Source organism: Symphalangus syndactylus, chromosome 3 (genome assembly GCF_028878055.3).
Source record: "Symphalangus syndactylus isolate Jambi chromosome 3, NHGRI_mSymSyn1-v2.1_pri, whole genome shotgun sequence".
Classification (NCBI taxonomy): Eukaryota; Metazoa; Chordata; class Mammalia; order Primates; family Hylobatidae; genus Symphalangus; species Symphalangus syndactylus.
In genome coordinates, this window is record NC_072425.2 from 131,257,724 (window position 1) to 131,401,902 (window position 144,179).

The 144,179-nt window shown below is 41.4% G+C and overlaps 3 protein-coding genes across 6 annotated transcripts in view; 2 read left to right on the plus strand and 1 right to left on the minus strand.

Moving 5' to 3' along the window:
- Positions 1-657: 657 nt before the first annotated feature.
- Positions 658-99,494, plus strand: NNMT (nicotinamide N-methyltransferase). 3 transcript variants are annotated; one of them, XM_063635381.1, is made up of 5 exons: positions 658-2,473; positions 16,032-16,206; positions 42,494-42,803; positions 44,044-44,251; positions 58,169-65,380. In XM_063635381.1, exons 3-5 carry the CDS (start codon positions 42,650-42,652, stop codon positions 58,599-58,601), a joined length of 795 nt encoding a protein of 264 aa, XP_063491451.1. In that variant the 5' UTR covers positions 658-2,473; positions 16,032-16,206; positions 42,494-42,649; the 3' UTR covers positions 58,602-65,380. The 3 variants fall into 3 exon arrangements, with proteins under 3 accessions (XP_063491451.1, XP_063491456.1, XP_055129180.1); XM_063635386.1 differs by lacking the exons at positions 658-2,473; positions 16,032-16,206 and adding exons at positions 96,648-96,705; positions 99,425-99,494 and having other exon boundaries at positions 41,718-42,803; positions 58,169-58,425; XM_055273205.2 differs by lacking the exons at positions 658-2,473; positions 16,032-16,206 and having other exon boundaries at positions 41,718-42,803.
- Positions 99,495-134,997: 35,503 nt separating this feature from the next.
- The window catches only part of C3H11orf71 (chromosome 3 C11orf71 homolog), a 9,560-nt gene continuing 378 nt past the window's right edge, over positions 134,998-144,179 (minus strand). Inside the window, exons 1-2 of the mRNA XM_055273213.2 lie at positions 144,017-144,179; positions 134,998-135,217 (exon numbers count right to left, since the gene is read on the minus strand). The exon at positions 144,017-144,179 is cut by the window's right edge and continues 378 nt beyond it. Of these exons, the coding sequence (XP_055129188.1) occupies positions 135,117-135,217; positions 144,017-144,179 (264 nt within the window). The 3' untranslated portion in view covers positions 134,998-135,116. The remainder of the gene's footprint in view (positions 135,218-144,016) is intronic.
- RBM7 (RNA binding motif protein 7) overlaps positions 144,168-144,179 on the plus strand; it is a 9,064-nt gene continuing 9,052 nt past the window's right edge. The window contains exon 1 of one of the 2 annotated variants that reach the window (XM_055273210.2): positions 144,168-144,179. This exon is cut by the window's right edge and continues 633 nt beyond it. The gene's annotated coding sequence lies outside the window, so the exon portion shown is untranslated. The other variant, XM_055273209.2, reaches the window with a different exon arrangement.

The window sequence follows — 144,179 nt, forward strand, 5'->3', positions numbered from 1 at the left end:
TGCCAAATAGCTTGGTGGCTACCGTGCGGTGCACCCCAGAGGAAGAGGGGCAGCTGAGATTTGGCAGAATCTGGGATTCAGTCGAGGGGACCTGGGTTTGAGGCCAGCTCTGCTGTGCACCGCGTGACCTTCGCTGCATCTCAAAGGCTCCCGAAGGCCCCACTTCTTCAACCATAAGACTGGGGTCAGCAAATTACCTAGCCCACCCATCCTCAGGACGGTTGTGAAGCCGACTAGGGTAACGACGTGACTCAGCTTTCTAAACACCACGATGCTATAAACGTGAGTTATCAATGGGGACAGGCTCTGGCTGGTCTGGAAGGGGAGCTGGGGTCCTGGACATTTATTTCCGGAACAGGAGCCCACGGAGCCGGGACCCAGGAGCCTGGGGTTCTGGAGTGAGCGAGGCTGCTGCCGGCATCTCCGGGACTCTGTCTCCACCTAGTGGGCACTGACTGCAGGTGCTGCTGCTAAGGCCGCCTGGAAAGCGACTGGGGTTGCACATCCCCTTAAAAGCTGCCTTGGGGCCGGGCGCGGTGGCTCACGCCTGTAATCCCAGCACTTTGGGAGGCTGAGGCAGGCGGATCACGAGGTCAGGAGATCGAGACCATCCTGGCTAACACAGTGAAACCCCCTCTCTACTAAAAATACAAAAAAAATTAGCCGGGCGTGGTGGCGGGTCCCTGTAGTCCCAGCTACTGGGGAGGCTGAGGCAGGAGAATGGCGTGAACTCGGGAGGTGGAGCTTGCAGTGAGCCGAGATCGCGCCACTGCACTCCAGCCTGGGCGACAGAGCAAGACTCCATCTCAAAAAAAAAAAAAGCTGCCTTTTGTTTCCGCCGGGCACGGTGGCTCACACCTGTAATCCCAGCACTTTGGGAGGCCGAGGCGGGTGGATCACCTGAAGTCGGGAGTTTGAGACCAGCGTGACCAACATGGAGAAACCCCGTCTCTACTAAAAATAAAAATAAAAAAAATTAGCCGGGTGTGGTGGTGCATGCCTGTAATCCCAGCTACTCGGGAGGCTGAGGCAGGAGAATCGCTTGAACCTGGGAGATGGAGGTTGCAGTGAGCCGAGGTGGCGCCATTGCACTCCAGCCTGGGCAACAAGAGCGAAACTCCTTCTCAAAACAAACAAACAAACAAACAAACAGCTGCCTTGGTTCCTTTGGGTCCCCTGCTATCCTAGGTCAGGGTAGGGCTGAGTAAGGAGGGAATGTGGTCCAGATTTGTGCCAGAGAAGAAAGGCTTTAAACTACTCGGGGTTGGGGGGATGGTGTTCCGCTGGGCCTTTCCAGAAATCTTCCTGAGTCAATATTTCTTTCTTGACTTTTCTTCTCCCATCCACCAACTGGCCATATCAAATCCAACTCCTCCCATCCCTAAAAAGCTGAATGGGAAGCTGCTGTCAGTCAGTCCTGACCCCAGGGATACGCGAGGCCCCATCTTGCACTGAGGGAAGATCAACCTCAGATGGAATTCAGCTTCTCGAAAGCTTTGTGACTGGGAAAGAAGCAGGCAGGCTTCGAAAGGTTTGCAGAAGGAGCCCAGAGTGCCCCTAGGGCTGGGTCACTGAGACCCTGGGACGTGACAGTAAGAGGCTGCAGGGCAATGGGACAAACTCTTACTTCCTGAGGTCCTGAACCTTCCGAAAGCCTAGAAAACCCATAATGGAGGGTCGCTGAAGTCAGCTCCTGCCTTTAAATCCAACTGCCCTTTTTACATTTTGTTTTTATTTTTTATCTTCAGCTTTTAAGTTCAAGGGTACATGTGCCGATGTGCAGGTTTGTTCCATAGGCAAATGCGCCGTGGTGGTTTGCTGTGCAGATCATCCCATCAGCTAGCTGTTAAGGCCAGCATTCGTTAGCTATTATTCCTCAGGCTCTCCCTTTCACCCCCCAACCCAACACAGGCCCCAGTGTGTGTGTCGTTCCCCTCCATGTGTCCATGTGTTCTCATTGTTCAGCTCCCACTTATAAGTGAGAACATGCGGTGTTTGGTTTTCTGTCGAACTGCCCTTTTAATGCAGTGAGTGAGCCTGGTGCCTGTCCTAAACCCTCCACACCCCACTTCCGGCTCTCAAAATCAGTTGACCAGCCAACTCCTGGACTCTGGGCCTACAGATGGATTTGATTGGAAGTGATCTTAGGACGGGCCGTCTTTTCACTCTCCTTGCCTCTGCGCTTCCAGCCATCTCAAATGGATGCAACTAAATGGTTTGAAAAACCTCTCCAACACAAAACTTCTAGGATTCTAGGACTCTAGGACTCTGCTATAGAGCCAACTATAAAGTCTTCAGAGAAACACATACCCCTGGCTCCATATCACCTGTCAGCACTTTTTAAAGCAGTAGCATTTCACTTTGTTTTCCCCTCCACGCCGACCAGTGTGGTCTTCAGCATAGCGTGAGCTTCTAGTGACATGAGCTGGAGGGAAAGAGGAAGTGCATCACGACGGCTCGTCCGATGGACAAGGTAAGGGAAAGATCTTCCCTAATAACTCTCCATTTAGGAAGGAGGGAGTCACAAATGGCAGGGGAGGTGGGGACACTGGCCCTCACCAGCTCAACTTGAGGAATACTAACCTTACTCTCAGAAATCTGCCGATTACCATTCCTTCACCCCCATCCCAAGCATGGGTACTTGACCTTTTCCTGAATTCTCCACAGCTGAGACCAGCTGAATTCTTTTCCTGAATTCTCTGGCACAGCTGAGGCCAGCCTGGGATATTTAAATCAGATTTCTCTGAAGTCTCAAGGACGGCAAAACAAGTACCAATGAAACTGAGTAGCCCCGTTTCTAAGAGAAAAAAAGTTAATTTTTTACAATTACGATTATTTTCTTTTCTCTTTTCTCGTTCCTCCTGTTCCCTGCTTCCTACTTAGCTCTTTAGAAATGATTATAACCTTTACCTTCCCTTCACCAGACACTCCCTTCTGGGCAAGCTTATCTGACTGTGTGCTTACTTAGCAGCTCCAGAGCCAAACTCTCTCCTACCAGGAGCTTGCGTCGAGAGACAACAGTCAATTACTTACAACCTGAAGCGTGCCCATTACAAAACTCCTTCCCACCTGAAGAGTATCTCAAGATCACGGCCACTTTATAACCTAGCTCTGCCCATGATGGCACCAGCTCAACCACCTGGTAGATAACGCACAAACCACGTAGACCCCACACCTGCTCGCTCCCTCCCCTGTATGCCATTCAAACCAAGTCCCCCTTTAAAAGTCCCGACTTTCTGCCCCAAAAGTGAAGTGCTAGCCTTAAGTGCAGAAGCCTGGACTTCCTCCCCTAAACTAAACTTTGGAATAAAGTCAGTGTCTTTATACCAGACCTCTTGTTAGTTGAACTCTACAGGTGGCAAGCGACTGAACCTCCATTTTGGTTACACCAAGAACAGCATAACATTAGACCATCCGGTTCACAGGCAGCAGCATGGGTCTCCCATATCATGCCTTCCTGCCTGGTTCTCTGCCTGCCTTCAGGAGACAGGGCCCATCTTTAATCCCTGCCACTGACAAGCCTGATAAAGTGAGACCCAGAGTGACGCGGGCTTCCTGTTTCTAATGGACTATGTGTCCATCCTCCTATTAAAGTCAGCTCCTCCTCTTGGGCTCTGGATCATATCCTCTCAGTCTTTCCAAGCTCTTTGCTCCTGTGCTTGTCTTCTCTTTGCTACATCCATTTCCCCCTCTCTTCCTAATTATTCACATCAGCATAGAACACCTCCCAGTTTAGCAAACCTTTCCTTGAGCTCACATCCCCCTTTAGCTTCCACCCATATTTCCCTCTTCCTTGGAAGAGCAAAATTCTAGAGAGCTGTCTGCAGACACTGTCTTCCTTCCTTTTTCTTACAACAGTCTCCAATTTGAGTTTTATCTCTGTTATTCCTTTAAAATTGTCTTTTCAAGTTCACTAGTGGTTCCACCATGCAAAATGCAATGGCTTCTTTGCTGACCTGAAAATATAGGATTAACAAACTCAGTTTCTTCCTGCCACCCTCTCACAACATAGTCACACACAGCTTCTGATACCTAATGTAGGGGGCTTCTCCCCACACACCAAGCAAGCACTCCTCCAGTAGCTGACACCACCTGGGTGCCCTCTAACTCAATTCAATTCCAACACTACCTACCTGGAGATAGCATCAGATCCCACAGGTTAGGGGTTCAGTCCCACAAAAGCACCTCCCACTTCCAATGCCAATCGCAAGCTCCAGGTTGTTTGACCTGTGCTTCTGATGACCGGCTATATATCAGGGTTCCCACAACCTCCTCGCTGGGTTTGATTAATTTGCTAGAGTGGTTCACTGAACTCAGGGAAACATCTACATTTACCTATTTACTATGAAAGATATTACAAAGGATACAGTTGAAGAGATGCATAGGGTGAGGTATGGGAAGGGGCTTGGCATTTCCATGCCATCCCTGGGTGTGCCAGTCTCCAGGAACTTCCAGGGATGCGGTAGTCTGGAAGCTCTCTGAACCCTGTCCTTTTGGGGTTTTATGGAAGCTTCATTATATAGGCATGATTGATTAAGTTACTGGCCACTGGAAATCAACTCAACCTTCAGCTCCTCTCCCCTCCCTGGATGTTGCGGGGTGGGGGTGAAAGTCCCAACCCTCTAATCCTGCCTTGGTCTTTCCAGCAACCAGCCCTCATCCTGAAGCTGCCTATGGGCTGCCAACCCCCCAGTAAACTCATTCGCATATGAAAAGGCACTTTTTAACATAAAACCACTTTGAAGATTTCAAGGATTTTAGGAGTTGTGCGCCAAGAGACAGGGACGAAGACCAAATATATATTTCACAATATCACAGCTGGCTTTATCTTCCTTGATCTCCCAACAGCTTTCTATATAACTGACTTGCTCCTTTTGGAAACACTTCTGGCTTCCCTTCCGTCACTGGCTGCTGCTTCTCAGTCTCGTTGGCTCACCCCATCATCTTCTTCTGCTGGAGCTCTGGATATTAGACAGTCTTTGAAAGGTTCCTTGATGCTTTTACTTTGTCTAGCTACATTCTCCCCCACCCTGATGTCTCATCTATTTCTGTTGCTTTTACGGTGTACCTGTGGGAGATTATTCCTTAACTGTTCCCCTGGCCACGTTTGAAGTGAGTCCTGGGATTGAGTCTGCCTTGGGACAGTGTGGCTTTCAGGACCAGCCCAATTCCTGCTTGTGCAAGTCTGGGAGACTGAGTGTGGTTTTAAGCTTTGAGAGTCAAAGACATTATCAGGCCAGGTTCATGGACTTTTGGCAATTCAATTTCTCCGAAAATAGCCTTTGGCTGTATTTGCTTCCAATCGATTTCTTACACCAGTACCCCATTAACCACGATTAAAGTTCTTTCCTCGACTTAGTTGTCCAATCTGTTATTATTATTATTATTTTTCTTCTGCACCTCCAAGTCTCCTTGTCAACTTGCTGGTGGTTACCTTGGGGTCATCTGAGAGTTAGCTTGGGTGGGAAAAGCGACACCTTTAATCTGATGTTTGTCACAGTACTGAGTCTCTTTGTAAGAGAATTTTTAATAGTGAGCCTTTAATCCTTGAAGCCTTTTCCAGTTTCATTCCTGTAATTTAGGGTCCAGAAGCAGTTAGCTTTCCTATATCCAAGAAAACCCAAATTTTTGGATTCCTCCTACTTACATTCATTTCTTCTTGGGAAATTGTCAGTTATTACCTGAACACATCTCTTCATAGTAATATCTTGCTACAAACACTGAGGAGCAATCAACTCATACTAATATTATGTCCCCCACCCCAACTTCACTGTTTCCCTTAGAGCTATAGGCTTACTATATACTTGGCTTAGTCTACCTTTTAAGTTGTTGCACTAAAGAGTTTTCCTAAATGTTTTATTCATGCCTATCACAGGGCTCTTTCTAACTAGCTATCTTGCTCTTCTTGCTGCCAGCAAAGGCTCTAAATAAACCTGCCACTGTCTACCTTTCTGACCATCTTCTTCCACTCTTTTCCCACCTCTATACCCAGCCTCACTGTGATTCATTTGTTTCCAGAACAGGACAGGCCTTTGCATGTGCTGTTCCCACTGCCAAGAGCTCCTTGCCCACCCCCACCCCTAATCCCACTCCATATCTTTGCATGGCTACCTCCTTCACATATAATTTGGGTCTCAGCTCAAATATTGCCTCTCAGTGGGGTCTTACCTGACCATCTGCTATGGTTTGAATGTGTCCCCCAGAAGTTTATGGGTTGGAAACTTAATTCCTCTGCCCTCATGAATGGATTAATATTATCATGGGAGTAGGTTTCTTACCTTGATAGTGACTTTGTTAGAAAAACAAGCCCTCTCTGGCTTGCTTGCTCTGTCTTGCCATGCAATTCTTTCACCATGTGATGACAGCATAAAGGCCCACACCAGATGCCGGTGTCACGCCCTTGGACTTCCTAGCCTCCAAAATCATGAGCTGAATAAACTTTTATTCTTTGAAAAATGATATTTAGTTTTAACAAGAGAAAATAGACTAAGAAACCATCCCATCTAAAGTTTGTTTTCAGCTGGGCACGGTGGCTCACACCTGTAATCCCAGAACTTTGGGAGGCCAAGGTAGGGAAATCACCTGAGGTCAGGAGTTCGAGACCAGCCTGGCCAACATGGTGAAACCCCATCTCTACTAAAAACACAAAAATTAGCTGGGCATGGTGGTGCATACCAGTAATCCCAGCTACTCAGGTGGCTGAGGCAAGAGAATTGCTTGAACCCAGGTGGCAGAGGTTGCAGTTCGCCAAGATCATGCCACTGCACTCCAGCCTGGGTGACAGAGTGAGACTCCATCTCAAATAAATAAATAAATAAAAATAAAGTTTGTTTTTCCCAGCATTTACCACTGCTTGATATGATCTTTATTTGTTTACTTGTCACGGTTCATGTCCTAGTCTCCTGCATGTGGACCCTGTGAGAGCCAGGGCCTTGTCTGCCACCATATCCTTGGTGTTATGAACTGTGTTTGCCACACAGTTGTTATGACTAGAAATACCGATACCTACATAATACTCATTGTATGCCAGACACTGTTTTAGTTCTTTGTTAAAAATATTTTAATATTTTTAATGAATTATGTATATTTCAAATATACATAAAAGTAGAATAATATGATGAACCTCACATAATGCCCATCACCCAGATTCAACATAGTCCAGATTTTGCCACACTTGCTTCATCTATTCTTCTGTCTTTTGTTCCTTTTCTGTCTTTCATTTCTTTTTCCTGTCTTTTGTTTCTGCTGAAATATTTTAAAGAAAATTCCAGACATCATGTTGTTTCACCACAACATACTCCAATTCATGCATTTTTCAAAATGAATTTTTCTCATTTAACCTCAGTGCCATTTATATCTTTCCAAAATTAGGAATGGTTCCTCCGTATCCTCACTCAGTCTGTGTTCAGATTTTCCTGAATGCTTCAAAAATAACTTTTTAAAGTTGATTTATTTGAATTAAGAGCCAAATCATACCCACATACTGCATCGATTCGTTATTTCTCCTAAGTTTCATTTTCCCCATGCTGTTAACTTGTTGTGGAAAGGGGCGATTATTATTAACTATTCAGTTATGAGGTGATGAGGGCCTGAAATGGGGCTGGGTAGTAGGAGTAAAAGGAGGACATGATCTGAAGAGAACTTATGGAGCAGAGTCATCTGGTTAACCCAGCTTTAGGCCAGTGGAGTGGCGACATCGCTGACCTTTCTGAGACACTTGGGAGCGACAAGATCAACAGTGGCCTTATTTTCTCTTACAGGGTCCCTAGTGTGACAACTGAAGGGAACCTCGCAGATGAGCTAATTGTTCCTCTTGTTTTAGTCCCTTTTCCAGCCTCTCCCAGCTAGGCAGAACATCTGTACAGTCCTCCCACTTCTTCACAAAGTTCCCTCTTTATCTTGCATGCTCTGGAGCTTGTTAGGAGAGGGTCAGCCTCCATACATGGGACTTACCATGGTTACCAAGCCAGCCGTGCAACCAAGCTTATGATTGCTTAAAAATATACTGAAACAGACCGGGCGCGGTGGCTCATGCCTGTAATCCCAGCACTTTGGGAAGCCGAGGTGGGCGGATCACGAGGTCAGGAGATCGAGACCATCCTGGCTAACACGGTGAAACACTGCCTCTACTAAAATACAAAAAATTAGCCAGGCGTTGTGGCAGGCACCTGTAGTCCCAGCTACTCGGGAGGCTGAGGCAGGAGAATGGCGTGAACCTGGGAGGCAGAGCGTGCAGTGAGCCGAGATCGCACCACTGCACTCCACCCTGGGTGACAGAGCGAGACTCCATCTCAAAAAAAAAAAAAAAAAAAAAAAATACTGAAACAGCTGGTTCCCTGCCTTAGACCTCCTGAATCAGAATTTGTGGGCATGCTACCTGGGAATCTGAAAGCAGCTGTGTCATAGGTTTTGTCCGGTTTTGTCCAGTTTTATAGCTGTTCATGGTGAAAGGCAATTCCAGTAATTGTTACTCTGTCATGGCCAGAAGAAAAATTTCTGTTCTGATTTTTAAATTTGAATTAGTTCATTTAATCCTTTCACCAACTCTAAGAGGTAGATTATTATCCTTGTGTTTTCACACATTTAAAAAAAAAAAGCTGGGGCCAAACGAGACTAAATAACTTGTCCATGGACACATTTTGTAAGTGCTAGAGCCAGATTTTGAATCTAGGCAGCTTAGCTCCAGACTCTGTGCTCTTATACATCAACCTATTATCTTACATAATACCTGCTTAATTAATGCATTTTGGATAAATGCAGTGAAGGCTTTCTCTTCTATCTTTCTTACCCATTTAAGTTCTGTTCTCCTTGCCAGAAAAGCCTCAACCTTACCTTAATCCAATGTCTTCTCTTCTGCACCAAGACATCTCAGCACACTGCAGCAAATCCAACTTCTGGGCAGACTGAGTTCCTGTCAAGTTATCTGGGCTCTCAACAATCCCTAATAATTCTGTATTTCCCTAGTTTTTGCCTTCTGTTTTCCATAGAGTTCTTGTCTGAATCTCAGACACCTGCACCTCCCTATTCATTATTTTCAGGAAAAACATCATTTTCAGCTCAGTTTTCTACTCATCCCTTATAAATTTGACTCGTATTGGCATCTGTCCTTGCCTTTCCTCCACTGTCAAAATATTTAGTGTTTCTCTATCAGAGGTTCATCCACTTTTAGCTACTGCCCTGTCTTTCTTCCCTTTCACAGCCAAGCTTTCAGAGGTGTTGTTTGCATTTTCTGTCTGCACTTCCTCACCACCCTCTCACCTCCAGCTCACTCCATCACTACAATCTGGCTTCTGTACTCATCACTTTCTTCGTTTACTAGTGTCGGCTTTTATCTTTATTAATTTTGTCATTGCATGTTATTTAAATGTACTTGTTATTCTTTTCTTAACTTCTTGGTTTAGATGCTTAATTCATGTATTAATCATCTTCTGTTATTAATATAAGTAAATAAGATCATAGATTTTCCTCTCGTTAGTGTCCTATAGATTCTTATGTGTAGAGTTTAAAAAATTCTAGATAATTTTCAATTTTTTTGGTTTCTTTTTTGGTCCAAAAATGTTTAAGAAAAAAATTTAAAATTTCCGGGTGGTAGAGTCTTTTGTTTTTGTAATGAATATTTATTTTGTTGCAATTTGATCAGAGAATATTTTGTATTATTTCTACCTTTTGAGAATTTAAACAATTTCTTTTTTTTTTTTTTTTAATTATACTTTAGGGTTTTAGGGCACATGTGCACAATGTGCAGGTTTGTTACATATGTATCCATGTGCCATGTTGATTTCCTGCACCCATTAACTCGTCATTTAGCATTAGGTGTATCTCCTAATGCTGTCCCTCCCCCCTCCCCCCACCCCACAACAGTCCCGGGAGTGTGATGTTCCCCTTCCTGTGTCCATGCGTTCTCATTGTTCAATTACCACCTATGAGTGAGAACATGCGGTGTTTGGTTTTTTGTCCTTGCGATAGTTTACTGAGAATGATGTTTTCCAGTTTCATCCATGTCCCTACAAAGGACACGAACTCATCATTTTTTATGGCTGCATAGTATTCCATGGTGTATATGTGCCACATTTTCTTAATCCAGTCTATCGTTGTTGGACATTTGGGTTGGTTCCAACTCTTTGCTATTGTGAATAGTGCCGCAATAAACATACGTGTGCATGTGTCTTTATAGCAGCATGATTTATAGTCCTTTGGGTATATACCCAGTAATGGGATGGCTGGGTCAAATGGTATTTCTAGTTCGAGATCCCTGAGGAATCGCCACACTGACTTCCACAATGGTTGAACTAGTTTACAGTCCCACCAACAGTGTAAAAGTGTTCCTATTTCTCCACATCCTCTCCAGCACCTGTTGTTTCCTGATTTTTTAATGATGGCCATTCTAACTGGTGTGAGATGGTATCTCACTGTGGTTTTGATTTGCATTTCTCTGATGGCCAGTGATGATGAGCATTTCTTCATGTGTTTTTTGGCTGCATAGATGTCTTCTTTTGAGAAGTGTCTGTTCATGTCCTCTGCCCACTTTTTGATGGGGTTGTTTGTTTTTTTCTTGTAAATTTGTTTGAGTTCATTGTAGATTCTGGATATTAGCCCTTTGTCAGATGAGTAGGTTGCAAAAATTTTCTCCCATTCTGTAGGTTGCCTGTTCACTCTGATGGTAGTTTCTTTTGCTGTGCAGAAGCTCTTTAGTTTAATGAGATCCCATTTGTCGATTTTGGCTTTTGTTGCCATTGCTTTTGGTGTTTTAGACATGAAGTCCTTGCCCACGCCTATGTCCTGAATGGTATTGCCTAGGTTTTCTTGTAGGATTTTAATGGTTTTAGGTCTAACATATAAGTCTTTAATCCATCTTGAATTAATTTTTGTATAAGGTGTAAGGAAGGGATCCAGTTGCAGCTTTCTACATATGGCTAGCCAGTTTTCCCAGCACCATTTATTAAATAGGGAATCCTTTCCCCATTTCTTGTTTTTGTCAGGTTTGTCAAAGATCAGATAGTTGTAGATATACGGCACCATTTCTGAGGGCTCTGTTCTGTTCCATTGATCTATGTCTCTGTTGTGGTACCAGTACCATGCTGTTTTGGTTACTGTAGCCTTGTAGTATAGTTTGAAGTCAGGTAGCGTGATGCCTCCAGCTTTGTTCTTTTGGCTTAGGATTGACTTGGCGATGCAGGCTCTTTTTTGGTTCCATATGAACTTTAAAGTAGTTTTTTCCAATTCTGTGAAGAAAGTCATTGGTAGCTTGATGGGGATGGCATTGAATCTATAAATTACCTTGGGCAGTATGGCCATTTTCACGATATTGATTCTTCCAACCCATGAGCACGGAATGTTCTTCCATTTGTTTGTATCCTCTTTTATTTCATTGAGGAGTGGTTTGTAGTTCTCCTTGAAGAGGTCCTTCACATCCCTTGTAAGTTGGATTCCTGGGTATTGTATTCTCTTTGAAGCAATTGTGAATGGGAGTTCACTCATGATTTGGCTCTCTGTTTGTCTGTTATTGGTGTACAAGAATGCTTGTGATTTTTGTACATTATTTTTGTATCCTGAGACTTTGCTGAAGTTGCTAATCAGCTTAAGAAGATTTTGGGCTGAGACAATGGGGTTTTCTAGATATACAATCATGTCATCTGCAAACAGGGACAATTTGACCTCCTCTTTTCCTAATTGAATACCCTTTATTTCCTTCTCTTGCCCGATTGCTCTGGCCAGAACTTCCAGCACTATGTTGAATAGGAGCGGTGAGAGAGGGCATCCCTGTCTTGTGCCAGTTTTCAGAGGGAATGCTTCCAGTTTTTGCCCATTCAGTATGATATTGGCTGTGGGTTTGTCGTAGATAGCTCTTATTATTTTGAGATACGTCCCATCAATACCTAATTTATTGAGAGTTTTTAGCATGAAGGGTTGTTGAATTTTGTCAAAGGCCTTTTCTGCATCTATTGAGATAATCATGTGGTTTTTGTCTTTGGTTCTGTTTATATGCTGGATTACATTTATTGATTTGCGTATGTTGAACCAGCCTTGCATCCCAGGGATGAAGCCCACTTGATCATGGTGGATAAGCTTTTTGATGTGCTGCTGGATTCGGTTTGCCAGTATTTTATTGAGGATTTTTGCATCAATGTTCATCAAGGATATTGGTCTGAAATTCTCTTTTTTGGTTATGTCTCTGCCAGGTTTTGGTATCAGGACGATGCTGGCTTCGTAAAATGTGTTAGGGAGGATTCCCTCTTTTTCTATTGATTGGAATAGTTTCAGAAGGAATGGTACCAGTTCCTCCTTGTACCTCTGGTAGAATTCGGCTGTGAATCCATCAGGTCCTGGACTCTTTTTGGTTGATAAGCTATTGATTATTGCCACAATTTCAGAACCTGTTATTGGTCTATTCAGAGATTCAACTTCTTCCTGGTTTAGTCTTGGGAGGGTGTATTTGTCGAGGAATTTATCCATTTCTTCTAGATTTTCCAGTTTATTTGCATAGAGGTGTTTGTAGTATTCTCTGATGGTGGATTGTATTTCTGTGGGATCGGTGGTGATATCCCCTTTTTCGTTTTTTATTGCATCTATTTGATTCTTCTCTCTTTTCTTCTTTATTAGTCTTGCTAGTGGTCCATCAATTTTGTTGATCTTTTCAGAAAACCAGCTCCTGGATTCATTAATTTTTTGAAGGGTTTTTTGTGTCTCTATTTCCTTCAGTTCTGCTCTGATTTTAGTTATTTCTGGCCTTCTGCTAGCTTTTGAATGTGTTTGCTCTTGCTTTTCTAGTTCTTTTAATTGTGATGTTAAGGTGTCAATTTTGGATCTTTCCTGCTTTCTCTTGTGGGCATTTAGTGCTATAAATTTCCCTCTACACACTGCTTTGAACGTGTCCCAGAGATTCTGGTATGTTATGTCTTTGTTCTCGTTGGTTTCAAAGAACATCTTTATTTCTGCCTTCATTTCATTATGTACCCAATAGTCATTCAGGAGCAGGTTGTTCAGTTTCCATGTAGTTGAGCGGTTTTGAGTGAGTTTCTTTATCCTGAGTTCTAGTTTGATTGCACTGTGGTCTGAGAGACAGTTTGTTATAATTTCTGTTCTTTTACATTTGCTGAGGAGAGCTTTACTTCCAACTATGTGGTCAATTTTGGAATAGGTGTGGTGTGGTGCTGAAAAAAATGTATATTCTGTTGACTTGGGGTGGAGAGTTCTGTAGATGTCTGTTAGGTCCACTTTATGTAGAGCTGAGTTCAATTCCTGGATATCCTTGTTAACTTTCTCTCTCGTTGATCTGTCTAATGTTGACAGTGGGGTGTTAAAATCTCCCATTATTATTGTGTGGGAGTTTAAGTCCCTTTGTAGGTCACTGAGGACTTGCTTTATGAATCTGGGTGCTCCTGTGTTGGGTGCATATATATTTAGGATAGTTAGCTCTTCTTGTTGAATTGATCCCTTTACCATTATGTAATGGCCTTCTTTGTCTCTTTTGATCTTTGTTGGTTTAAAGTCTATTTTATCAGAGACTAGGATTGCAACCCCTGCCTTTTTTTGTTTTCCAGTTGCTTGATAGATCTTCCTCCATCCCTTTATTTTGAGTCTATGTGTGTCTCTGCACGTGAGATGGGTTTCCTGAATGCAGCACACTGATGGGTCCTGACTCCTTATCCATTTTGCCAGTCTGTGTCTTTTGATTGGAGCATTTAGCCCATTTACATTTAACGTGAATATTGTTATGTGTGAATCTGATCCTGTCATTATGATGTTAGTTGGTTATTTTGCTCGTTAGTTGCTATAGTTTCTTCCTAGCCTCGATGGTCTTTACAATTTGGCATGTTTTTGCAGGGGCTGGTACCGGTTGTTCCTTTCCATGTTTAGTACTTCCTTCAGGAGCTCTTTTAGGGCAGGCCTGGTGGTGACAAAATCACTCAGCGTTTGCTTGTCTGTAAAGTATTTTATTTCTCCTTCACTTATGAAGCTTAGTTTGGCAGGATAGGAAATTCTGGGTTGAAAATTCTTTTCTTTAAGAATGTTGAATATCGGCCCCCACTCTCTTCTGGCTTGTAGAGTTTCTGCTGAGAGATCAGCTGTTAGTCTGATGGGCTTCCCTTTGTGGGTAACCCGACCTTTCTCTCTGGCTGCCCTTAACATTTTTTCCTTCATTTCAACTTTGGTGAATCTGACAATTATGTGTCTTGGAGTTGCTCTTCTTGAGGAGTATCTTTGTGGTGTTCTCTGTATTTCCTGAATCTGAATGCTGGCCTGCCTTGCTAGATTGGGGAAGTTCTCCTGGATAATATCTTGCAGAGTGTTTTCCAACTTGGTTCCATTCTCCCCATCATTTTCAGGTACACCAATCAGACGTAGGTTTGGTCTTTTCACATAGTCCCAAATTTCTTGGAGGCTTTGTTCATTTCTTTTTATTCTTTTTTCTCTAAACTTCCCTTCTCTCTTCATTTCATTCATTTCATCTTCCATCAGCGATACCCTTTCTTCTAGTTGATCGCATCTGCTACTGAGGCTTCTGCAATCTTCGCGTAGTTCTCGAAACTTGGCTTTCAGCTCCATCAGCTCCTTTAAGCCCTTCCCTCCATTGGTTATTCTAGTTATCCATTCTTCTAATTTTTTTTCAAAGTTTTTAACTTCTTTGCTATTGTTTTGAATTTCCTCTCGTAGCTCAGAGTAGTTTGATCGTCTGAAGCCTTCTTCTCTCAACTCATCAAAGTCATGCTCCATCCAGCTTTGTTCTGTTGCTGGTGAGGAACTGTGTTCCTTTGGAGGAGGAGAGGTGCTCTGTTTTTTGGAGTTTCCAGTTTTTTTGCTCTGTTTTTTTCCCCATCTTTGTGGTTTTATCTACTTTTTGTCTTTGATGATGGTGATGTACAGATGGGTTTTTGGTGTGGATGTCCTTTCTGTTTGTTAGTTTTCCTTCTATCAGACAGGACCCTCAGCTGCAGGTCTGTTGGAGTTTACTAGAGGTCCACTCCTGACCCTGTTTGGCTGGGTGCCAGCAGCGGTGGCTGCAGAACAGCGGATTTTCGTGAGACCACAAATTCAGCTGTCTGATAGTTCCTCTGAAAGTTTTGTCTCAGATGAGTACCCGGTTGAATGAGGTGTCAGTCTGTCCCTACTGGGGGGGTGCCTCCCAGTTAGGCTGCTCAGGGGTGAGGGACCCACTTTAGGAGGCAGTCTGTCCGTTCTCAGATCTCCAGCTGCCTGCTGGGAGAACCACTACTCTCTTCAAAGCTGTCAGTCAGACAGGGACATTTAAGTCTGTGGAGGTTCTTGCTGAGTTTTTGTTTGTCTGTGCCCTGCCCCCAGAGGTGGAGCCTACAGAGACAGGCAGGCCTCCTTGAGCTGTGGTGGGCTCCACCCAGTTCGAGCTTCCTGGCTGCTTTGTTTACCTAAGCAAGCCTGGGCAATGGCGGGCGCCCCTCCCCCGGCCTCGCTGCCGCCTTGCAGCTTGATCTCAGACTGCTGTGCTAGCAATCAGGGAGACTCCGTGGGCATAGGACCCTCCGAGCCAGGTGCGGGACACAATCTCCTAGTGTGCCGTTTTCCAGGCCCGTTGGAAAAACGCAGTATTAGGATGGGACTGACCCGATATTCCAGGTGCCGTCTGTTTCCTCTTTCTTTGACTAGGAAAGGGAACTCCCTGACCCCTTGCGCTTCCCGAGTGAGGTAATGCCTCGCCCTGCTTCGGCTCGCGCACAGTGCACTTCACCAACTTTCCTGCACCCACTGTTAGGCACTCCCTAGTGAGATGAAACCGGTACCTCAAGCAGAAATGCAGAAATCACCTGTCTTCTGTGTCACTGGGGCTGGGAGCTGGAGACTGGAGCTGTTCCTATTCGGCCATCTTGGTTCCACCCCCCCAGAATTTAAACAATTTCTTTGAGGCTTTTTATGTAGTCAGTTTTTGTGAATATTCCATGGGTACCTTGAAAAGAAGGTATAATTTCTATTTTTAGATTAGAGCATTCAATATGTGAATTAACTAGATTTGAATTATTAATTACATTTTAATATCTTCTATATTCTCATTTACTTAGGAACATGTGAGCAGAGGAAACCTGTGCCGTTTCCCTGGGCATAGCCTAGAAAGTGTCAAGACCCCAGACTCATCTCTATTATCAACGTGGTGCTGGAGCAGAAGCAATGCTTTGATGGTTGTTTCACAGCCCAGAGTATCGTAAGCAGAGGGAGAGTGATTTCCCTTACTCCCAGGTGAGTGTATGAGTTTGCTAGTGTTGCCATAAAAAAAGACCACAGACTGGGTGGCTTCAACAGCAGAAATTTATTTTCTCACTGTTCTGGAGGCTGAAAGTCCAAGATCAAGGTGCCAGCAGGGTTAGTTTCTGGTGAGGTCTCTCTCCTTGGCTTGCAGATGGCCACCTTCTCACTGTGTCCTCCTATGGCCTTTTCTCTGTGTGTGTTTCCCTCTTCTGATAAGGATAGCAATCCTACTGGATTAGGGCCCTATTCTATGACCTCATATAATCTTAGTTACCTTTTTGTTTAGTTCTTTTTTTTTTTGTCTCACTTTGTTGCCCAGGCTGGAGTGCAGTGGCACGATCTCGGCTCACTGCACCTTTGCCTCTCAGGTTCAAGCAATTCTCCTGTCTCAGCCTCCCGAGTAGCTGGGATCACAAGCGTGCACCACCACACCCTGCTAATTTTTGTATTTTTTTTAGTAGAGACAGGGTTTCACCATGTTGGCCAGGCTGGTCTTTAACACCTAACCTCAAGTGATCCACCTGCCTCGGCCTTCCAAAGTGCCGAGATTACAGGCATGAACCACTGTGCTCGGCTCCTAATTACCTTTGTAAAGGCTCTATCTCTAAATACAGTAGTCATATTGGGGCCAAGGGGTTCAATATATGAATTTTGGGAGTGGGCAGGGAGGCAGGCACAATTCAGTCCATAAAAGTAGAGAATGGGAATAGAAGAGAGAGGGAAATTTGTTTTAAAAGGGAGAAAGACATTGAGATTGTGTAAAGGGGATGTTGCAAACTTTTAAAATCTGTGATCTCAGACCAAATTATACAATATAATCTCAGTAGGTGCCAATAGTAGGGAAACATGTTAGCTCTCGTGTCTGGCACTAAGTACCCACCCACCCTAACCCCAGTGATGGGAGCCTCTAAATGACTGAGATTTAATGTCTACTACTCATATGAATGGGGACTTGAAGAAGAAATTCAGTGCAGTTATACAGCAGGTGCCTTTTGCACACTTATCCCCACTGCATCTGTGGCTCCAGCTCAGGTCTCTCTGTGAGTTTTTGAGCTGCATCTGGGTTAGATTCAATTTTTTAGCCTCAAGCCAAGCATGCTCCAAATGAAACTCCTCATTTCTCATCATGTCATCCTCTTCACCCTCATCTAAACCTGTTCTTCTTCCTGTGTCCCCTAGTTTACAAATTATCAGCATCCACTCAGTGGTCTGGGACAGAAACCAGGGTGTCGTATTTGGGAGCTGAAAACACTAAAGACTAAAACCCAATGAAGACACCTTCATCCTAGTATCTCACAGCTCCTGTAGGTTCACAGGAGATTTTGTTTAAAAATTAATTAGGTATGCTACTTAAAAACCCACTGTAGAAGAGAGTGCAGTACAGTGGAGCAGAAGAGACGGGAAACCCTAAGCTGCTGAAAAGCCTGGGGGCTGGTTGAGGGGGGCATCTGTGCAGAGAAGGAACTGGAAGGAGGGAGAAGTGGTAGTGACAGAGGTGAATACCTGGGAGAGGAAGGTTCAGGAAACTTCCTTCATTGTCTGTTCAATTCTTCACCTAAATGTCTAGAGGTGGAGCTGGGCTTGGGGGGATGGTTACTGAGTCTGAACTCCATCAAGAAGGGCCCAGGGGATCAGATGGTTTGCTCCTTCCTGGACAAACTCCCTGCCCTCCATGACTCTTCAGGAATCCACAGCACCTGACATCTTTTGGGTGGATTGTGAGCCCATAGCCCGCCTGGACTACTTCAAATCCAGCCGTAATCTTTTGGGAAACGGATTCCTCCATTTCCTGTGGAAGGACTACAATGACATTATTAAGTCAGATGCTGATCTCCTTCAACCTTGTGGGAGGTCTGTGGGTGCTCAGGGTAGCTGTGAAAACTTTAAGTCAGGTGCAGCTCTACTTCAACCCCGAGGCAGGGTTAGAGAGGGAGGTGGGCGAGAGCCACCAGGTAACTGACAGACACTTTGGACCTTCAGTGTGTGGACCTGCCCTATGGGAAAATTTTAGTTCCACTTGATACATGGTCCATGGTGGGAGACCCTCAAAGTCTCTGAGGTTTCTGAGGTTGAGATTTCCTGCCCCCATATAGTCTAAGAGCTGTGTCTTTGATGGTCCTGAGTGAAGCTGCGAAGGCATTGGAAAGTAGGAAGCCTCTCTCCACTTGCAGGGTGGCCTTGACTGCTCTGCCCCGTCACCACTGTGGCTCATGAAAACATCATTGTGGATGGCTTCCAGATTTGCTCCTAGGGAAACCATAGTACTAGCCAGGTTAGACCATTGAAATCAAATAATGGGTATCTTTTCATGATTAACAGGAGAAAAAATAACATAACCCACTAGATAGACTTTTCCCACTTACAATTTTTCTGCCATAAACTTTTCTTAAACCTCTGATGCCTGCCTCAACCTATCTGCCACTGTACCCTACGGATAAAACAAATGAGCAGGGAGCAAATGAAGAGTAGCAGCAGAACCCAGGAGTGAATGAGCATGCTAAGTTCAATAGCCTGTGTTTCTGTGTTTTCCTGGATCTGCATGTATGTGCCTCTGATTTTATATTGCCTATGGACCTGACTACTGTAGTGTGGTATGTTTCCTGCTGGCAAAATTGTTCATAATTTGTGTATTAGAATTAAAGAGATGACTAGTTCCTGTTGTTCTACAAAAACGACCAAGATTTCCAGGTGCTCTGCCATCTGAAGACATTTAAAGACCAGTTACAGCTCAGGGATAAGAGGGTGAAAGCTTCCAGCTTAGGCAGATGGCGAGAGGTGCTTCTTGCTGAACAAGAGGTTAGAGGCTGGGCCAGAGGAGGAATTATAACAGATTCAGCTCATCTTCTCTCCTCACTGCCTTGTTCATTTTGAAAGCCCCTTGACAGAGTCCAAATGATATTGATATTTTGTGTCAACTCAGTCTCTCCCTAGCTGGAGAGAAGGCAAGATAGGAATAAGAGACCAAGAGTTCTGTGTGCAGACCCTATATTCTCATTTTAGTCCCCATGCTGCCGAGTAAGATTCTTAGAACACAGTTGAGGCTTAATAAATGTTTAAGGCTGGGCGCGGTGGCTCATGCCTGTAATCCTAGCACTTTGGGAGGCCGAGGTGGGCGGATCACCTGAAGTCAGGAGCTCGAGTCCAGCCTGGCCAACATGGTGAAACCCCATCTCTACTAAAAATACAAAAATTAGCCAGGTATGGTGGCACGTGCCTGTAATCCCAGCTACTTGGGAGGCTGAAGCAGGAGAATCACTTGAGCTCATGAGTCAGAGGTTGCAGTGAGCTGAGATTGCTCTATTGCCCTCCAGCCTGGGCAACAGAGTGAGACTTCATCTCAAAAAAAAAAAAAAAAAAAGTTTGAGACCATGTTACAGATGGTCTCAGCGGGGCCATACAGCATTTCAGTGAAGAACACTTGGAATAGGAAAGCCAGTGTCCTCATGAATGTGACCAGGTATCTCTGAACAGTTAATTTGCAGTGGTCGATTGGTGGTTGAACTGACAAAGCTGGTTCTCTGCTAGTTGCTGCCCCACCCCTCAGTGCCTTACTGCTCCTAACACTCCCCTCCTACCCAAACCATCCCTGCTCAGTGCTGGGGACTGTGCTCAGTGGTGCCTAAGGCTGTTAGTGCAGATAAAATTCCAAATCTTAGAGTTTGCATTCCCAAGTGGTTGACTATACCCCAAACAAGCATGTCTCTCTAAGAAGTTTAGAGAAAGTAGAACCTTTTGGAAAGGTGGACCTCAGAGCCATGCTTAGGTACTGACGATTTAGAAATATTCTTGTTCTAAAACAGGTGGGCTGATAGGAAAGTGACTAATTGGCATTGGCCCTGAGGCCACCATTATCAGCTCCTCTCTGCCTGTGAGTCTGTCTAGGAGACCATTGCCTCCAACTACATGGGCAAGAATGGCCTGGAGGTGAACAGGTAGCAGAGACAGAGGCTGCAGTCATTTGACTGGTCTCCAGTGGTAAAATACGTACGTGAGCTTGAAGGGATTAGGCAAGGAGTTCGGTGTTTGTTTTTGCACCTTGAGGATGCCAGAGCTTCACATGGCTCTCTGAATCAAGAATTTTCTGTGGGGCTCATGTAGAAATGGCAAGAAAGATGGAGACTAAGAAAGAAGGATGTCAGTGGAATTGCAGGAAGAAGAAAAGAAGAATGAGTTCTATAAAGCCCAAAGGAGGGAACCGAAATAGATGGTTAGACAAGCCTGGAGCCAGAAAGAAACTGTTCCAGATGCCAAGATCTGAGCCCAAGCGTATGCATAACAGACAGGATGACAGTCAGCTGGCTTTTGATGGCAGGCAACCATTCTGACTGGTCAGTGTTCCTGTTGTTCCAATTGTAACCTCCAGACTTTTGACCCCAAACCTGTGGAACCTTTCTGTGGGTCTCCTGAGGTGACCTTTCACTGCTGGGAACATAGAAACACAGAGAAGGCCATTGCTGGGTTTGTTGGGAATGGAATTAAGACCAATCTAACTTTGAGGCAGAATAGAATTTACTTACCTTGTGTAATTTCAGGCACCAGGAAAGTCCGCCATAGCATCTTCACTCCCAAAATACCCCACACCCTATTTAAGTAAGAAGGTTGAAGTTGTTCATTAGGTCCTTCTTCCTTTTGCTTAAGACAATAACATTTGTAATACACTATTGAAGAGCTGTAAAGAGTAACCCTTTAAGTGCTAGTCCTTATTCTTACCTCAGTATGAATGAGCCTCATAGCCTATAATAGGTATTTAAGAAGAGAATGTGACAACTGGGTGGAGTGTGTAGCCAGGAGACACTGGGAGGGAAAGATGATGGAGGTACTGGATGTCCTCAACAATATCTACCAAGCTCACTTTGTATTAATAGTTGTGCCCTGCTGGTTCCAGGCAGACTTTCCATTTCCCTTTACACTTGCCTGACTTGTTTTAATTCATGGACCAGGCAGAGAAAGAACTGGATGATTGTCAGAAGCACATTGCAGAGAGAGAGCCGGCAAGTGGAAAGAGCACTGACTGCAGGGTTGGCGGGCCCTAGGCTTGCCCGTGCCAATAGGTGTTGTCGTGACTGCGTCTCCAGGATGCAGTGTCTTCATCTGTAAAAGGAGTGACCTGATTCTGATATTCTGAGATTCCGTGAGTGTGTGTATGGGTTGGGGTTAGGGTTATGGTTAGGTTTTGTGTTAGAATATTCTGATATCTTGCGAGTGTGTGTATGGGTTAGGGTTAGAATATTCTGATATCTTGTGAGTGTATAGGGGTTATGGTTATGGTTAGGGTTAGGGTTAGAATATTCTGATATCCTGTGAGTTGTGTATATGTTAGGGGTAGGGTTACAGTTAAGATTAGGGTTAGAATATTCTGTTATCCTGCAAGTGTGTGTATGAGATGCAGAAAATGACCAGGAGTGATCTATATGTCCCATGAGGTAAGCTTGACCCAGCTGGCCACTCTTTCCACTTCCTTCTTTCCAGAGAGAAGTGGGCTGAAAAGGAGGAGTGTTTAAGGAAAGCTACTCAAATGTGCTTACATGTGACATTTGGAAAGAATGGCCTCTGAAACTTGCAGTCCTGCCCCTGGCCGACTGCCTCGTTTTCTCCCTGTGGTTTCAGGCTGCCCCCCCCCCACCACCCACCCTGGGTACCTGCCAAGACACCTTGTGCCAACTTGGGACCCTGCTTCAATCCAGGGACCGTATGCCACAAGCAGAAGCTTTGAGACCAGCTTCTACATGGCGGGGGACAGGAGGTTCTCCACACTGCCCCTAGAGAGGAATTTCTGCAGGAGCCCCTGCAGGAGACAGGCTTGGATTCTGAGAAGTTGGAGAAGGCTCAGCAGGCAGCTGAGAGCCACTTCCATGACTGCCCAGTTGACCCAGGGATGTTCTCTGTGGCCCGGTGAAGGGACTGATGCAGCAGACTTGGTAGGAGCTGGGAGGGCACAGGGGCAGGATTTCTGGCTGCCATCCTGCTACCTCATTTGCTTTCCTCTCCATTTAGTCTGTTTTATTTAGAACCCTTACCAGCAAATGCTTTTAGAGTCTTATTATACATGATTGCCAGGTAAATAGGAATGTTGATCTCAAACAGAGAGGTTTATAATATGCTCCACTCATGGCCCAGGGAGGAGGAGAAAGAATTGGACCCAAGAAATAAAGCTGTGCTGCTTCTTGTTTCAAGGGCTCTGCAGGGTTGCATAGAGAGAAGAGGGGGGAGCCCCCTATGATCTCCTAGTTTAGGCCATTTGTCACCACACAACTTCTGAGCCCATTCAGCACCTCCATCCTCACCCCTGCGAATATTGCAGCCCTACCCCATGAAATGAGAAGAACAGAGGTTTCTGCATCGGGAGACATGGCTTTTCCTCTTTGGATCTCTGGCTTACTTGCTCTGTGACCTTTGGTGGGTCACTAACATCTCAGAGCCTCAGTTTCCTCGTCTCTGAAATGGAAATAATTGCCAGGTGCGGTGGCTCACGCCTGTAATCCCAACACTTTGAGAGGCTGAGGCGGGTGGATCACCTGAGATCAAGAGTTCAAGACCAGCCTGGTCAACATGGTGAAACCCCATCTCTACAAAATATACAAAAATTAGCTGGCACTGGTGCTCATGCCTGTAATCCCAGCTACTCGGGAGGCTGAGGCAGGAGAATCTCTTGAACCCGGGAGGTGGAAGTTGCAGTAAGCCGAGATCGTGCCACTGCACTCCAGCCTGGGTGACATAGCAAGACTCTGTCTCAAAAAGTAAATAAATAAATAAAAGAAAAAGAAAAGAAAGAAAGAATTGGAAATAATAATACCTATCCCCAGGGTTATCGTAAGACCCCAAAGATGTAATAGGAATGTACTTAGTAAATAATTATGTGTGTGATGTGGTATGTAAGAGTTTTGGCTGACTTTATATATACGCATGAAATGAGCGGTTCTAAAGAGAGCTGGATAAGCTGTCTTCTTTCTGGATCCAACACAAACGATCTAACCTGGTCTGAGGCAGGGAGGAGGCACTTGGCAAAAGACTTTTTGAAGGAAGTAGCAGCACATTGGTGAGATGTAAAGGATATTTAAGGGTAAGCCACGTGAAGGAATGGGGTTGAGGGGTGAAGAGCAGGAATTCCCACATGCTGAGACCTGGAGAAGAAATAACATACTATGTTAGGTGAACTTCAAGAAAAGTGAAGGAACCTTAAATGTAATTGTGGCACTATCCCTAGAGGGCACTACTAAGGCTGTGGTAGAACAGGACAGTGCTCCAAGCCAGCAGAGAGGACCAGAGGTAACTGTTGATAGGCATGGGAGGTGGGCAGGTAAGTGATCGATTCATTCAACAAATATTTGTGGAGTACTCTGTAAAGCTCAGTGCTAAGCTCAGCATCAGAAACTTTGCCCAGGGCTGGTCCTCACACTAAACATAGTTGCAACACGTAAGCCCTTGACCACATTCTGCCTCATGTGCCTACTCTGCCTCTTTTCTCTCCGTTAGTGCTGACATTGGTAGTTTTTACCTTATCCTTTACCCATTACTAAAAGAAGAAATATATTGGCTACTATGTTAGTCCATTTTGCAATGCTGTAAAGGAATACTTGAGACTGGGTAAATTTATAAAGAAAAGAGCTTTATTTGGCTCATGGTTCTGCAGGCTGTACAAGCATGATGTTAACATCTGCTCAGCTTCTGTTGAGGCCTCAGGAAGCTTACAATCGTGGCGGAAGACAAGGGAGGAGCAGACGTGTCACACGGCGAGAGAGGGAGCAAGAGACAGAGGAGGAGGTGCCAGCCTTCTTTAAATGATCTGCTGTCTTGTGAAAGAGCTCACTCATTACTGCAAGGATGGCACTAAGCCATTCATGAGGGGTTTGCCCCCACGACTCAAACACCTACTACCAGGTCCCACCTCCCACATTAAAGATTACATTTCAACATGAGATTTAGAGGGGACAAATATCCAAACTATATCAGCTATATCAAGAACACTCACTTTGTACTTAGGTATAAAGGTTGTGGCACTGTCCCTAGAAGGCACTACTAATGTTCTGGGCACCTGGTGTGATAGAACAGGCCAGTGCTCCAAGCAGGCAGAGAGTACCAGAGGTGACTGTTGGTAGGGGTGGGAGGTGGACCTAATCCTCATATGTGTGTGTGTGTGAGTGTGTGTATTATGTATGCATATGTGAGTGTGTGCACATGTATGTGTGTGGTGATTCAGGTAGTGGATGGTGGCTAGATCTGTCAGTGGTGCCAGCACATGGGTAATGGATGAGGTTGTATCCCAGGGGCTGGGGTCAGATCAGAAGTTGGATACCAGGAGAAGCTTGCAGCAGATGGGACCAAGACTGAGTGTTAACTCCATCCAAGGGGAGCTCCAAGTGTACACATGAGTGTGCAGCCAGAAAGCTGCTATGGGATGGGAAGGCATAAGGCAAAGAACAAGGCAGCCAGGTACATGTGCAGGGTTTCTAGGGCAGGCGCCCTAGGCAGGACTGGGTTGCCTGGTGCTCCCCTTGCTGCATAAAGTAGGATGGACCTGCTTGGGCCACCGGATGAGGGTGTGTGTCCTGGGATAGGTTCTTCTAAGGACCTGGTGTTAGTTACATGAACATTCACATTGGGAAACTATTGGCTCCTTTGATCCTCAAGTCACCATATACATGTGGGCCCAGTGTGAGTAGGTATTGCTATTGGCCTCATGCGAGAGAGGGTGATACCGACATGTGCAAGGCGTGGCTAGTGACAGTGAAGATCTTACAGTTCACTGAATTTATTAAAAAACACACAGTTTGCTTTTATTAAGTCCCCACTGAGTAGGCATGGGACTCTACTACAAGGCAGAATTTGCTAATTCTAATACAAGGGGATGATGGGAAGCACAGAAAAGGAAGGGATTAGTTCCTGCTGGGGAACAGGAGAAGACTTCATGGAGGAAGCTGCAGCGAAGATGAGTCTTAAAGGAGGGTGATGGTTGGAAAGGCATTCCTGCTAGAGGAAACAACACTGCTAAAAGCATGGTGCTGGGGTCAGATCAGGAGTTGGATACCAGAAGCAGCTTGTAGCAGATGGGACCAGAGGCTGAGTGTTAACCCCATCCAAGGGGAGCTTAGGAAGATGCTGGGTGAATGATGTGATGTTTCACGTGGCTCGAGGGTGGGCTCCCTATGCCAGAGCAGAAGGAGACAATGCTAGGAAGGTAGCTCAGGCGTGGCTCTAGGAGCCCCTGCAATCAGAGTTCACCAATAAGTATTCATATAGCATCTGCCAGGTACTAAGAATGTGAGGATGACAATTTTTGCTCTTGCTGGGCTTGCAGACAGTAGTGGCAGCAGCTTATAGGAGGTGAGAGCACACAGAAAGAAATGCCTAATTTGGGGGAGATAAGGGAGTCTTTACAAAGAGATAACATGTCCACACTGAGTTTGAACTAACAGGAACTAGCAGGTTCCCAGGAAGGCAGTGAGATGAAGGTGGTGGTGGGCTAGGGTGTCGAAGGTGTTCCAGGTGGAAGAAGCCACGTGACAAAGGTGGGGCCACGGAAGGATGTTGAGCATGTTTGGGAAACCTCGATCAGGAAACATGTACTGAGAGTCTGCTATGTGCCGGGCCCCATTCTGCATTCTGAGGCCACGGAGAATGAGTCAGACAGGGCCCTGCTCTCATTCTAGTTGGGAAGGAAAGGGAAGGCAGACAATGGAAAAATAAACAAATAAAGATGGGGACATGACTTTCAGAGTGAGAGAAGCCCTAAAAGTAGAAAAGCCACAGCATGGCACTGTGGAGAGTACCTGGGGCAGAGGGCTGGAGGGAGGGCTGAGTACAAGTGCCTGGGGTAGACAGACCTGGACTGGGCTCACACAGCCAGATGGTGGTGTGTGAGCCGAGAGACCCTGGGGCAAGGGTGCTGAGCCCAGCAGTCACCCTTTCACTGGACCAGAGCTCTCCAAAGGTGGAGCAGAGAACACCTCCGAAAGCACAATCTATAGGCAGACAGGAGCTGATCCTGCCTGTTCCACACCCTGTCTGCCCGCCCTGCCCCAGAGAATCCCCTTATACATTTTCAAGCCCTTCCTTTTTCCCTTCCAGAGAAAGGTCTTAGGTACTCAGACCTCCAGGGGAAGGTACAGGGAGTGACTGGGGTGGGTGGTCCATTCTTGGGGACAAGGCAGGTCATCCTGCTGAATGTGTGTGTCTGCGATGTGCCCTTTGGGAAAAGGAGGAACAAGGACAGCAGAATGGCTGCAGGCACCAGACCGAGACGTGTTTTTGGGTTATTTCCCTTGTTTTTCACTCTCTGGGCACAAGAGGGCAGCCGAGTCTTGAGCTTGGTGGGCTGCAGGGCCAGTGGAGTGGGAGGGCTTTTCCCTCCTTTGCATGTCCACGGCCTGCTCATTTGCCTGCAGCCTGCACTCCTGTTCTCCCAGATCCTGACCGCTGAATGGGGGAACCAGGAAGAGGAGGGCCGCAGCCAGCACAGAGTGCCCTGATCTCCACCCGGCCATGTATTCTACATGTTGCCTGGCCTCCACCACAGAAGCTGAGGCCCAGGAAAGCCAACCCAGACCTGCTGGCCCAGGGTCCCACTAGGGACGTAGGCTAGCCCATATGCTGCCTGGATGACAGACCAAGGGAGAGGCACAGCAGCCGGCCCCTGGAAGAGAATTCTTCCAGCCTCTCTCTGCTATGGTAAAAACCTCCTTAAAGCCCATGAAGCTGGGGCAGTAGGGCCAATTGCAGCAGATGGGGCACAATTAGCTCACTAGATCCGTTCCATGGCTATTAAGGCCAATCCGTGCGTTAGGGCCCATGCAAGTGGGAGGAATACAAAGGTGAATGGGATTCAGGCTCTTCCAAAAACCTTACTTTCTAGTGGACAAATGGCCATTGCAGCATCATGTGGCAAGTTTAGTGAGAGAGATGTTCAGGGCACTGGGAAGCATAGAAGAGGTCCATTAACCTAGCCCTGCGGGTATCGTGGAGGGAGGTCAATGAAGCCTTCCTGGAATTCATGCCTAAGCTGAGTATTAAAGATAAAAGAATTTAGACAAGCAAAGGGAGGGAGGGCTTTTCAGGCAAAGGGTCAGAGAGTGTGAGCAAGAAATCAAAGTCAAGACACAACATGAGAGGGATTAGAAGTTCCAGTGTGTTTGAGAAAGTTCCAGTTTGGCACTGTTTACTGTTGCAACCATTTTAATAGATACATGCTCCATGAGCTGGCTCTCGTCTCCCTCTTCGGCCAGCTGAAAGGGCTTCTTGAACAGGTTTGCACATTTCAACAGGGGCTTTGGAGAACTGAGTTTTTCTAGGCTTGGGACTACAGGATTAGGAGAAATTGGATGCTGAAAAAGAGAATTAGAGGCAGGGAAATTAGCTTTCTGGCAGGCCTTTTTTTCTGGGGGAATGTCTTCTTCGCTGTGCCTGAACAAGTGACTCCTCTGCAAACTGGAGACTGATGAGGAAATTGACCAAGGAAGGTAAAGTGACTAAAGACTTCTGTGCCTGATACAAAGTACACTCAAGAAGAATCCAGAGGTTAAGATCGTAAACCCCAGCCTGGGCAACGTAGTGCGACCTCCACTCTACTAGAAATTAAAAACGCCAGGCATGGTGGCATGCACCTGAAGTCCCAGCTACTCAGGAGCCTGAGGTGGGAGGATCACTTGAGCCCTGGAGGTCGAGGCTGCTATGAGTTGTGATTGCACCACTGCACTCCAGCCTGGGCCACAGAGTGAGATCCTTCTCAACAAACGAACAAACAAATCCCCCCAAATTGTAAACAAATACAAAAACAATAAAAAAATTAGATTCCTGCTTGATAATTAGATTCCTCCCAAAGTGATCAGGCAGACAGACTGGAAGAAATATTTACAGTGAATAAAACCAACAGGGGACAGGTATGTTCTAGAATATACAAGGAACTACTGCAAATCAACAATAGGAAAAAGTCTAAAGACAAAAAGGAGCAAGAATATGATCAGGAAATATATAGAAGAGGAAACTCCAGAAGCTAGCAAGCATTTTGTGACACAGATTGTCTAACTCCTCCCCAGTTTCCATGTCCTTTTTTCAGCACACATCCAGGCTGTATTTTGCAGCCCCCTTGCCTCAGGCCATGTGATGGAGTTCTGACCCAAAGAATATGAACAGATTAATGTATGGCAATACTTAGGCTGTGTCCTCAAAACCCTCATGTTCCAATCTCCTCCAAGAGCTCTCTCCCCTCCTCTGCGGGCTGGATGCAGAGGATCCAATGGAAGGCTCTGGGGTCCTAGAGCCACACAATGGAAGAAGTCTGAGTGCCCAAAGGACCACTGGGGGAGTACCCTTCCCTTGCCCCCCACCATGGTCTGTGATGTGAACACAAACATTTATTTTGTTAAGCCACTGAGGTTTGAGGTCTGTTACATCACTTAGCTTATCTCACTGATACTGATATGCATGTTTAGAAGTGCTCAAACTCATCAGAGAAAGTGTACAACTTCACTTATTCTCATTAGACTAGCAAAAATTAGTATAGCAGATCATTCTAAAAATTGATGTTAGGGATGGGAGGGGGTGTGGTGATACAGGAAACCTCATGCACTGCTGATGGGGGTGTAGACTGGTATAGCCTTGCTGGGGGCAATCTGGTGGTTCTTACTCAAATATGTGGATACCTTAGGATTTGCCAGTTCTACTCCTGGGAATGCACCCCATAGGAATTCTCACACAGGTCTCTATACGAAGGAGACATGGATGTCTCTGGAATCATTGTGTTGGGGAGTTGGAAGCAATCTGGGTATCCGCTCCTGGGGGTGTGGATAAACAAATGAGGGGTGCAAATCATGAAGAACTCTGCAGTGGCATGAAGCTATGGGTCACATACACACGTAATGTGATAGGGCTTTAACGCATAGTGAAAATGATGCAAATACAAATATATGCGCACACAACAGCAGCACACATTGTACCAAAATGCACATAAAGAATAGACATCAAACACCTTGGGATGGTTGTCTATGAAAGGGAAATGAGAGTGGAAAATAAAAGAGGAGGAAGAAAATATAACCATATGAGTGAATTTCCTTCCACTGCACAGATTCTCAGTTCATTCCGAAAGCGTTTTGACAAGAGATTGAAGACTGACAATCACAGCTGTTTCACTTCCGAGGCTTAGTTTTCTTTACAGAATCTTATTTCTGTGAGGTTATTACGTCTATCCTCAATTTTTAAAAAAGCTCATATTCTGCCTTTGCTCCTTTTTTTTTCAATTTAATAAGCATTTTCTTTTAACCACCTGACCTCGTGCTTTTTGAAAAACTAAACTAAACAAAACAATAGAGGAAGAAGAGAATTACAAGATCCAATCTTAGTCCTAACATCTTTTACCCTGAACATAAAACGATTTGCTTTTTACAGAGGTAACAAATAGAGGGAGAAGAGTGAACTCCATTATCTTGATATTTGTATAGCATTAGTAGTGATAGGACAGATGTCCTAAATAGGTATCGTACCATTACAGTAATTAGTAGGAAGCAAAGAAAAATCAATGAAACAGAGCAGATAGCCCTAAATCAGGTCCCAGTTAAGTTTTGTAAGTAAGCATGTGACAAAGGAGCAACAAGCCGAGGAGGAAAGGAAACAAAGCGAAATAGTGCAAATAGCACAGAAGCCACTCAGGTTTTCAGCTTTTGCCAGCAGGCTATTGGGGAGGCTCCACCCTGATTTCCAGCCTCCCTGTGCCAGGCAGATGTGGATCTCCAGCAAGCTGGCCACCTGCCGCAGCAACGCTGCTGGTACCTGGCTCTGCCAAAGGCCTTATCACCCTGGATGCCATCTGTCTGCAGCCTCATTTTTACCCCCACAGGTAGCCACAACTTAAGAGTGACAAAAGAGAGAAGCCAACAGGTTGTGGACTCCAAGAAAGGGTTCCCTACCTCCTTGCAATTAAGGCTTATATTAATGACCCCTGGACTCACCATACGTATCCACTAAAATCTAGAGCAGGCCCTGCGGGAGCACATCAAATTTGATGGGTTATAGGTTTGGTGATAATTCTGTTTATTATTAATTACCAAGCACACGAAAGGCTCCCAAATTACTGATGCCTCTTACTCCAGGACTTGCTTAATTTGGCTCTGCCTTGGAATTCTTTCCTGGGGACTCACGCCTGCCACAAGGTATGGTTTGAGCAGAGAAAGAGGAAAGAGGCTCAGTAGTTGCTTCTCTGCAACATATGTGAATACCCCACCCACAACTGCAGCAGGAAGAGGTGAAGGGAGCAGGCTCCTAATTGCTGTGGCGTACCCAGGGCTACATTTCTTTCTCGGAGATAAGCAGAAGGCAAGGAGTGTCAAATGAGAGATCACTGCCTACAGAAGTCTGTGTCATCTCTGAAGCATCCTGGGGCCCTCTGATCTACAGTAGGCCTTGATGTCATCTGAGGCACAGAAGGACTTCTTCCAGCATTGGAAAGAAAAGCTTGGAGGGAAAGGTTCAGCTGCAGTTTCTGTAACGTTCTCCTCCATCCTTGCCCCATTTTTGTGAGATCGTTGTTTATCCTTTAGTACCGTGGAGTGGTTTAGCCCCACTGGGTAAAAGTGAGTGAAAAAGAAGCACTAGGTCCTGCCTCAGAGAGGAAACTTGGGAAGATCAATATTATCAAGTAGACTTGATCTCTAAATTTGTGCTTGTTTCGAGGGACTCTGCGTCTGGATATGCAGGATGTTTTTTAAATTGTGAGACGCATCTACAGAAAAGTTCATAGAACATTTACATAGAGCATAAAGGTTAATATAAAATGCATGTGCACTGGTTAGCACCGCAGGATCTTTGAAGCCCCCTCTTCCCCCTGTGTTCTGTAACCTGGGCACAACTTCATCCTCCCCAGTCACCCACAGGCAACCACTATCCTGACATCTAATGTAATTATCTCATTGTTTTTCTTTAGTTTTCCCACCCATTTATGCATCACTAAATAATAAAATTTCCTTCTGTTTGTTTTGGAATTTTGGACTTTATAGATGGAATAAAAAGGAGGTCTTCCTTGGGACTTTCTTCTTTCACTCTGCATCATTTGGAGAATTATCCGTGCTGATGCTTGTAGCTGTAATTGGTTCATTTTCATTGCTGTACACTCCAATTTATTCTACCATTGTTGGACTTTTAGGTTGTTTCTAGTTGGGGGCTGTTCCAAACAATGCTGCTAAGAACATTCATGTTTATGTGCCAGATTTTTCTCTCGATGTGTACCTGGACTGTAATTCCTGGGCATAGAGTACGCAGAAACTCAACTCTACCAGTCAATGCCGGACCGTTTTTCATAATGCTGTACCAAGTTACATGCCTGCTAGAAATGCACAAGGACATCTATTGGTCAAGGCCTTTGGTGCTGGTCAGATGTGATTTTTGCCAGTTTGATGGCTGTGTAATTGTATCTCATTGTGGTTTAATTTGCATTCCACTGATGAGATTAAGGATCTTTTCTTAGGTTTATTGGTCACTTGGATTTCCTTTCTCAGAAAGGGTCTGTTCAAGTTTTTTGTGTTCTTTATTTTCATATTGATTCACAGAAGTTCTTTGTAAATTCTGTTGTCAGAATTCATAAACTCTTGCTTGTCAGTTTTATGTGTTGTAGTATCTTTTCCCAGTCTGTAGAGTGTCTCTTCACTCTCTTAAAGTGTCTTTGGTCGAACAGACATTCTTAATTGTAATATACTAGCATTTACAAATCTTTTATTCATGATTAATGGCTTTTGTGTCTGGTTTAAGAAATCCTTATCTGCACCCAAGGTCATAAAGATATTCTTCTACATTACCTTCTAAATCTTTAGAGTTTTGCCCTTCATATTTAGTTTTTTAATCTGCCTGAATTGTTTTTTGTGCATAATGTGAGGTGGGGTTCTAATTCCTTATTTCTCCCTACAGATACCCAATTATCTTAGCACTATTTATTGAAAAGTCAATCTTTTTCCCCACTGATCTAAGCTGTCACCTCAATCATATATCAACTGTTCATAAAAGTACAGGTCTGTTTATGGGCTATCTACTCTGTTCCATTGGTCTATTTGTCAATCCTACTGCCAATACTACTCTGTCTTAATTACTACAGCTTAATAATAAGTATTTATATCTGGTAGAGCAAGTCCTCCCACCTTATTTTTCTTCTTTAAGAGTAACTACTCTTGGCCCTTGGCACTGTCATATAAATTTTAGAGCCAGCTTATCAAGTTTCACCAAAAAACTATTGGGATTTTAATTGGGATTTTACTGAGTCTACAAATCAATTTGGAGACAAATGACATCTTTACCATGTGGAGTCCCCCCATCCATGAAGTGGCATATTTCTCCATTTATTTAGGTCTTCTTTAATGTCTTTCAATAAAATTTTATTATTTTCTCCATTAATGTCTTATACATAGTTTGCTGGATTTATTCTTAGGTACTTCATATTTTTCAATGCCATTGTGGACAATGTCTATTTTAAATTTCATTGTATAGCTGTTGCTGATTAGAAATGAATTTAATTTTTATATTGATTTCATATCCAGATATTTTGCTAAACTCTTATATTGTAATAATTTACTTGTAGATTATTTTTCATTCTCTCTCTATATCATCAAGTTATCTGCTAATAATAACAGTTTTTTCTTTTTCCTCCTCAATACTTACATTTTTAACTTTTTTTTAACCTACTGTACTGTCCAGGATGTTGAATGAAATTGGTATTTGTTAACATTTTTGTCTCTGTTCAACTTGAAAGGAAAGCTTGAAAGGAAGAGTGATGTTTGTTGAGGTTTTTGTAGGTAATCTTTATCTGATTAAGGAAGTCTTATTCTATTCCCAGTTTGGCAAGAATTGTTTTTGTTGTGAATGGATATAGAATTTAAGCTTTTTCTTTTTTTTTTTTTCTGTATTTGTTGAATGGATCAGAAGGTATTTTTCCTTTAACATGTACATGTGATGATTTGTATTAATTGAATTTTGAATGTTAAATCACTTTGTATTTCTGGGAAAGCTCACCTTGTCCATTGTATAGCTGCTAGAAAATTAGGCTCTTGAGTTAGACTGCCTGGGTCTAAAACTTGGCTATACCACTGTCTAGCAGCGTGACCTGGGCAATTTACTTTACATTTTTGTTCCTTGATTTTCTCATATGCTTGGGGATAATAATAGCCCCTAACTCACAAAACTTCTGTACATTTTAGTAATATGTCCAAAATGCTTAAACCAGTTCCTGAAAAATAGTAAGCACCATATACATATTTGCTACTTTATTGACCAGAAAATAACTTGTTTAGGATTTTTATACTCATGCTCATGGGTGATTTTTAGCTTGTAATTTTTTTCTTCTCATAAGTAACCTTGATACTAGGCTTTAGCTAGACTTATAAAGTTAGTTGAGGGGTATTTTCTCTTTTTTTCTTCTCTGTGTTTGTGTAAGATTAGAATTATTGATTACTTAAATATGTGGTAGAATTCACTGGTAAAGCCATCTGCTCTGAAGATTTTGTATGAAACTAATTTCCCACTTAAATTCTTTAATGTTTACAAAGAAAGTCAAATTTTATATATTTATAAAATTTATAAATTTATATAAATATATAATATATTTATATAAATATATTATAAATTTATATAAATATATAATATATTTATATAAATTTATATAAATTTATATAAATATATAATATATTTATATAAATATATATAAATTTATATATATTTATATATGTTATATATTTATTTGGAAACTTCTAAATTTAATGTTTCAATGTATAGGCATAAAGTTATTTGTAATATCTTGTTATTATCTTTTAAATGTCTGTAGCATCTGCCATGAGGTTCCCCTTTTTATTCCTGACACTGGGCATGTGAGCCTTCTCTCTTTTTTGCCTTGATCATTCTAGCTAGAAATTTGTTAATTGTATTTATCTTTTCAGAGAACCAACTTTTGGGCCTGTTGATTCTCCCTATTAATTCTTAGCTTTTCTACTGTGCAGGATTCTCTTCTTTCTACTTTTGTCTATTTTGCTGCTCCTTTCTTAACTTCCTCAGCTCATTAACTTTCAGTTTTTCTTCTTTACTAGTATGCATATTTGAGGACTAGAGTTCCCTTTAAATCCTGCCTTAGCTGCAACCCATGAGTTTTTATACGTAGTATTTTTATTACTACTCAGTTAGAAATATTTTATAATTTCCATTATGATTTCTTCTTTGACCCATAGGTTGTTTGTTGGTGTGTTTCTTTATTTCCAAACAAATAAGGGTGTTTTCGTTATCTTTTATTTTTTACTTTTATCTTAAATGCATTGGTCAAATAGCATGCCCTATATCATTTCAGCCCTTTGAAATATGTTGAGGCTTGCTTAACGGGCTAGTATATAGGAATTTATTAGGGTCCTATGTATTCTTGAAACAAATGTGTGTCTTAGACCATTTGGGATGCTCTAACAAAATGCCATAAACTAGGTGGCTTGTAAACAACAGAGATTTGATTCTCATAGTTCTGGAGGCTGGGAAGTACAAGATTGAGGCACCAGCAGATTCACTGTCTGGTGAGGGCCTGTTTCCTTCTTCATAGATAGCACTTTCTCACTGTGTCCTCATGTGGTGAAAGGGTGAATGAGCTCTCCTGGGCCTATTTCATAAGGGCACTGATCCCATTCATGAGGGCTCTACCTTCATGACCTACCACCTCCCAAAAGACCCCACCTCCTAATACTACTATGTTGAGCATTAGGATTTTAACATATGAATTTGATGGGGAACAAACATTCAAATCATAGCAGTGGGTGTTTGGGTGCAGTATATTGTATATGTCCATTAAATCAAGTTGGTTAATCCTGCTGTTCATGTAATACGTATTTTAACTGATGCTTTTGTCTGTTTTTAATCCTCCACCAAATATCTTGTTATTTTATGCTTTGTATTTGTCCTTAAAGAGCTGTTTCTTTTTCTCTCCATTCTTACCTTCTTTCGAATTGATAGTATTTTGACATTCTACTTTTTCTGCTCTACTAATTTGGAAGTTAATACACTTTGATTATATTATTTTGTGGTGTCTAAAATTGGAGTGTAAGTATTTTATTTTGGATCCCACTGAGCACCAGTGAGGGAATGGGGAAGTGAGACAGAGAAAGCAAGCTATCTGATGCAGGGTAGATTAATGTGGAAAACTAGGGCTCAGCCACTTTAATTCCATCTTACTTATTTTTAACCACATATGGCATTATTTTTTATGTCTATTAGAATCACCCATATGTTGGCCTTCTCAGTTAATTCTTCATTCCTTCTTGCATTTCAGATCTTCCACTGGGGTTCACATTCCTTCTGTCTGAAATTCATCATTTAGAACTTCCTTTAGAGAGGATGTACTAGTGGCAAGCTTTTAGTTTTGCCTGCTACTTTCTTTATGTTGTCCCAATTCTTCAAAGACTTTTTCTGGTTGTAGAATTCTAAGTTGACAATTACTTTGTTTTAGCACATTTACAATATCATTCTCTTGTCTTCTAGCATGCTTCCTAGTCCTGCAAAGGCGGCTGTTAGTGTAACTATCACTTGTGTTTTTTCTCTAGATGTTTTTAACATCTTTTGTAGTCTTTGGTGTTGCAGTTTTTTACCAGTAAAATGTCTAGGAGGGAATTGCTTTTCAAATATTTTGCTTGTGATTCACTGGACTTCTAATCATAGTCCTTCCTAGACTATTACAATGATTAAATGAGTTAATATGTGTCAAGCACATATAGAACAGTACTTGCACAAATAAGTGCTCAATAAATACTACCCATTTTGGATTCTGTGTATTGATGTCTGTGTCAGTTCTTAATACATTCCTTCATAGCTCCAACCCACCCTTCTGTACTCTGTGGTGTGAGAGCTAGTCTATGTCTCTTAGCTTTCTCTTTTATTTTTTCCATTTCCCTTTCTCCGTCTGCTACATTTTGCATAATTTCTTTTAGCCTATCCTCCAATTGCAAATTGGACAGATTTACAAATTGGATTTTGCACACACAACTTTCCTTTGCCAGTGCCTCTATGTTGGTTCCTCAAGCCACCAAAGGCTTGAGGAGGAGGAAGGGACTTACCATGTCCTGTTTTTTTGTTTGGTTGTTTTTTGTTTTGTTTTATTTTGTTTCTGAGGTCCGGTTGTGGGCTTATGATCCTGTGAGCAATCTTGGCAATGGTTGTCTTCATGCAGCTGTTGGCTCAATGCATGGCTCATCTCTGCAGTGGCATTCCTTGGGTTCCTCAGGTGTCCAGCATTCCCGCAGCAGCTGTGCTTTCTCATCAGAGCTTTTTGATGCTTGGTTCTGTGGACTCGTCCTCTAAGTTTCTCCTGGTTTCCTTGTTCTGTCAGCCCAGCGACTTTCTGCATTTGTGGACCTCTGTTACATCCCAGAGTCCACCTTTACTCTCTTAGCTGTTAACCACTTTTTAATTAGTCAATTCTTTATACTAAATTTTATATTAATAATTTCTGACTCAAATTTAAGGTGGGTTTCTGTCTCCTGACTGGATTCTGATACAGTATTTATCATCAGTTCTGGAAAATTCTCTGTCTTTATCTGTTTAAATATTATTCTAGTCCATTTGATCTCTCTTATCTCTCAGGAACTCCAGTCTGACATATAGCAGACCTTTCTCCTCTATCTCGATGTCTCTTAGCTTTCTCTTTCACTTTTTCTGTTTCCCTTTTGCCCTCTGTTACATTTTGCATAATTTTTTTTAGCATATCTTCCTATTTACAAATCTTCTATTCAATTACATATAACATTCTGTCAAACTCCTCTACTGCTAATATATATAAGGTATTTTATATCTATATATCAGCATGTTTAGCTTTTTAGCATTTTAGGCTTTCAGGAAAAGGGTATATCTTGAGAGTTAGCCAGACATGTTACTGGAACCTGATATGTCAATACTTGGAATCTTTTTTTCCAGCAAACATAAGCAATGCTGGTGTTTACACTTTTGGTTTGTATCGTATTTTCTAGCAATTGATTTGATCTAGCACCTCTGGAGTCTAGAGTGAGGTATTTTCTAGGAGAATGCCCCACTACATTGATTTTTGTGCATTAAGTATTGTAGCACTATTTTCTCATGAGGTCATAGCCTGGGACAATCAACCAAATTCTTTACCAGCAGACCATGTGGGAAGAACAGCCACCAGTGAACCAAATACCCAGACAATATGGAAATAACATGTTTTTCTTTCTTCTTGCCTTCCTTCTCACCCTTTGTTTCTTCCCTTATATGTGCATTTATTTACTCATAACAAACATTTATTTAAGGGTGGGTAGAGGGTCATTACAAGGAAACAGATTCCTATCTATAATAAAAAATCTGATTCTGACTGTCGATCTTGGAAATTTCTGGAGAGGGTAGAAAAAAATTAATGATGGAGTGAGGGGAAAGGGGTACAATATCAAGGCCACATATATGCTATATCACCACTATGTCTAAAATTCTCCGGTAAATTGACCCATGAGTGGGAATGGGACACATTTCCCAAGGTAAGGATTCAATGTAAGGAAAGCTATCATTGAAATTCCTCAATACCTCAGACTGAATAGTAAAATACGTACTGTTAAGTCCATTTTACTCACCAAAACTAAGGCTTAAGAGTCTCAAAAGTTAGTTTTTCTAGCTGTCCATTTTACAAATTGCTAGTAGCAAACCAGGATAACAACTTATGTCTTTGGACTTTCTGGATGCCTCCTGCTGTGCTCCATTACTAGGGCAGTCAGCAGAAGCAGGGAGTGTCTGTGCTCCAGCAGCAGTACCTGGGGTCAGTCCACAAAGACACACTGCTTCCATTCTACATCTCCTAAGTCTATGAATTGAGATTTGAAGATACCACAGTTGCAATAATCTGAGACAATTTGCCTGCCACATGTAACTTCTTGCAATGGGCAATCTTAATACCACACAGGTTTCCTTTACTCCCCTTCCCCACCCCAACACACTTAGTGAGCAGGATCAATGACTGATCTAAGTTCAAGGGCAGAGGCTACCATTTGGAATTGCCAGAATAGAGCTGTGTGCATTCCAACCAACAGCGTACAAGGGTCCCCTTTTCTCCATATCCTTGCCAGCATTTGTTATTGTCTGTCTTTTGGATAAAAGCCATTTTAACTGAGGTGAGATTATATCTCGTAGTTTTGATTTGCATTTCTCAACTACGAGATACGATCTCACCTCAGTTAAAATGGCTTTTATCCAAAAGACAGACAATAACAAATGCTGGCAAGGATATGGAGAAAAGGGGACCCTTGTACATGGTTGGAATGTAAATTAGTACAACCACTATGGAGAACGGTTTGGATGTTCCTCAAAAAATTAAAAATAGAGCTACCATATGACACAGCAATCCTATTGCTAGGTATATACCCAAAGGAAAGGAAATCAGTATATCCAAGAGCTATCAGCACTCCCATGTTTATTGCAGCACTGTTCACAATAGCCAAGATTTGGAAGTACTCTAAGTGTCCATCAGCAGATGAATGGATAAAGACAATGTGGTACATACACATAATGGAGTACTATTCAGTCATAAAGAAGAATTAGATCCTGTCATTTGCAATAACATGGATGGAACTGGAGGTCATAATGTTGAGTGAAATAAACCAGGCACAGAAAGACAAACTTTGCGTGTTCTCACTTATTTATAGGAGCTAAAAATTAAAATAACTGAACTCACAGAGATGGAGAGTAGAAGGATGGTTACGAGATGATGGGAAGGGTAGTGAGGTGGGTAGGGGGGATGTGGGGATCATTAATGGGTATAAAAAATAGTTAGAGGCCAGGCGCAGTGGCTCACGCCTGTAATCCCAGCACTTTGGGAGGCTGAGGTGGGCAGATCACCTGAGGAGTTCAAGACCAGACTGGCCAATATGATGAAACCCCGTCTCTACTAAAAATACAAAAATTAGCTGGGTGTGATGGTATGCACCTGTAGTCCCAGCTGCTTGGGAGGCTGAGGCAGGAGAATCTCTGGAACCCAAGAGGTGAAGGTTGCAGTGAGCTGAGATCGCGTCACTGCACTCCAGCCTGGGTGACAGAGTGAGACTCCATCTCAAAAAAAAAAAAAAAAAAAAAGTTAGAAAGGCCGGGCGCGGTGGCTCACGCTTGTAATCCCAGCACTTTGGGAGGCCGAGGCGGGCGGATCACAAGGTCAGGAGATCGAGACCACGGTGAAACCCCGTCTCTACTAAAAATACAAAAAAAAATTAGCCGGGCGTGGTGGCGGGCGCCTGTAGTCCCAGCTACTCGGAGAGGCTGAGGCAGGAGAATGGCGTGAACCCCGGAGGCGGAGCTTGCAGTGAGCCGAGATTGCGCCACTGCACTCCAGCCTGGGTGACACAGCGAGACTCTGTCTCAAAAAAAAAAAAAAAAAAAAAAAGAAAGATTGAATAAGACCTAATATTTGCTAGCACAACAGCGTGAATATAGTAAAATATAATTTAATTGTATCTTCAAAAATAACTAGACAAGTATAATTGGGTTGTTTGTAACACAAAAAAATAAGTGCTTGAAATGGTGGATACCCCATTTACCCTGATGTGATTATTTTGTATTGCAGGCCTCTATCAGAATATCAATGTAACCCATAAATATATACACCTACTGTGTACCCACAAAAAGTTTTTAAAAAGAAAAAAAGTAGCAACCAAAAAAAAAGAGAGAGAAAAGAAAAAAGAAAAAAAAAATCAAGTGCCTGGCTGGGTAGAATAAATTCTAAGGCCACAATGTTACTGACCATGGGTTTTTTTGGCTCTCACTGTATAGAAATTGACACAAGGCATTTCTCTGATGGCCAGTGATGAGGAGCATTTCTTCATGTGTTTTTTGGCTGCATAAATGTCTTCTTTTGAGAAGTGTCTGTTCATGTCCTCTGCCCACTTTTTGATGGGGTTGTTTGTTTTTTTCTTGTAAATTTGTTTGAGTTCATTGTAGATTCTGGATATTAGCCCTTTGTCAGATGAGTAGGTTGCAAAAATTTTCTCCCATTGTGTAGGATGCCTGTTCACTCTGATGATAGTTTCTTTTGCTGTGCAGAAGCTCTTTAGTTTAATGAGAGATACCATCTCACACCAGTTAGAATGGCCATCATTAAAAAATCAGGAAACAACAGGTGCTGGAGAGGATGTGGAGAAATAGGAACACTTTTACACTGTTGGTGGGACTGTAAACTAGTTCAACCATTGTGGAAGTCAGTGTGGCGATTCCTCAGGGATCTAGAACTAGAAATACCATTTGACCCAGCCATCCCATTACTGGGTATATACCCAAAGGGCTATAAATCATGCTGCTATAAAGACACATGCACACGTATGTTTATTGCGGCACTATTCACAATAGCAAAGAGTTGGAACCAACCCAAATGTCCAACAACGATAGACTGGATTAAGAAAATGTGGCACATATACACCATGGAATACTATGCAGCCATAAAAAATGATGAGTTCGTGTCCTTTGTAGGGACATGGATGAAACTGGAAAACATCATTCTCAGTAAACTATCTCAAGGACAAAAAACCAAACACCGCATGTTCTCACTCACAGGTGGGAATTGAACAATGAGAACTCATGGACACAGGAAGGGGAACATCACGCTCCGGGGACTGTTGTGGGGTGGGGGGAGGGGGGAGGGACAGCATTAGGAGATACACCTAATGCTAAATGACGAGTTAATGGGTGCAGGAAATCAACATGGCACATGGATACATATGTAACAAACCTGCACATTGTGCACATGTACCCTAAAACCCTAAAGTATAATAAAAAAAAAAAAAAAAAAAAAAGAAATTGACACAAGGCCAATAGTCTTCCCAAACATGCTTTACTGGAATTTATGCCCTGGCATAAGGGCGACAACAAAAGAGAGAGCGAATTCTCTGGCTTGCTGACTCCTTGAAAAGAACCAGTAGGGTTTTTTTTATTAGGCAAAGCACAGGAATTGACGTCAGAGGCAGGATGTGCTGCTGGGCAAAGCACATGAGAAGTAGGGTATGCAGGTCAGCATTACCTGGTTGCAATGGTTATCTTGAGGAATGGGCCAACTGGTGGTCTGGCCAGTGGCAACAAGGCTGTAAATCAATTATTCAGCATTCCTTCCCCGAGGTGGGACACCCCTCAACATTGTTTATCTCCTAAGGCCAGTTCCTGGAATTAAGTAAGAGGATGACTAATGGACATGTCGTCAGTGAGGTAGTGGTGTGGGTTTTGTGATCAGTGGGAAGGCAAGAAAGAATGCTTTAGCAGGGAGTGAGCTGAAGCCAAGCCCCATCCCTACTCTGTCTCAAAGTGAGTTCAGAAAAGAGGATTTAAATAATTCTTTTTTTTTTTTTTTTTTGAGACAGAGTCTCGCTCTGTTGCCCAGGCTGGAGTGCAGTGGCGCCATCTCGGCTCACTGCAAGCTCCGCCTCCCGGGTTCATGCCATTCTCCTGCCTCAGCCTCCCAAGTAGCTGGGACTGCAGGTGCCTACCACCACGCCTGGCTAATTTTTTGTATTTTTTTTTTTTTTCAGTAGAGACGGGGTTTCACCGTGTTAGCCAGGATGGTCTCGATTTCCTGACCTCGTGATCTGCCCGCCTCGGCCTCCCAAAGTGCTGGGATTACAGGCGTGAGCCTCCGCACCCAGCCTTAAATAATTCTTAAAGGAAGTAAAGTTAACTTTGAAAGAACTATCAGGATTTGGATTGACCAAAAGGAGTGGGGAGGCTTAGGGAGGAGGTGCTTGCCAGACACTGGGTCATGGCAGTGGTCAGTGAGGCTGCAGTTGCCTAGGGCAGGGATGGAGAGGGGGTCTGGGCATGAGGAGAGGGTCTCAGGATGTTTGGCTGGACTGGACTTTACAGAAAGCCTGTTCCAGGCTTTTAAAATTACTCTTACCAGACTTCATCTGAGACTCCTTCTTTAGCCAACATTCCTTAGCTCTGAATACATTTCCTATCCTCATCTTTCCCCTCTTTTTTTTCCTTTCTTTTACATGTTTAAATTTAAACCATTCTTTGTCACCCCTTTTCCTGGGGGAATCATGGCAAGAACAAGAAGAATGATGATGCTTGTTAGGAGATGTCCTGTCTCTCTGAACTTAGGGGTCCTATGCATTAAATAATTTTCCTGACGAGCTCAAGTGCTCCCTCTGGTCTACAATCCCTGGCGGCTGGCCTTCACCCCTTGGGCAAGCATTGCATACAGCTCATGGCCCTCCCTCTACCATACCCTCCACCCCCGTTCGCCTAGGCTCCCTTCTGCAGGAATTTCATCACTTCCTAGAACAGCCAGAACATTTGTGGTCTATTTCTCTGTTAGTGTTTAACCAAACATCTGTTCTAAAAGAAGGGCTGAACTGATGGAAGGAATGCTGATAGCCTGAGACTCAGGAAGACAACTTCTGCAGGGTCACTCCCTGGCTTCTGGAGGAGAGAGAAGGAGGGCAGCACTCCAGTGGCACAGAAGTGAGACACAATGGAATCAGCCTTCACCTCCAAGGACACTTATTTAAGCCATTTTAACCCTCGGGATTACCTAGAAAAATATTACAAGTTTGGGTCTAGGCACTCTGCAGAAAGCCAGATTCTTAAGCACCTTCTGAAAAATCTTTTCAAGATATTCTGCCTAGGTAAGTCTGTTGTCTGCATGTCTCCCCACTAATATGAGTCATATAGATGGAGTCTCAGGGCACAACTGGGTTTTGTGTCTATCGTTGTTGCTTCACAGCTCTTTTGGCATCACCTATTTATTTAACCAGGATAAAAACGAATATTGGTATAGCGATTCCACAGTTTACAGAGTGCTTTTGTATCCACTGTCTCACTTGATTAAGCAAAAGGAAACCAGAGGACTGGAGTGCTGTCCTGAGACTACCTTGATTTGCTAGGCGACTTGAGGGAGACTTTTAGCCTCAAAGGGCCACTTAAGTGGAAATTCTAAAACAGTACCTATTCTGATCCTAACTCAAGGGAATGCTGTGAATATGCATGAGATAAAGACCTCCCAATATATGAAGAACTGGGTGCTTTTTGGAGAACGACATTATATACTCAATTTTTTTTTTTAATTAACTTTCCTTGAAAGTATTGCTTAATAGTTTTTACATTCTCCATGTAACAGACTTTGTGGATCTGGTGTTCAGTCTGTACACCAGATGTAGATCTTTTTTACCTTCTCCTAGACCTTAAAATTCCTGGCAACATGCCTCTACCCTGGATTGGGGAATAAAAAAATGAAAAGTTTTTTTTTTCTTTTTGACTTTAAATTTTATTAATGTTTGAAGTTTTTCAAACTGATGTGCTTTATTTAAAATTCAAGTGAGACATTTTTAGTCTTTTTGATATTTATATTTTCTTTGTCACTATGATGTAAATTACAGGGATTTGGGGAAAATACGGGATTTTTTTTTTTTTTTTGGAGATATAGGTCTCACTCTGTTGCCCAGGCTGGATGGAGTGCAGGGATGTGATCACAGCTCATCATAGTCTTGAACTCCTGGACTCAAGAGATCCTTCTGCCTCAGCCTCTCCAATAACTAGGTCTTCAGGCACACGCCACCATGCCCAGCTAATTTTAAAATTGTTTTGTAGAGATGAGGTCTCACTATGTTGTCCAGGCTGGTCTCATCCTCCAGGCCTCAAGTGATCCTCCTGCCTTGGCCTTCCAGAGTATTGGGATTACAGGCATGAGCCACTGTGCCTGGCCCAGAAAAGATGTTTTAAAAAAACATTTTGAGGGAAAAGTTGTGAAAAGTAGTGGTCTGTCTTTGAGGATCGCCAGCACAGTCCCAGGAAAGACAATGTAAATTTGACTCTGCCCACTGCCATGAGATGCCTGACCTCTCCTCTTTGTTCCTCCCACTAACCCAGACGGTGTGAAGGGAGACCTGCTGATTGACATCGGCTCTGGCCCCACTATCTATCAGCTCCTCTCTGCTTGTGAATCCTTTAAGGAGATCATCGTCACTGACTACTCAGACCAGAACCTGCAGGAGCTGGAGAAGTGGCTGAAGAAAGAGCCAGAGGCCTTTGACTGGTCCCCAGTGGTGACCTATGTGTGCGATCTTGAAGGGAACAGGTAGAGAAACTGGTATCTACTTCTTGGCTTTCGAAGGTACCTGAGTGATGGTAGGCAAAAGCAACAGACAGATAGGGACCAAAGAGAAATCCAAATGGAGAATGAGTGACAACGAGAGCGAGAGCAAGAGAGATGAGATAGACCCATGTGTGTGCGTGTTTGTAAATTTGTGTATGTGCACGTGCGTGTGTGCACCAGTATAATGGAAGACACAGGGAGAGGGTTGAAGAATTGGATACTGAGCAAAGAGGAGTAAACCCCCAAACTTTCCAGGCCTGTGGGGACAAGAGCAGTGTGCAGTCAAGTACCTTGGGACCTAGGTTTAGGACAGCTGCAAGTAAAAGGCTAACCCAGCTTCTCACCAGCAGCTTTTGGATGTCAGGGCTTGTCCCTCGCCTCACTGTCATGCTGTTGTAGCCATCCAAGCCTATAGAACTTGGCTGTGAGTGTGGCTAATGCTGACATCACCAGATACAACCAAAATCTGACTAGGTTTTTAAACTGAGGTAAGCAAGATAAAGGCATTACTTGAAAAGAATTTATTAATCACCATCCATGAAAGTAGACTTTATATACTCACAACTAATGGTCAAGATCTTACACTACCACATCTACAAGTAAATTTATGCAAATGAATCTCATTTGTTCATATAAATTTTAATTTCTTCCAACACAAGAAATTGGCAATAGCCTATTAGCCAGAGGTAGCCACGTCTGCAATTCACTGTCTTTCTCATGTCCTTATGCACCTCCATCTTTTGCTGATTGTCTGACAATATCCAGTCTATTCCCCAACTGACCGTTCACTCCTGGAGCAACATTTCTCTGCTGCTATGTGTTTTGCTGAGACCCCACAGACTTCTTTGCAAACTGCATAAAAAGATGAATGTATGCCATTATAGTATCTGCAGATAAAAATAGGTTTTGTTCTTCTATTCCAACTTAACACTTTTTATTTATTTTTCTGCCCTTATTATGTTGGCAAAAACTTTCAATACAATATTGAATAGAAATGATGACAGCAGACCTCTGTGCCTTATTCCATATTCTAGGAGAAAAAATGTTCAATGATGTATCATTAAGTATATTAACTATTGGTTTTTCATAGATATTATTTATCAGACTAAGTTCTGCATTCCTAGCTTTTTTGAAATTTTAATCAAATGTTGAATTTTGTCAAAATTTGTTTGCATTTATTAAGATGGTCATAGGATTTTCCTCCTGTATTCTGAAAATGTGAATTACACTGGATGATTTTGAATGTTACACCAAAGTGGCATAAACTACTTGGTCATGAAGTATTATTCTTTTTATGTACTGCTGGATGTGTTTTTCTAATTTTCTGTTAAAGATTTTTGCATCTATATTTATGATGGATATTGAGCTATAATTTTCTTCTAGTGTGCTTCACAAATTTTGATATCAGCATGATGCTGGAGTCATAAAATGAGTTGGGAGTGACTTCCCTCTTCTATTTTCTGAAAGAGTTTGAGTATTATTAGTATAATTTTCTTCTTAAATGATTGATAGCATTCACCAGCAAAGCCAGGTAAATCTGAAAATTTTGTGCGAGAGGAGACTTTATTAAAAATAGTATTTCTTTAATGGTTACTTGGATTTTCTGTTTGTTCTTTTGTCTGTTTTGGTAAGTGGTATTTTTCAAGAAGTTTGTCCTTTTCATCTTGGTTGTCAACTTTATTGGCATTTTTTTTTTTTTACAATATCCTTTTAATGGCTTGTTATGTCTGTAAGATCTGTAGTGATCTCTCCTCTTTCATTCTTGATATTGGTAATTTGTCTTGTTTTCTTTCTTTTGTCTTGGTCAACCTTGCTACAGATTGACCATTTTATTAATCTTTTCCAAGAACCAACTTTTGGCTTTGTTGATTTTTCTCTATTGTCTGTCCATTTTCTATTTCATTGCTTTCTGCTCTTATTTTTGATCATTTTCTTTCTTCTAGTGATTTTAATTTTCTTTTCTAGTTTATTTTATTTTTTCTAGCTTTCTAAAATTTCTTGTTTTTAATTCTTCTTTTAGCTTCTTAAGTTGGAAACTTATATCATTTATTTCACATATCTCTTTCTTCTAATGTAGGCATTTAATGCTGCAAATTTCTTTTAGCACTGTTTTAACTGCATCCCATGATTCTTGTATGTGGTATTTTATTATTTTCAAACTCAGCATATTGTCTCATTTCCTTTGTAATTTCTTTTTTGACCATGAATTATTTAGAATTATACTGCTTAATTTCCAAAGTATTGGGATTTTTCTAGTTATCTTATTGTTTTTGCTTTCAAATTAAATTTTGTTGTAGTCAGAGTTTTATTTTGTGGCTCTGCATATGGTCTATCTCAGTAAACGTTCTATGTACTTTCTACATTGAAAAGAGTGTATATTGCTCAGTTGTAGGTATAGTTTCTATAAATATCAATTAAGTCAGGCAGGTGGATTGTATCATTCATATTTTCTACATCCTTACTGACGTTTTGTTTACTTTCTCTGTCAATTACTGAGAGAGCGGTGTTAATGTCTCGAACTATGATTGTTGATTTATCCTTTGCTCCTTATAGTTTTGTCAATATTTGCTTTATGCATTTTGACACTTGTTTTTAGCTCTTTTATATACATTTTTAGGATTGTTATGTCTTCTTGATGAACTGACCATTTTACCATTGTGAAATATCTCCCTTTATTTCAAGTAATGTGTTTGTCTTGAAGTCTACTTTTTCTGATGTTAATATAGGAACATCACCCTTCCTGTGCTTGCTGTTTTGCATGGTGTGGTGGGCAGCCTTTAAGATGGCCCCCAATAATCCTTGTGTCAGTATTTTCACCTTTGTGTAATCCCCTTCCCTAGAATATCCACTGGATTTAGTGATTCAGTACTGACAAGTTTCGTAGAATGCAGCATAGTTATGGAATATCAATTGTGATATTAAATTAAAAAGGACTACAGCACCACTACACACCTATTAGATCTAGGCCAGAATCCGGAAGACTGACAATACCAAGTGCTGATGAGGCTGTGGAGAAACAGGAACTCCCATTTATTGTTTGTGGGAATTAAAAATGGTGTAGCCACTTTAGAAGACAGTTTGACTATTCCTTGCAAAACCATTCAATCTACCAGTTGCACTCCTTGGTATGTAACCCAAAAAGTCGAAAACTTATGTCCACACAAAAAGCTGCACACAGATGTTTATAGTAGCTATATTCATAATTGCCAAAAATTGAAAGCAACCAAGACGTCTTTCAGTAAGTGAATGAATAAATAAACTGTGGTACATTTAGACAATGGAATAATATCCAGTGCTAAAAAGAAATGAGTTATCAAGCCATGAAAAGACGTGGAGGAAATGTAAATATAATTACTAATTGAAAGAAGCCAATCTTAAAAGGCTACATGTATGATTCCCACTATATGACATTGTGGAAAATGCAAAACTAGGGAAGAAGTAAAGAAGATCAGTGGTTGGTAGGGGTCAGGGGAGGGAGGGATAAATAGGTGGAGTACAGAGGATTTTTTAGGGCCGTGAGACTACTCTGTACAATACTACAATGGTGGACACATGTTGTTATATATTTGTCCAAATCCATGGAATGCACAATACCAAGAGTGAATCTTAATGTAAATTACAGACTTTGGGTGATAATGGTATGCCAATGTAGGCATTCTGCTTGATTTTGCAGTGAACCTAATATTGCTGTAAAAAATAAAATCAATTTTTAAAAAATGACAGCTTTTTGTTGGGTATTCTCTATCTCACTCTCTTGTCCTGGGGAGTGAGCTTAGAACAAAATTTCCCCCAGTTGAAGCAGAAAAAACAGTGAAATAAATGTTTGTCATTTTTAGCTGCTAAATTTGGGGGATAATTTGTCCTGCAGTTATATATAACTAATATACATGATATATCTACATCTTTTTCTACCCTTCTGTTTTCAGATTATGTTTTCTCTTTTTAATCCAGACTGACAATTTCTGCCTCTAACTGGATTGTTTAGTCCATTTACATTTAATGTAGTTACTAATATTACAGGGGTTGAATTTAAATCTACCATTTTGGTATATGATTTCTATCTGTCCCATCTGATTGTTGTTCACCTGTGTCTTTCTTCCTGTTTTCCCTTGGTGAATGCAGTAATTTTTAGTATTCCATTTAGTATAAGTGTACATATTTTTAGTATTTCTTTTTTATCTCCTCCATTAACCTTTTCTGTGTCTTGTGTGAGTTCGTGTGGTTTTTCTAGAAATTGCAATATACATCCTTGACATATATATTGTCTCGTGAAGGATGTAAGATATTCCAAAAGTGTAATTTCCTTAACCGACTTTCCTGGCCCTTATGTTCTTGTCATATATTTTATTTCTATGTATAACACTATAATACATATATTGTTATTAGTTTTGCTTTAGTTAGTAGTGCTTTTATTTATTTTTATTGTCTTATTTTTAATCTTGATTTTTAAAATAAAATTTACCATCTTTACTATGTTTAAGTGTTAGTTGAATAGTGTTAAGTATAGCCACATAAGTCAGTATACAGTTTTAAACAATGTATATAACAATATATATTAAACATAGGAATTTTGGACTGAATGTTTGTATCCCTCCCTCCCAATTTCTGTGTTGAAATCCTAACCCCCTTATGATGGTATTAAGAGGCTGGGGCTTTGAGAGATCATTAGGTCATGGAGGTGGAGACTTCACGAATGGGATTAGTGCCCTTATAAAAGGAACCCCAGAGAGCTCTCTAGCTCTCCTTCTGCCATATAAAGATACAATGAGAAGTCAGCTGTCTGTGGCCCAGAAGAGCCCTCATCAGACCCTGACCAGGCTGGCATCCTAATCTCAGACTTCCAGCCTTTAGAATTGTAGGAAATAAATTTCTGTTGTTTATAAGCTACACAGTCTATGGTATTCTGTTACAGGAGCCCAAACTAACTAAGGCTATATTATGCATATATTTAAGATCTTTTATATTTACCCACATATCTTTCTTCTCTAGTGTTTTTCATTCCTTTTCCAAGATCTGTTCTTCTATTTGGCATCATTTTCCTTCACCTAAAGAACTTATTTTAGTATTACTTATAATGCAGTTCTGCTGGAGACAAATTATCTTATCAAGTTGGGTAAAAAGTTAGTAATTGTTTCCCTCCCTGCTAACTTGAGGAATTTAACAATTTTTGATAACCAAAGTCCCCTGGCATCTCTCTTCCCAGTATTTATTATTGAAATCTGAGATTTTAAAGCTCAAATAATGTAATTTAAAGTATTATTTTTATATTTTCTTTCAAGATCAGTTTGGACGTTTGCTTTTGGTTTGTAATCAAATTTAGAATTATTTGGACGTATTTGGTGCTCATTTTATACAATTTTTCTAGATAATTGAGTCTTTAATTTTGATTCATCTGTCAACTGAATAGATCTTCAAATATTAGTTTCAAGAAGAACGTACAGTGACGTGTTTTCTAAGTCCATGCATATATGAGAATATATTTTGTCACTCTTACACATGAACAAAATCATAAAATTGTTTAAATATTGCCCCATTTTTTTCTGACATGTAGTAAGAAGTTGAGAGAGGCTATTCTATTTTTTTTGAGACAGGTTCTTGCTCTGTCACCCACACTGGAGTGCAGTGGTGAGATCTCACTGTAGCCTTGACCTCCTGGGCTCAGGTGATTTCCCACCTGAGCCTCCTGAGTAACTGGGACTACAGGTCCACACTGTCATAGCTGGCTAATTTTTTGTAGAGATGGGAGTTTTGCTCTGTTGCCCAGGCTGGTGAGAGCCCATTTTCATATGCATTTTAACCTGTATACCCCTGACTTAGAATTTTATATTGGCTATAGCCTTCAAAGTGGGGCTGTATTCTTCAATATAAAAATAATTTCATAGGTCTTTTTTTTCTGTTGACTATGTGATTCCACGGAATGAAATTGATATTAACTAGAAACAATTGCAGCTATGACAATTCGGACAATACCTAAAGTTATTTAGTAAGGAAGGAAATTCCCAGGATTTGTAGAATCTCAGGGAAACTTTGTAATAAATAAATAAATAAATAGATAAATAAATAAATAAATAAACAAATGAATGAATAAATAAATCTTCAGTCACTGTTCGACAACACACCTTTCCAAAGTCCAAATCATCTGTCAAGAAGGCTTTTGAAACTTTGTTCTCACTTTCTGTATCCACCACCAGCCTTTCCATCTCATTCAAAAATAAACCCTTACAATCTAGCAGGATAGTAAAAGCATTACTTATCTCACACCTGCAATGTCAGCTTGGAACAACTGGCTCTTGAGACACTGTCCCCTCCCAATCACTCTGTTGGAAATTGCATTTTTGGCAGTAAATTTCTGCATTCTTACCCTTATCCTTGTGCTAGATCCTGTGGCTTTAATTATTTTGAGAATGATAGTGATCCTGTGCAACTCATGTCTTTCCTGCATCTTCAAGTAGCTTTATCAACCTACAACCTATTTCCTTCAAGACGATTTCTTCTTTATCTGAAGCTTTTTCTTGTGCTAAAGGCTGCCAAAGACATATGTACTGTCTCCTGTTCTTCTACCTCTGCATTTAAATACCACTCATTTTAAATTAGCTGGCCATGGTGTTGCACACCCGTATTCCCAGCTGCTGGGGAGGCTGAGGAGAGAGGATCACTTGAGCTTGGGAGATCGAGGCTACAGTGAGCTGTGGTCACATTCCAGACTGGCTGGCAGAGTGACACTCTGTCTCAAAAATAATAATAAATAATAATAAAAATAAATAACCCTCATTTTTGCAACTATCCAAAAAAGTCGTAAGAAAGTCAAACACTAAGATACAACTACTCAAGCTTATACCATGAACAGAGGAAAATGAGCTCTTTCCTTAAGAAATTGTAGAAGCTGCATTACTTAACCTATGGTTCCTGGAACTTGGAATGCATAGCTTAGGCTTGTGGTCCCTGGACTAGCAGTTTTGACAACATGTGGGAGCTTTTAGAAACGCAGGCTCTCAGGCCCCACTAGCTACCTACAGAATCAGAACCTTCACTATAAGATCTGCTAAGGGTGTATGCACATTACAGTAGAAGAAGCACTGGTGTCTGGAGCAGGGCTTCCCTCCAAGTATGCCAGGGCATACACACAGGTGGATGGGAATCAGTTGCAGGCATGCTGTCCAAGCTGTTTTCCTTGGCCCTCTGGACAGCAGGTGGGGCCTGAAGCACCTCCTGGTTGCCTCTGTAGAGAGTGGCTCCTCCTCTTTTTTTTTTTTTTGTATTATACTTTAAGTTCTAGGGTACATGTGCACAACGTGCAGGTTTGTTACATATATATACATGTGCCATGTTGGTGTGCTGCACCTATTAACTCGTTACTTACGTCGGGTATATCTCCTAATGCTATCCCTCCCCGCTCCCACCACCCCGCAACAGGCCCCGGTGTGTGATGTTCCCCACCCTATGTCCAAGTGTTCTCGTTGTTCAGTTCCCACCTATGAGTGAGAACATGTGGTGATGGTTTCCAGCTTCATCTATGTCCCTACAAAGGACATGAACTCATCCTTTTTATGGCTGCAAACTATTCCATGGTGTATATGTGCCATGTTTTCTTAATCCAGTCTATCATTGTTGGACATTTGGGTTGGTTCCAAGTCTTTGCTATTGTGAATAGTGCCACAATAAACATGTGTGTGCATGTGTCTTCATAGCAGCATGATTTATAATCCTTTGGGTACATACCCAGTAATAGGAAGGCTGGGTCAAGTGATATTTCTAGTTCTAGGTCCCTGAGGAATTGCCACGCTGACTTCCACAATGGTTGAACTAGTTTACAGTCCCACCAACAGTGTAAAAGTGTTCCTATTTCTCCACATCCTCTCCAGCACCTGTTGTTTCCTGACTTTTTAATGATCACCATTCTAACTGGTGTGGGATGGTATCTCATTGTGGTTTTGATTTGCATTTCTCTGATGGCCAGTGATGATGAGCATTTTTTCATGTGTTTTTTGGCTGCATAAATGTCTTCTTTTGAGAAGTGTCTGTTCACTTTTTGATGGGGTTGTTTGTTTTTTTCTTGTAAATTTGTTTAAGTTCATTGTAGATTCTGGATATTAGCCCTTTGTCAAATGAGTAGGTTGCAAAAATTTTCTCCCATTCTGTAGGTTGCCTGTTCACTCTGATGGTAGTTTCTTTTGCTGTGCAGAAGCTCTTGAGTTTAATTAGATCCCATTTGTCAATTTTGGCTTTTGTTGCCATTGCTTTTGGTGTTTTAGACATGAAATCCTTGCCCATGCCTATGTCCTGAAGGGTATTGCCTAGATTTTCTTCTAGGGTTTTTATGGTTTGAGATCTAACATTTAAGTCTTTAATCCATCTTGAATTAACTTTTGCATAAGGTGTAAGGAAGGGATCCAGTTTCAGCTTTCTACATATGGCTAGCCAGTTTTCCCAGCACCATTTATTAAATAGGGAATCCTTTCCCTATTTCTTGTTTTTGTCAGGTTTGTCAAAGATCAGATGGTTGTAGATGTGTGGTATTATTTCTGAGGGCTCTGTTCTGTTCCATTGTTCTATATTTCTGTTTTGGTACGAGTACAATGCTGTTTTGGTTACTGTAGCCTTGTAATATAGTTTGAAGTCAGGTAGCCTGCTCCTCTTAACCTCAGCATACCTGACAGAAGAAAGCTTAGGTCCCTGTGGAGGTGGCAGTTCTCTGAGGTAAATGCTCTCTGTGCAAAGACCTCCAATTCTATTTAAAAAGATGTTTGTATGTTGTCCAAAACTAGACACAGTTGTGCCAAATGTGTTCCACAAACTAGTGAACCACCTCTATTCCAAAGCATCTCTGGACTTTCATGGCTTGCAAAAGGATATTGATATGCTTTTTCAAAACCAGGATCTTGATGATCATGATGATTGTTTCAGTGATACCTAGGAAACATTCCCGCCTCTTACAAGGATGCCTCTCTCTTAAATAGGTGCTCTTGCCACCTTACATCCCCAGGAAAATTCACAGGGCAGGTTAAGAAACCTTCAACTAGCTATTTCCTCAATTGTAAACATTTCTACTCACAGGTCTCAGAGCACTTAAAACTCGGTGTGTCCAAAACAGAGCTACGACCTGCTCCAGATCTGCTTTATTTCTGGTATTCTTAGCTCCTTGAATGGCACCATCATATAATAAATTGGACAAGCCAGAACCTGGAAGTCAATCTTGTCCTTTCCCTCTCTGTCATGTTCCATATCTAACTTAACATCAAGCTCTGTCCATTTTACTTCATGACTTACTCCGTAACCCATTTCTTCCCGTGTTTACCATCACCTGATCCCAGCTACCCCTGTCTCCTTCCTGACTGGCCTCCCACTGCCACTCTTGCCCTCCACTCAATTCTTCTCTGCTCTGCAGCCCAAGTGACCCTTTCAAAATGTAAATCTGATCACGTCACTCTCCTCCTTAGTGCTCCCTAGTGACTCTCCAGAGCTTTTGGAATGAAAAGCAAAATTCCTGTCATGGTCCACAAAGCCCTGCCTAGTCTGGCTCCTGCCAACCTGTTTCCCCACAATCCAGCCACGTTGGCTCTCTCCTCCTGTGTTTCCTGACACCACATGGCCTTTGCACTTGCGGTTTCCTCTTACTGGAATTTCCTCCCGCCCTCCCTGCTTGCTTCAGTCTGGTTAACTCCTACTTATTGATCCTCTATATCTCTGCTTGCCCAACTCCTTTTTGGAGGAGCTTTTCCTGAGTCTCTAGGTCAAGGGGAGCTCCCAACATCTCCCCATTAGTGCCACGCTCCTTTCCTTCCTTGCTTGTCAGTTTTAATTTCCACTTCTGTTAGTGATCACTGGGTTAATGCTTTCTGCCACCACCCACTCGTCTACAATCTCCATGAGGTTAGAATCTGTTTCTCATTTGTTCATCCTTGAGTCACCAGTGCCCAGCCTATTTCCTGTAACGTAATAGAGGTTCAAAACATATTTGGAAAATACATAAATACTCACATTTTGCTTTTCAGACTTTTCCTCCTAGAATATCATTCACCTGATTCGGGTGTGGGGTGTGGTCTGTATCAAATGTGCACTAATGATTATTCCTTGCCCATGCAATTCTCACAGTGACCTCCAAGCTTACTTAGCCTTGATTTCCTTGACCTGTTTTGATGGTTCTTTCTTGGGAGAGCCTGCAGGAACTTCTGAGGATGGGGCTTTGGGGATGTGAGGACAATGAAAAACAGCTTGTCAGGGGGATTCTGATGCACTGCCGGCCTTGCCCTTGCCGAGACAGGGCAGGAGGAACCACCTCTAAATCTCAGGATAGTTCTCCTGGAATGTGGGAAGACGTTCTCAGAAAGGGTTCTTCCCGGGGCCCTCCTCTTCATCCTTTCTTGCCTCCCTCCCTCCCTCCCCATACCCCTCAGGCATATATAGATGCATATTTACAGAGGACAGGGCTGCCTCTTTTTTTTTTGCATATTGATTCATTTGAAAGGGTAGATCTTTAGAACTAAAGAAATGGCCACACCGCTGTTAGCTTTCTGCAAAACAGCATAGCACTTTCCCGGTGTGTGTTTATTACCTACCTGATGAGCTAAACGTGAGGCAAAGTGATAATTGGCTGGGTCTCTGGTGAGTCCATTTCCCTGCATTGCCCCGAGGTGTATGCAGGCTTTACGCAGCTACCTTGGCAACTGACTTCCCCAATGTTTGCTGCATGTCCAAGGACAAGCAGGGATCTATGACACTGGGTGTTTCTAGCAAATTTCCCTCTCAAATTGGCACATTCTCTGTGAGCTTTGGAGACTTCACAGTGTGGCTCACAGTTTGGGAACAATTTGCATCATCATCTGACTGGCAAGTTCTAGTTCTGTGGTAACTCACGTGTTTCAAATAGCTTAATATGCAATAGGGCACGGAGGTTCGTTCTGCTTCGGTTGTAATCAAACACACATTTCCACAATGTTCCCGTTATACAGGATCATCCCGAAACACATCCCCCAAAACACTATGTTGTCACTACTCTACCTTTTGGTATACACTTCATTATTATTCCTATGTGCAGATAGGTTACTTAAGTTTTTCTGTTGTAGATTAGTTTGTCTATTCAAATACATGTTTCTTACACATTTCTACAGTTTTTTTTTGTTGTTATTCTTAGTGTTCTGTGAAATCTTCCATGTTGTATCAAGGCTGGGTGGTAGCTTTGTAACTAGTTTCCCACCTTAGAATGACTGTCTGCTTTGTCCAGGACTGCAAGGGGGACTTAGAATATGGGATTTTTCAGTGCTAAAACTAGAAAAGTCTGAGACAAATCAGGACAAAGTGGTCACCCTGCTACCGTTCCTAGCCTTGATAAAGGAGCAGGTAGACCCAACCAAGGATAATTTTTGTTTTCTATGTAGATACCAGTTTAGTGGTTGGTAGGAATTCCCCCAAATCAACACCTTGCTAAGCTTATCTCTCTCTCTCTCTTTTAATATAACAGCTTATTGAGATATAACTCACATACCATACAATTAATGCACCCATTTAAATTGTGAAATTCCGTAGTTTTTAGTATACTTTCAGAGTTGTGCAACCTTCATCACAATCAATTTTACAACATTTTCATAATTCTCAAAAGAAATCCTGTACCCATTAGTAGCCACTCCCATTTCTCTCCAAATCCCTCAGCTCCTGGCAACCACTGGTCTGCTTTCAGTCTCTGTAGCTTTGCCTTTTCTGGACATTTCATATAAATGGACTCAAACAATATGTGGCCTTTTGGTTATGGTTTTTTTCATTTAGCCTGTGTCTTCAAGGTCCATCCATGTTGTAGCATGTGTCAGAATTTCATTTCTTTTTGTTGCCAAATAATATTCCATTGTATATGTATATCACATTTTATTTACCTATTCAGAAGTTGACGGTTGCATTGTTTGCACCTTTTAGCTATTTATAAACATTCATTACAAGTTTTTGTATGGATATATGTTTTCATTTCTCTTGGGTATATACCTAGACAGATTTCCTGGGTCATGTAGTACTCTATATTTAACCTTTTAAGGAACTGCCAGACTGTTTTCCAAAGTAACTGAACTATTTTACATTGTCAGCAGCAGTGTATGTAGGTTCCAGTTTCTGCAAATCCTTGCCAACACTTGGTATTGTCTGTCTTTTTTATTATAGCCATCATAGTTATGTGAAGTGGTATCTCATGGTTTTGATTTGCATTTCTCTGATGACTGACAATGTTGAGCATCTTTTCATCTGCTAATTGCTAAGCTCCTTAAATGGAAAATTATAGCAAGCATAAAGCATGTTTGCAAAGAAGTGATTACATTCTCTAGGATCAAGATTTTAAGTGAATATTTAAGATGCCCATGACTAGTGTCCACTCTCTCAAATCAAGTTTTGTTTAAACCATTGACTTTTCCTCATAACTAGGAATGGTCCCAGTGAAAGTCTCCCTCACTTGCTGGAATGTGGGGCCATCTCTGCTGTCTGTCAAGCCTTGATGCCCAAGTGGCCATTGTCTCCTGGAGTCTGCATCAGATGGTGGAGTGTGTGTTTCCTGAGTGTGTGTTTCCTGAGTGTGAGACTGGATCTGCTCCACAATGCTTTGCTGGTTAACTCCTTCCAAGAGTGCAATACCCAGGGGTCACTCCTACTCTTAGTGCTCTGGGGCCTGGGCCCTTAACACACTCAATGTTTCTTCCCCTTTCTCACTTATCTGATCTTCTGCTACTTCTTTCTCTTTTGTCCGCCCCTGCTCTCTGGTTTCTCTTGTGCACTCTATTTTATTTAATTTTGATCATTTGTTTGTTTGTTCCTTTCTTCCTCCTCTAACAAATTCAAATAAGATACAAGCCACTCTGTCCCATCTCCTGCCCTTGCCTTCTTTCTTTCATTCTTTTATTAACTGATTTTTCTCTCGAGAATCACCACTGGGCCAGGTGTGGTGGTGACTCATACCTGTAATTCCAGCAGTTTGAGAGGCTGAGGCAGGAGGATCACTTGAGGCCAGAAGTTCGAGACCAGCCTGGGCAACATAGGGAGACCCTGTCTCTATAAAACATAAAAAAACTAGCCTGGTGTGGTGGTGCAAGCCTGTAATCTCAGTGCTTTGGGAGGCTGAGGTGGGAGGATCCCTTGAGCCCAGGAATTTGAGGCTGCAGTGAGCTGTGATGGCGCCACTGCGCTCCATCCTATGCAACAGAACAGGACCCTGTCTCTAGAAACAAAACAAAACAAAAAACCCAAAACATGCCATTGATTTGGCAGAAAAGGACAGGGTTCCTGGCAAGGCTACCAAAAACATGATCTCTGTCAGAAAACATACTAGCTGCAATATTTGTTGGAATCTGAGAATGGGAAATGTAGTTTTCTTCTCTCCAGGAGTGCCCTGTTCACAGCTGTGGGATAATGATCAATAGTTCCTAAAAATGTCTATGGATGACCTCACCACTCTTATTCATCAGCAACTACTGCAAAGATAATGTTTCAGCATTTGAAACTCCTTATTATTAATACTTGTTCTGTATGGGTCAAGTAGCCACTAACTCACAGTTTGGCACATGGATCAAGTATAATGATAACATATAAATACTAATAAATGAGCCAGTATAGTATAAGTGAGTACTGTACTAAGCAGTGAAGGAAGAATAATTTCATGGAGGGAAGTCCATGGTAGAAGCAGGCTGCTGGGTATTATCATCATTTTCACATACTATTCACTTTATAAAGAGATTTAACATAGCTCAGGGTAATATGGTCTCATTCAAATGCCAGAATGGCCCCTCAGGTCTTCTTTCTCTCCTTTCCCCATAGAGGTGGCCCTAAGGATACACATCTGGGACAATACGGCCATTTTTAGCCTTGACCCAAGAGATCTGGGTTCCCCATGACTAGAGTGGAAAACAATGTTTGTGGGTTTGTGTTTTTCAGAGTCAAGGGTCCAGAGAAGGAGGAGAAGTTGAGGCAGACAGTCAAGCAGGTGCTGAAGTGTGATGTGACTCAGAGCCAGCCGCTGGGGGCCATCCCCTTACCCCCAGCTGACTGCGTGCTCAGCACACTGTGTCTGGATGCTGCCTGCCCAGACCTCCCCACCTACCACAGGGCGCTCAGGAACCTCGGCAGCCTACTGAAGCCAGGGGGCTTCCTGGTGATCATGGATGCGCTGAAGAGCAGCTACTACATGATTGGTGAGCAGAAGTTCTCCAGCCTCCCCCTGGGCTGGGAGGCAGTAGAGGCTGCTGTGAAAGAGGCTGGCTACACAATCGAATGGTTTGAGGTGATCTCGCAAAGTTATTCTTCCACCATGGCCAACAACGAAGGACTTTTCTCCCTGGTGGGGAGGAAGCTGAGCAGACCCCTGTGATGCCTGTGACCTTAATTAAAGCAATTCCTTTGACCTGTCCAGTTGACTTCAGTTCTTGGTTCTAACTGCCAAGTCATGTGCTGAGTAGAGGCTCAGCGGTTGGGGCCCGATGGTTCATCTAGGATGGGACTGGAGAGGTCAGTCTACAAACAATCCATTGACCACTTACTTGGTGCTGCACACAAATGTTGGTGCTATGGGACCCAAAGATGAGCAGTTAGTATTCCAGCCTTCATTGCTTGTGTTTACAAAAGAAGACCTCACTTCCCTAAACATCTAGTTATGGCGGCTCAAGCCCGTACCTGTCTACAGAGAAGTGTCTGCAGTTACTCACTATTAGTTTCCTAAGGGGGCACTGCTGGCTCCTTCTCTCCCAGGAATGGGCTTCTCCTGTTCTTCAACTCTTGCCTTCTCCCTGGAGAGGCTACCAAACCCTGGCCTCTGCCGCTGTTCAGGCTGCCCTGTGGTTATAGCTGTTTGCTAGACTCCACTCTGGCCTCAGGGGCCAGAGAACAGCTGTCCAGCATTTCTGTTCATCCCAGCAATCCAAAAAAAATTTTTTTAAGCTACAAATATCACTCCATTTTCGAGGCCGGGCGCGGTGGCTCACGCTTGTAATCCCAGCACTTTGGGAGGCCGAGGCGGGCGGATCACGAGGTCAGGAGATCGAGACCACGGTGAAACCCCGTCTCTATTAAAAATACAAAAAAAAAAAATTAGCCGGGCGAGTTGGTGGGCGCCTGTAGTCCCAGCTACTCGGAGAGGCTGAGGCAGGAGAATGGCGTAAACCCGGGAGGCGGAGCTTGCAGTGAGCCGAGATGGCACCACTGCACTCCAGCCTGGGTGACAGAGCGAGACTCCGTCTCAAAAAAAAAAAAAAAAAAAGATCACTCCATTTTCAAATTCAGACTCTGCCACTTATTAGCTGTTTCTCATTAGGCAAGTTATATAACTTTGCAGTGCCTCACTTTTCTCATCTATAAAATGAGATTAAAATAGTCTTTTTATTAAGATAATTAAAGTGAATTGTGGCCAGGCACGGTGGCTCATGCCTGTAATCCCAGTGCTTTGGAAAGCTGAGGCAGACAGATTGCTTGAGCTCAGAAGTTCAAGACTGGCCTGGGGAACATGCAAAACCCTGTCTATATTAAAAATACAAAAAAATTAGCCGGGTGTGGCGGCACATGCCTGTGGTCCCAGCTACTCAGGAGGCTGAGGTGGGAGGATGGCTTGAGTCCGGGAGGTGGAGGTTGCAATGAACTGAGATCGCACCACTGTGTTCCAGGCAGAGTGAGATGCTATCTCAAAAAGTAAAATAATAAATAAAGTGAATTGTTACATGTAAAGGACCTAGAATATTGCATGGTGCTTGATAAACATTCAGTAAATGTTAGTTACGATCATTATTATTATACACGTCATCATCAATATTAGTTGCCAAAGCAGCTGAGAAAAGATGGCTTATTCTCCAAGCAGGAGAGAGGATTCCTGTTCTGGGCTACAGGCACTGGACTCTTTACTGGCATTGCCTTTGAGAGAGGCTGTGATACAACTCAGCTTCTATACCACATGCTGCCAATTCCTTTTTGATTTAAGAAATCTCTAGCAAACATTGAGCACTCTCCAGCATCTTTCTTTCACGCACCAGGCACAAGAATGAAAATAAAAACCCAGTGTCAGCTGACTCAACAGCCCTCATCTTCATAGTCCTAGAAACACCCTAAGTGCTCCCAGGTCCTTCCAAGGGCACTAGTGTACCTGCACCAGCAGTCCCCACCCAGAATCCCCCCTGTTGAGGCTGTCCTGCTCAGGCTGTGATGCTGGGGACCCTGAGCCCAGCCTGAGGATGCTGGAAAGGGGCCAATATGCCCTCTTTTGAGAAAGATACTGCCCATGCCTAACACTCTGCTTTAGATACCTCAGAGCCATCCTGATTTCCTCCCAGAGTGGTAAGAAACACTTTCCATTTATTCCAGGGATTGGTAAACTTTTCCTGTCAAGGCCCAGATAGTAAATATTTCTGGCTTTGTGGGTTATACAGTCTTAATTGCAACTACTCAACTCTGCAGTTGTAACAGAAGCAGCTATAGAGAGTATGTAAACAAATGTGCATGTTTGTATTTCAATAAAACTTTATTTATAAAAACAGCTGGATGGATAGATTAGGCCCAAGGGTTGTAGTTTGTAGACCCCGAATCTAGACCCTTAAGTAGCCTTGTTCATGCCTGAAGTTTACAGATGATCCCCAACTTATTTATTTTTATTTTATTTTTTTGAGATGGAGTCTCTCTCTGGAGCCCAGGTTGGAGTATAGTGGCGTGATCTTGGCTCACTGCAACCTCCACGTTCCGGGTTCAAGCAATTCTCCCGCCTCAGCTTCCTAACTGGGATTACAGGTGTGTGCCACCATGCCCAGCTAATTTTTGTATTTCGTATGTTAGCCACGTTGGCGAGGCTGGCCTCAAACTCCTGACCTCAAGTGATCTGCCCACCTCAGCCTCCCAAAGTGCTAGGATTACAGGAGTGAGCCACCGTGCCTGAACCTCAACTTATGTTTGACTTACAATGTTTGGACTTCATAATGGTACAAATGTTATATGCATTCAGTAGAAATTGTACTTCAAATTTTGAATTTTGATCTTTTATTTTTATTGTTACAAAATTGGCTTTGTGTTTGATGATGTTGCCAGTTTTTGGCTAATGAAAGAGTTCTGAGCATATTTAAGGTAGGCTAGGCTAAACTATGATGTTCGATACATTAGGTGCATTAAATTTATTTTGGACTTATGATATTCTCAACTTATGATGGGTTATTGGGATGTTACCTCATCATCTGCCGAGGACCATCTGTATACATTTTCTTGTGAACAGTCTGGTCAGTTTCTACTTATAGGAGCTCAAGGCAAGTCCAAGGGGCTGGACAGAAAATAGGCAGAATATGGTTTCCTCTGTGCTCCATCCCTGCTGTAGCTCTCTCTTTCTCGCTCAATCTCCCAATCAAAACTCTTCCTTCCGAATGGCATGAACCCGGGAGGCAGAGCTTGCAGTGAGCCAAGATCACACCACAGCACTCCAGCCTGGGCCTGGGTGACAGAGAGAGACTCCGTATCAAAAAAAAAAAAAAAAAAAAAAAAGGAACTCCTCCTTCCTCCCCTAGTTTGAAGCATTCAATAAATACAAACAGAAAATCAGAAAACAAGGGTTGTGGGGGATGGCAGATGAAGTGTTACCTACATTAATATTTCTCAGACTGCAAGTTGCCATTCATCAATGTATTATAAAATCAATTTGGTGCACCAAATCCACATTTTAAAAACTAATAGAGAATAAACTAGAAAACAGAATCTCAGATACTAGCACCGAATGTGGTATATTATTTCGGGAAATTTCGTTTCCATTTTACAAACATCTGTCTTTCTGTCTGCACATGTGCATATTTGTTACTGGATCATGATATAACATGCATTTGTTACTCTAGGTTGTGATTTTTAAAACGTTTGAAAGCCACTGGGCTGTCCTCTGGGCTCTGGGACTCTGCTCTGATAACCAACATTTTTCTTTCCCACGGAGATGAACGACATAGCCCCTGTTCTTAAAGAACTGCAAGTCGTGGGGAGAAATCGACATGCAAACAGTTAAGACACAGCAAGACAAGTGCTCTGAGATGCATAAGCACAGGGTGCTAAAGGGGAGGATGGCAAGAAAGGTGGCATTTGCTCTGGGCCTTGCAGACTGAATAGGGGTGTGTTTGACAACCGAGAGGAAAAGGGCAGTCTAGGGAACAACGTGTACGAAGACATGAAATGACTCCTCCTCCTGATAGCAGCCTCCTCACAGGTCTGTTCTCCGACAGAAGCTGGGACCTAAGTAAATATTTGGCTTCTGGTTTTTCATTTGCTTTCCTTGAAATCAAACAGACCGACCAAGTCATGAGCAAACAAGGACTAGGGTCATTCTGGTCCTAACTTGTAAATCTCTTTGACCGCTGACCCAGCTCTGGTTTTTTAAGGTCCTACTTTCTGGGAAAATGCTCAGCAGTCTCACTTTAAGCAAACCTTTGTGATGTAGGAAGCTGCAAGTCTCTGTGTAACATCCTGGGGAAAGAGTGGTGAGAAGAAAGCTATTAAAAAGGTCGTTCACCCATTTGGTGTCATGCAGCTCAGTCTTCGTGATTCCCATCATCTGGCTGTCAAAAGTAATAAGAGATGTCCATGGTACGACTTACTAGGCTGAGCTTTAAAAGCTATAACTGCGCCCTCTAATTTTAGTCTCAGCCAACTCGGAGAATACGAGGCAACAAATAAATCTTATGGAGGCTCAGAGAACATGGAACAAACAAGGACTAAGGGACAGAAAACGTGTGAATCTTAGCTTGATCACTTGATTGTTGTAAGAGCATCATTCCAGCTTTCTCAGGCTTGGGGCCCCTCTGGAAAACAGGGATAATAATCATTTCTCAGGACTGCATTGAGATCAAGTGAGGTACCTGTGAAGGCATTTTGTAACCTGTTAAGTGACAAATATTAGATAACTCTGATAGTATTAACCCATTCTAGGACAGCCATTAAGCCACATGTTGCTGCATTCATGAACAGTTCCTTAGTGAGAAAATAAATCATTCTACCAAAAAGACATATGCACCCATATGTTCATCACAGCACTACTCACAGTAGCAAGACATGGAATCCAGTAGGCACCGATCAATGGTGGATCGGATAAAGGAAATGTGGTACATTTACACCATGGAATACTATATGGCCGTACAAAATGAAATCATGTCCTTTGTACCAACATGGATGCAGCTGGAGGTCATTCTCTTCAGTGCAGTAGCCAGAAACAGAACGCCAAATACCGCATGTTCTCATGTATAAGTGGAAGCTAAACATGGGTTCCACATGGACACAAAAATGGGAACAATAGACACTGGGGACTACAAAAGGGGGGACGAGGGAGAGGGGCAAAGGTTGAAAAACTACCTATTAGGTACTATGTTCACTACCTGGGTGACAGGTTCAATCACAGCCAAACCTCAGCATCACGCAATATATCCATGTAACAAACCTGCACACATACCCCCTGAATCTAAAATTAAAATTGAAAGAAAGAAAATCTTAACACTGAAAAAACTTTCTTAATGAACTGAGTATGGCCTTCAAAACCTGTCTTGCATATGCTTTCTATGCAAGTCAGCACCATAGGCACCTTGAATCCAGAGCCTTCTTCATAGTTGCTTATTCATTCAGAAGATGTTTCTTGCATCCCTGTTATGTGCTAGGCATTTGGCCTGAGCTGAGGATCCTACACTGAAGATGATGCAGTCTCTGGCCTCGTGGGACTTATATCCCTGCAAGGAAGACCAGAAAGAAATGCACTCTGACACAGCCTGAGCAGAAGTGCTAGATTTTTTTTTTGGTACTCAAGTCAGCTAGTCAGGACATTTTGCCCACCCAAATGAGACAAACCAGGCCCTTCTTACAGCTGTACCTTCTCTTGTATAGATCAGCTTCACTCAAAAAAAATGTTGAGCTAGGATTATGTGTTTAAGGAAGATTATCACAAAGAAAAACACCATTGCGAGTAAAGTCACTGAAGCTTTCTGTTTCATATCTTCCAATGAAAGCAGGGATTTACACTTTCTGAGTCTAGCCCTCTTGTCTCCCTTGCTGGCCAGTTTCACACTGAAAGGAGATGCTTTCCTTGGCCTTTCAAATGCTTTCCTTGGCCCTCTGATCGCCAGCAGAGGGTGCACGTGGCTCTTGTTGAAGCCCTTCATTCCTGAATTTGACCATTTACACATGAAGGAATTTAAATTGAGTTAAACCTTCCCAAACAAGACGCTTCTCCTCAGTGTCTCCTTTTTCACAATCTACTTATGAGGCTGCTAGGAAAAGGGAAAGAGGAATTCAGCATATTTTTCTTTAACGAAAAATATGGATAATTATTTTTATGGATACACACATTTAAAAATTTCCCTTTTAGGTCTATACACAAAATGCAAATTTTAATAAACTGTAGAGAGGATCTTGGCCAGATTAGCATGAGAAATAATAACTATTAGATTATGCAGTTAACTCACCATCACCTTCTATTTGCTGTTTATTCAAAGAAGAGAAAGAAGGTTTTTGTGCTTTTTCAAACCCTAGTTTTTTAATATTTAGAAAATGAAGAAGTCTTTCTACGGCTGTGGTTGCTGGACAAACCACTGTGCTTATCACTTTAATTTGTACTTTAATAGTGTCTGATGAATTCAGGGGAAGGGTTGAAGTTGAATTTCAAACTCTCAACAAATAATTGTGAGTTATTATTGCCTTTGTTTGGACTTCAGTATTGAAAGCCAGGAAGTAGTTTCTTTCTTGGTAGGTTATTGTCTCTCTTCCTTTCAGAGAAAAGCTTTTGAATGTTTAAACAGAAGAGGAGTTAAAAAACTGTAAACACCAGTTAGGCTGCTCTTTAGAAAGATCGGTAATAGCGAGCAGGCCCAGTGGCTCACCTGTGTAATCCCAGCACTTTGGGAGGCCGTGGTGGGTGGATCATTTGAGGTCAGGTGTTGGAGATCAGCCTGACCAACATGGTGAAACCCTGTCTCTACTAAAAATACAAAAAAATTAGCTGGGTGTGGTGGTGCATGCCTGTAATCCCAGCTACTTGGGAGGCTGAGGCAGGAAAATTGCTTGAACCCAGGAGATGGAGGTTGCAGCAAGCCAAGATCACACCACTGTACTCCAGCCTGGGAGACAGAGCAAGACTCTGTCTCAAAAAAAAAAAAAAAAAAAAGAAAAGCATCAGTAATAACAAGAACAACTCACTTTGAAGCCTTCCACCTAAGCAACTGGTATTTTTCTTAAGAGCAGGTATGTAAACACTTCATTTGCATGAGGAGGAGAAAGAGGTTTCTAGAAAGGGGAGGGTAAGCAGTTAGTTTATTGCTCCTTTACCTCTCAAGGGTCCATTTCTGGCCCTTTCTCAGTGCTGTCTAATATTTGTTAAATGCTATAGAAATCCCAGGTATTGGTCAGGCACAGTGGCTCAGCACTTTGGGAAGCCACGGCAGGAGGATCACTTGAATCCAGGAGTTTGAGACCAGCCTGGGCAACAGAGCAAGACCCCGTGTCTACAAAAATATTTTTAAAAATAAAAAAAAAAGAAACCTCATTTGTTTAATGTGACCTTTGCCCTTGCAGAATTTATAATCTTGCTTGTGAGTTAACATTTACAAAATTACCAATCAAATCCTCTTATTTTAGAGGTGAAGAAATGGAGACTGTAAGGGGGCAAGGAGCTTTACCTTTCTGTGCCTTAGTCTACTGTAAAATGAAAAGTTGAATTACATATCTGTGAAGTCCAGTGTTTTATGATTTATGAATTAGAGAACAATGCTTGTTAAAAGAGGGTTCTAAGTAAAGGACCACTTGGGTTAATCTCATCCTTTAAGATTCAAGTGAAATTGGCTCAAACCCTGTCCTTCATACCGCCCATAATTTCCTCTCGTCTTGCAGGGAACTGTCGGGGGGCGGTGGCTTGTATTTCTCCTGGTGACCCCTGGAGTGGAGCTTCCACTTGGTCTGTGTTCCAGTGTGTGAATCACTCACTCCTAGCATGGGCTGATCCTTCTTTGCAGCACATGACCCCTAACCAGACCCATCCTGATCCCTTTATTTGCTAAAGTTCCCCTGGCCCTAAAATATATAAGTAGCAGCCTTTGCTAAAGCCTCAAGACAACAGAAGGGGTTTACCCTTAGGACCCTACCAACTTAAAATACTTGGCATCCTTGCTGTTAATCTCATGGGGAATTTCTCAGTGACTCAACTTCTTCAGTTGACCCTGGCCATGTTGCTCTGGTATCTGTCCTCCCTTCTCTGGTCCCCAGCCCACTCCTCTTGGGCTGTTTGCCTCCCCTCCTGCATTCCTGTACTGATCTCTTCATTTCACTTGCTTCTTCAAGTCAGGACCACACCCCTGGGGCTTCACTTCCTCGAAGCCTTCAAGGTGTTTTCCTTGAAAGGAACTTTAGTGCCCATATTTAAAATTAGAAAGTTCTCCCCCTTTACCTAATCAGGGGCGCGGTCTCTGAGCTTGCTAGCCTCCAAGGCAAAGAGGAGAAATATCAGTTACAAGGTTCACTGTGTTCATCAGTGCAAAACAATGCTGTTCAATGCGAGCACGACTTTCCCCTGAAAACTCACTCGAAGTTCATGATGATGGGGGCATAATGTGTGTATCACTCTCTCCTACCTGCCTCTACTGTGCTGTACCTGGCTTCGCTCAATTACTGATTGTAACTTGATGTTTCCCACGTCTGAATCCTTTAGAAGAGCATTATGGAATCCTGTATGCAAAAAGCATTTATTGAGTGCCAGAAATGAGTCCAACTGTTACATAGAGAGTAACCCAAGACAGACGTGGTCCCTGATTTCCTGGAGCTCACAGTTAAGATGGGCCCAGATAAGATCTAATATGGAATGCCATGCAGATGCGAAAACACAGGAGAGTCGAGTCTAGTCATGAAAGGTTGGCAAAGGTGTCCTGGAGGAGGCAGTGTCTATAATGAACAAAGATTTATCTGAGAAAAAGGGAAGAAAACAAGTTCTAGACAGAGAGAAGAACATGTATGGGAATGCCCAGCGATGAGAGGGAAGGTACACAGGATTGGTGACACTCACTGATGCTGCGGTGCTACACCTGGGCCCCCTTCTCCAGGTCAGCACACCCAGCCCCCAGCTGCTCCGAGTGGAGTGTTGCTGCTCGCGGCTCACAGCTCACAGCTGCTCCTTCTCAGGAGAACTGCTCTTAGCTAATCAGAGCCACCTCCTCAATAAATGTACTCAATAAATGTTTTTTGCATACAGGATTTCACAGTGCTCTTCTAAAGGATTTAAACTTGAAAAACATCAAGTAACAGTCAGTAATTGAGCAAAGCCAAGTACAGCACAGTAGAGGCAGCTAGGTGAGAGTGATAGACACAGTAAGTTACAAGCCACCGTCCCCTCCCTCACCCATAGCCATGACTGACTGATAAGGGGATTCAAAAGCCTTGTCCCCCTCCTGCACTGGGGGACACTCATCAATGCAGTTTCTGTTTCTGCACCTCTCCCCTTGTGGATCGGGCCAAGATTGGATTTTTCCTGAGACCACATCCCTGATTGGCTCCTTCTCCCTGTCTAACCAGTTCTCCCTAAAGAGCACTCCCTCAGTGAATTACATGTTCCCAAATCCCTATCTTGGACTCCGCTTCTGTGGAACCCTGGCTGAGACAATGACAAAGGAAAAACGTTGAGATTGAAGTTTGGACCTATGCACTAGGTCCCAATTTGAGCCCCAACCATGAACAGGTTAAGGCTTTACTAACTTAAATTACTACCATTTTCAGTGAAAATTCTTATGTGATGCATCCATTTAAATTGGATTATTAGGCATACAGTAAATTAAACTTAAATCTGACTTACTCCAGCCTCCTAAATTGTAAATAAGGACTCCAAGACCCAATAAATCATGACATTCAGGTAAAACCTCAGTCTCTTTACAAAGAGAGAATAGTAATCCTTGTTCTCTCTGCTTTATCAGTGTACAGCTAGCATAAAACGTTCCTCAAGAGACGACTGGGCATGGTGCCACATGCCTGTAGTCCCAGCAGTTTGGAAGGCTGAGGCAGAAGGACCACTGGAGCCCAAGAGTTTGAAACCAGCCCCGGCTGTTAACATGGTGCGACCCCATCTCTAAGAAAAAGAGAGAGAGAGAGGATCTAATGTTCTTTGACCTTCTAGGATGTGAGGACAGAAATGCCCTGAATCACAACTTCTAAAATTCCAAATTCTGGAAATGCAAACTCCTCATACCAAGTAAAAATAGTCCACTCTCTGGTGCTGATTCAGTCTCTTATGAATCTGACTTGCATAAGTGAGTAACCAGACCAGCCACAGAGGTAATAAAAAATCATGTTTCCTAACCTACAAGACCAGACACTGAAATAAGACGCTGATGTTTTCTGAGACTTAACCTGCACTAGTCAAATGTTTTCATCCCTCTCTTTAATTTCCTTGAGATCAGGGTGAATGACCTCCCATAGTGGGGCAGGATGGGAGCTGGAACTTAAAGGGTGAGGAGAAAGAACTCCAATAATACCCACTGGGAGGCAAAGAAGCAGAACGCCTCCCCACAAATGCAAGGTGCTTTTTAGTTCCTTGCTCCCAGGCAGTAAGTATAATCCATGAATTAAAGATAATTAGTGTCCTTTTAGAAAATGCAACTGTAATTGTAGACATTTAAGTGTACTTTGTGCATTTGAGAAGGATTGATTGTTTCACAGTTCAAAAAAGACCCTGCTGGCTGGAGGGCAAACTCAGCACCCTTAGCAACTTTATAATCATTAGAAGAGTGGGGCTCGAGGAAACCCGGATCTCAGGAACAGTATAGTCCCCATAGTGGAGAATGGAACATTTAACCTTTAACATAATGGAAAACCCCACTAATTCCTAGGCGAGAGGAGCTAAATGCCCAAGTCTCCTGAGGTGAACTTGTTTGTTTCCCTCTGTTTGGGCTCAGAGGCATCTACTACGTGTCAGGCACTAAGTACTAGGGAGAGAAACAGTAAATTGGACATACATGGTTCCTGCCGTTTCCAAGTTTATGGTCGATTGCCAAGTGCTAGGGACTGAGTGTTTGTGTCTCTCCAAATTCATATATATTCATAAATTCATAACCCCATTACCTCCCAAAGTCCCCCCTTCTAGTCCCCAGTGCGATGGTATTGGGGGTGGGGACTTGGGGAGGTAACTGGATTATGAAGGTGGGGCCCACATAAATGCGATTAGTGCCCTTACAAAAGGAGACACAGGAGCTTGCTCTTGTGCTCAGCTCTGTGCCATGTGAGGACATATGGGGAAGAGTGTCATCTGCAAACCAGGAAGAGGACCTTCAACAGGCACCAGATCTGCTGGGACCTTGATCTCAGACTTCCCAGGCTCCAGAACTCTAAGAAATAAGTCTGTTGTTTAAACCACACAGTCTATGGTATTGTATTAGAGCAGCTGGAACCAACTACCACAGCAAAGATGGGCAATAAAATCAAGCAAAACAATTCAGTATGAAAAGAGTCATATAGAGACACATGTAGGTATGATTTCCTGGAGAAAGTGAGTTTCAAGCTGAGACCTAGAGGATGAAGAATTAGCAAGGTGCATGTTGCAGGTAAGGGTTGGGAGAGGGGGATCTATATTCCAGACAAAATGCAACAAAGACTTGGGGACAAGAGAGAGCATGGCTCATTTGAAGACACGAAGGAAGTTCCATGTGGCTGATCTACAGAGCCTAGTGAGGAGATGGCTGGCTACAGGTGGACTAAAGAGAGAAACAAAAGCTGAGTCAGAAGGACTGAAGCTGTTTGTACTTAATTACAAGCACAATGAAAGGCCCTTGAAGGTGGTTAAGGAAAGATGTAACAAATTCTGGCCTTGAGAAACAGAGACTTCTATTGTCTTTCAATGGTTTCAGGGAGGGAAGCCATAGCTTCTTTGGGTTGCTTATCCTAATGGTTAACTGAAAGAAAATGTTTTTTAAAAAACATTTTTTTAAACTTTTATTTTAGGTTCAGGGGTATATGTGCAGGTTTGTTATTTAGGTATACATATGTCACAGGCATTTGTTGTACAGATTACTTCATCACCTAGGTACTAAGCCTGGTACCCAATAGTTATTTTTTCTGATGTGTAGGTTTGTTATTTAGGTAAACTCATGTCTCAAGGATTTGTTGTACAGATTATTTTGTTACCCAGGTACTAAGCCTAGTACTAAATAGTTATTTTTCTGGCTGGGTACGGTGGCTCACACCTATAATCCCAGCACTTTGGGAGGCTGAGGCAGGTGGGTCACTTGAGGTCAAGAGTTTGAGACCAGCCTGACCAACATGGCGAAACCCTGTCTCTACTAAAAATACAAAAATTAGTCCTGCATGGTGGCTCATGCCTGTAATTCCAGCTAACTGGGAGGCTGAGGCAGGAGAATCACTTGAACCTGAGAGGCAGAGGTTGCAGTGAGCCGAGATTGCTCCATTGCACTCAGACTGGGTGACAAGAGAAAAACTTGGTCTCTAAAGGAAAAAAAAGTTATTTTTTCTGATCCTATCCCTCCTCCCACCCTCCACCTTCAAGTAGGCCCCAGTGTGTGTTGTTCTTCTCATTGTGTCCATGTGTTCTCATCATTTAACTCTCACTTATAAGTAAGAACATGTGGTATTTGGTTTTCTGTTCTTGTGTTAGTTTGCTAAGATAATGTTCTCCAGCTCCTTCCACGTTCATGCAAGGGATATGACCTTATTCTTTTTTATGGCTGCGTAGTATTCCATAGTATATATGTACCAAGTTTTCTTTATCCAATTTGTCATTGTTGGGTATTTGGGTTGGTTCCCTCTCTTTGCTATTGTGAATACTGCTGCAATGAACATTCTCATGCATGTGTCTTTATGGTAGAATGATTTATATTCCTTTGGGTATATACCTAGTAATGGAATTTCTGGGTCAAGCAGTATTTCTGTTTTTAGCTCTTTGAGAAATTGCCACACTGCCTTCTACAATGGCTGAACTAATTTACACTCCCACCAACAATGCATAAGCGTCCCCTTTTCTTTGCAACCTCACCAGCATCTGTTATTTTTTGACTTGTTAGTAATAGCTATTCTGACTTGTGTGAGATGGTATCTCATTGTGGTTTTGACTTGCATTTCTTTAATGATCGATAACATTGAGCTTTTTTTTTCATATGCTTGTTGGCCGCATGCCTTTCTTCTTTTGAAAAGTGTCTGTTTGTGTCCTGAAAGAAAATGTTTAACATGGACACAGAGAGGGGAGCAACACACACCAGGGCCTGTTGGGGGGTGGGAGGGTGAGGGGATGGAACTTAGAGGATGGGTCAATAGGTGCAGCAAACCACCATGGCACACGTATATATACCTATGTAACAAACCTCCACATTCTGCACATGTATCCTCATTTTTTTTTTTTAGAAGAAATAAAGAAAAAAAAGAAAATGTTTAGTTTTACCTAAGCCTTTTGCTCCCTGGCCACATTTGCTCATTCCATACTCCTGCCTGTAAGCCTTTGGTGACTCTCCGTGGCACATGGGATCAAGTTCAGACCCCTTAGCATGGCGTCCAGGGTCTGTCTCAATGGCCCCACCTACATCTGCTCCTCACTCTCAGCCCTCATTCATACATGCCTGACACTTAGAATGTGTTCAGTAAATACTTGTTAAATGAAAGAACCACGGGCTGTCTTTGGGCATCTATCTCAGTGGTTGATAAATGTGCCACACAGGCCTTCGGGCTTTGCACATGTCACCCCTGTCCTGGACCCACCAGGAAGGTGAATGGTCAAAACTATTGTGTGGAAGGAAGGATTTTCTGTTTACAGATGAAACAAGTAAGGTGTGTACTTAGCCTTGGCAAATGAATTTTTCTACTTGGACCTAACTGCCTGAGGCAGTGGCAGAGGCACTGCAGGGCCTTGGTGGAGGCTCCCCAGCAGCAGAGGGACAAGGCTGGCACCCAGAGGGGACCCAGCCCTGGCCTTGGGGTCCTTTGCCAAGTCAATCCAGAAGTCCCTCTGCTGAGAAGTCCCCGCCTCTGGCAGAGCTGATAGACCCTCCTCTGGGTTCTTTCCATGTACAGTTGTTTCTTGTTATTGTGGTCATTACATTCTATAAAATCATCACAATACTGAATTAGTAAATATGGATCCACTGCTCCTAGGAAAATTGCAGGGTCAGTTCCCTGCCAGCTTCTGGTTACATTTTCATCAACTGACCAATGCATAACTTTGTTTTCTGTTTTAAAAACCCCTTATTTACTATATATTGTTATTCATTGATTTTGAACTCTTGGCCAACAGCACTATGACTCACCCTGCATGACGCTTGTCTAACATGCATATTTTCCCTCTAAGGCACATCACAGCCATCTTGTGCTTAGGAACAGAAGACAGCACTTCACTATGCTTTGGGGTCATTTTAAACAGTGAAACAACCAACCAAAAGCACAAAAATGTAAAAACAAACAAACCAAAAAGCATGGCACCAAACAGACCATGAAAGGGACATTTGTTTATAGGATAAGAGCTGAAACAGAAAGACAGAGCATTGCCTTGTTCAACCTCAGCTGAGAATATGCGTGCTGGGCAACTCAGATGTTTCACCACACCACATGCCCATAAATGACCACAAATGTGATGCAAGTGTCGATTTGGAGGTTACAAATTTTAGTAAGCAGGCAAATCAGCAAATCCAGAATCCATGAATAATGAAAATTGACTGTATTTCTATTATAGCATTTATTACCCTGAATGAAAGTTGGTAATTTATGTCTCTTCCACCAGAGTCTGGTGACTCTGTGTGTCATCAGAGTCTGGTGACTACAGTGTGGGGTCCTTGAGGAGTTGGCATACAATAAGAAATAATGCCAACAGCAGATGAACATGGAGATCTTACCATGCAGTTTTCCACATGCAACTTTCTCATTCAGTGCTCACAAGAATTCTCTGAATTATGTGCTGTTATTATTATTCCTACTTTATGGATGGGGAAACCAAGGCTTAGCAGTGATAGTATAAAACTTGCCTATAGTAACATAGCTAGTAGTGGTAGCAAGATTTTCACATAGCCTAGAAGCCCACATGCTTAACTGCTGTGTTATTCTGCCTGTGGATTTAAGCCCTTTTGGAGAAATGTCTAGGAAAAAAACCACAAGACCTCAGCATAATGGACCAATCAACCACTGAGAGTGACAATTGGCCCAACTGGTGAGAGAGGAAGGAGGAGTGGCTTCGAGAGGAGGCAGAGTTGATGGCAAGACCTCTTATGCATATCCCCTAGAGGACTGAATTTCCTCATTAGTTTGAAAAGGTGAATGGCCAAAGCAATTGTGAGGAAGGAGGGATTTTCTGTTTGTGGGTGAAACAAGGAAGGTTGGTACTTAGGCTTGGCAAGTGAATTGTCCAAATTGGACCTAAGTGCAGGGCATGGCAGAGGCACTGCAGAGCCTTGGCAGAGGCTCCCTAGCAGTAGAGTGACAAGGCTGGGACCCAGGGAGGACCCAGACTCAGCCTTGGGGTGTGAGGGCCTTTCAGGTAGCAGCCTGGCATCTGGTGATGTCAGGAAGAGTACCATCGTGCCTCAACCACCCAGGATCTAGAAGGTCCTGTGTAGCATGAGAGAATTCTCTATAGGGAATACATCGCAATCATCATTCCTCACATTCTTTGAGGTCAATGTTGGGTACTTGGAAAAGGCCAAATCTCTAGCCATTGAGTTTTATACCATTATCCCGTTGACAGTGTGCCCGGGCTGCTCAACCTGGAGGAAATGGCTGTGTGCTCAGGGAATGAATGAGCATAAAAAGAAATACCACCTTAGGTACAAGGACATCCATAATTCCTCCAACCAGAGAGCTCCTTCCCGCTCCGAGGGAACTGAGAATCAAAGCCCTCTTTGTGGCCTAGATATTTTGATTCTGAACAAAACTGCACTCGGTTCTCATAAAACACTGTCGCCATTCACATCTTGAGCTGCTTACAATCCTTACCTAAGTCCTTCAAATGGTCACAGGAGATTAGGGGAGCCAGCTTAGAATGTCTGTGGCTGGAAAGAGACTCTGGAATGTCTCCAGTGAGAGCCATTTCCATACTTCAGAGCAACTTGTCAGATCTTTCCAGGAACAGGAAGGCCAACATCTCTGGAGAAGGTACGACTGCTGCCTATATACAAATTCTCTTTCTGCCAGAGGGAATGCTTGCCATTTGTCTCAATCCCCCCATGCAAGATGAATAAAGAACCAGCTCTGTACACTTTTCCCTCCTGGCCTACCTGCCTGGCATTGCTCTGATTCTTTCATCTGAAAAACTAACCTCCTTCCCCACCCTCAGAACTTCTAAAGTAACTTACCTTCCCCAAGGGCCATTCATCTACTCCCTCCACTTTCCAAGGATGCAGCTAAGGAGAATTACAGTCTTAGTACAGTCCAGCACAGTTGGTAACATTTTCACTATTTAACAAATTCTCCCTTGACCACGATTTATATCATGCAGGTGTCATCTAATTTCTCCAAGGCCTTGTGGCCATTTGTACAACAAGAATGGATCTGGTCAAAATGATGAAGTGGCTGAAATTTGTCTCCATTAATCCCACACCACCCAGTGCTCTTCCTTCTTTAGGTACTGACTGCTTCTGAGTGGCTGCTGGCTGCTCATTCTCCTTCCTCACACAGCAATAGGCTTCTTTTCCAATCATGGAGATTGTGTGCCTGGGACTTTCACTATTAGGAAACAGTGTATGAATATGTAACCCAAGTAAAACTAGGCTCTCTTGTGGCCAATATTACTTTCAAATGAAATAAAAATCTGAATCCAAAAGCATTGAAAGGTAACACTGGTTTTTTCTGAGGTGTCGTGAGGCAGTAATGTGTCATGTTGTACAACTCAGAGAAAGATTTCCTAAGCATTCACTTTTTAGGCCAGATGCAGTGGCTCACACCTGTAATTCCAGCACTTTGGGAGGCCAGGGTGGGAGGATTGCTTGAGCCCAGGAGTTCAAGACCAGCTGGAGCAACATACCAAGACTTTATCTCTAAAAATAAATTCACTTTTAAAATCTCTATGCAGTCCCATTCCTCAGAACAGAAGATTTTTTTTTCCCTCTTTAAAACTTTTCTTCCCCAACTACCTGACTGTCTCTGACTCCTCATGGCCCAGCCACCCTACAGCTAACCCCTTTTCCTGTCGCTTAGATATTCTTCCCACCATAGCCCTATACTCTGCCCCATTTTTTGGCCCATTTCTCTCATTTTTCTTTTTCAGTTTTGCATTTTACACATTTTTCTACTAGTCTCAATAAAAGCCTGGTCGTAGAGCAACAGAAAGAGAAGTTCTGAGCTGGTAGGGAAGGCAGTATGTCATGAATAACAGAAATGAATCACAGCAGTGGTGCTACCTGGCTAAGATGCTTCTTCTCTTGTGTGTGTACTTAGGAGAGGTATGCAAAATGCTTTGTCCAAGTCAAAATCCAGGGCTCCTTAGAGCTGTGCTGGTATTTCTGATAGGTGAGTGGGACAGAGATTTGTTTTTAGAAAAACCTTTTCCAGGAATGAATAAATGGCATTTTCTACAACCTGGATGGGATTGGAGGCGATTATTCTAAGTCAAGTAACTCAGGAATGGAAAACCAAACATCACATGTTCTCACTCGTAAGTGGGAGCTAAGCTATGAGGATGCAAAGACATAAAAATGATACAGTGGACTTAAGGGACTCAGGGGGAAAGGGTGGGAAGGGGGTGAGGGATAAAAGACCTGAAACTGGGTTCAGGGTATACTGCTTGGGTGATGGGTGCACCAAATTCTCACGAATCACCCCTAAAGAACTTATTCATGTAACCAAATACCACTTGTTCCCCCCAAAAACTATGGAAATAAAAAATTTAAAAACAAAAACAATAATAAAAATAAAAATATTTTCCTATGGACAGACACAGTGACTCATGCCTGTAATCCCAGCACTTTGGGAGGCCAAGGCAGGTGGATCACTTGAGGTCAGGAGTTCAAAACCAGCCTTGCCAACATGGTGAAACCCCGTCTTTACTAAAAATACAAAAATTAACTGGGCCTGGTGGTACATGCCTGTAATCCTAGCCACTTGGGAGGCTGAGGCAGGAGAATCACTTGTACCTGCAGGGCAGAGGTTGCAGTGAGCTAAGATTGCACCATTGCACTCCAGTCTGGGCAACAGAGTGAGACTCCATCCCCTCACCAAAAAAGAAAAAAAAAAAAATTTCTATGCTTAAAATCATCCAGTGAGCATGTTGCTTCTAATTGTTTCAAGCTATTTTTCAAATTTGTCAGTTCAGAATCTGTCCCTTGCCTACTATTCTAGTATTACCTCCAGTTACTTGCTCACGTGTTTCCTTCACTCCTTCACTCTAATCTTAATTGATTATTAATATCTTTTTGACTGTATTATTTCATTTTATGTCATAATGCCCTCCATCTCTCCTTTCTCTATACTATGCTCTCCATACTAATTGCCAGTGACTTTCTGATTTCCCACTAGATTATAAACTCTAAGTTTCTAAGAAGACATATGATGCATAGTGAGTTCTTAAAAACATATTTTGTATGAATGAATGAATGAATGAATTAAGAGCTATAAAAATTACAATGTATTTCTAAACTTTGGTCAATTTGTTTGTTAGAATAATTTTGGTGAAATTTTACTACTTCAAGTAAACCAGATTACTGAATGACTTAAAAAAAATCTAGGGATTTATGTCTTTTTTAATTCTGGAAGTTTCTCAGTCCTTTATCCCTTGTAGTATTTTCTCTCCCGATTTTAACTATCCTCTCTATCTGGAGCAACAATTATACATATGTTGGAGCTTCTCAGTTGATCCTCTATAATTTCATTTTCATTTTTCTATGTAGTTATCTTGTTTTACAACATTCAAAGTTTATTTCTTGTCTATGCCAAACTTTGATGCAGACTGGGGGCTCTTTGGAAAGGTTTCCTCTCATGACTCAGAAATTTAACTTCCTTTCACCTTGTGATGCTACCATCAACAACCTGTGGTCTTCATGACCCCCAAAGAAGGAGATGATCACCCAGGATGTTTTGTGGCCAGATCTAAAAGCTATATGCATTACTTTCATCGATATTCCAATCACATGACCCCAATCTCATTACAAGGACATCCAGAAAATATGATTTTCTTATGTGCCCAGGAAAGAAAATTGAATTGGTATTTACTCAGCTTCCATCAAATTTATTTAGTTTTCTTTTCCAATATGCTGATTTTCTTTTACCTTATCTTGTCTACGATTTAATTATATATACTAAGTTTTTTACTCAAATTTGTATTTTCAATAATTTCTAGTTCAGTTTTTATATATGCCTTCATTAATGACTTATTGTCAGTTTATTATAAGAATGCTATTCTACCCAGATATATGAACTAAACATTATTAGAAATAAATGGAGAGACAGACCCCTCATGCCAAAAAAGAATGCTATTTCTTTATCTCTTTGAGGATTGTAAACAAACTTGTGCTAAACACCTTGGTAAGTTCTCCGTTATTTCTATTTCCTTAGGTGTGATTTATTCTATTTATTGGATTTGCCAATCAGCTCTCATTATTATGTATGTCATTATGTGCTTTGTAATTTTTGTATGAAAACTGATCATGAATAGGAATTTTTTTCATGCTTTCCCCTTCCTGTTGCATGGTTTCATTGTTACCTCAGTCTGGTTGTCTGAGATGTACAGTTTTGAACCAGATCTTCAAATAAGGATTTAGGCATTTTGCTCTATTATATAGCACCATTTTTGGATATAATACTTATGCACAGCAAAGGTCCAATTCCTGTTTTTATATGAGAATCATTGCTTTCTGGCCAGGTATGGGGGACTCACACCTGTAATTCCAGCACTTTGGGAGGCTGAGGCGGGTGGGCCACCTGAGGTCAGGAGTTTAAGACCAGCCTGGCCAACATGCCGAAACACCATCTCTACTAAAACTACAAAAAAAAAAAAAAAAAAAAAATTAGCTGGGTGTGGTGGCAGGCACCTGTAACCCCAGCTACTCAGGAGGCTGAGGCAGGAGAGTTGTTTGAACCTGGGAGGCAGAGGTTACAGTGAGCCAGATCATGCCACTGCACTCCAGCCTGGGCAACAGAGTGAGACTTCATCTCAAAAAAAAAAAAAAAAAAAAAAAAAAAAAAAAAAAAAAAAATCATTGCTCTCTATTCCTCCAAGTAGAAAGATTCTGACAACTTAGAGCTGTCTTAGCCCCAGTTCACTTGTGGAGACCTTTGGCTCCATCCCAAGTTTCAGGCAGGGAGCTGAATTCTGATTCCCATCTACCCCGAAGGAGCTCTTGGGCAGTTTTCTCAGAGAATGATTGAAGACTTAGCCTCCATACAGTCTAGCTGGTCCCAGTTTTTCTTGCACTGCATGGCTTTGGTTCTATCTCCTTGTAAAACTTTCTCCTATCTTTTCAAATAAATGTGAATTTATTAGAATTAAATGTGCCATTTTCTGTTACCCAGCACATATTACATTATAGTTATTTGCATATAGCTATGTCTTCTTAACTAGACTGTAAGCACTTAGAAGGTAGACACTATGCCCAATTTATCTTGCTTCCCTAGTGCCTGGCACAATGACTACAGATTAGAGGTACTCAATAGTGTCAAAACTGAATTTGAGATGTTTTAGGGCCTCCTGAGAAATCTGATTTTTATTATAACCCAGAAATGAGTCTCCAGAGATATAACATGCTGTTTGTGAAAGATAATTTACAGACATAACCAACAGGCATGTATTTGGACTCTGTAAATGATGTTCTGATCTTCCTGTTTGTATGCTAACTTGTGCAAGGCCTTTTATTTGCTCTCATTTTGCTCCTTTGAAGATATAATTGCTTCTTGGTTCCATATTTCTATTGCTCATTACACTGTTCCATACCATTTCATTCTGAAAATAAAACAAAATAGGATATTTAAAATTAATGATGTGGCGCACAGCTTTTTTTTTTTGTTCTTTCTACCTCTAGGCAGAATTTGCAAATGGCTTGAATGTCAGCCATTCTTTTTATCGGAAGCATCTGGGTTTCATTAGTGTAAGAAAAATCATTGATTACAAGAGGAGAGACCCCAGACCTTCTTTGCAATGGGTCACTGGTATGTTTATCTATTCCTACTGCCTCCTCCTCAAACCTGGCAAGCTTATGATGGCTACTTCTGTTTAAAAGGAAATTGAAGAGTCATCCCCACTAGTTTTAGAATTTGAAGATTTCTTGTACAGGAGTTTTCACATTGGTTTCATTTTCAAGATTCAGAAAATGAGCAGCTTTTCAGATGCTATGATGTGGAGAGCTCTGTATCTTTGCAAATGGTTCCTGTCCCTGAAGAAGCTATGGTACCAGTAGGGCCAAGTGGTCATGTTTTTAATTTATGAGCGTAGTTGAAAGTTTGTCCCTTCCCCTGAGCAGCAAAACTAGGTTAAAATGAAATTTGCAAAGACACCTGGAACCATCACAGCAGGTAATAGGACAGTCTGTGAGAGGTTTTAAAGAAGTAATAATAACTGGTCCAGCATGTAAGAAGTTCAGAAATCATCACTCCATCTGAACAAGTAAAAAAACTGAACAAACTAAAAAATCAGCTCATCTTAGATCCATAAGAAAAGTAAGGTCAGAGGGCAAACTTCTCCCCAAAATCAAAGGGAAAAATGAGCAAATACAGAGAATCATAACTTATGGAGCAGAAACCCACAAGCAGAAATCTCGGCAGGAACCAGTGCTTAAGTGGAAAAACCTGAACCATAGTTGACAATTTGCTGGAGGCTCAGTACGGACAACTCTGAGAGTTAAACGCTCCAGGGGGACCCAACTATGGGGGCAGGGGGCTACACCTTCTGAGTTTTACCCCCAGGAGCTCTACTTGATTCTTTCATTGAATATTGGATAAAATCCCCTCATGATGGAAAGGAAAACAATCATTTTGAAATATGCCAAAGCATTTTGTTCTTAACAGAGTTTGTCTTAAGGAGAAACTAATCAACCAGAGCCTAATCTGCTGGGGTTTTATCAAAGCCTAACTGACCAGGGAAAAGAAAACACCCAACTCCAACCCACTCTCACCATCTTCTTCCACTTAAAGGGGCAGGTGTGGGAGATTGAGAAACACTTGTGATGTTTGTAGTCCAGAGGTACAGGTTCACTAAAAGACTGAGACCTAATCATAACACTATAGAATGCTTCCCCTCCATTCATATCTCACCAACACATTACTAAAGGCCTATTTAGAGCAGTTTCTTTTACCCAGCACATTGTGTCTGGCTATCAAGGAAAAAATTACAAGGCATACTAAAAGGTAGAAAAGACACAGTTTGAAGAGACACAGTGAGCATCAGAATCAGACTCAGATATGGCAGGGATCTTGGAATTAATCAGACTGGATGTTAAAATAAGTATGATTAAGATGCTAAGGGCTGTAATAGGGCTGGATGAAGCAGACAGAATGCAAGAACAGACGGACAATGTAAGCAGCAAGATGGCAATTCTAAGAAAGAATCAAAAGGAAAGGTTAGAGATAAAAAACACTGTAACAGAGATGAAGAATGCTTTAGATGAGCTCACTAATAGACTGGACATGGTTGAGGAAAGAATCTCTGACCTTGAGGATACTTCAGTAGAAACTGCAAAAACTGAAAACAAAGGGAAAAAAAGACTGAAAAAAACCCAAAACATAATATCCAGGAACTTTGGGACAACTATAAAAGGTGTAATATACAGGTCATGGAAATACTGGAAGAAATATTTGAAGCAATAATGACTGAGAATTTCCCAAAGTGAATGTCAGATACCAAACCACAGATCCAGAAGGCTTAGAGAACATCAAGCAGGATAAATGTCAAAAAAACTACACCTAGCTGTATCATATTCAAATTATAGAAAATCAAAGATAAAGAAAATATCTTGAAAGAAGTGAAAGAGAAAAAATACCTTGCCTACAAGGGAGCAAAGATAAAAATTACATTTGACTTCTCAGAAACTATACAAGTGAGAAGACAATAAAGTGAAATATTTAAAGTGTTGAGAGGAAAAAGACCCACCAGCCTACAATACAATTCTGTATACAGCCAATTTATCTTTCTTTTTTTTTTTTTTTGAGACGGAGTCTCAGTCTGTCACCCAGGCTGGAGTGCAATGGTGTAATCTCGGCTCACTGCAAGTTCCGCCTCCCGGGTTCACGTCATTCTCCTCCCTCAGCCTTCCTAGTAGCTGGGACTACAGGCGCCCGCCACCACACCCAGCTAATTTTTTTGTATTTTTTTTTTTTTTTTAGTAGAGACGGGGTTTCACCATGTTAGCCAGGATGGTCTCCATCTCCTGACCTCATGATCTGTCTGCCTCAGCCTCCCAAAGTGCTGGGGTTACAGGCTTGAGCCACAGAGCCCAGCCTCCAATTTATCTTTCAAAAGTGAAGGAGAAATAAAGACATTCTCAGACAAACAAAATTTGAAAAATTTATTACCAGTGACTTGCCTTGCAAGAAATGTTGAAAAAAATTATTTAGAGAGAATAAAAATTATAGGTTAGAAACTCAGCTCTACATAAATAAAGAAAAATACTGAAGAAGAAATAAATGAAAGTAAAATTTAAAATTATTTTTCATATTCTTAATTTATCTAACAAATAACAGTTTATTCAAAATAATAATAGCAACAATGTATTTTATTACACATGCTTATGTATAAGTAAAATGAATGACAGCAATGATATGAGGGAGGGGGAATTAGGATTATTTTGTTATAAAAAGCACTAACCAAGAAGCAGTATAATGTTTGGTGAAAATGGACTTGGATTAATTGTAAATGTATATTGCACACTCTAGGGCAACCACTAAAAAAAGTAAAAAGTATAACTGATAAGAAAGGAAAGAAAATTGAATCATATAAAGTTGCTAAATTAAAATAACTAAAGACAGAACAAGAGTGGAAGACAAAAATAGAAACAAAGAACAAGGGTAATAAATAAAAACAGTAACAAATATGATAGATACTAACCCCATTATATCAATAATCACTTTGAATGTGAGTGGTCTTAAACACAACAATTAAAAGACAGAGAATGTTAGGATGGATCAAGAAACAAGACTCAATTACAGGTTGTCTATAAGAAACCTGCTTTAAATATAAAGACTCATATCAATTGAAAGTAAATGGATGGAGAAAGATATACTATGCTAAAACTAATCAAAAGAAAGTGGAAGAAGCTATAATAATTTCAGGCACAGAACACTTCACAGCAAGTAAAGTTATTAGGGAAAAAGAGGAGCATTGCATAATGATAAAGGGGTCAGTTCTCTAAGAAGACATAGCAATCCTTAATGTGTGTGCACCCAATAACACAGCATCAAAATATATGAAGTAAAAACTGATAGAACTGTGAGGAGAAATAGATGAGTCCACTAGTATAGTGGGAGAGTTCAACATCCCTCTGTCAGAAATAGACAGATTCAGCAGGCAGAAAATCATTAAGAACATAATCAAATTCAAAAACATCGTCTATAAACTGTAAATAATGGACAGCTACAGTCTAGTTCATCCAGCAATAGCAGAATACACTGTACATTCTTCTCAAGCTCACATGGAATATTCATCAAGATAGACCACATTCTAGACCACATAATATACCTTAACAAATGTAAAAAAAGTAGAAATCGTAGTGTCTGCTCTCAGACCACAATGGAATTAAACTAGAAATTTATAATAGAAGGATAGCTGAAAAATCCCCCAATACTTGGAGATACAAATACAACATGTGTCTAAATAATACAAAGGTCAAAGCAGAAATCTCAGGAGAAATTGAAAAGTACTTTGAACTAAATGAAAATAAAAACACAAGTTATCAAAAACTGTGGAGTGCAATAAAAGTAGTGCTAAGGGGGAGATTGCTAGCATGGAGTGCATATATTAGAAAATAGGAAAGATTTTAAAAAGAAATCACCTAAGCTTTCATCTTTGGAAACTAGAAAAACAAGAGCAAACTAAATCCATAGTGAGCAGAAGAAGAGAAACCATAAAAATTAGAGCAGAAATCAATGAGATTGAAACAGAAAATTAATAGAGAAAAATCAATAAAACCAAAAGCTGGTTCTTTGAAAAGATCAATAAAATTGATAAGCCCATAGCCAGGCTAACTTAGAAAAAAGGAAATGTGCCTTTGTCTTTGAGTAACACTAATTAGGTTCTATGTCCATCCCTGGCCACTCGTGGGGTGGGGTGGCCGCGTCGATAGCCTTAAGTCAGTCAAGCCTGATTCTTGGAACTGGGTGTGAAGTCAGCTTCCCTTCCAGCACAGGGGCTGTGTGAGGGAGGGGTGAACGCCCAGATGGAAATCAGGGTGCTGAGTCAGGAACTAGATGGCATTCGCTCCAGGGTCGCACATTTCCTCAGGAGAGAAAGCTCTTTCCTTTCCTTTCTCTGTCTTGGAGTGGAAATAGCTTGGTGGCTCGGTTAGCACAGGATGAGACTCCAGGAAAGGACGCAGGGAGTGGATTCATCTCCAGTCTAACCCCTAGTCTAGCTCACACATGCCTCCACTCCTACCCCCCACAGTTCACCTGGATAGCAGACCAGGCTTGAGAGCAAGAGTCTATCTAGAAACAGGTGGAGCGCTCTGCTAGAACTCCTTGTCTATGGCTATTTTAGGAACCCACAGGGTGGCAGCTGCAGGCAGCAATTGAGCAGGTGGTGGCACAGAAACTGGAGGTTTAGGATGCTGGCCATCTTCTCACCACTAGCACCTCTAAGAAAGAGGCACCTGTACACCGACATGTATACTCACCAGCTTTGTGATGATAACTACATCATTTAATGTTCCTGTTCTTTCTTTTCTTCATCTATAAAGTGGGGATCACATGATAATAATAACCTCCTTGCCTATTTTGTGTTGAAAAAAGAGGAAATATTTCTGTTCCCTGTCTCATCTTTTAGTCTTGACCTATACAATTGGGAACTTCTACCCCAAGACTTCTGGCTTCCCTTTCTTCTCCCTTGCTAGTTCCTCCCAAAGGAAGGAGGATTTACAGATTGTATTGGTCAGCCACTTATCACTGATAGAGCCACCGTTGATAGCAGGGTTACATCACAGGAAGTGTTGAAGCCCAGCACTAATGCTTGGCACAGCCCCCTGCATCATCTTCCTTTCCCATTGCTGTAGGTAAGCAGATTCATACATCCTTGAAATTGGTAAATTCAGCCAAAGATCCTTTCAAGATCTGTGCAGCTCTCTGGCCCCGAGAGTGCCCCTTCCAAATTTAGATGGATTGGAGATAGGAGCCTCCACTTTGACATGGGCTCACCACCCCCAGTTCAGCTTTTACCAGGCCTTTGCATTAGAATCTGGGTTCTTCAACCCAAATATCCATCAATGATAGACTGGATTAAGAAAATGTGGCACATATACACCATGGAATACTATGCAGCCATAAAAAATGATGAGTTCATGTCCTTTGTAGGGACATGGATGAAGCTGGAAACCATAATTCTCAGCGAACTATCGCAAGGACAAAAAACCAAACACCGCATGTTCTCACTCGTAGGTGGGAACTGAACAATGAGAACACATGGACACAGGAAGGGGAACATCACACGCCAGGGACTGTTGTGGTGTTGGGGGGAGGGAGGAGGGATAGCATTAGGAGATATACCTAATGCTAAATGACGAGTTAATGGGTGCAGCACACCAACATGGCACATGTGTACATATGTAACAAACCTGCACGTTGTGCACATGTACCCTAAAACTTAAAAGTATAATAATAATAAAATAAAAAAAAGAAAATGTGGCACATATACACCATGGAATACTATGCAGCCATAAAAAAGGATGAGTTCATGTCCTTTGTAGGGACATGGATGAAGATGGAAACCATCATTCTGAGCAATCTATCACAAGGACAGAAAACCAAACACTGCATGTTCTCATTCATAGGTGGGAAGTGAACAATGAGAACACTTGGACACAGGGTGGGGAACATCACACACCAGTGCCTGTTGTGGGGCAGGGGAAGGGGGGAGAGATAGCATTAGGAGAAATACCTGATGTAAATGAAGAGTTAATGGGTGCAGCACACCAACATGGCACATGTATACATATGTAACAAACCTGCACGCTGTGCACAAGTACCCTAGAACTTAAAGTATAATAATAATAATAAAAGAAAGTCATAGCAAGAATTAAAAAAAAATCTTGGGTTCTTGTCCTGCCATCTTTTAATAAAGTGAGAAATCCTTCTCAGCTGGCTATTGATCTTTGTATATGGGCTCCTTTGGCAGGAAACTGGGAGAGGACTTAGGAGTGGAGTGAGGAGAAGGTGGAAATACATACCAAGGCCTATCTCACTCCCCTATACCCTGCTGGGTTGTAGAGGTGAAATGAAGTTATATAGTTGAAAGTATTTTAGAAGTGAAACTGAGCACAGATGTCAGGCAGCACTAGCCTCCAGGTGAATGGTGTAAGGAGTGATGCCCTCTCCTGGGAAATGGCTGGTGCAGATGTCAGTTCTGTAAGGAATATTCCCACTCCAGATACTGGAACTTCGATTATTAGTTGGGAGATTTTCTCCTCCCAGATGTGGCTTGAATAAAAGTGTGTCCTCACATAAGACATTGAGTGGCCACGGCTCAGAAGTTGACTGATGTTGTTATTGAGTAAAAGGGAGGGTGCCCAGTGCACTAGAAGCCAATACTGTGACACCGGGTTTTGGAGAAAAGAAAAGCTTGATGTTGAAAGTGGACTCTCAAGTTCAAATCTGTTTCCCTGCCCTGGCTTCCAAGCAGTATTTTTATTAGAAAAGGTTCAGGGGATAGATTCTGAGACTATATAGGTAATTGGTGAAAGGAAAGAGGAGGTCTGGGAAGGCCCTGCGCATGTCCAGTTGTCTCTTCCCACTATCTCATGGGTCACATGTGTGCATTCGGGGGGAGTTAGTATGAAACATGTGGAAATTCGGGCTGGGACACCAGCAAGCTTGTTCTGTGCAAACTCCAGTCGGCCATCTTAGTTTCCACCAATTCTAGCCAGATTTTTCTTGATCTCAGCGTCAGAGTCTCAGCAAGTTGTTTTTTTTCTTACCTGCTGTCCTGCAAACAAGAATTTTTGTTAGTCGTTGGTTTCTTTAACTCTTTGGGACACAATTCCAATGTGCCCTACTTGGAGGAACAATTAGTAGCAGATCCTCTCTTCTTCCTCCTCTATGAGAAAACATAACTTTTTGTTAAGTCCACTTCCTTCCAATGTGCTTTGAATTTCAATATGTCCTGGGATACTTTGTCCTAACTCTGTCTTTTCCTTTTAGCTGCCCTCACTCTTTTTCTTTCTACTTCCTTTTACTATCCACCCTCTTCTTCCTTAGCTCCAGAATGATTTTCATACCAATGGTGGTACTAAGTTGCTCTCTCTATTGTCACCAATGATGTCATAATCATCTCATTCACATTCAAAGTTCTGTTTTAGTTCTCATCCTCCTTGATGTCCCTGTCATTGTTGTTCGCCATTTAAAAAAAAGTATTTAATGTCATCATTGCTTATTTTTAAAAGAACATCCATAATTGCACTCTAATGCTACTACACAGATATCTTTTTGATCTTGTCTAGTGTCTTGACATACTTACTGGTTTTTTTTACAAAGTTGGAAACAATGTACATATTGTTTCTTTCTTTGTTCTTTCATGTAATATTATTTCTAGACACATCATACAAGGGTAAAGCTGAAGGAAGCCTACAGATCTCATATGCCCCCTATATTTTACAGGTGACAAAACTAAGATTTGTTGGAAATGCTCAGTGGAAAGCAGCAGTGGCCAGGACCAGCAATCCCCAAATCCCAGTAAGCCCTCTACCTTGGCTACAGAACCCACAGGAGGGTTTCCCCAGTTTGGAGAGAGCACTTGGGGTGTTTATTTAAAATGTAATTTCGTGAACCTACCACGTCACAGATCAGGCTCTTCAATAATGGAGCATACACATTTGTAGTTTTAAAAAAGATACCTAGGTGACTGTTCAGCATGTTACGATTTGAGGCCAGGTGCAATGACTCATGACTGTAATCCCAGTGCTTTGGAAGAGCAAAGTGGGAGGATTTCTTGAACCCAGGAGTTTGAGGTTACAGTGAGGTATTACAGTGCCACTGCACTCTACCCTGGGCAACAGAGGGAGAACTTGTCTCAAAAAAATAAAAATACACATGTACCCCTGAGCCTAAAATTAAAATAAATAAATAAAAATAAATAAAATTCAAGAACCACCATTTTAAAGAGTTTAAGTCACAGAAGACACAGAGGCAAATGTTCAGCACTATAAACCAGGACTTCTGAGCTGAGCTAGACTACCACAGACTTTGCCAAAACCAGAGGCAAGATAAACAGCCAGTTCCTTGTCTACGCAGAAGAAGTTACCTTCAGACCTGTCTTACCACAACCAAACAAGCAGAAATCGATGCACTTGTTCATATGAACTATAAGTAGCTTGTTCATGTTACTATAAGTAATTCATATGGTTTCTGGGTTTTTGAGCTGTAGGAGAGAAGAAGAAAGAAAGAAATAGCCTAAGAGAGATTCAAGAGAGCTGTTGACACCATCTAAGAAACAAGTTAACCCAGTCCAGTTGTATTAAATATCACTTTATTCTTCCCAACACATATGCCCTATATGTAGAATGGCATAAAATCACATGCTTATTACAATTTCTGCCATCTATGGCTTCATTTCAGCCATGGTTTTAAAAGTAGAGCTCTCTGGGTGTATTGTGTGAGTGGCTGCAGGTTGTGGGGGTTGGGGAAACCATGAACTGTTGGAGAGAGGAGTTGGGCTGGCAGTAAACCTTTGAGCATGCCTATAAATTAGACCAGTGTTGTATGAACTGCTGGTTGTGATATATTAGAGGGTTTGAAATCAATTTAGTGACCAGCAGTTTTATATGGAGTGGGAAGGAATGAAATGGATAGTAGAACAGAATAGAATAGACCATCACGTATTACTATTATTATTATTGAGACAGTGTCTTGTTCTGTCACTCAGATTGGAGTGCAGTGGCATGATCATGGCTCACTGCAGCCTCAACCTCCCAGCCTCAAGTGATCCTCTTACCTCAGCTCCTTGAGTAGCTGGGACTATAGCTATGCCCCACCATGCCCGGCCAATTTTTGTAATTTTTTTTGTAATAATGGGGTTTCACCATGTTGCCCAAGCTGATCTTGAACTCCTGGGCTCAAGTGATCCATCCACCTCAGCCTGCCAAAGTGCTGGGATTACAGGTGTGAGCCACTGCACTGGGCCTACCATTATTACGGGTGATTAGGTGTGTGTGTGTGTGTTTATAAGGAGTCAGTGTAAAATTTCCTTTTTTTCAACCACTTTATTGAGGTATGACAGATCTCACTTACATGTAGAATCTAAAATAGTCAAACTCATAGGAGCAGAAAGAACGATGGTTGCCAGGAACTGGGGGGTGGAGAAAATGGGTTGGTCAAAGGGTACAAAGTTTCAGTCGTGCAAGATAAATAAGTTCTGGACATTCCTACCCAACACAGGACATGTGATTGCCAATGCTGACAATACTAAAAATTTGCTAAGAGGATAGATTTTACGTTAAGTGCTCTTACGACAAAAGAAGAAAACATTAAACATTTTTAGGGAGTGGTCAAAACATTTGAAAACTGCTGTGTTTTGGTGGAAAACTGCTTTGTTAGAAGATGAACGAAGTACAGAGAGGTTGAATCCTTAGCCAAAGGTTACTTAATTTTAGATCTTTAGACTCCAAATCCAGTACTTTTCCCCCAACATTTCCATGCAGCACACATTTCCCTTTGCTTGCAGAATCTTCATGTTTTCATTTCTAATGAATGAATATTAGGTTTATATCGCATTATTTGTTTTATTATTTCTGTAATATTGAGTATTTTGGTAATTTCACCTTTAGCTATTATAAATAATTCAGCTATAAATATTTTTATAATTGTAGTTTTGTTCTTTTTATGAATTGCTTATATAGGCTATATTTTCTGGTATGATTATTCTTGTGGCTCTTCACTCCACAAAACAACCAATTTACACTTTTACCAGCAACCATTTCCCAACAGTCTCACTAGTGCTGGATCTTATCATTTATTCTTATACTTGTTTATCTGGTATGTGTTAAATGGCCCCTTATAATTGTTTCCATTTGAATTTCTTTAATTAACTTCCGAGGTTTAGTGTTTCACGTGTTGGTTTTATGTTGGCTTTCCTGGTGTATGAACTATCTGCGTGTGTCTTGGTCCCACTGGCAGCCTGGTTTGAATAAAAGCAATATACTTTAGATATTAAACTTACGATATGCAGCCATATTTATAGCAAACAGTTTTTCTTATTTTCTTACAACTCCTTCTGCCTTGGTTTTGTGAATTTTCGTTATTTCACCATCTTTATTTTTATTTTTTATTTTTTGGTACAGTGGCAAGATTTATTAAAGCGAAAGTGAAAGTAAAGCTTCCACGCGGTGGAAGGGGACCCAGAAGGGATGCTGTTTGTGGCTTGGGTGTCTTATGCTTATATCCCCTTATGACCCCTCCCCTTTTCCTCTTTCTGTCCTATAGAATTAGCTTATTTTCTATCCGCTTGTGGGTTGGCAGGCCTGATTGGTTAAAAACATCAGGCTGCAGCTGGAGCCTAAACTCCCTATATAATTGGTTGAAATTTCAATACCTTAGCTTGCAGCTTTGACTCATTTTGGCTTAGGGGAAAGTCCCCTTTGATTGGTTGAAGTTTTAATTCCTTTGCTTGCAGGTATGATTTATTTTGGCTTAGGGGAATGTCCCTTTAGGGAAGTCCCTATTGACCCAGGGAGTCCAGCCTACTTAGCCACTTAGTCCCTCAGTCCCCTCTCTCAACAGGAAAGCCCAAGTGCTGTTTGCAAGTTGGGCGACGATCGTTCTAGCTACTTCCTGCTGAACTGGAGCGTAGAAGGGGCTCTGCAGTTGAGGTTTCCTTGGGAGGGGAGTCTTCAGTGTCGTGGTGCAAGAACGGGTTGGCGGGTCAGTCTAGGGGTCCTCGATAGTAGGTGCCAGTGGTGATCATTTGGGGCTCCATTTGACGAATCATTTTCAGTTTCATGGATTCTATTCTGGAAGAGACAAATTTTTCAAGGAGGTTAAAAATGCAGGGTCCAAAGATAAGCAACATCACAATAGCCACCAAGGGTCCCAAGAAGGGGAGAAGCCAAGGCATCCATTGGTTGACAATACTCCAAGGTCCTGTGTCTTGGAGCGCTTGTGCCCGGCACTGTATCCGATCTCGAAGCTCTTTAACCTTCTCGTTGACAATTCCAGATTGATTAATGAAATAACAGCACTCTTCTCCTAGAAAAAGACAGGTTCCATCTCTTTCGGCTGTTAATAAATCTAAGACTGTCTTATTTTGAAGGGCTACTGCTGCTAAAGAGTTAAGCTGGTTTGTAAGGTGACCAGTGAATCTGTGACTCGTTTCATGTCATCATTTAACTCTTGTGATAATTTGTAATAGGATTGGGTGGAGGTCGTAATGCCTCCAATGCCGGTTCCTAGTCCTCCTAGTATCCCAGCCCCAATAATGAATGGCAGGACAGTCCAGGTAAGCTGAAATGCTGGGTTTGACGGATCTTTAAAGGCAAATAAAAATTGAGTCAGAATGCAGAGGGATGCAGAAGAAAGTGTCCTTAAGATCTAGGACTATAAGCCATTCTGCTTCCTCTGGTATCTGGGAGAGTGGAGTATGAGGTACAACTGGATACAGAGGAACAACTGCCTTGTTGATAATTCTGAGGTCTTGCACTAACCTCCATTGTCTGCTGGGGTTTTGTATGCCTAGAATAGGAGTGTTGCATGGACTGTTGCATGGCTTTACTAGTCCCTGTGCTTTTAGGTCTTTAACAATCTTTTGTAACCCTTGTTGGGCTTCTGGTCTGAGGGAGTACTGCCTTTGATAAGGAAAGGAGGTAGGATCCTTTAATTTAACTTGAACTGGACAAGCGTGTTTTGCTCATTGGTATTGTCCTTCCTCTGCCCAGACTTCAGGATTAACTCCTTCCTCCAGCAGAGGGCAGCAAATGGGTATTCCTTCTCCAATATTCAAGTATATAATGGCCCCTGCTTTAGCTACGTCCTTCCCTAGTAAAAGAGTAGGGCTCTCAGGCATAATAAGAAAGGCATGTGAGAAAAATAAGGTTCCCCAGTCACAACTTAGGGGGTGTGAGAAATACCTAGTGACTGGCTGTCTTAGGACCCCTTTGATGGTGACAGACCTGGAGGATAGTTGTCTGGGAAGGAAGAGTAAAACTGAGAAGGCCACGTTAGTGTCCAGGAGGAAGTTAGTTTCCTGGCCCTCAATGGTTAAGCTTATCTGGGGCTCTGTGAGGGTGATGGCATGGGCTGGCGCCTGCCCCGGGCACCCTCAGTCCTGTTGTTGGACCATCTTGTTAGTGGCCTCTGGCCCAGAGGACCTTCTCCCTCAGGGGCAGTGTGCCTTCCAGTGATCCCCCTGGCACAAGGGACATGGACGAGGGGGCGGCTCATTTTTGCTTGGGCAGTCCTTTTTGAAGTGCCCCTGTAAGCTGCACTGATAACAAGCCGTGTTAGGTGGGTTGCCTGCCCAGCCCTTCTTTCTTTCAGAGCCACTGAATTTCATCTGCCTGAGGGCCATGACTAAGGCAGCGGCCTTTTTCTTGTCTCATCTGTCTCGTTCAGCCTGCTCCTCCTGATCCCTATTATAAAACACTGAAGTTGCCAAATTCAATAGAGTTTCCAAATTTTGCTGGGGGCCCAGGGCAGACTTTTGAAGTTTTTTTCTTATGTCTGCAGCTGACTGAGTGATAAACTTATCCTTTAAAATTAGCCGGGCGTGGTGGCGGGCGCCTGTAGTCCCAGCTACTCAGAGAGGCTGAGGCAGGAGAATGGCGTGAACCCGGGAGGCGGAGCTTGCAGTGAGCCGAGATTGCGCCACTGCACTCCAGCCTGGGCGACAGAGCGAGACTCCGTCTCAAAAAAAAAAAAAAAAAAAAAAAAAAAAAAAAAAAAAAAAAATTAGTTGGCCTTCAATAGAGTCACGTGACAAAAGGTATGCTTTCTTAATGCTTCCCTTAACCTCTCCAAAAATGCTGTAGGGTTTTCTTCCTTTCCCTGCATTATGGGGGACATCATTGAGTAATTCACTGGTTTTTTTCTGGTCTTTCTTAATCTGTCTAGTATACAAGTCAGTAAATGCCTGCGACTCCAGTCTCCATGCTCCAAATCGAGGTCCCAGTGGGGATCCACACTGGGAACTGCCTGTTGGCCTGTGGGGAATTGTTCCCTTTCTTCTGATGTCATTTTATCATTTACCTGGCTTAGATACCAGAGATCCCCAAACTCCTGGGCTGCAGCTAAGGTGGCCTCTTTTTCACTGGGCGTTAATGTTTGACCTAATAACAACATAATCTCTCTCGATGCTAAATCAAAAGATTGTCCTAATTCCTGTAAGACATCTATGTATCCATCAGGATTATCTGAGAATTTTCCTAGGTCCAGTTTGATCTGTTTTCACCATTTTACACTTTTATATAATCCTACCCATTATTACTTTATAATTTGAATTTCTTCTATTCTCTAAGTCATAAAAAGAAATTTCTGATTTATTAATTACAGTTAGAAAAAGTATTCTATTTAATTTTTTGTAATACGATTCGTAACTCTCTGATACACATGCACAAAATGTTTAAAAATCCCTCACCTGTGTGGAATGTGAGGGTCTAAGTTAAGAACTGAGTGCTAAGAGCCTTTTTGCTCTCTTTCTAAGTCAGTGGTTCTCAATGAATGATGCCAGATCAGCAGTATCTAGGAACTTGTTAGAAATATAAATTTTCAGGCCACTGTTCCACTCCTACTGAATCAGAAACTCTCCAGAATGGGGCCGAGTAATCGATGTTTTTTCCTTTGTTTTGTTTTTCTTTTTTGTAGAGACAGGGATTTGCCATGTTGCCCAAGCTGGTCTCAAACTCCTGGGCTAAAGCCATCCTTTCACCTTGGCCCCCCAAAATGCTGAGATTACAGGTGTGAGTCACCGGCCCAGCCAGTAATAGATGATTTTACAAGCCCTCCAGGTGATTCTGATGCATGCTAAAGTTTGCATACCTGGGTACAAACTCAACAGCCACGATTACACTCACTTCTAACTTTTAATTAATTGGTAGTAGACATCATCTGCCTTTGCTAGGCAATCCCCTTAGGGCCCACAGAGCATCATTTATTCCGTTTATCAAAATGCGTAACGACAATGTCCCTCCATCCGCACCCCTTATCAGTGTAGCCAATTATAATATATGCCCATGCCTGCAATTTACAGTCTTGCTTGTAGCTACCCTCCACTGGAAACCCCACTACTACTTCATACTTGTTAAAGTTTGCATGAAGATATTCTTCCGGTTACCCTCCTGGATTATTAGCCTTAAGCTACGTGTATTTTTATTTTTGCTTATGGGGAATTTCTCAGCTATGTTTTCTGATTATTTCTTATTCTCTTGTGTCTATCCCTAGTGGCTTCATCGCTGATCTTTTTTCTTCTCCCAAGGTCAGTTTTGAAACACATTTTTTTTTTTTTTTTTTTTTTTTTTGAGATGGAGTTTCACTCTTGTTGCCCAGGCTGGAGTGCAATGGCGTGATCTCAACTTCTGCCTCCCGGGATCAAGCGATTCTCCTGCCTCAGCCTCCCGAGTAGCTGGGATTACAGGCATGCGCCACCACGCTCAGCTAATTTTGTATTTTTAGTAGAGACGGGGGTTTCTCCCTGTTGGTCAGGCTGGTCTGGAACTCCTGACCTCAGGTTATCCACCTGCCTCGGCCTCCCAAAGTGCTGGGATTACAGGCATGAGCCACCACACCGGCCTTGAAACACCTTTCAATAGTAAATCTAAGATTAGCAAAAGATAACACTCTTAAAATATTAAACTTTATCAGGAAAATTTCAGAAATTTTCAGGAATATAAATAGAAAATGTCAATGTTGCTAACTAGGAATGCCTTTAGCTATACCAGAGAACTTGCAAACGTCAGCATGTTTTTAGGGTCACAGGAAGTAGTCCAGGTTATGGTTCTACCTCTAGATAGCCACAAAGTAGATTTTATCAGTTTAACCACAGTTACATTGCTGAAAACCCAGCCAGTAATGCTGAGCTTCAAACACACCAACGCTATTTGGGATTTTATCAATTTACCACAGTTACATTACTGAAAACCCAACCAGTAATGCTGAGCTTCAAACACACCAATGCTATTTGGGACAATCCTCTGTGACCCCCCTTTCTTTGATCCCTTTCACATCTACTCCCATCTACAGAGGCTCACTTTGTCAGTAATAGCATTCCTGCTACTCCTGGTCTAAATAGATGCCACTCACCAGAACTCAACTGGCCTTTGTAATATGAAATGGATGCAATGAAATAGCAATTATATTCCTATCAGGCCCTGCACCAGCTCCATCACCTTATGAATGGAGAGGACTTTACCAAAAGAGGGATCCTGAGAACCAGGAGCTACCTTTAGAATGCCCCACAATGCATCACAAATATTGACTGGGAGAGTCCAAGGGTGTCTCAAAACCACCTTACTGAGCAGAAAACTGCCTTAAAAGCAAAAGCACCTATCTGTGGGTGGGACAAGCAAGTTCATATTCCATGCCTCTAGCAACCAAGGAAGTTAAGCTGTAGACATCCCAATGCCTTTTGCAGCCAAGCTCCAGGCTTCTTAACACCTTTTCCCAACTTTCTGCTATTCTAATCCTCTCAAAGCCAATGGCTTTCCCATTGTAGACCTCCTCAAGTAGAATCCCACTTGCCCATGTTCCCTTTGTGTGCAACCCACACAAGGAGCCTCTGGTGGGCTGGGCATGGTGGCTCATGCCTGTAATCCCAGCATCTGGGGAGGGTGAGGTGGGAAGATCACGAGGTCAAGAGATCGAGACCATCCTGGCCCGTAGGGTGAAACCCTTTGTCTACTAAAAATACAAAAATTAGCTGGGCATGGTGGTGTGCACCTGTAATCCCAGCTACTCAAGAGGCTGAGGCAGGAGGAGGAGGTTACAGTGAGCCGAGATTATGCCCCTGCACTCCAGCCTGGCAACAGAGCGAGACACCGTTTCAAAAAAAAAAAGAAGCCTTTGGTGTCACCCCAGATATACAGGAGATTGCAGTGCACATTTACCACACACCTCAGTCTAGAGCCGTAGCTCCATGGAAGCATTGAAAGATGTAGGTGTTCTAAAGAGCCTGCACTTGAAAAACAGCATGCACTGGGGCAAGTCAACTCTGGGAAAATAGCCACCTTAGTAAATAATTTGCAGAAGTGAGGACAGAACCATTGCACAGACAGGCTCTGCTCCTTGGATCAGCTGTGGAGGCTTCAGGATAATCTTAACTCCCAAACATTTTAAAATAATTTAGAACAATTTCCTAGCCTCCTCATATAGCTATAAATTATCAATATTTGTATGGGGGGATGAAGAAATGCATTATTTTATGTTTGAGATGTGGCAAGCCCCTGTCTATGGATTGCATAGAACTTCTGAATTTCACCTGGTCTGAGGGTCCCACAGAGAACTTAATTAACTTGTCACTCAGCAGCTCACTTAGGGATGGGTCCAGATAAGTAGAGCCACCAGAGTGGGGCTGCTGTCCCAGCTACCATCTTGGAAAGTACCACCAGTCTGATTCAGATATAAGTGGATTCTGAGAGTTCTCGGGGATGAAGTTCATAACCCTGAACATATCAGCACCCATCTAAATTAGCACTACAAGCCGGCCATCTCAGGCCTTCCCAGCAAAGTTAGAGATGTAAGCATTCACATGATGTTTTCTATATACCACAGAATGCCATCTTATTAACTTACAGTGGTGGCTATACTTTTCTGGTGGCTGAAAGTGACTTCTTTCCAGGAAACCTATGTATTGTATTGAGTATTGGACATCCAGATCAGTAGTCAAAAGGCTGCTTTGTGGGCAAATAATCAGAGTTTATAGCTTAGATAGTCTTCAAGGATTTCATTTATCCCATGAAAGCCTACTGAAGCCATCCCTACTATGTAGAAAAAAGAATGAGGAGAATGTTTGTGCTCACTAAATGTAATGTTTCTCTCTCTCTCTCCCTCTCTCTCTTTCCCCCTGCACACCCGCATCTTTGGAATGTATTGGATTGGATAAATACTAACACATTGTTACTATTCATTTGCCTTTCCTATATGGTAGAATAATTCCAGTAATAATGAAATATTAATTGATTGGAATTGGTAATGCTTATGTTATTAATGGTTTCATTCCATTTATATTAATTTATTCATTCTTGTAGCAAGTATTTATTGAACTTTTTCTATGTGTCAGGTACTATTCTAGGCACTGGGGATATGGTATGGAAAAAGTAAGAAAGATTTCTGCACCCTTGAGAGCTTACATCCTGTCTCCTATATTTTCCAGAAGGCACGCTGTTCACTTTAATTGAATCTGGGTTTTTGCCAGCACATCACAGAATGAGGTTAGATATCATTCTTTGAGAATGACTATCCTGGGTTTGAGATCATCTATATATGGACCATACCCATGAAAATGAAATATAGCTTATTTTGGCAATGACCACTATTATCTGGCATTAATATAGCATTTTCTAATTAAAGAAACATTTTGCTTTGGCAGCAAACAGCAATCAATAAACAAGAGATTATCAGTGACATATAGGCAAATGTGGCAGAATTCATATCAGGCTAGGTTTTGTTTCTGTTTTTGTTTTTTAGCGACACATAAGAAGCACAGCACTTAAATTTAAGGGAATACTGGATTTTTAAATGTGATCTGATGGCATTTGGAAATTCTTCCCTGAAAATGCATATTCTTGAAACAACTGTACACCTTCCATTGTATATGCATTTTATGAGCACGAATAAAAATAAAATAATGATTCCATAATTTCATGCAAGACCCAGAATTTTTCATCACTGTAAACAAGATGTCCACATTAAACAAGAAGTACATGTAACCTGAGCACTATTCTGTTAACACTTGTACTGTCTTTGTAATAATATCATATCTGCATCAGGACTGTGACTGATGCTATTGGTTCCCTTCCCAACAGCATTCCTTGCAAGCAGAATCATTATTTTCTTTGAGTGGTTTAAGGAAAAAGACCTCCTTCTGAACCCAGAAGATGAATCATCACTAGTCTATGACCTCATCTTCCTTGCCAGTGATTGGCAGGCATGAATATTTGATGTATTCTGGCCAATGAGAGATGAGGAGGAATCCTCCTGGGGGCTTATGGGAAGGGTTTTTTCACTCATAAAAAGAGACAAAGAGAAAGCAATTTTTTTCCTGCCTTTGAATATTGTGGATTGAGGATGGGATGCTTGAAGTTGCTGTCTTGCAACTGTGAGGGGACAGACCTGACCTGAGAACAAAATCTAAAACCATACAGATGTTGACAGAGCACAAAAACGAAAAGAACATGAGTCCTTAATGTCTTTTAGCCACTAAATTAACCATCTTGGAATCACTCTAAACATATTTTATAATGTTCATATTATTATATTATATATGATATATATTATATTTATATAATAAAAATTTAACAAAATTATATTATATATTTACATAATAAAACTCTTATAATTTAAGCCACTGATCTCCAAAATGGAAGAAAGAAAACAATAGAAAATCAATTTCTTTCTATGTGTTAACACCTCATTTTTTAAAAGCATATTTAAAATACAAATTGAAATCAGTAGCTCCACTTAGTCTATTATTTGTCAGAAAGCTGTATCTCCAGACAGAGCCGGGAGACAGGAGTGGGAGTTTCATAAGCATAATGGGAGTTTTGACATATTATAATTTACATATGCCCAATTAAGTGGACTCAAAGATTATGTTTTCTTAAATAATATAATTTTCAAAATTTAGGCAGAGTATTTTTTAAAGGATGTTTGGAAATGTTTTCATTACTATGTATTTTGTTGCTAAAAGTATGTCATTGTGTCATCACGCATAAGACCACAAATTTATCCGACTTTTCAAAAATCTTTCTAACAGAGTATTGCAGTGAGTTTTGAGCAAATTTATTAAAAATAAAAGCTAATCTTCCAATAATAATTTTCAAGATCGATGTTTTTCATTCGGAGAGTTGGTAATATATTGACCAGTTTCACAATTTGGGGATGGGACTGACATACTCATTCTACCCTCCCTTCAACCCGTAGTCATCACTAATCTCTTTACTGTCTCCATAGTTTTGCCTCATCCGGAATGTCATGTAGTTGGAATCATACAGTATGTAGGGTTTTAAGACTGACTTTTTTCACTTAGCAATACACATTTAAGCTTCTCTGTGTCTTTTCGTGGCTTGGTGGTTCATTTCTTTCTAGCTCATTTCTTTTCTTTCTTTCTTTTTTTTTTTTTTGTGAGTCGGAGTCTCATTCTGTCACCCAGGCTGGAGTGCAGTGGTGCAATCTTGGCTGACAGCAAGCTCTTCCTCCCGGGTTCATGCCATTCTCCTGCCTCAGCCTCCCGAGTAGCTGGGACTACAGGCGCCCGCCACCAAGCCTGGATAGTTTTTTGTATTTTTAGTAGAGACGGGGTTTCACTATGTTAGCCAGGCTGGTCTCGATATCCTGACCTCGCAATCCGCCCCTAGCTCATTTCTTTTTATCGTTGAATAATATTCCATTTATTCATTCACCTATTGAAATACACTTCGGTTACTTCCAAGATTTACTTCCAGCAATTATTAATAAAGCTGTCATAAACATTTTATGTGTTTTTATTACCATTTGGTAAAATACCATTCTTAAGAACTGACAGCCAGTTATGAACTTCTTTCATTTAGATCTATGAACATTTGCAAAGGGTTTTTTCTATTCTGACAGCCACCAAAACCTAATACAAAAACAAATTTAGACTCTCAGATTGTTTAATTTTGAAATACTTTTCAAGTTTCAAAAATAATAAAGCAGAGTACCCCCGCTAAAAATGTCAGTAATAAGTATAAAACCTGGAAATGTTTTTAAAGTTTATTTATATTTATTATATTGTTAAAATTGTATTTTTATATACGTTTATAAAATGTATAAAATTGTATTTTTATATACGTTTATAAAACGTACATAACATATTGATACAGGTAATGTGTATACTTTATATATAAATGAATACATCCTTTTATATAAATTGTTGAGTGCATTCTCAAACAATTTTTCTTTTACTGTTAGGTGTGCACAATCAAGAAAACATATAGGCCAGCCACAGTGGTGCCCAGCATTTTGAAAGACCAAGTGGGAGGATCGCTTGAGGCCAGGAATTCAAAATCAGCCCTGGCAACATAGCAAGAACCCGTCTCTACAAAACTATTTAAAAATAGCCAGGTATGGTGATGTGGGCCTGTAGTTCCAGCTATTGGGAAGACTGAGGTGGGAGGATCCCTTGAGCCCAGGAGTTCGAGGTTGCCGTAAGCTATGATTGTATCACTGCACACTCCAGCCTGGGGGACAGAGGGAGTCCCTGTCTTGAAAAACAAACAAAAAACCACACATATATTTTAACTGAGTTTTCTATTACTTGTAGCCAAAATATCCTTATATAGTGCTTTACTTAGAAATGGCTTTCACATACGCTTTTAAAAAATAACAGACTGTTGGTCGGGCGCTGTGGCTCTCGCCTGTAATCCCAGCACTTTGGGAAGCCAAGGTGGGCGGATAACGAGGTCAGGAGATCGAGACCATCCTGGCTAACACGGTGAAACCCCGTCTCTACTAAAAATACAAAAAATTAGCCGGGCGTGGTGGTGGGCGCCTGTAGTCCCAGCTACTCGGAGAGGCTGAGGCAGGAGAATGGCGTGAACCCGGGAGGCGGAGCTTGCAGTGAGCCGAGGTCGCGCCACTGCACTCCAGCCTGGGCGACAGCGAGACTCTGTCTCAAATAATAATAATAATAATAATAATAATAATAGACTGTTTTTGATAATAGTTTTAGGTTTACAGGAAATTGAACAGAAAATACAGTTTCCATATACACTTCCCACCCAACCCCCATTTTCCTTTATTATTAATGTTTTGCATTAGTGTGGTACATTTGTTACAACTGATGAACCAATATGAACTAAAACCTGAAATTTATTAGAATTAGAATTTACTCTTCGTCTTGTACATTCATGGGTTTTGACAAATGTGTCCACCCACCCTTACAGTACACCCTTACAGCACAGTTTCTCTGCCTAAAAATCCTCTCTGCTCCATCTACTCATTTTACCCTCCCTTCAATCCCTGACCATCACTAATCTTTTTACTGTCTCCGTAGTTTTGCCTCTTCCAGAATGTCATATAGTCGGAATCATACACTATGTAGCGCTATAAGATTGTTCACTTAGCAATATGAATTGAAGTTTTTCCACGTCTTTTCATGGCTTGATAGTTCATTTCTTTTTATCGTTGAATAATATTCCATTTATTCATTCACCTACTGAAAGACATCTTGGTTACTTCCAAGTTTTGGCAATTATTAATAAAGCTGCTATAAACATTTGTAAGCAGGTTTGTATGTGTTTTCAACTCATTTGGTTTGAAATATTTTCTCCCAGTTTGAGGCTCATCTGTCATTCTCTTAACAGTGTCTTTCACGGAGCAAAATTTTTTCAGTTGAATGTGTTGGGAAAAAGCTGAGTGTTGGGAGGGAAACTGAGGCAGGGCTTGCATAATGTCCTCTGGAATGTGTCTAGACTTCCTGACTCCTTGCTTCTAGCCCTCCTAGGCTCCTAGTCTCCTGTTCCCATTATCTCAAGTAGCAAAATATGTTCCATATAAATGCTGAACCATCACAGCTGTAAATCATGTGCTTAATGCAACCTGCCCTTTTGTCCTCCAAATTCTCACCACCTGTTTCTTTGTTGGATTACCAACAAATAGCATGGGCTCCCAGAGCTTGGGGCCTTCGCAGCCTCCGTACGCTAGATGGTGTCCTGCCTTTCTCTCTCAAACTGTCTTTTTCTCAATCGTTTGGCTCCGCCGGACTTTGTCACCCCAACGACCTGGTGTTGGGTCTGATCACCCCAACAGAATGAAGCTCCTCTTGCCAATATTTTCCTTCATTGATCTTCCTTTGGTGTTGTATCTAAAAAGTCATCCCCAAAGCAGAGATCATCTAGATTTTACCTGTGATGTCTCCTAGGAGTCTTATAGTTTTCTATTTTACAGGTAAGTCTGTGATCCATTTTGAGTCAATTTTTGTGAATGATATAAGGCCTATGTCAGGATTCATATTTTTACATGTTAATGTACATGTGTTCCAGCACTATTTGTTAAAAAAAAACTATCCTTTCTCCATTTAATTGCCCTTGCTCCTTTGCCAAAGATCAGTTAAATGTATTTGTATGGGTTTATTGCTGACCTCTCTCTTGTGTTCTATTGATCTATTTGCCTGTTCTTTTGCCAATACCACACTGTCTTGATAACTGTAGTTTTCTAGTATGTCTTGAAGCTGGGTACTTTCAGTCCTCCAAGTTCGTTTCTCAATATTGTATTGGCTATTCTGTGAGGTTTTTTGTTGTTGTTATTGTTTGTTTTGCCTTCCCCTATAAACTTTAATTGTCATTTTTACTTTTATTTATTTATTTATTTGGCGGAATCTTGCTCTTTCGCCCAAGCTGGAGTGCAGTGTTGCAGTGGTGCTATCTCAGCTCACTGCAACCTCGTCCTCCCAGGTTCAAGCAGTTGTCCTGCCTCAGCCTCCGAGTAGCTGGGATTACAGGCACCCGTGACCTCATCTGGCTAATTTTTGTATTTTTAGTAGAGATAGGGTTTCGCCATGTTGGCCAGGCTGATCTTGAACTCCTGACCTGAGGTGATCCACCCACCTTGGCCTCCCAAACTACTGGGATTACAAGCGTGAGCCACTGCGCACGGCCCCTGTAAACTTTAGAATCAAGTTATAGATATCACGTATGCACTCTTTGAAATTCACAACTCTGACATAGTGGTATGGCAAAGGTCATTTAATTTACCCATTCAGGGTAAGCTGAGGCCCAAGACAGTTAAGAATTTGTCCAATGTCATAAACAGACTCAAATTCAGGTCTCCACTGCCAAACCCCCAGCATTTTTCTCTCTACTGTATCTCCAGACAGAACAATGAAACGTGTCTATGTACTGGCTCCAGCTGATTGCCTCATATACCTGGCCTGTATGCAAAACAGAACCCAGTATTTATTAGAAACACAGATCTACTGCACAGCAACCTGCCTGTAAAGCTACCAACAGTTCAGAGTGACTGGGAAACTGACAGCTTGTGGTGTTAAGAGGGCAGGGAATGAGGAAGTTGGCACCTCCACATGCCAGAAATGAGAGTGGTCAAGCTGTTAGGATGTGGCTGCCTGAACTGTCCTTCAAAAACCAAACAGCTCTCTGGAACTATCATTAAGATACTGAGATACCAAGTAAATTGTCTGTGCTAAAATACAGCTATCCCTTGATCTTAAATCCCTTGCTATTTCACAAGTACATCTCTAAAGCCGAGTGGAAAATTATTCTCTTGTATCATGTATGACACGTGACACTTCTTCTCAGACTGAAATCTCAAAAAATCTATTTTTCTATATTTTTTTTCTTGTTAGAGAAATAATACCAGTTTTAGGAAAAAAATTTAGAAATGCAGAAAACTATAAGAATAAAACCAAAATCATATATTTGTATCACACTAAGATAACCACCATTATAAATTTAGTGTTTTCCTTTTAGTATTTGTTCCATGTTTATACCTAGTATCTGAGGATTGTTCTTTTTAATTAATTTTAATTAATTATTTCACTTGGCTCACTGTATTGGGATGTGTGTATGTCTGAATTTCTTGTTACAGTATCATAGGCATTTCCTATGACATTGCATATTTTCATGATGACTTTCAATGGTTGCATTATATTCTATCATATGGCTCAATAATTATTTAATAATTCTGCTACTGTTAGAAAATTTGCTACTCAAAGCACAGTCTTGTACATGTCTTCCTTTATATCTCTGATCTCAAAATTGTCCTTAAGTAAGGACAAGGATGCTTTTTGTCTTAGGAGGCAGCTCTCTTCAAAGATTTTGTTGGCAGTTTTGTCAAAATGTGTGTGTTTTTAACACATTAATGCCATATTTTTCCCACTGTCTTCACATCTGAAAACAATGTAAGACACTTATCTTGTCTCTTTTCCATCAGTTTGTTTGTTTTTACCCTTCTGGTAACTCTCAACCAGATACAAATGTCTTTTTTAAAGTTAAAATAGAGATGTGGGACAGTGACCTTTAAAATGGAGATCCTCAAATGAAAACTAAACCAGGTAACTGTCAAAAAAAAAAAAAAAAAAAACCCATACAGACTTGTCATTAATAAGGACCTGCCAGACAGAGCTTGCCAATGGTTTCAATGCTTCTGTGCATAAGAATTACTGAGATGGCCTGAAAAACTTTCTCTTCCAATTTCAATGAGTTGAATTTTCTCACATTTGAAATGTGCAAATATAAACATAATAAAATGATAATGAAATGGGAAAAAATCCAACTTCTTTTTCTCTTCTTCCCTCTTCTGAGAATATATAAGGCTGATGGCTGAACTCTTTCTTTTGCCATCTTAATTGCCTTTTTCTGTCCAGTTTATCAAATCTGTGCAGTCATTTGTATTGAGTGACTGAAATCATCTAAGGCACTACACTAACTCTATTTTTAAAGCAATGTTTAAACCATATATATAAAGTGTCTTAAGGTAGAGTGGGCAATTGATTGACTACTGGTATAATTTTAGAGTCACCAAAGAGCATATCAACCTTAATATACTTTCCCACAGCCAGAGTCACTTCCATATTATGTGACCTTTATTACAAGAAAGGAATACTATAGGCTAAAATTTCTTGTAGATACATGCAAAAATGCTCAGCAAAATATTAACAAATGAAACCAGCAACATACATAAAGAATGACAAAATGGAGTGTATTCTAGGAATACAAGAATAGTTTAGCATTTGAAATCAATAAGTATAATTCATTATATTAACAGAATAAAGAAGCAATGCAATATGAACATCTCAGTAGATGAAGGAAAAGCAATTAGCAAAATTCAATATCCACTTATGATAAAAAAATCAGAAAACTGGAAATAGAAGGAAACTTCCTCAATTTGATGAAAGGCATCTATTAAAAAAATCTATAGTTAACATTAAATTAGCTAAACTCTGAACATTCTCCCACTAAGATTGGGAATAGGGAAAGATGTCTGTTCTCATCATTTCTATTTAATATTATGCCAAAAGTCCTAACCAGTGCAAAAAGGCAAGAAGAAGAAAGAAAGGACATAAAGATTGGAAAAGAAGAAGTAAATAATTATTTATTTGAAGACCATATTTTTTTTTATGTAGAAAGTTCTAAGAAACTGAAACAAAAAACTAATAGAACTAAAACATAAGTTTAGCAAGATCTCAGGATATGAGGTCAACATGCAAAGATCAATTGTACAGTATTTCTATATACTAACAGCAAATAATGGGAAACATTTTTATCCATTTGTAATAGTGTCAAAAATAAAATGCTCAGGAATAAATTTGACAAAAGACATGCAAAATATGTTGAAAACTGCAAAACATGGGCTGGGTGTGGTGGCTTATGCCTATAATCCCAGCACTTTGGGAGGCTGAGGCAGGAGGATTTTTTGAACTCAGGAGCTGTAGACCAGCCTGGGCAACATGGCGAAACCCCATGTCTTCCAAACATACAAAAAAAAAAATTAGGCAGGCATGGTGGTGTGCACCTGTGGTCCTAGCTACTTGGGAGGCTGAGTTGGGAGGACCACTTGAGTCTGGGAGGTGGAGATTACAGTGAGCTGAGATGACACCACTGCACCCCAGCCTGGGTGATAGGGTGAGACCCCGCCAAAAAAAAAAAAAAAAAACTACAAAGCATTACTGAGTAAAAATTTAAAAGACCTAAATAAATGCAGAGATATACCATTTTCATGGAACAGAGGCTCAATATTGCTAAAATGTCAGTTCTTCTTCTAGTGATTTATGGAGCCAATGCGACCCCAGTGATAATACCTATACCTATAAAGTATACCTTATACCTGTATAAATACAGGTCAACTGATTTTTTTTTCTGAGATGGAGACTTGCTCTGTTCCCCAGGCTGGAGTGCAGTGGCGCAATCTTGGCTCACTGCAACCTCCACCTCCTGTGTTCAAGAGATTTCTCCCACCTCAGCCTCCCAGTAGCTGGGATTACAGGCATGCACCACCATGCCCAGCTAATTTTTTGTATTGGTCCATTGATTGTAAACAAATATGCCCAATAAATTCAATGAAAAAAGGGAAGTTTGTTCACCAAATGGTGCTGGAACGATTGAACACACACACACAAATATATATTTGAATATGTGAACATATATGTGTGTGTATATAAATAAATAAATATATATATATATATATATATATATATATATATATATGTAAAGATAAGCCTTGGCCCCATCTTATACCCTACAAAAAATTAATTTGAGGTAAGTTGTATACCCTAATATAAGAGCTAAAATAATTACACTTTTAGTAGAAAACACAGAGTAATATAAGATAAAAAAAATCCTAAGCTCCCTAACTGACTGAACAGACCCCCTCTTAGCCAAGGGGACCCCAGAGAAACCTACTAATCTGAGTTCTTGGTTATGATGGGAAGCGAAGTCAGTAACGCCTCATCATGGAGCCTAGGCACAAATGACCAACATTAATGTTAAAGTAGAGGTCATAAGACTGACAAACAGGCTTTTTGTGGCAATAGAATCCCAAATTATAAACAAAACCTAAGTCTATGCAAGGCTAGGGTTAAGTCACACACCATAAAATCCCGTTAATGTGTGCTTGTGTGTGTGTGTGTGTGTGTTTTAAGTAACCTGGTATAATGTGGCTTACTTTCCAACCAGACTCTGGTGTAGCATCACATGACAGATAGCAGACTGTGTATCTTAAGCTTTTTTTTTTTTCTACTGACTTCAAGTCTTTAGATAAAGCTTCACTCTTTCAAACCAATTGCTAACTAAAGAACAACTAAAACCCACCTATAACTTTAAGCCTCTACTTTGAGATGTCCCACCTTTTCAGGCCACACCAATATGTACATTCCATGTATTGATTTGTGATTTTACCTGCAATTTCTGTCTCCCTAAAATGTATAAAGCCAAACTATAACCCAATTGCCTTGGGCTCACTTTTTCAGGACCTCTTGAGACTGTGATCCCTGAGCTGCACTCACTCATATTGACTCAGAATAAATCTCTTTAAAACATTTTACAGAGTTTAAACTATATTCTGTTACTATCTCGTGATATTATAAAAAATATATATATGGCCTCTGCCCTGGTTTCCCGGCACATCTCTCTGAAAACGCTTGGAATCTCCAAAGTGATGTTTTTTTTTTCAAAATAAGCTAATAAGATGGCTGATGGGTGGGGGCTCCTGAAGAGATAGGGACTGATTGCCAGAGGAACCAATCACGGGATTCGGGGTTGGAACTTTCAGCCCCACCCCCAATCTCCAGGATGGAGGGGCTGAAGATTGAGTTAATCACCAATGGCCAATAATTTAATCAATCATGTCTCTGTAGTGAAGTCATTATAAAACCCTAAAGGACAGGGTTCAGACAGCTTCTAGGTTGCTGAATACAGCCACGTGCAGGGAGGGTGGTGTACCACAACTCCTGGAGGAAAGAAAAAGCTGAAGAAAAAATTTTTTAAAAATGGCAGCCCAAGATGGCTGCAGGCTGGATATACAGTTAATAACTGTGAACAATTAATATAAACTAGGCCTATGAACAAAAGCTGAAATCTCAGCCTGCAAGCCTAGAGTATGTCAAATATTCCACTGACCTGTGTTGATGACAACCTTGCCTATAGATGAAGAATAAAGGCAGGATAAAATCAATCATCCCTCCCCAGACCCCGAGATGCCTACATACATGTTAATCTTTTACCCTATATACCTGAACCACATATTTGCTTTATCTTATTTATAACAACACTGAGCACCAATTAGAATTGTAAGAATGTCACCTTTCCTTCTCGGCCACCTTCTCATTTTCTGTGAAAGAGAATGTATAAGTACTGTGCTTTGGGTAGTCCACACCGGGACACATTCTTGGTTTGCCCTGAGACTGTTTCCAGGGTACGGTTAAGAAATTCTGACATTCTGGGATGGGCCATTTGGAGGTCTATTTGCATAAGGACCAATGTAAACTTGGGAGAAGTTATCTAGAGACTTTTAGACAAATGGTCAGATCTTAAGGCTTGTCAATTAGGACTCTCAACCAAAAGGAAGATCATTGTCCACCTCTAGGAGAGCCCAAGATAGCAAAGAACTTGCCCAGAGGTAAGAAGGCCCCAGGACACTGGTTGATTGGAGGGGGAGAAAGACGCTTTTGAATGTGACACTCTGTTGGTCCTTATAGACGTCCTCTGATCAGATCAAATGGAGTTGGTCTTAAGTTTCCTGATGGAGGGAGCTATAAGAAAATGGGCAAACAAAATCACATGTTAGTGAATCCTCGTAAGTGACAGCAACCCTGCTGAGAGAGCCCTTCCCCATCTCAGGAGGTGTGATATTGACAAGGTGAAGCTCCAATGGCAATACCAAGGTCAATCCATGAGGCAGGCGTAATAACATTTTTAGGAAACTGAACAAGCCAATAAATTGCATTCTTTTCTTCCAACAAATTTCTGAACGAATTGAAAAAGAAGATACAGGGATGAGGTGGATGAAGAGGAAATGATTATTACTGTTGAAGTTGATGTAGAAGAATGTGAGTTTTATCTGGAGGCAGATGGAATTCCCAAGACTAAATTCCAGAACTAGACAGACTTACCTACTCAGCAACAGGTAGTTCCAGACCCAAACCAATTTTTATAATTCAGTTTCCCCTGGTTATCCTTGCATTGCTATGGTCTGAGAAAGCAAGAACTGTACCTTTATTATTTTTTAATTATGGAAAGTATAAAACATTACAAAAGTATAATAAACACCAATGTAACTGAACCAAAAGGTTAAATAACAGGGCCTCCAAATAACCCACCCTACAAGGGCAGAATTTCTTAACTGACTGCAGATTAGGCTTTCTCCTGTCGGAGTTGTAGATTTATAAGAAATGGATCTCTGAGGATCTCTCCTCCGCCAGAAGACTAGGTCAGAGAGGTTGGGTGACTATCAAGGATTCCCAACTAGGAAATAGCATAGGTTAAGTAGTCTAATTACCAATCCAGAATTAAAAGTCTTATCTATAAAGATATGCTCTTAAGGAATTTTTTGTTTGAATGAAAGAAAAGAAACCCAATGCAAACTAGTTTAAACTCAAAATGGAATTTATTGGAAGGAGAGAGGTAGTTCACAGAATCAAAAGAAAAAATACTAGAAACAAGGATACACTGAAAATTTCAGGGAATAGAAGTGTGGACACACATACCATTAATACTCTTTGTCTCTCTTCTCATTTTTTTTTCTTTTCTTTTAGATAGTTCCTCAGAAATTTCGTACCAATAATAAAGTCCTTGGGATTGCAGATGTGTTTTAAAACTAAATTAGTGCAAATTATGGTTATTCTTATAAATGCATTAGAATTATATTGAAGTGCACAGAATGTTTTTTCCTCTTTTTTCCTGGTATTACATTTAGAAAATTTACTATTAAAAAAATTTTAAAAGGCAATACCTTGATACTTAATTGTACATCTTTCCTGGGGCAAGTTATCACACTTATCTCAGTCTGCCTTAACATTGGCTTATTTCAGTATCAGATTCCTCCACTAGATAGTCTCCTTTCCAGCTTTAGGTTTGCCACTCCCCTTGAGTATCACTGCATTTTATTTGCATCCTCACCAGTCAGGAAGATTATGTTAAACTTCACTTTCTGTTGTTTATATTACAAAAACAAGTAAGTATTTTTTCACACACATCCTGTCCCACCAACCTACCACTCTTTGGCGTGTGGGATGTTAGGAAAGGCAGTCTTGGGCAGTTCGTTGGACCCTTGCAGGCTGTGTAAGAATGTACATTGGGCCTGGCACACTTCCTTTCATGCTGATAAGGACTCTTTATGGCCTGTGCTGGGCTTATTGTCGTCTTTGGGAGAATTTCTCCCTATTCTGGGCTTGATGTGTACTTCATTGTTCTGCTTAAAGTATATGGGTCATATGGCCCCTGGCCAATCCCACAGCTATGGAGGAAATGGGTCCTTTACTTGCAGCACAAGAAGGGCGCATGCAGACCATCTCTCTGTGTCATCTGCAAGGTGAGAACCTCTGGCCATGGGGGACCCATGCTTACTATTAAGGCTGATCTTGTCTCTTCGCTACGTGAGTAAAGCCTTGTTCCCTCCAGTGCCTGTGACTTGATGCTTTGAGTCTTTCCCGGTGATCCCGATGCCTGCAAACCATGCAGTGGGTTGACATCTGGGGCCTGTTGCTCCTGGTGGCAGGCATTGTTATGCTGTTTCCTATCATCCCTACAGTGGGACTCTCCTAGAAACAGTGAAAGGGGTCACTTGCTCAGCAGAGGGGGATGTTGGGAGCATGTGGGATATGCCCTTCCTGCATATCACTTGAGAAACACTCTCTATAGAACCTACTTATTTTAATTCCTTGCCATTCCTACCTTTTCATAGATGCCCAATACATGGTACTTGAAGTAAATTGGCCTGTAATAAATACCACCTCAAAGTTCCCACTGGGCAACTCGGAGAGCCGCAGCCCCACTCCTAGAGCCATTTCCGAGGCATCTACTCTATGGAAGAGGAGGATGCTCCTTCACCTCAGCCCTGTCCCCCCAGGGACAAAGGTGGCTTGCCTGAGGCAACCAGCCCACAACCTGATTACCACAGCTTCCCCTGGAGATGGAGTCACTGACCCAAAAAGAACAAGGGCTGAGGTTCCCAAACCCTCACCTCAACTGCAGGTCTGATCTAGTAGCACATCCAGACATTTAGAAGTATCTGTAGTTAAGACTGTAACAAAATCGATCAATGACCTGCCAGTCCTTACTTGCTTTTCCAGTGATTAAAGTAAGGTGGGGTGAAAACACATGACAGTATCAGGGAACTGGCATTATTAGTAGTTCCAGACTGTCCTGTACTTGAAATGCAAATGCAGAGGGAAAACGAATGCCTTAGGTTTTGTTCTATACACACAGCTGTGGTTATGGCCATAAAGCCCTTGCTTTCTAACTCAAAGCTGTCTCCTTGTTCCTACAACAAATGCATGACTTACTCACTGAAACAAATCACAGAGTCCATATGTAAATGCATCGCTAGATATTTCGACAAGAAGAAGACCAAAAAAAGACTGTTTTCCCTGCTCAGTGAAGATGTCAGTCAGCCCCCAAGCATTCCGGGAATGTGACGGAAATTGCATATACAGAAAAGTATGCCGTTAGTGTACTAGCAAGGGTGACCTATTCTTTTAGGCTATTCAGAGAAATAACTGTCATTTGCAGTGATTTTAGTCAACTGCTCTCTCTATCATTTTGTGTAATTAGGGACAGACATTTTCTCAAGGGTAGCAAAATATGCAGAGATTCAGTTCTCCCCCCGCCCCATAGAACGGCTCCATTTCTGTAAGCCTTAGAACGTTAATGGTCTTTGAGCAAAACAAGTCATTGAGGCAGCCGCGGCATCAACATGGAACATGAGGGTAACCAGGCAGAGAGGCACAGCTGACATGTGCAATCAGCTCCATGGGCGGAGGAGGGATGAGTGACAGAGCTGTTTGTGGAATGTCCTACCTGTCCATCACTGGTGCCAAAATGCCCTCTTGGATATTCGGCCTCTTATTTTTCTCTCTGGAGATCAGAGCCCCTAAGGACGTCAAAGCTTTATGTATTTTAACATGTCAGAGGAGAAAGACATAAAATTTTCCTGCCACACAGGGTAAAGGGAATTTAAATATGTAACTGTTTTCAGAAGTTGCTTCGTTCATAGCACTACCCTTTTATCTACGGCTCTGAGAAACGACTTCATTTCGCCAAACTCTTCCCCTCCCCCCTCTACCACAGGCTTTTTCAAAGCATAAGCCACATGGCTTCACTTCATTAGTGTCTTTGTTTGTGTACCAGCATCATTGATGATATCAGTTATAGCTCTGGGAGTATGGTTTGTTCATACATTAACCATCATTAGGAACAAATAGCAAACAGCTTTTCTCAGGAGAAAAGCCCATTCCCTGAGCTGACACTTAGAGCCTAAGAAATGAAGCTCCATCTAGGTACTGTTTATACCTGATTCTTAAGCTTTGCTTTACATTAGCTCTGGTGTAGTCTCCTGAGTTTAGACAACTAACCCCCTATGCCAGTGTAGAAAGAGCTGTTGTTGTTTTTTCATAAGATTCACAAACAGTGTCCTTGTCACTGACAGCACCTAGAAGTCACAGAGTCTTCGTTTTTTATGATTTTTAGCTGTTTCAGGTTGTCGTTAAGTCATGGATGATCTTACCTGTGGCATCCACAGACTAAGTGAAGTCTTGGCTCTGAACACTTCAATTTACACAGCTAAGTACTTTAAAAAAGAAGAACATATACATTAAGAAACAATCCTTTGATTGTAGATTTGGTATCTAATAAGTGATAGGGTTTGGCAATAAAAATCGAACCATTGTATTACTAGCATTGGAAGAATAAGATTAAGAACACTTCCAGGCCGTGCACAGTGGCTCACGCCTGCAATCCCAGCACTTTGGGAGGCCAAGGTGTGTGGATCACCTGAGGTCAGGAGTTCAAGACCAGGCTGACCAACATGGTGAGACCCCGTCTCTACTAAGAATACAAAATTAGCCAGGTGTGGTGGCGGACGCCTGTAATCTCAGCTACTCAGGAGGCTTAGGCAGGAGAATCACTTGAAACCGGGAGGCAGAGGTTGCAGTGAGCCGAGATGGTGCCATTGCACTCCAGCCTGAGCGACAAGAGCTAAACTCTGTCTCAAAAAAAACAAAAAAGAACACTTCTAATAGGAGTTACTTTCTCCAGTGCATTTCCTGTGACTTGATTTATCTGAGTGGTGAAAGACCTACTTCTGATGAGTGGTAGATGATAGATATGGTGTAACTGAATCAAATCCTTCAGCTGATGCATTTTCCCAGTCATCTAAAATCCACAGTGCAAAGCAATCCATTGATTACTAAATTTTCAATACTTTTTACAACTAACTCTCATATTCGCTTTATGTTTGATTGATTTCTTGGGCCAAGGCTATTAATGAAACAAAAACGAGTCTAAAACAGTAGATTCCTTGAAACACACACAGACATGGCCAAAAACCTTGCTTCCTCTCTTTCCAGCATAACTTGATTATCTGTAAATGGTGACAGACACTTTGTCTGTAATCTGAACTGTCCTATTATTAAGTGACCAAAAAGATTAGCCATATGTTTTTAATCCGATGCCTCAGGTCAAATGTATTGTGGACAAAAGAGATAGGAACAAACCTTCCCTATGCTAACAGACCATATCTGCTTGAATTCTTCCTTACCTGTGATGCAGGCAGAAAATTTCTGTACTGTGGCTGACATTCTGTGGGTCAATGTGAGAGGGGGTCCTTAGGGAGGATGTTCCATGCCCCAGGGAAAAGCCTAGGACTGTGTAGAATTTTCTCTGCAATTTATGTGTTGCTGGAATACCTCTGCTCCCCATGGAGAAGCTGGTGGTTGGCAACGAGCAATGTTTGTGTTCTTAGCCACAATGTCACAGACTTAACCTGTGGTAGGTATGATGTCTGCCAAAAACAGACAGGTCTGTCCTTGCAGAGCTTGATATTCTGAGGTTATATGACTCACTTTAGATATAATTTTGCAATTCAACTAAGCTACCATGGATAGTGAGTGGTATAAACCAGGGATTTAGCAAACTTTTTCTGTCAAGGGAAAACATAGTAAATATTTTCAGCTCTGTGGGACATACAGTTTTTGTTGCAACTGCTCAGTTCTCTCATTGTAGCACAGAAGCGCCTATCCGCAATATGTAAAAGAATGAACACGGCTGTGTTGCAATTAATTTTATTTTGAGACAGGGTGCCACTCTGTCTCCCAGGCTGGAGTGCAGTGGTGCAATCTTGGCTCCCTGCAACCTCTGGCTCCCAAGCTCAAGCGATCCTCCCACCTCAGCCTCCCCAGTAGCTGGGACTACAGGTGTGCGCCACTATGCTCAGCTAATTTTTTTGTGTTTTTTGTAGAGACAGAGTTTTGCCATGTTGCTCAGGCTGGTCTCCAACTCTTGAGTTCAAGCGATTCTCCCACCTCAGCCTCACAAAATTTTGGGATTACAGGTGTGAGCCACCATGCCACCATGCCCGGCCACAGTTAATTTTATTTACAAAAACAGGCAGTGGGCTGGATTTGGCCTGTGGCCCATAGTCTGCCAACCCTTGCTCTAGAGAAGTTGCCTTCAATTCTTTTGATTTTGCATGCTATCAGTTTAAATAAAACAAAACACTCACATACATACAAACCCACAATGCCTTAAATATGAACCCTAATACTGTATATTTTTATTTCTGTATAAATTATATACAAGTATGAATGTGCTAATACATTGTCTTCATTATAAAACATTTAAGAAAATGTTTAAAAATGAGATATAGATGAATAATGCTTTTGAATGTAAATTTAATTGTGATGACTTCATACTATCATTTCGTAAGAACTGAAAGTACAATATATACCGAGGGCTAGGTTCACAGTTTATGTCAGAAGATTTAAATCCATAATTCAAATAGTTTTCTTGGTAATTGAAAAAAATTTGGCTAACTTTCTATTAGATCTAAATAGGTCCTTGTTTTTGTCTTGTGATGTCACTGGCAAAAAACTGAAACTATTTTTTATTATAACAAACATATTATTTGCTATATACTAGACACTGCCCTAAGAGTTTCAAAAATATTAGCTTATTTAATTATCGTAACAGCCCTGTGTGATGAGTACTATTAGCAACCCCTTTTTAAACATTTGAAAACTGTAGCACACAGAGGTTAGGTAACTTGCGTGAAGTCACAGCTGCTAGGTGGCTGGCTCCAGAATCCTTGCTCTTACCTACTGAATTAAGCTGCCCAAGCAGGCATAGGAGAAGCATTAGCTCTTCCACTTTCTTGCCCTCCCGTATACTTTCACTATTAGAATTCAACTTCGGTCCACATATTCAGGAATATCACTTGTCTATTTGGTGTATGGTGACTTTAAGTCAAACTAGATGATGTAGTCCAAAAATCCACTTAACCAAGCACATGTAACCCCGCAATGTATATTGCAATATAATGAATGGAACTGAATGAATGAGGGCTCCACTGTCAAACCCTCAACCTTATGGAATTCCCTCTTCCCCTTTAGGAAAACCAGAGAAACATGTCCATCTGATAGATGGACTAACTGAGGGTGCCAGGGTCATTCGAATATTAAAAATTATTTAGCCTTAAATTTTTCTTATATTTTTGAAATATAGAAATCCTAACATATTCTTTGAATCCCCTGGTCATCTTGGGTGCCTCTTGAGATATTCCATCCACAATCATCTACAGGAGTGATCTTATGTCCCAATTATATTATACTGTGTCCCCAATAAAATGTTGACCTTGTGTACAGTAATAAACATAATAAGGACTAATCTACACCATGATTAGCATTACATTAAAATAATTGCAAAGGTACAGTCAGATGTCATTGCATTAATCTTCAACTATTATTAATCATTTTGTTAACTTAAAACCCTGCTCCTCTCTTCTGGACTTAGAAGATAATCTGCAAAGGGACTTGAGCACTGGGCAGCAGCTTGTTGTGAAATATCTCATCCAGCAGTATTCCTTCTGCTTCCAATTTCTCAGTCTGTGGACTGGTGCATAACACTCTTGACTGGTTCTCACACTTACCTGCACACCAGAATCACCTGGAGGGCTTGTTATAACACGGATTACCCTGGACTGGAGCTTCTCATTGGGTAGATCTGGAACAGGCACCAAGAATTTGCATCTCTAACACGTTCACAGGTGATGGTGCTGCTGCTGCTCCAGCAGCAGCCACACTTTGAGAATCACTGCTCTAGATAACTATGTGGTCCAGCTCTCCCCAGGAAGCAGAAATTGGCTTTCTGTTGTCTATGTAAGTTTTCTATTCCACATAACCTTGTTTTCAGCCATCAATCTTGATCTCACATCCAACCGCATATCCCAGATGAACCACTTAGAGCTATTCATGCTGTCAGCCCTTATTCCATGCCAATTCCAGCTCAGTCCTTGCTCAGCAACTACCCACTACCAGACCTATCCTCAGCAGTAATTCCTGGCCTGTCGTGGGGCAGAAGCTGGCATAATTATGAGAAGAACTGTACAAGGTTGTATGCTTTTCCTTCTTTGCACTCTCTATACTTACTCCATTCAGTTTCATATGGTCACACCCATGTTTCAACTATCACCTCAAGGTACGACTCCTAAACTGTACATCTGCAGCTCTTACCTCTCTCCTGAGCCCCAGACCTACACATCTCAGCTTCCCACTAGACATCTCTACACTGATGGGCCCTAAGCATCTGAAACTCTATTATGGGTTGAACTGAGTTTCCCAAAAAGATATGTTGAAGCCCTAACCCCCACTACCTATGAATGTGTCTTTATTTGGAAATAGAGTTGTTGCAGATATAATTTACTTAAGATGAGGTCATACTGGAGTAGGGTGGGCCCTTAATCTAATCTGACTAGTGTCCTTATAAAAGCAGAAGAGACACAGACACATGTGGAGAAGAGGCCATGTGATGACAGAGGCGAAGACTGGAGTAATATGCTGGGCACGGTGGCTAACACCTGTAATCCTAGCATTTTGGGAGGCTGAGGTAGGCGGATCATGAGGTCAAGAGTTCAAGACCAGCCTGGCCAACATGGTGAAACCCCGTCTGTACTAAAGATACAAAAAATTAGCCGGGCACAGTGGCACATGCCTGTAATCCCAGCTACTGGGCAGGCTGAGGCAGGAGAATCGCTTGAACCTGGCAGGCAGAGGTTGCAGTGAGCCGAGATCATGCCACTGCACTCCAGCCTGGTGACAGAACGAGATTCAATCTAAAAAAAAAAAAAAAAAGTTTGGAGTAATAAAGCTACAAGCCCAGGAGCACCAAGGACTGCCAGCAAACAGCAGAAGGTAGAAGAGGTGAGGAAAGATTCTCCCCTACAAGTCTCAGTGGGAGTACAGCCCTGCTGACATTTTGATTTTAGACTTTAGCTTCCAGGACTACCAGACAATAAATGGTGGTGGTTTTAATCTACCTAGTTTGTGTGATTTGTTACAGCATCCCTAGGAAATGAATATACTGATCATGTCCAAAACCGAACACAACAACACCTTTCCTCACCAATAACCCTAACTTGTTTTTGCTCCAAAGTTCTTTTTTCAAATAATAGCAACACAGTCTACAGTCTTCTCAACTATGTAAGGTAGAAACTTAGATTCATTTTATACTTTTTTTTACACTTCACGTCTTATAAGCCACTAAATTTTGTTACCTCTATTCCCTATCCAACTTTCTCTTTAACATTGCAACAATTTCCAAGGCACCTCTTTCTTTTTTTCCTTCCTTGTATTTCCAGTAAATTCTTAATATCTCCTAAGTGATCTGTTTACAAGATTAAAATACTTAACAGTAATAATAGCTACCCTTTTCTGAGAGTTTACTTTGTGCCTGGAGATGTGCTAAGTTCTTTCACACATATTTGATCTTCACAATTTGAGGCGGTAACTACTATTATTATCTTCATTTTATGGATTAAAAAACTGGTGCCCACATTCACAAAGCTATCAAATGCCAGAGTTGGGATTTGAAGTCTTACTCACTCTGTTATACTGTTTGTGGTATATCATGTCACCTCCACAAAGTACAAAGTACTGGCATGGCACTCAGGCCAAGCCTAAGCTATGTTTCCATCCTGTTACCCTACACATTCCTCTGCGACCCTCGGCTCCAGGCACATGAGACTGCCCATCAGTCCCTGAACATGTGATTCACCTTCGTGCCTTTATGGCTTAGGTTGTACAGTTCCTTCAATCTTTTCCCTCTAGAAAGCCAACAAGTTTTCATTGCCTAAAACCCTTCAGATACTTCAGTGCCAAGCTTACCTATTATCTCTTTCACCAACACCCCAAGTCAGAATTACCTGTTCCTTCCTCATGGTTGTCTACTTAGAACTTAGGCCATTCCACCTTGCTTTATAGCTAGTCATTTGCATGTTTATTTCTCCCACTGTCTTGCTGGCTTCTTAATTCAAGGGCTATGTCATTTAATTTTGTCATTTAGTTTATTTCCATCTTTTATAACAGTGCCTCAATCAATGTTTATTGATTTGAATTGCTAATAACAGCAATAGTAATTACGATAATAATGTCAGCAAGCCTTTGCTAGGCATTCATACTCAACAATTTCAGTAAGATTTGAAAAACGAAGTTTTTTTTATTTAGAAACGTTGTATCAGTTTTTCTTTGCCCACAACTGAAAAGAAATTTCTTGATCTATTTACCTATTTTGATATCATACAAGAAGCTTCATTCGAAATGCCTATTCATTTCTATTCAATTGGATGTTTCTATGAGATGTAGACATTTATTGTGTGGTAACATCCAAATCTGTTCATCATCCTTTAGAAATAAAACACTCATAAAGGGAAGGAGAGGGGAATCCACTTCTTTTCCTGCACCCCAGAACATATTCCCTTTACCCCTGGATCTTGAAGCAGGTCTTGTCCGTGTGAGGTTATGTCACAGCTAGTTTGGACCTAACCTGGTACTCTGATACATTTCGTGAGAGGAGGTCAGGCTGAACTGAAAATAGTACGTTCACCTCACCACCCTTATGGTTCTGGCAGCTTAAACCTAGCCTTCATTTATTTTGGCGTCCCTGAGAACTGACATAGGATCAAATTCCACACTTCTGAGCAAATGGGAGGAACCCAGAGAAGAAAATAGAGAAGAAACTAAATGAGCCTTGTGGGAAATCAAGTCAGAGTGGACATTCTGGCAAAGTGGCAGAATAACTTTCTGCTTAAATGAGAAACTATTTAGAAGTCAGTCGTGTGCAAATAATTAAACAAAATGGTTATAAATGTGGGTGCCTTAATAAGGAACAGACTGAAGAACATGTTAGGAAATAATTAAAAGGAAAATAGTATTTTCTACAAAGCAGAGAAACATGAAAAGTAAGATAATCACTCTGCCCCGTTGGGCTTTATTTTTTCCCAGCTGGAAAAATATCCCTATTTCTGCCCATGATTTGAAATATCTAGAACATTGAATTTATTGACAGGAAATGTGTTTACCATCTAATCAGAGAAATCCTAAAAGTAAAAGAGTGCTGTACACATCAGAAGTACCCTAGAGACTCAGCTGTTCATAACTCTGCATGAATAGGGCGGAAAGTGCCATATTCCCATTAAATAGCAACACGGTTGGTTAAAGAATGAACAAAAGGCAGCATTTCTTCATTAGTGTCATTGCAGGAAGCTGATGCTGTGAAAGCTGGAGGCCATCAAATGGGATATTGCAGCAATAAAACAGAATGAAAAAATGAAATGCTCCCTTCTCTTGTCAATCTCATATCCTTGTCTCTTTCTTTTTAATATACTAGGCACTACCCTGGTAAGCTAATGCATATCTGCAGTTCCGTTTTGTGTTTCGTAATTGTGCTATGGGCAATTATTCATTTGACAGAATTTGCTTTAAATGAGGGAAACTGGCAGGTTGGAAGAAAAAAACCCAATGTTGCCTAATCACCAATTAAGGAAACTGCCAGAGGGAAAACTGGACCTGGGACTGGTATCAGTAAAAATGATATAATGATGCTGCACTTCAAAAGACATTTTGAAGAGACACTTAATGAAGGAGGTAAGACAGGAGGATTACAGGGTGGCTAATATATATATACTGCCAAATTTAGACCATGAAGATAGACACAATGGGGTACAGCCATTTTTGCAAAGTTTTGGACATCTAAACAACAAACGTATCCAACTGTGCTGCAGTTGACAGAAAGGCTGATTATTTTCCTGTAAATGGAGAAAGTCGGCCTCATAATCAATTTGTTGAGAACTCCTTATTGTGAAGGGGTGTCACCCTGGTAGGCACCAGGGATATGAAAATAAGTAAGCCATAGTCCTGGCCCACTCTCATGGATCTCCTAATCTAGCAAAGAAACAGGAAGGCACGAAGGCTAATTGTGTGCAGCTACAGAGGACGAAGCAGGCTATTCCTCTACATTTCCCAGTGAGTCTCTAATCAGTTGCCTATCAGTATCAGGGTGACCTTTCTTTCTCCCTCACTCTTCTTCCCTATGGGATCCTTGATTTTGTTCAATTTCTCCAATTCCCCAACCCCAAGATTCAGCTCCATCTGGAGGAGCAGCATCAAATGGAATCTATCTTGGAATTGCTGAAGAGGCTTTAGTTCTCTATATTCACAAATTAATAAACCCTTTCCCTCTTGCAAATATTGATTGCTTCTCACAGATTAACTTCAGTGAATTATTATATTAACCAAATCCTTGTCTCTTTACTCTGTCTTACCAAAGAGTCCCCTCCCAAGAAAGCGTGAAGGAGAAAAAGAGGAGAGAAGAAAGCTCTAGCTTGCCCTGGATAACAGGCACCAAAATCGTGGTGTGAACAAAGTCATGTGAAATTCCTGAGTACTTGGAGGGGGCATCACAAAAGATTCCATGGAAGAAGAGAGGCTGAGTGAGTGGGATGCTTGTGCGCAACCCTGTGCTGTATACTGCCAAATTAAAACATGTAAGCTTTGACTTCTGTCCTAAAGAAGCTGTGAATTTAGCCAAGGAGAAAAAATAAACACACCTGAAATTTAAAAATAAAGACAACCTAGAGTTGAATGTGTAATACAAATACATTGAAATGTTTAGAACTGAAATTTATGTCCCTGTTTCTGTACTAAATCAGACCAGGACTAGGCAAAAGTAACTTAGCTAACGGTTTCTGGAAAAATTTGTTTCTGGAAGTTAATGCTATGAGCCAACTAAACTAGCTTACTTATCAAAAGACTGACAGCTTGCTTGGCAGTACTCACTTTAAGAGCACCCTTACTTTGTGTGGTCATCAGTCCAGAGCTCTCCTGTCATTAACTCTGCTCAATACCAACTAGTTCTCTGCCTTGAAATACCTGCCTTAAGTCACCCGGCCCTGGCCCTAAAATACTGAGAATATCTTTCTCTCATTTTTCCCCTCTGAGAAGATACTAAGACTGTCAAGGCCTTTACTGCAGTGAATCTAACAAGCTTTGCTTGATCGAAAGACTTTTCTCATGATCTTTTTGGGAAGTGGCAGAACAAATTAATAATTTTCCATAAAGACAGATGTCTGGGCTACCTGGTAATTTTTGTAGCCATACAATTTGTGCATAAATACTTCCTTTATTTCTCAGTGTATCTGAAGATGGAGCCCAGGAAGAAAGCAATAGCCATGACTGAAAGGTTATGCATCAACAACACTAATAAGGTATTGGAATAAAGAAAAGCATTCATCTAGGAGGTGCCTGGAGACCCTTGGGGGTGGTACTTTTGTTTTCTGGTGGTACTGATGATGGGATGGACTAGGGCTGAGATTGGACACAGCTTTGGGTAAGGTTTTATAACCTCATTTAATTTCCTGGGCTCTATTAGCCAAGATTCCTCCTGGAAAAAGAGTAAGTCATGTCAGTGCCCGGGATATACACTGAATCGTGACAAACTAGGGATGGATGGATGCTCCAGGAGAGCCAATTTACAGAGAGGTCAGGGCACAGAAAATTCATCCTAAGGTGAGAGAACATATGGAATGAGCGTCAGGGCCTAGGATCAATGCATGGGCAGGTGTAGGCAGCTCTTGGTCCTGGGACTTACCAGGCCTGGTCATGCTAGCAGCACACACACTCTGGGAAGTGTGTGGAACTCAATGAGCCATCTCACGGGACCGGCAACCCCTCAGGGACCAAGCAACCCTGCTATAGGAGTCCCGTAAGGGCGTGAAACAGTAGAGGAAGTGTTTCTCTGCTCAACCCTTGACAGGTCAGGGAGCTTGGGGCACAGAGACCATGAACAATGAGGGTTGAGTATCTTTTCCTTGGAGGGAGCAGAGGCCCACAGAGGGAGTGCATGTTACAGCAGCAGAGGCCCGAGAAGGTGACCCTGAAACATGAACATATGTCAGACAGCCCGTTCCCCCATACTCTCAGAGGGGTTGGGGGCTAGGGTTTTAGAAGGAACTGGAATTACTTTTATGAGTCATCAAAGCCCAGAATTAATAAGACTTTGGTTTGAATCTCAAGGAACCCCAAGCTTGAGTCCACAGGCTGCTGATGCTTGGAAATGTCTGAGTCACATCACGCAAAAGCACTGGTTTCAGGATGATTTCGTAGGAGTCCTGGTGGAAGGGAGGTGGCTGGGATAGTCAGTGTCATGCATGCCAATGCAGGAGAGGACAGAGCATAATTGGTTCAATCTGGGTCTCTTTTGCCTACTGAATTCTTACTCTCCATAGACTGATTATAGCGGAGAAACAGTCAAGAGCCTAAGGAATTCTAAAATAATAGCAGCTGGTGGGAACTGGAATAGTCATAGAAAAACATTTGTGGTAGAGGTAGATGACCTGAGAAGGTTGGTAAAGAGAGTGAGAGATGGGCTTTTACCAGTATCTCTGCTTGATTCTGTATATCTGCATGCAGTCACTCTCCAAAGCCTAGGACCCCAGCAGGCAGTGCAGCCACCAGCTTGGAGTCTTCATCCTTGGGAGGAGGGAAGGAAGGCAGAAGGAGTGACAATGCTGTCACTCTCCAGCACCCACAACTTTTGGCCTCCTGGGTGGGTGTTAATAACACCCCAGCCTTTCCAGGGCAGCTCTAATTTCAAATGATCTGTCCCAAAGTCTTGGAAGAATGGTAGCAATAAGAAAAGAACTGAGGAGCCATAACCAATGCCATTGCTCCAGTGCTGTCTCTTCGCTAGCTGTGCCGTGGGTCCTTGATTGAGTCACTTCCCCTCTCTAACCCTGTTTCCTAGTCTGTAGAAAGAAGGACTAATACTGACCTTATGTAAGGGTGACATGCACTGCTGGCTTTCCCTTTTCCCTCCTTCCATAGTAACAGAAATGGAGCCAGGCACAGGGCTGACCAGCTGGGCCACCTTTCTCCATCTTCTGTGAAGAAGATGTGACTAAGTTCTCTCCAGAAGAATATGACGGAAATGGTGCCTTCCATTTCCAGCCTGGCCTCTTAATACCAGGCCAGCAGATATCAAAAAGGTTTCCTTTTTCTACTGGCTATGACCCAGGTGAGGCACCCACACAAAATTGGACAAAGAAAGAAGATGGTGAAGACTCTGGTCCCTGAATAATTGTAGGGAAGAGATCTGCTTGCTAAGCTAGTTTATGAAATAAATAGTTTTGCTTGAGCAATTGCATATGTCAAGTCCCTGAAGTTCAGCCTTATCCTAATTGGGTATATCTCACAGAACTGTAGGAAGCCAAGGAGAAAAAAGGAGGAGGCATCCTCTTATAAACTGTAAAGTATTTTACAAATATATTATAGCTGCTATGTAATTGAATGAACCATTAATGGAAGCAACAATTGTGAAAAACTAAAATTACCCTACTGTCTGGTTGAATTCTCCAGCCTAATCTTACTACTCTGAGCAAATTAAGCAAGGATGGTAAACACAGTAGACACATTGGGTGTTTGATATCAAGCCTCTGTTCCTATTAAAACCCCTCCTTTCTGGGGAGTCTCACAAGGTAAGGACCATGGCCTAAGGGGCCACATCCCCCTCCCCCTGCCTTGGAATGCAACCAGCCTAATATGAGGCTAGCAGGAGTTCATGTCCATTACACTGCAGAGTGGCAGAGGCAACCTGGACCGTGCCTGGGGCTTCCCCTTTGCTCCAGAACAGGAACCTTGACTGATGCCCCAGGCAGTTGTCAGCTCTCCACATCTAAGCTTACTCACAGACACAACCTAAGCAATTAAACAATATCTGTCTTGAAAATCTCCCAATTCCCTTCATTACAGGCTTTCACGAATCCTCTCAACATCCCTCAGAAAGTGGAAAGCTGGTGTAGCTTTCCTAACTTGACAGCAAGCAGATGTTTGGGAAAAGAATTAGGCAGCTCATGAGGGCACATAGGAACAGAGCTGAGCGTGGTACAGCTGCCCTGGGCACCTGCATCTGACCAAGGCTGCTAAGCCCAATCTCTACCTAAAAATAGTGTCTTTCCTGCCTGCCAGGAGGCCAAAAATACTAGGCATTACACTGCTGGAGATAAGAGAATCATTCCTTTATCTTTCCTAGGAATTATCTTTCTTAAGATGCAAAAAGCTTTGGAGGAGGGGTCTCACACAACTTAGGTAAGAATGAGGGGTTGAATGAGACCCCTCATTCTTACCTAAGTTAATGAATCACAATGGAGGCGTGGAGCCCCTGGGAGGAGGGGCACACAAAACACCCACTTATAAATGACAGAGCTGGGATAAGAACCCATTTCTCTCCCACAGTAAGGCCTAGACATGCCCTTTTCATGTTACCACACTTGGTCCCAGAGCTGAAGAGGACACAAGTGAAGACATTTAATTGGGTCCTCTTTCTGAAACTCCCTCCATTTATTGCAATGGAACCTCCTGAGGAACAGATTTTTGCTTCAGGTGCTTTTCTGTTAAGTCAACTTTTGCTGTCTCCTCATCAGGATGTTCTGTCACTGAGCAGTGCAAATTATGAAATCTTCCTTAACAGCTCCAGCAACATGAGGCAGCTGAGGGACCAAAGGAGACTGGACCCCTGGATGCAGTAAAACACACACATGTTCTCATCTGAGTGCTCTGCTATTGCTATGCCCTCCAAAAACAGGTGTACACAAACTTTATCTTTCATTCATGCTTAGGCCACCAACTTACATGCTTATACAAAGCAGGACACAGTCTCTGAGCGCTTTAGACCAGTTTTGGAAACAGAAATCTTTTCCTTTTCCCTCAACTTCCTATTTGACACACTTATGTCAGCTTCTGATCTTTCTTTAAATTCTCTCCACTGCCGAGAGCCTTGATTCTCTTAAAGATCAGTCTCTCCTCCCAGCTTATGAAGACTTGATCTTTCTTTGAGATAAGTTCCATTTACTTCTTTAGAGGGGAAAGGAAGATCTAAAAACTTGTTTCTAACTTATACCTTCCCTTTGTTCTATGTCAAAACTGAAATCTCTTTATTAAAAGATCACGCTAATCACACAGGCTGTTGCTTTCACTGTAGGCAGGTGCCTTGAAGGAGTTTTTCTGCAGAGGTAGAACTTGAAATGAGCTCTTGAAATGAGCAGGCAGACCTGGATCTGGAGCTGAGCTTGGCTACTCACTAGCTGTGACAATATGGGTTAGTAACTTAGTGACTCAGTTTCCTGCTGTGAAAAATGGAGATAAAGACCCCTTTCTCACAGGCTTCTTGTAATAATTAAAGTGTATTATACATGTTAAATACCCGGAGCTCAATAACTACAATTTCCCTCATTTTCCAACATCCTATAGATAAAGAATCTGGGGTTGGCCGCGGTGGCTCATGCCTGTAATCCCAACACTTTGGGAGGCCGAGGCGGGTGGATCACCTGAGGTCAGGGGTTCAAGACCAGCCTGGCCAACATGGTGAAACCCCGTATCTACTAAAAATACAAAAATTAGCCGGGCGTAGTTGCGTGCACCTGTAATCCCAGCTAGTCGGGAGACTTAGGCAGGAGAATCACTTGAACTTAGGAGGCAGAAGTTGTAGTGAGCTGAGATGGCACCAGTGCATTCCAGCCTGAGTGACAGAGCAAGACTCTGTCTCAAAAAAAAAAAAAAAAAAAAAAAAGACTGGAGGGTGAGGTAGCATTGAGACAATACTATGGTTTACCTGCTTGAGATATGGTCCAGGACCGCTTCCACTGTGAAATATAAAGAAGCATTACAGAAGAGATTGCACACTCCCTGTTAGCTCTTGGCTCTCACACAGTGAGATGCTGTAGTCTTAGTGGGATCTCATCAAATAGAACAACAACAGACTGACAACCTAGTTTAAATTCACTACAACTGATACACTAACAAGTTACTCCCACAGTTATTCTAAAATCTTAAATTACAAAATGTCAAGCTGGAGAAGAAAATAGAATGTAACTATTTACTTGTTCGTTTTTGAATTTTTTTTTTAAACCTCCTGAATAACTACATTTAAACTCTCTTAAATCAAAGCACACTTGAATTTTTATTTGGAGTCTTAAAGATAAACTATGTGTTTCCAAACAGTCCAACATTTGGCACGAATTTAGGTCACTTAATTTTGTTTGACAAAGGAAGTTATCCATATTAACAGATGGGGTGAGGTATAAACAAGTTTATGCGTGAAAGCCAATGTGTGTCTTAGTCTTTATACCTTCAAAATATATAATACAATCATTGAAAGAACAAGTTTGATTAAGTGACCTGTAGAGCAAAAATGGAAATCTTCATATGTACCATATGCATAAAGTAATTCCTTTTGTTTTTTTATTGCAAAATGGCCTTTGAATTTGATTCTTAGGGAAGGGCATCTGTTTGGAGCAGGAGCTCTTATGTGAACCCCAGACTCCTTGAAATCATTTGCCAAATTTTGCATGCATATGACTATGTACTTTTTTTTTTTTTTTTTTTTTTGTATAGAGAGCTTACATCTTTCAGCAGATTCTCTTTTTAGACAAACTTTTATTTTAGGTTCGGGGGTACATGAGCAGGTTTGTTACATAAGTAAACTTGTGTCACAGGGGTTTATTGTACTGAGTATTTTATTATACAGGTACTAAGCCTAGCACCTAATAGTTATTTTTTCTGCCCTTTCCCTCCTCCGACCTTCCACCCTCAGCTAGGCCCCAGTGTCTATTGTTCACTTCTTTGTGTTCGTGAGTTCTTATCATTTAGCTCCCAGTTATTACCGAGAACATGCCTTATTTGGTTTTCTGTTTCTGTGTTAGTTTGCTAAGGATAATAACCTCCAGCTCCATCCATGTTCCCACAAAAGACATGATCTCATTCTTTTTTATGGCTGCATAGTATTCCATGGTATATATGTACTACATTTTCTTTATCCAATTTGTCATTGATGGGCATTTAGGTTGATTCCATGTCTTTGCTACTGTGAATACTGCTGCAATGAACATTCGCATGCATGTGTCTTCATGGTAGAATGGTTTATATTCCTTTGGTATAAAATAAATGGAATTGCTGGGTTAAATGGTATTCCTGTTTTTAGCCCTTTGAGGAATCACCATACTTCTTTCCACAACAGTTGAACTAATTTACACTCCCACCAACAGTGTATAAGTGTTTCCTTTTATTTGCAACCTCACCAACATCTGTTATTTTTTGACTTTTTAATGATAGCCATTCTGAATGGTATGAGATGGTATCTCATTGTGGTTTTGATTTGCTTTCCTGTAATGATCAGTGACATTGAGCTTTTTTTCATATGCTTGTTGGCTGCAGGTATGTCTTCTTTTGAAAACTGTCTGTTCATGTTCTTTGCCTACTTTTTAACGGGGTTGTTTTTCTCTTGTAAATTTGTTTAAGTTCCTTATAGATTCTGGATATTAGATCTTTTTCAGATGCATATTTTGCAAGTATTTTCTCCCATTCTGTAGGCTGTCTGTTTACTCTGTTGATAGTTTCTTTGGCTGTGCAGAAGCTCTTAAGTTTAATTAGATTGCACTTGTCAATTTTTCAGCAGATTCTCAAAGGGGTTCTTCACTCCAGAAAAGTTTAAAACCCTGCAGTTTGAAGGAGATTGCATAATGCCAAGAGACTACCCAATCTTAATGTTTCTTATTATCATGTCTGGGCCAAGCCATCAAGTTCACCCTCTCCCTCTTGCTATCTTCTCCTTTCTTCCCTGCCGCAAGCCGAAGGAGATGGCAACTGAGACTGTGACTGTGCTTCTGCTCTATTTTATCACAGAAGACATAGTTCACTAAACCTCTCCACCCCATCAGGCTAATTACATCCTCCCAGAAAGACTTCTCCTCCTGACACCATCAGAGCAAAACAATATGTGTCAACTAGAAGTGACCTGTTCTTCAATGGGCATTGAGCACTGGTTCACTTCTAGGAACTTTTCTACAATTAAATACTTTGCCTAAATTAATATTCACTACAACTCCATGAGTTGCCTTTTTTTTTTTTGAGATGGAGTCTTGCTCTGTTGCCCAGGCTGGAGTGCAGTGATACAACCTCGGCTCACTGCAACCTCCACCTCCCAGGTTCAAGCAATTCTCCTGCCTCAGCCTCCTGAGTAGCTGGGATTACAGGCACGCACCACCATGCCCGGCTAATTTTTTGTATTTTTAGTAGATACAGGGTTTTACCATGTTGGACAGGCTGGTCTTGAACTCCTGACCTCATCATCCACCTGTCTTGGCCTCCCAAAGTGCTAGGATTACAGGTGTGAGCCACCGTGCCTGGCCGAGTTGGCTCTTTTTATTATTATTTTAAAGAGGAAGTAACTGAGTGTAAAAATGGTTAAATAAATTGTCCAAGTTCACATGTCTGGTGTATCCAAAAGGAAACCATTGAAGGATATTTAAGTTGGAGAGTGGTATAGTCAATTTGCATTCTTAAAAGATTACTGATGCCTGTGTGGAAAATTAGTTGAAGGAGTATAAGAGTAGGATGAGAGAGAACACTTTACAGGCTATTGCAGGACTATAGACAAGAGATGATGGTGGCTTGGAGTAGAGAGGTAACAGTAGATGGAGTCAGAGTATAGATACAGTAGACTGGATTTGATATTGACCAAAGGTCGTAAAGAGAAAGAGTGGAGTGTCAGAACGACTCTTGGGTATCTGGTATGAGCCATTGGATTGACAGTGGTGGTAACCAGCCTCCAAGATGGCCCAAATGATCCTTATCTCCTGGTCTTTACACTCGTATGACTCACCTTCCACATTAAATTGTGGCTAGCCTGTGTGACTAAAAGAATACTGAGAAAGTGACAGTGTTTGCCTTCTGAGGCTGGGTTATGAAAGATATTGCAGCTTTCTTCTTGTTCTCTCTTGGATTGCCTGTTCTGGAGAGGAAGTCAGCCACCATGTTGTGAGGACAGCCAAGCAGCCCTCTGGAGCCCTATGGAAAGGTCCATATGGGGAAGAACTGAGGTCTCCTACCAACAGACTGCACCAGCTTACCAGATATATGAGCGAGCCATCTTGGAATGGGATCTTTCATCCCCATTTGAGCCATCAGATGGCTGCAGCCCTGGCCAACATCTCACTGCAACCTTGTGAGAGACTTTTAGCCAGACCACCTAGGTAAACTACTCCCAAATTTCTGACCCACAGAAACTGTAAGGTAATAAATGTTCGTTATTTTTTAAACCACCAGATTTTTTTGTTATTTGTTTCACAGCACCCGATAACTAATTCATTAGTGCCAGTTTAGGGTTTTTTGAATAAGGAGTGATAAGTTTGGTTTGGGCATGTTGAGTTTGAGATGCCATCTAAATGGAGACAGTAAGTAAACAGTTATGCATATAAATTATTATACACAATCTGAAGCTCAGGGAGATCTGGATTAGAGATTTGATCTGGGAGTCCTCAGCGTATGGATGACATTTGAAATAAGTATGAATATGAAGAAACAGAAGAAAAGAGAGCATGGAAGGCTTCTGGGAGGAAGTAATAGCTGATCTAAATTTTTATGTATGATTAGGGGTTAGCCTGGAAAAGGAGCCAAAGATATAAACAGGAGAATTCCTAGGAAGTTAGGATATAAATAAGCTACTTGTTTTGATTTGATTTGAGGCTATGTGCATTTCTAAGAATCCCCTAGGTAAATGATAAAGTTCTCAGTCCATCGTGTACCTCCTCCAAAGGCTATCCCTGATATTGTGTTAAAGGGATAAATGAAATTACTACATAAATATAAGCATAAATATTTGTGCTTAATAAAGAATATATATGCAGCAAAAAATTTATTTTTGCAGATAGAAAAATTAGAATTAGCAATAACAAAGTAATTGGTAACAATGTTATATACCTCTTCAAGCCCTCTTTCATAAGCCAAGTGGTTGGAGAAATAGGTATTTTCACTCAGCTACCTCTTTCATTTCTCTTTATGTGTCCTGGTTGCTACACGGAACCTATATTATAAATAAAACTGTAATATTTATATATTGAATGATGTATTAAAAAGTGGCATCGAGAATACCTGGAAAGATTTCAGAGATGAGTTAGATTCTAAGAGTCAAATAAGAACTACAGAGCTAGTAATCAAGAAAAAACGATAGATATTTAAAGTTACTCTGCCATTTGATTAGCCCAAATGGCAACGGTCTATGTACACAATTCCTGTGTTCGATGTTCAATAGAAAAAAAGGAATGTGTTTTCTTCTCTGTCACAGTCATGTGAGAAAGGATTAACTCAGCTGCCTGATTTTGAAATTTAATGGATGTATTTATGGAGGGATATTAGAGGAGACTGGTCTTGATTCAAAAATGTTAAATTTCTTAAACCTGGACTACATTTTCAAAAATTCAAGACGCATTCAGCAAAGCAAGGAAAAATAAATTCAGGCTGCTAGCTTGGCAGCTGGTCTGGATACAGTATTTTGCTCTGTTTACTCTGTCAGGAAGCCAGTTCCATTTGATTAAATTCTGAAATTAGAATGCATGCAGTCTGGAAGATACTAAGCAGCTTCATGCTTTTACCCGTATGGAAAACGTGATTAAGGAAATGAACTCAATGGCTGTAGCATCAGAAGAGATCAGTGCAACAGCTGTATTCAACTGGGCTCAATGGGCTAGACCTTTACTTTATTAAAATGGATGGCTTTAGCATGGAAACTGTGTCCACATCACAAAACTGCCATATTGCTCTGAACTCAGGCCTAGAAAGGAGCCAAGTGGAACTGCCATCAAATATTATGGCAGCAGTGGAAATGCAGATCTGCTCTCACACCACAAAGCTAAAATTTAGCCACAACGAGAGATAATTAAAGAATTTATATGCAGCCTTTCCACACCAACATATTAGATTGTTTCCAAAACTGCTGGAATGTCATCATTTGGCAAGTTTGCCAGAATTCCCCCACAAAAATCTTGAAATTTCCTGTGGCGTGGCAACATCTTTTGCTTTGCCTGAAATGAAGTAGCCTATAAATATTAATTTATATGTAAAATATTGTCAGAGGCCAGCTACACCCAGATAACCCAGCAACAAAGACCTCACTGTGTCCATTTACCCAGTTAACAGCAAGAAAGTTAGGATTTTATTGGAAAATACTTACACTGTTGACCTATGATTGCCAAGTCTTCACTTTGACCATATAGGCTTGTTAATAAGTTGAAAAATGAAATGGAATTGAGGTATTATTGTATCTGTGAAGTGCAGAGGATGTAAAGGAATTATGACCTAAGAGATGTTGAATTGGAGGATGGTCGAGAAAGGGCTTTCTAGAAACAGAAGTGCATTAATATAGACACTGTGCTCTAGGAGCTGATCCTCAAGCTTCAGACGTTAAGGAGTGCTTTGTAAGGGCCTCCAAATATGATGAGGTTCTTTGGAACTGTCTCATACTAACCAAACTGACAAAAAGTTGGTACATAAAGCAGAATGCCAATAACCATGTGCTGTGGTTTGAGTGTCCCCTCCAAAACTGAAGTTGAAATTTAATTGCAAATGTGATAATATTAGGAAGTAGGACCTTTAAGAAGTGATTAGGTCATAAGGGCTTTGTGGGAGTTTGGCACCTTTTTTCTTTGTCTCAGCCCTTGCTTGCTCTTCTGCCATGGGATAGCACATTGCACAGCATGAAGGCCTTCACCAGATGTTGGCACCATGCTCTTGGATTTCCCAGCCTCCAGAACTGTTAACCAAATAAATCTATATTCTTTACAAATTACTCAGTCTGTGGCATTCTATTATAGCAGCAGGAAATGGACTAAGACACCTTGGGGCTTGGAATGCTCAGATGAACTGAGTACACTCTCTGCCTCAAGACATGCTAGATCAATGTTTGCTTTTACAGCTTGGAGCAAGGACAAAACAACAACAACAACAGGGACAACAACAACAACTGATGGGTTTCACTTGGCAGTTTTATCTGCCCAGGCATCCATCTCTACCAATGAGATGTTAGTGTTCTCACATTGGGGCACACACTTCCCTCAACAGGAGAAACCCTGGCAAATACTTGCTTATAAGATTGTCTCTTTATAAATACCATGTAGACTACCCTTTTTGCAATAAAATACTTTTTATTTTCTAATTTTATTGAAATATATAATTTATATACAGAGCCAGGTGTGGTGGCTCACATCTGTAACGCCAGCTACTCAGGAGGTTGAGGTGGAAGGATCACTTGAGCCCGGGAGTTTGAGGTTACAGTGAGCTATGATCACACCACTGCACTCCAGCCTGGGCAATAGAGCAAGACCACATCTCTAAGTAAATAAGTAAATAATTTACATAAAATAAATGCATCCATTCAAAATGTACAGTTTGATAAGTTTTGACTGTTATATATACCCATGTAATAATCATTACAATCAAACATAGAATATTTTCATCACCCTCCAAACAATTTCTCTGTGTCCCCTTTTCCCAATCAATTATCATCCTCAACAACCCCCAATAAACTTTTACCAATATTCGTTAGATTTGTCTTTTCTAGAGTTTCATCTACGTAGAATCATATGTATATAGTCTTTTGTGTCTGGCTGCCTTCACTCAGTATGTTCTTGAGATTTATCGATGTTGTGTGTATATCAGTAAATAATTCCTTTTTATTGCTGAGTAGTACTTCATGACATAAATATACTACAACTGTTTACCGACAATAGCCTTAGATAGTACTTTCAGAGAAAGTTTATAAGGTCCACTCTTATTAGAGCCAATTATGAAATGGAACTTAATATAAGATGCAGTTAATTTTTGTTTTTTTTATAGCCAGGGTCTCACTCTGTTGCCCAGGCTAGAGTGCAGGGGTGGGATCATAGCTCACTGTAACCTTGAACTCCTAGGCTCAAGCAAACCTCCTGCCTCAGCCTCCTGAGTAGCTGGGACTACAGGTACACACCGCCACATGCCAATTTTTTATTTTTTTGTAGATACAGGATCTCACTAGGTTGCCTAGGCTGGTCTCAAAGTCCTGGCCTCCAGCGATCCTCCTGCTTCAGCCTCCCAAACCCCTGAGATTATAAGCGTGAGCCTGTGCCTGGCTAGAGTCTATTTTTGGTAGCCACATATAAAGACGATTTGGTGACATCATCTTAAGACCTCATATATGATTTTACACATGTATATTTTGCACAGTGATCAGAATTATGACCTCCCAAATCATATTATATACAGGCTCACGCACATAACTTAGTTTTACAAATATATTTTAAAATGATTTAAAACAAGCATTGAAAAAAGGGCTTCCCAGAATTAAACAACGAAAAAACAAAAACATCATCTGCACATTTTAAATAAGGTTTTATACATAGGTATTTTATAGATATAAATAAACACAGGTTAAACTAAAGAATGCCGCTTTCTCCAGTTAATAAAGAGACTACTTGTGCTCAACAAATTCATTGAGTCCAGGGACCATAATCTAACCCACTATTGTATCAATATGAACTATCTTTGTTGTTTTTTTTTTTTTTTGAGATGGAGTTTTGCTCATGTTGCCCAGGCTGGAGTGCAATGGCACGATCTCAGCTCACTGCAACCTCTGCCTCCTGGATTCAAGTGATTCTCCTGCCTCAGCCTCCCAGTAGCTCGGATTATAGGTGCCCACCACCACACCTGGCTAATTTTTTGTATTTTTAGTAGAGACAGGGTTTCACCGTGGTGGCCAGGCTGGTCTTGAATTCCTGACGTCAGGTGATCTACCTGCCTCGGCCTCCCAAAGTGCTGGGATTACAGGCGTGAGCCACCATACCCCGCCCAGAAAATACTTCTAAAACTTTAAATTATCTGTAAAATATTTAAATAAAGCTATTACTATTTCTCTTTATTTTTTTAATTAAAAAAATTTTTTTTGTAGAGATGGAAGTCTTCCTATGTTAACCAGCTGGTCTCCAACTACTGGACTCAAGCAATTCTCCTGCCTTGGCCTCCTAAAGCACTGGGATCACCGGTTTGTACCACAGCACCTAGCCTCTCTTTATTTCTTTTCTTTTCTTTTTCTTTTCTTTTTTTGAGACAGAGTCTCACTCTGTTGCCCAGGCTGGAGTGCAGTGGCACGATCTTGGTTCATTGCAACCTCCATCTCCTGGGTTCCAGTAATTCTTCTGCCTCAGCTTCCCAAGTAGCTGGGGTTACAGGCACGAGCCACCACGCCTGGCTAATGTTTGTATTTTTAGTAGAGATGGGGTTTCATCATGTTGGCCAGGCTGGTCTCGAACTTCTGACCTCAGGTGATCCACCCACCTTGGCCTCCCAAAGTGCTGGGATTGCAGGCGTGAGCCACCACACCTGGCCTACAATCTTTGTTTTGATAGAGTTTAACAATCTTTGTTTGACAGTGTTTAAGAAAAATGATTCGGCAGAGCTAATGCATTTGTTCTTTGGCCTAGGCTATAGCCCCTATACGTAATTTATTATTATTTTGAAATGACCTACTGGGAGGACAATGCAAGAATTGATTGATTTATGTTAAGTAGTTAATAATAGTCTAAACTTAATATGATTAAGAGATAAAGAGTCCAGGCATGGTGCCTCACACCTGTAATCCCAGCACTTTGGGAGGCTGAGGTGAATGAACACCTGAGGTCAGGAGTTGGAGACTAGCCTGGCCCACATAGTGAAACCCTGTCTCTACTAAAAATACAAAAATAAGCTGGGTGTGGTGGCTCATGCCTGTAATCTCAGCTACTTGGGAAGCTGAGGCAGGAGAATTACTTGAACCCAGGAGGTGGAGGTTGCAATGAACCAAGATCGTGCCACTTGCACTCCAGCCTGGGCAACAGAGCGAGACTCTGTCTCAAAAAAAAAAAAAAAAAAGAGAAAAGAAATAAAGAGAGGCTGGGCACTGTGGCTCATGCCTGTAATCCCAGCACTTTGGGAGGCCAAGGCAGGAGAATTGCTTGAGGCCAGGAGTTGGAGACCAGCTGGTTAACATAGGAAGACCCCATCTCTACAAAAAATTTTTTTTAATTAAAAAAAGAAATAAAGAGAAATCGTAATAGCTTTATTTAAATATTTTATAGATAATTTAAAGTTTTAAGAGTATTTTCTGGGTGGGGCACTGTGGCTCACGCCTGTAATCCCAGCACTTTGGGACGCCGAGGTGGGTGGGCTACCTGAGGTCAGGAGACCAGCCTGGTCCAACATGGTGGAACCCCGTCTCTACTAAAAATACAAAAACTTAGCCAGGTGTGGTGGCGGGCACCTGTAATCCTAGCTACTAGGGAGGCTGAGGCAGGAGAATCACTTGAACCTGGGAGGCAGAGGTTGCAGTGAGCCGAGATCATGCCATTGCACTCCAGCCTGAGCTACAAGAGTGAGACTCCATCTCAAAAAAATAATAAAATAAAATAAAATAAAATTCTGACTGGGCATGGTAGTTCATACCTGTAATACCAGCGCTTTGCGAGGCTGAGGTCAGAGGATCACTTGTAGTCAGGAGTTCAAGAGTAGCCTGGGCAACATAGAAAGACCCTATCTCTACAAAAAGTAAAAATAAAATAAATATGTTTTCTGATTAAAATTTGCAATTATGCATTCGGAAAAATATGATGAGCAAAGCACAAATCACAAAAAATGCCATCACTTAGAAATAACATTTTGGCAATTCTAGTTTTTTAATGCATATTTCATTCATATAGGTAAAATCATATAATACATACAATTTCATATCCAATTTTTATCTTAAATAATATAAATGTAATATCACAAATGAGTTCATATTACTAAAATTTCAAAAATATTTGAATGGCTGCATGTTGAACACCATCTTAAATCAGGGGTTGCAGACTCAAATAGCTTCAGGGTCCAGGTAGTAACTAAAATACAGAAAATGGATGAGTATAAGATGGCGGGGAGTGGTGGTAACCAAAAATGCATGTCCCAGCAAAAGGGACTCAAATTTAGTTTATTTCTAAACATGTGCTGACAAAATTCAGTGGGACAATAAGCAAGTCACAAAAGAATATGTGCAATATAATATGTTGTTTTAAAACATGTAAAACAATTAGATGTTACACTTTGGGATACATCAGGGATAGACACATAGTTAAAGTTGTTTTTTTAAAAAAATAAAGCATGGGAATGCAAAATACCAAATTCAGGACAACGATTATGTTTGGCAGGAAAAAGTGATGTGGGCAGATTATCGAGCTGAGTTAAACCAAGCGGATTTAACATATGGAGCAATATTTTACTTGAATGGTAAGTATACAGGTTTGGTTGCATTCTACTCACACTGTTTTGTACATATTAAATATTGTGGCCAGGCACGGTGGCTCATTCCTGTAACCCCAACACTTTGGGAGGCCGAGACTGGCAGATCACTTGAGCCCAGGAATTCAAGACTAGCCTGGGAAACATGGTGAAACCCCATCTCTACAAAAAAATTAGCTAAGGGCTTGGTGCTGTGGCTTATGCCTATAATCGCAACATTTTGGGAGGCCGAGGCAAGTGGATCACTGGAGGTTAGGAGTTCCAGACCAGTCTGGCCAACGTGGTGAAATCCTGTCTCTACTGAAAATACAAAAATTAGCCAGGCTTGATGATGGGCATCTGTAATCCCAGCTACTGAGGAGGGTGAGGCAGGAGAATCACTTGAACCCGGGAGATGGAGGTTGCAGTGAGCTGAGATCATGCCACTACACTCCAGCCTAGGTGATAGAATGAGACAAAAAAAAAAAAAAGGAAGAAAAAACATTAGCTGGGTATGGTGGTGTGCGCCTGTAATTCCAGCTACTGGGGAGGCTGAGGTGGCAGAATCGCCTGAGCCCAAAAAGCCAAGGTTGCAGTGAGCCATGATCACTGCACTGCACCCCAGAGCCTGAGCAATAGAGTAAGATCCTGTCTCAACAACAACAACAACAACAAAAATTATACAATGCATCTTTTTCAGAAAAAAAATAATAATAATAATCCTGTTAGCCACAGAAAACCCCATGCCAGATCTGCCCACTGGCCGCTCTAGCATGATAAGTGGTATTGCATAGTCAACAAGTGAATACTCCCTCCACCACTACATAGTTTTGTGCCTTTAGGCAGTTACTAAAATTCTCTGCAAACTAAGGCCTGAAGGCTAAATCTAGCCCTCTGCTAGTTTTGTACAGTCTTCCAGCTAAGAATGGTTAGTACATTTACAAATGGTTGGAAGAACTACCTTTAACCACTGTTACTGAACTGTGAACGGGTTCAGCCATTAGCTTTTGCTGCAGACTTACGTTTCTCAAACCTAAAATTATAAGGCTAAACAGCTCTTACATGCCACACTTATAAGGTGGTAAAGTCATTTCAACAACAACTTAATATTGTTTGAACACCAGCATTTCAAGCTGCTTTATGCCTTCCTATCTGTTAAAAGTTAAAACAAGAAGCAAGATCTACATACCACACATATTTGCAGTAGATAAATTTTACAAGCTCAAGGTAGAGTTCTAACAGTGTCTTTTAGACCTGGACATAAGTGCAAAGAATATGTTCACAATTCAAAATCCATTTAACTGTGCAATTGAGGAGCCTCTACTTCAATTGGAAGCAACTAATTTGCAATGTAATGACAGGCTAAAAGGCAAATATCAAGAGAAAAATGTAATAGAATTTTATAAATGCCTTCCCAACGATGAATATGTTCAATTAAAATCATATGCCTGTGGATTCATATCAGTATTTGTCAGTACCTATCTGCCTTTAAAAGACATTTTAAAGACGAAATACGTAAAATCTCATTAAAAATCAGCATTTATAGATGAGCATTTGCTATTGATTTTGATGATAAAGAACACTTAATTTTGTATTTCAGTTAAGTTAAATGGTATCCCTGCGAAAAAGGAATTCCATCTTTTCCTTGAAAGGATTAGCACTACAAAAAATTGTATTCAATTAGTATTATACTTTGAATTTCATTTGAACAAATTTTGTGAAAGTTTGTTTTCTCTCTTGTTATATAAGTATTTACATAAGAGCTTCGATTTTACCTGTTGGACCACAAAGTCTAAAATATTTACTACCTAGGTCTTCAGAAAATGTTTGCCAATCCCTGTCATAGCATGATTGTGAGGATTAAATAAAAGAATCCTTGTGAAAGTGGTTAGCAGCAAACTAGAATATAACTTTTTTTTTTTTTTTTTTTTTTTTTTTTTTTTTTTTTTTTTTTGAGACAGAGTCTCGCTCTGTCGCCCAGGCTAGAGTGCAGTGGTGCGATATCAGCTCACTGCAAGCTCCGCCTCCCGGGTTCACGCCATTCTCCTGCCTCAGCCTCTGGAGCAGCTGGGACTACAGGCGCCCACCACCACCCCGGCTAATATTTTGTATTTTTAGTAGAGACGGGGTTTCTTTTTCTTTCTTTTTTTTTGACACAGACTCTCACTCTGTTGCCCAGGCTGGAGTGCAGTGGCACCATCTTGGCTCACTGCAACCTCTGCCTCCCAGGTTCAAGTGATTCTCCCGCCTCAGACTCCCAAGTAACTGGGATTACAGGCGCCTGCCACCACGCCTGGCTAATTTTTCTATTTTTAGTAGAGATGGGGTTTCACCATGTTGGCCAGGTTGGTCTCAAACTCCTGACCTCAGATGATCCGCCCACCTTGGCCTCCCAAAGTGCTGAGATTACAGGCATGAGCCACTGCGCCCGGCGAGACGGGGTTTCACCGTGTTAGCCAGGATGGTCTCCATCTCCTGACCTTGTGATCCACCCTCCTCAGCCTCCCAAAGTGCTGGGATTACAGGTGTGAGCCACCACGCCCAGCCAGGTATTGACCTTTTTTAATCCATCATCTATTTTGGGCATAGGTTTCCAGGGGTTTTTAAAATTATAAACAGAAAAATGTTAAACGTATTAAATGTTTATGTTCATAAATATTTGTCCATATCTTGGATTAGGATGTAACTTTAGGTTGTATTCCTAGAGGCAGGTTGATTTCAAACTGAAGTAATCCTTTAAGAAAAATTTATCTTACCGTGTTACTCTTATTTGCCCAGGCAACTAAATAATTGTAGACCAAAGAGACTACAATTTATGCCCTTGCCTTCCTGACATGTTCTATTTTTGGATTTTGATTCCAAGGAGAGCCAGCCTATCTGTGAAGGTTATTCGTTATTCAACAGGCATTCATTAAATATCTACTCTTTGGGCACAGGATAAATTTAGACATGTTGCCTACCCTCAGGGAGCCTCTACAGAGGAGAGATAAGACATAGATTACACCTCTATCCCTGGAATTAGCTGTGAAGTCTCACCCAAATACTTGAACACAGAGTGAGAGAGGAGGTGCCCTCTGCCTTTCCAGCTCTGTCAGTCAATATAGTTAAAATAAGTGTGTTCTTTGAATGTAAAATAAGTGTGTTCTTTGAATGTAAAATAAGTGTGTTCTTTGAATGTAAGGAGCCATTTACTAATCTAGATGGATAAAAGTCTAACCGACAGAAAATGAGGACAAGCAGTTTAGTTAAGGTGACTAGAATAGGCATAGCCACAGATGCAGAGAAGAACAGCAACCACCTGGGGCAATTAAGGAGGAAAGGCTGGCAATGCAGCTTGGTCACATTATGGAAAGTCTTAAATGTTTTTGGAGTGTGCAATGTATGAGGGTTGCACTGCTTCAGTGACTCTCAGGTCTTTGGGAAGTTGAAGGCAATATTTTCTTCCTCTGATTTAGAAGTGCATTTTGAAGTAGGGCAGCCTTCAGATATTCTAGTGCAATAAGGAGCCAAGTAAACTGTTACTTTAAAAAGAAAATACATCATTAGCATTGTTAAGAAACACTTGAACTCACCTGTATTCATCAGTGGATGTTCCTAATGTCTGTCATGAGTAATAATACCAATTTTGATCCTCAGTGCCTAGGGTATCTGCAGCTGCATGCTTGCCTCCCTCCTCCCACCCACTTGCCAAAGACATTGATAGGTATGGGTCATCATGTGCAGTCAAGATACGGTTGAACCTTATCAAACCAGGAGTGAGAAAACCAGCCCATCTGCCTTATGAATAACGTTGTTTGTTTAGAGACAGTCCCTCTGTTGGCCAGGCTGGAGTGCAGTGGTGTGATCATAGCTCACTACATTCCTCCAACTCCTAGGCTCAAGGGATTCTCCCACCTTAGCCTACAGCCTGGGACTACAGGCCCGACCAACCATGCCCCACTCCTAAAATTCTGGAAGCTTACCAAAGTCTGACACACTATATAAAAGTCTATTTCTAATATCTGAAAAATTGGATCCAGTAGGGAACCAGTGGAGTTGTTTTTTTTTTTTTTTTGAGACTGCCCAGGCTGGAGTGCAATGGCACAATCTCGGCTCACCGCAACCTCCGCCTCCCAGGTTCAAGCGATTCTCCTGCCTCAGCCTCCCTAGTAGCTGGTATTATAGGCATGTGCCACCACGCCCGGCTAATTTTGTATTTTTAGTAGAGACGGTGTTTCTCCATGTTGGTCAGGCTGGTCTCGAACTCCCAACCTCAGGTGATCCGCCCGCCTCGGCCTCCCAAAGTGCTGGGATTACAGGCTTGAGCCACTGCGCCTGGCCCAGTGGAGCTTTTTAAGTAAGGCATTTCTAATTATGTTTCTGTAGAAGAGAGGCTCCCCAGGAAGGCAGTAGTATGCAAAGATTTTAAATTTATGGACAAACAAATTTGTGAAACACTAGTCGAAAATCATCAAACAGGTTTCTTTTGCTGAACCTTTAACATGCCCTTACACATTATGACTCCCTAAGAAGGCGATAAAGCATGTGCTTGTCAAATTTATTGGCCTCATGTCTTTTTTTCAAAGGTGTATCTTGTATTTCTAGTGAAAGTTCTGTAGAATGTACTTTGGGAAACACTAAAGTATTAGTTACGTGATAAGAGATGTGCTTTAGGAATATTAATTTGGAGGCTACACACATTTAGGATGAAATAGAGAGAGGCAAAGGAAACAGGCTATATGTCCAGGTAAATATAGTCCAGGTGATGAGAGTGACTACAAAAACGTAACATAAATACATTTTGAGTTTTAATTGGGCAGGACTTTGCAACTGAATGGAAATAGGCAATGAGGAAAGGACACAGGTGGTACGGAATCATAGGTATTCAAACATACATTTTGTTAGCTAGAAAAATTGGTACACTCTTCATAGAAATTAAAACAAAAGCTGCACCTTAGTGGGATCTGGATAAACTTACCAAGGGAATGAAAGACATACAATTAATTCTGCTGGAAAGAAACTTGAACCTTACTCTTTCCTCCTATTGGACTTTTCGCCCTCCTTTCTTTTTCTTTTCTACCTTCTAAGTCAGCCCTCTTAAAGTTACCTTTATCACCAGATTGGCTACTGAGGGAAGCAATCTCATTGGTCTCTTTTTTCAGTCTCCCAAATGGATATTAAAACAAAACAAAACAAAACAAAACAAAAATAACACAACTCTTCTTTTTCAGAGTTCTTAAAACTGCTTTTTTGGAGTTTTAGTGCTGATGAATAGAGGAAGTAAATATCTTATTAAGACCCCATTTCAACATATGCTAGCCAGTTGCTTAGTATGATGTGAGTAGGGGCAGTAAAAACAAACTGAAAGTTACAATGGCTTTTTAAAAACTTACAGAAGTATAATTGTTTGGGACTATTCTTAGAACTCATCTATTTTAGAATGACAACATGCTATGTTTAATCATTGATATTATATAAAAATTCATTTTGTGCACTAATATATGGACGTTTAACAATATGGTCTGCTCTTGGGAAACTTAGTTGTCCCTGCTTTAGATAACTTAATTAAAAAGGGGTTTATGTTGGTTTGTGCTTCTACAATACAGTCTTTGTTTGAATGCTACTGCAGATGTTAAGAACAAGAATTTAGGCCGGGCACGGTGGCTCACGCTTGTAATCCCAGCACTTTGGGAGGCCGAGGCGGGCAGATCACGAGGTCAGGAGATCGAGACCACGGTGAAACCCCGTCTCTACTAAAAATACACAAAATTAGCCGGGCGTGGTGGCAGGCGCCTGTAGTCCCAGCTACTCGGAGAGGCTGAGGCAGGAGAATGGCGTGAACCCGGGAGGCGGAACTTGCAGTGAGCCGAGATCGCGCCACTGCACTCCAGCCTGGGCGACAAAGCGAGACTCCGTCTCAAAAAAAAAAAAAAAAAAAAGGAATTTAGGTATCCATTGACTCAGATTTAAAATAATGGAGCATTTATGTGAACAAGGTTCTCCTCTTGCCAAGCAAAACACGAACCACACCATTTTCTTTTTTATTGCACATACACTATTATTCAACCAAAGCCCTATTCTTGATTACTCCATTCCAGAACAAACAGAAATGAAGTCACTCCCACTTGGTTCTCCCTTGTTCTTGAGCACTTTTGTGTACTTTTGTTCCTTCATTTGACAAATCTCATCCTCTTTTCCCTCATAAGCTAAAAAATATGCTTCCAAGGCATATTTAGTGCTGAATCATTTTGTAGGTGATAATTATGTGAGCCAACTGGTCTGCCTGTCACCTCAGCATAATTGATGGCACCCTCTTCCACTCCCAAGTGCCTTCATTTGCTGATATGGTCACCTGATATGTCATACCTAATTTTTCTCTTCTCATCCCCCAATTCCCCATTTCAACTTTAACCGAGTTTGTTTTTTAAAGCATAGGATTATATACTAAATGGGAAAAGATGAAGAAGTCATCTAGTCATATTTCGCACTACGAGAATTCCTTTGACAAAATCCTTCTCAAGATTCAGCCTCTCTCTGAACTTTCTGGCAGCTAATTCATTACCTTTCGAGGTGGTATTTTCCACTACTAGGCATCTCTAAGTTTTAAGAAAGTCTTCTTTATCTTCAGCTTTAATTTTATTCTTCTTCCCCAGTCTAACACTCTGTTTATAGTTTGGAATTCCTTTTTCAACCACGGGCTTTTGTAATGCCCACATTAAGGCATCCATTGTATATTACAAACTAACTTCTTTTTAGTTATCTGAAAAAAATATTAATTATATATTATCCTTGGGAAAATTGAGAAAATAGTTACTCAAGTCATTTTTTTTGCATTCAGATGAGGATCCTCATTTGAAAGGCTGCAGGGCTCTATCATTTACTAGCTGTATGACCTTGGAAAGTTTATTTTATCTCCTTCAGGCTGTTTTTCAGTAACAAAATGAAAGTATCCCTCTTATGGGCTGCTGTGAGAATCAAATAACATATAAAGTTCCTTAGGAACAGATACTTTATCATGTTTACCACTTTATTCTAAGTGCTTACCGCAGGCAGTAGCAGGTACAGAGTAAGTTCTCAATAAATATCTCTATAAACAATAAAAGTCCTAGCACACTGACTTGCACATAGCACTCAATAAAAGGTAGCTATTACTATTCTTTCATTCTTCCTATGATTTGGCTTCTAGAATTCTCACTATATTAATCACCCTCCTATGGAAGCTATCTTGTTTACTCAACATTCTTCTTAACATGTAGTTCTAACAATTCAATACTATGTGGTGTATGGAGATTTTGATTTGAAGATAATTATTTTAAGGAAGTCTAAACGACAAGCGTCTGCTGGGAAAAAGCTAGTCTACCTGCTTATATAAAGAGCTGGCACTTACAAAACCCATTAACTTTCTCACAATACCACCCTTTAAACATTGGGAAATGTATGGTTAAGAGAACAAAAACGTCAGCAAATAAGGAGTGATCAGCCAGGTAACAGAACCAGGATAGTGCAGTGTTATGATGAAAAAAAAAAAAAAAGGTCACTGCAACCAGTGTTTATTAGGCTGTACTTAATAAATTGCCCAGTATGGTGATTCCTATTCACTTAGTAGCCTCCCTATCTAGAATATACTCCGTGATCTTTCTTGATGGCCAGACTGTGTAAAATTCATACACAGTGTTTACTACAGGGATCCCCAAATATTGTTAGTTGAATGAATAAACACACATTTCAAGGAGGGCACTACAGTGAGTAGATGAACAGTTTTCTGATAGGAGATTGTACAACTAATGTTTTCACCAGTGTATTTTAGGACAGCAGATTCCGATTAAGGCGCTGGGACTGAATGCAAATAGTAAAATTACAAATATAATGTAAAAATTTGGAAACTTTGCCAAAGAAAGGAATGTAAATTAATTTAATAATTTGAAATAAAGGTTTAGGTTTTGTTCTTATTTGTAGTGCGACTGAGATTGGAGTCTGTTTGTTGACATATCTGAAAAAAGTGAAGGGGGAGATGGAAGATGGTAAATGCCAAGGAAAAGATGGAAAGATAAATCAGTGTAATAAAAAGGAGCACTTCTTTTTCGCCAACAGAAGTAAAGGTAAAGGTTAAGTGTCTGAGTTAACGAATGGATTGTTGACCTCTGGGGAGGGTGGTCCCATCAGCTCAGCTTTGTGACGACCTAAGAATATCCCTTCCACACCTTTCCTGATCTAATCATTCTGGCTGCGTAAAACCGCCTAAATCAATCAACTGTTACACTTCCCTTAGTGCTAGGATATATTCGTATAACTCCTACGTATTAAATGAAAATACATCCATCTGAAAATAAGACAACAAGATTGCTGCTACAGCAAGAAAGGATTTTAAAAAGGCCTGTTCACAAGCTAAGTGAGGGCCAGAGGAAAGGCGTTCGTTTAAACTGAAATTCGAGCTGCGATAACACCTCCTAATGCAATCAAACGCTGTTGCAGCACACTTCTTAGGAGATCGGGTTCAACGGCAGGGATCGGGTAAGGTGAGAATCTGGCTTGGCGGCTCCTGCCCCGGCCATCTGGTTCCCTCCCATTTATAAGGCGGGTTGGGCTCCGGCCGCCACCATTCACTCG

Coding starts and splice junctions, on each gene's coding strand:
- NNMT (XM_063635381.1), top strand. CDS start 42,650: ATGGAATCAGCCTTCACCTCCAAGGACACTTATTTAAGCCATTTTAAC. Junction 42,804..44,043: donor TTTCAAGATATTCTGCCTAG/GTAAGTCTGTTG, acceptor CCACTAACCCAG/ACGGTGTGAAGGGAGACCTG. Junction 44,252..58,168: donor TGCGATCTTGAAGGGAACAG/GTAGAGAAACTG, acceptor TGTGTTTTTCAG/AGTCAAGGGTCCAGAGAAGG.